The following is a 144,179-nucleotide window of genomic DNA, read 5'->3' as shown; positions in this document are numbered from 1 at the left end:
CTAGAGAGGACTGGAGAGGACTGGGGAGGACTGGAGAGGACTGGGGTGGACTGGAGAGGACTGGAGAGGACTGGGCAGGACTGGAGAGGACTGGAGAGGACTGGAGAGGACTGGGCAGGACTGGAGAGGACTGGGGAGGACTGGGGAGGACTGGAGAGGACTGGAGAGGACTGGAGAGGACTGGGGAGGACTGGAGAGGACTGGAGAGGACTGGGGAGGACTGGAGAGGACTGGAGAGGACTGGGGAGGACTGGAGAGGACTGGGGTGGACTGGAGAGGACTGGAGAGGACTGGAGAGGACTGGGGTGGACTGGAGAGGACTGGGGTGGACTGGAGAGGACTGGGGTGGACTGGAGAGGACTGGAGAGGACTGGGCAGGACTGGGGAGGACTGGGGAGCACTGGTGAGGGCTAGGGTGGATTGGGGAGGACTGGTGAGGACTGGGGTGGACTGGAGAGGACTGGGGTGGACTTGAGAGGACTGGGGAGGACTGGAAGGACTGGATGGACTAGAGAGGACTGGGGAACACTGGAGAGGACTGGGGAGGACTGGAGAGGACTGAAGCAATATAATACCCAACCGCAGCATAGTGGTAGTAATACATCTAATCAATAATAATTTTAACAGCAGCGCAGGAGTGAGGGGAAGCTGTTGTTGTTAGGCATTTAACAGTCTTAGGGCCACGGGATAAAAGCTGTTTAGAAATCTGTTGGTCTGACCTTTAAAGTACCGGTACCGCCTGCCGGGCGTGTGTGTGTGTGTGTGTGTCTGTCTGTGTGTGTGTGTGTGTGTGTGTGTGTTTGTGTGTTTGTGTATGTGTGTGTAATATCAGAAGTTGCCACACCTGATTAAGTAATCAATCACATCCTACCACACAAACAACATGGTGGTTTTTCGGCACGCGCCGTATCAGACTTTCATTATGAGTCTCAGCCTTGTTGTTGTTCGGTTTACAAAGAGAGAGTCTATTACATGGCCCCATGTCTCAGGCTCAGACTCTAAATAAAACCATCCATTTCTAGAGGCATATCACGACCACGTCGCAGCCGAATCACGACCACGTCGCGCCCGAATCACGACCACGTCGTACCATATCACGACCACGTCGGGCCGAATCACGACCACGTCGCCCGAATCACAACCACGTCGCGGCCGAATCACGACCACGTCGCGGCCGAATCACGACCACGTCGCGGACGAATCACGACCACGTCGCGGCCGAATCACGACCACGTCGCCCGAATCACGACCACGTCGCCCGAATCACAACCACGTCGCCCGAATCACGACCACGTCGCCCGAATCACAACCACGTCGCGGCCGAATCACAACCACGTCGCCCGAATCACAACCACGTCGCCCGAATCACAACCACGTCGCGGCCGAATCACGACCACGTCGCAGCCGAATCACGACCACGTCGCGGCCGAATCACGACCACGTCGCCCGAATCACGACCACGCCGCCCGAATCACAACCACGTCGCCCGAATCACGACCACGTCGCCCGAATCACGACCACGTCGCGGCCGAATCACGACCACGTCGCGGCCGAATCACGACCACGTCGCCCGAATCACAACCACGTCGCCCGAATCACAACCACGTCGCCCGAATCACAACCACGTCGCGGCCGAATCACGACCACGTCGCGGCCGAATCACGACCACGTCGCCCGAATCACAACCACGTCGCGGCCGAATCACGACCACGTCGCGGCCGAATCACGACCACGTCGCCCGAATCACGACCACAGACAGGATCTCGTTCTTCTGACCACGTTACTTCTGTTCAGTCAAACTTAAAGTGCAGAAGTCAGTCCCTGTTACACCCCTGTATCAGAGACAATACGTTGTTTATACCTTGGACAGTTAGGACAGTTAGGATAGATAGGACAGTTAGGACAGATAGGACAGTTAGGACAGTTAGGACAGATAGGACAGATATGACAGTTAGGAGATAGGACAGATAGGACAGATAGGACAGATAGGACAGATAGGACAGTTAGGAGATAGGACAGATAGGACAGATAGGACAGATAGGACAGTTAGGACAGATAGGACAGATAGGACAGATAGGGCAGATAGGACAGTTAGGACAGATAGGACAGATAGGACAGTTAGGACAGATAGGACAGTTAGGATAGATAGGACAGTTAGGACAGATAGGACAGTTAGGACAGATAGGACAGATAGGAAAGATATGACAGTTAGGAGATAGGACAGATAGGACAGATAGGACAGATAGGGAAGATAGGACAGATAGGACAGATAGGACAGATATGACAGATAGGGCAGATAGGACAGTTAGGACAGTTAGGACAGATAGGACAGATAGGACAGTTAGGACAGATAGGACAGTTAGGACAGATAGAACAGATAGGACAGATAGGACAGTTAGGACAGTTAGGAGATAGGACAGATAGGACAGATAGGACAGATAGGGCAGATAGGACAGATAGGACAGATAGGACAGATAGGGCAGATAGGACAGTTAGGACAGTTAGGACAGATAGGACAGATAGGACAGTTATGACAGATAGGACAGTTAGGACAGATAGGACAGATAGAACAGATAGGACAGATAGGACAGTTAGGATAGATAGGACAGTTAGGACAGATAGGACAGATAGAACAGATAGGACAGATAGGACAGTTAGGATAGATAGGACAGTTAGGACAGATAGGACAGATAGAACAGATAGGACAGATAGGACAGTTAGGACAGATAGGACAGATAGGACAGATAGGGCAGATAGGACAGTTAGGACAGTTAGGACAGATAGGACAGATAGGACAGTTAGGACAGATAGGACAGATAGAACAGATAGGACAGATAGGACAGTTAGGACAGATAGGACAGATAGGACAGATAGGACAGTTAGGACAGATAGGACAGATAGAACAGATAGGACAGATAGGACAGTTAGGACAGATAGGACAGTTAGGACAGATAGGACAGATAGAACAGATAGAACAGATAGGACAGTTAGGTCCAAGGTATAAACAACATATTGTCTCTGATACAGTTCTCTTTAGCAGTGTTGCTTAATTATTTTTATTTTTTGCAGAGAAAATATCAAGAACAATGTTCTGAAGTCCTAATGTGCATGACATAGACCAGCATTAGAATCCCCAATGGTGTTGCCTACGTCAAAATGACATGAGACATTAGCTTTGCCGGGCCAGAATAGTGCAACATCACACCCTTCCTTTGTAGTCGAAGTTTTATGGTGGTTGGCTGAAACCTAGACAGGAACCAGCCGTTTGACCAGGAGGAAGACCTGTCTGGCATATAGATAAACACACACACACACACACACACACACACACACACACACACACACACACACACACACACACACACACACACACACACACACACACACACACACACACACACACACACACACACACACACACACACATAAGCCTCTGTGGAGGAAGACCTACCTACTGTAGAGTCAGCACTGACATAGCAGAAGCCCACTGGACAAACAGGCAGACAGACAGACAGACAGACAGACAGACAGACAGACAGACCTACCTCTCTCCTGAACCCTAATACATACATACCTACCTGTCTCCTAACTCTTAAGTCCCCTCCAGTCCTCTCCAGTCTCCTCCATTCCTCTCCAGTCCCCTCCAGTCCTCTCCAGTCCCCCCCCACCCCAGTCCTCTCCAGTCCCCTTCAGTCCTCTCCAGTCTCATCCAGTCCCCCCCAGTCCCCTCCAGTCCTCTCCAGTCCCCTCCAGTCCTCTCCAGTCCCCTCCAGTCCTCTCCAGTCCCCTCCAGTCCTCTCCAGTCTCCTCCAGTCCCCCCCAGTCCCCTCCAGTCCTCTCCAGTCCCCTCCAGTCCTCTCCAGTCCCCTCCAGTCCTCTCCAGTCCCCCCCCCCACCCCAGTCCTCTCCAGTCCCCCCTCCCAGTCCTCTCCAGTCTTCTAAGTAACTCAGTCTCGATCACTGAGGGTCTCTGTCTATCTATTTAACACCGAATGCTTCACAAATGTAATGCTTCAAAGCTCTGAGAATAGAACATAGAGAATTACAAATAGTACCATGCCCTGAGTATATTGACACAAAAACTTAGACAAAGCAGAAGTGTATATGGTTTCACCTAAAATAGAAAACTTTGGTCAGTGACGAGATAGATCAACCCCAAAGAGCCCAATGTCTTACACTGATTTCTGTTTTCCTTACTGGTGTTACTATGGGTTAGAGATCCACTCGCTCTCTCTCTGTCTGTTACAACATTGACAGGCTATCCTATTGGACCAGGCAACCTTATGAAACCTCTGTTCCATATAACTGTGTTCCAAATGGCACCCTGTTCCATATATAGTGCACTAGTTTTGACCAGAGCCCAATGGGACCCTGGTCATAAGTAGTGCGAAACTGGGAATTTGATGCCATTTGGGACACAGACAGAGACTGTCCTTGTTCATTGCTCACAGAAAAAAACTTCCATTATTTGCACTTTAAGAGGAATAAAACATTTTCACAGCCAACACAGTGTGTCAGATGGAGAGAACCCAGTATGATTCAGTGTTAACAGAGTGACCAGTATGATTCAGAGTGTTAACAGGGAACCCAGTATGATTCAGAGTGTTAACAGAGTGACCAGTATGATTCAGAGTGTTAACAGGGAACCCAGTATGATTCAGAGTGTTAACAGAGTAACCAGTATGATTTAGAGTGTTAACAGGGAACCCAGTATGATTCAGAGTGTTAACAGGGAACCCAGTATGATTCAGAGTATTAACAGGGAACCCAGTATGATTCAGAGTGTTAACAGGGAACCCAGTATGATTCAGAGTGTTAACAGAGAAACCAGTATGATTCAGAGTGTTAACAGAGAAACCAGTATGATTCAGAGTGTTAACAGAGAAACCAGTATGATTCAGAGTGTTAACAGAGAAACCAGTATGATTCAGAGTATTAACAGAAAAACCAGTATGATTCAGAGTGTTAACAGAGAAACCAGTATGATTCAGAGTGTTAACAGAGAAACCAGTATGATTCAGAGTGTTAACAGAGAAACCAGTATGATTCAGAGTGTTAACAGAGAAACCAGTATGATTCAGAGTATTAACAGAAAAAACAGTATGATTCAGAGTGTTAACAGGGAACCCAGTATGATTCAGAGTGTTAACAGAGAAATGAGTATGATTCAGAGTGTTAACAGAGAAACCAGTATGATTCAGAGTGTTAACAGAGAAACCAGTATGATTCAGAGTATTAACAGATAGTAAATTGGGCCACATCCCCCCTCTACACTGCTCTGTATGTCAGTCTCTCTCTGCCTCTCTCTCACCCTCTCAATCTCTCTCACCCTCTCAATCTCTCTCTCTTTCTACCTCTCTCTCTCTCTCTCTCACCCTCTCAATCTCTCTCACCCTCTCAATCTCTCTCTCTTTCTACCTCTCTCTCTCTCACCCTCTCAATCTCTCTCTCCCTCTCAATCTCTCTCACCCTCTCAATCTCTCTCACCCTCTCAATCTCTCTCTCTTTCTACCTCTCTCTCTCTCACCCTCTCAATCTCTCTCTCCCTCTCAATCTCTCTCACCCTCTCAATCTCTCTCTCTTTCTACCTCTCTCTCTCCCTCTCAATCTCTCTCTCTTTCTACCTCTCTCTCCCTCTCAATCTCTCTCTCTTTCTACCTCTCTCTCACCCTCTCAATCTCTCTCACCCTCTCAATCTCTCTCTCTTTCTACCTCTCTCTCTCACCCTCTCAATCTCTCTCTACCTCTCAATCTCTCTCTCCCTCTCAATCTCTCTCACCCTCTCAATCTCTCTCTCTTTCTACCTCTCTCTCCCTCTCACCCTCTCAATCTCTCTCTCCCTCTCAATCTCTCTCTCCCTCTCAATCTCTCTCACCCTCTCAATCTCTCTCTCTTTCTACCTCTCTCTCGCTCTGTGCTTCATTTCTCGGTCTCAATGTTACTCAATTAGATCCACATGTAGTCATTACTAGAGTGGGAACTGCATGTTTGGGAGAGATGGGTTTCCATAAAAACACATAGTGAAAGCTAAATGGGTCTGAAACTTATATTTGGGTTTAGTTCTTTCCAGACACTGGTTGTGTTAGGTTCCTACACTCATACATGGAACTCAAAAGTGTTCTATCTGGAACCAAAATTGTTCTATCTGGAACCAAAATAGTTCTATCTGGAACCAAAATGGTTCTAACTGGAACCAAAAGGGTTCTAACTGGAACCAAAATGGTTCTAACTGGAACCAAAAGGGTTCTAACTGGAACCAAAAGGGTTCTATCTGGAACCAAAAGGGTTCTAACTGGAACCAAAAGGGTTTTAACTGGAACCAAAAGGGTTCTAACTGGAACCAAAAGGGTCCTAACTGGAACCAAAAGGGTTCTAACACTGGAACCAAAAGGGTTCTAACTGGAACCAAAAATGGTTGTTTAAAGGGTTCTCTTAAGGGGACAGCCAAAGAACCCTTTTAGGTTCTGGATAGCATTTTGTTTTCTAAGAGTATAGTATGAATGTGTCGTGGAACGTAACATGGCAGCTGAAAACGTCAACCTCTGTTTTCAAACGTCTCACTGCAGTCCTGTGTGTGACAGTCTTTAACAAAGTAATACGCTAATACACATTAATAGAACACATACTGTGGCATGACACAAATTCATGTTGAATGACTCAAAATATGCAGATCATAGCTTAAGTTTTTGTTAGGTTTGAGGGACACTTTGCTGGACTGTAAGAGGAGACGTTAAGTCTCAGTCCCTCCAACAGGAGACGATTAAGTCTCTCAGTCCCTCCAACAGGAGACGATTAAGTCTCTCAGTCCCTCCAACAGGAGACGATTAAGTCTCTCAGTCCCTCCAACAGGAGACGATTAAGTCTCTCAGTCCCTTCAACAGCAGACGGTAAGTCTCTCAGTCCCTCCAACAGGAGACGATTAAGTCTCTCAGTCCCTCCAACAGCAGACGGTAAGTCTCTCAGTCCCTCCAACAGGAGTCTTAAGTCTCTCAGTCCCTCCAACAGGAGACGATTAAGTCTCTCAGTCCCTCCAACAGCAGACGGTAAGTCTCTCAGTCCCTCCAACAGGAGTCTTAAGTCTCTCAGTCCCTCCAACAGGAGACGATTAAGTCTCTCAGTCCCTCCAACAGCAGACGGTAAGTCTCTCAGTCCCTCCAACAGGAGACGTTAAGTCTCTCAATCCCTCCAACAGGAGACGTTAAGTTTCTCAGTCCCTCCAACAGGAGACGATTAAGTCTCTCAGTCCCTCCAACAGGAGACGATTAAGTCTCTCAGTCCCTCCAACAGCAGACGGTAAGTCTCTCAGTCCCTCCAACAGGAGACGTTAAGTCTCTCAATCCCTCCAACAAGAGACGTTAAGTCTCATTCCCTCCAACAGGAGATGTTAAGTCTCTCAGTCCCTCCAACAGGAGACGTTAAGTCATTCAGTCCCTCCAACAGGAGATGTTAAGTCTCAGTCCCTCCAACAGGAGACGTTAAGTCTCTCAGTCCCTCCAACAGGAAACGTTAAGTCTCTCAGTCCCTCCAACAGGAGAAGTTAAGTCTCTCAGTCCTTCCAACAGGAGAAGTTAAGTCTCTCAGTCCCTCCAACAGGAAACGTTAAGTCTCTCAGTCCCTCCAACAGCAGACGGTAAGTATGTTATTCCCTCCAACAGGAGTCTTAAGTCTCTCAGTCCCTCCAACAGGAGTCTTAAGTCTCTCAGTCCCTCCAACAGGAGTCTTAAGTCTCTCAGTCCCTCCAACAGGAGACGTTAAGTCTCTCAGTCCCTCCAACAGGAGTCTTAAGTCTCTCAGTCCCTCCAACAGGAGACGTTAAGTCTCTCAGTCCCTCCAACAGCAGACGGTAAGTCTGTTATTCCCTCCAACAGGAGTCTTAAGTCTCTCAGTCCCTCCAACAGGAGTCTTAAGTCTCTCAGTACCATCATTCTGTGATTTTGTTTCAATCTGGAAGTGTGTGTGTGTGCTTGTGTGAGCAGGGAAAAAAAGCAGAACCCAACTCTGTTTCACTCTCTCTCACACACACTATTTCTCCTTATCTTCCTCACTCTCTAGAAGGACTTCCTGCCTGGTATGTGCAGCTCTCCCTCATCCTCCCGCTCTTTTGCTCTCCAGCTCTCCCAATACAGGCACCATTAACCTAACCTACCAGTTAGTAGTTTCAAAGCTCACCCACTTTCTATGCAAGTACCAGACACGCAGCCAAAGCTCTTCTGCTCTCCATCACTCTCAGTACAAGCACCAGTCCATAGCGCCAAAGCTCTCCCACTCTCTCCCACTACAAGCACCCGACACCCATCTAAAGGTCTCCCTCTCTTTCACACTACAAGCACTCGACACCCATCCAAAGGTCTCCCTCTCTTTCACACTACAAGCACTCGACACCCATCCAAAGCTCTCACACTCTCTCCCACTACAAGCACCCGACACCCATCCAAAGCTCTCACACTCTCTCCCACTACAAGCACCCGACATCCATCCAAAGGTCTCCCTCTCTTTCACACAACAAGCACTCGACACCCATCCAAAGGTCTCCCTGTCTTTCACACTACAAGCACTCGACACCCATCCAAAGCTCTCCCACTCTCTCCCACTACAAGCACCCAACACCCATCCAAAGCTCTCCCACTCTCTCCCACTACAAGCACCCGACACCCATCCAAAGCTCTCCCACTCTCTCCCACTACAAGCACCCGACACCCATCCAAAGCTCTCCCACTCTCTCCCACTACAAGCACCCGACACCCATCCAAAGCTCTCCCACTCTCTCCCACTACAAGCACCCGACACCCATCCAAAGCTCTCCCGCTCTCTCCCACTACAAGCACCCGACATCCATCCAAAGGTCTCCCTCTCTTTCACAAGTACCAGAGACACAGCGAAAGCTCTTTCACTCCCTCTCCAAATCTAATCAAAGTGTATTGGTCACGTACTGTACACACGGTACAGTGAAATGCTTGCTTGCTAACTCTCTTCAACAATGCTGTACAATAACGATATCTGTCAAGAGTCAAATGCCAAATACAAAAGTCCAAAAATAACAAATGGAAACAAACAATAGAAGAAGAACGAGTACGGAGTATACTAGTATGAGAAGTCTGTACATAATAGAATGTAAAATAGATGTAGCAAAATGAAGACTGTTATACGAATAGAAGAGTCCTTCCACCAATCAGATGTCTTTTGAGTAGTGTACCTTGGTGAAAAAACATACCGTCATAAAGAGCACATTTAACTTACTAGAAAACTTGTTTTCCCATCATTTTTAAATGGACTATAGCTAGTGCCTGTTAAGTGACGAATAAAGTAACAGGGTTGACGACTTCATCATAGATCAGCCACGAGTCCTCTTGTGACGGGGGGAATGGAAGCCTTGGTTGTGTGCTAGGAAATGCAAGCGTAAAAGAGCTTTCCATACCTGGAATGTACAATATTTGTCCATTACTCTTAAAAACATGATTCAAGCTCTGTCAAGTTGATTATTGATCCTTGCTAGACAGCCATTTAAAGTCTTGCAAGTCTTACTTTAGTGCCTTTTACTGGATGCATATTTTGCAATATTTTTTATTCTGTACAGGCTTCCTTCTTTTCACTCTGTCGTTTAGGTTAGTATTGTGGAGTAATATACAATGTTGTTGATCCATCCTCAGGTTTCTCCGATCACAGCCACTCAACTCTGTTTTAAAGTCACCATTGGTCTCATGGTGAAATCCCTGAGCAGGTTCCTTCCTGACCGTCAACTGAGTTAGGAAGGACGCCTGTATCTTTGTAGTGACTGGGTGTATTGATACACCATCCAAACTTTCCCATGCTCAAAGGGATATTCAGTCTGTACAATGAAAAAGTACAATGAAAAAATATTTGCTCCCTTTCTGATTTTCTTTATTTTTGCATGTTTTTTATACTGAATTTTATCAGATCTTCAACCAAAACCTAATAGTAGATAATTAGGGAACCTGAGTGAACAAATAACACAAAAACGACATGACAGGGCCCCATTATGCCTGGAAAAACTAAACACTGCATTCCACAGTAAAAACCTCATACCAACCGTCAAGCACGGTGGCGGTAGTATGATGGTTTGGGGATGCTTTGCTGCCTCAGGACCTGAACGACTTGCCTTAATTGAAGGAACCATGAATTCTGCTCTGTATAAAATAATTCTACAGGAGAATGTCAGGCCATCTGTCTGTGAGCTGAAGCTGAAGTGTAGCTGAGTTACGCAGCAAGACAATGATCCAAAACACACAATCAAGTCTACATGAAAATTACTAAAAATAAACATATTTGAAGTTTTGGATTGGCCTAGTCAAAGTCCAGATCTAATCCCAATTGAGATGTTGTGGCAGGACTTGAAATGAGCAGTTCATGTTTGAAAACCCACAAATGTTGTTCAGTTAAAGCAGTTCTGCATGGAAGAGTGGACCAAAATTCCTCCACAGTGATGTGAGAGACTGATCAACAACTACAGGAAGTGGTTGGTTGGAGTCAGTGCAGCTACAGTAAATTCCTCCACAGCGATGTGAGAGACTGATCAACAACTACAGGAAGTGGTTGGTTGGAGTCAGTGCAGCTACAGTAAATTCCTCCACAGCGATGTGAGAGACTGATCAACAACTACAGGAAGTGGTTGGTTGGAGTCAGTGCAGCTACAGTAAATTCCTCCACAGTGATGTGAGAGACTGATCAACAACTACAGGAAGTGGTTGGTTGGAGTCAGTGCAGCTACAGTAAATTCCTCCACAGCGATGTGAGAGACTGATCAACAACTACAGGAAGTGGTTGGTTGGAGTCAGTGCAGCTACAGTAAATTCCTCCACAGCGATGTGAGAGACTGATCAACAACTACAGGAAGTGGTTGGTTGGAGTCAGTGCAGCTACAGTAAATTCCTCCACAGCGATGTGAGAGACTGATCAACAACTACAGGAAGTGGTTGGTTGGAGTCAGTGCAGCTACAGTAAATTCCTCCACAGCGATGTGAGAGACTGATCAACAACTACAGGAAGTGGTTGGTTGGAGTCAGTGCAGCTACAGTAAATTCCTCCACAGCGATGTGAGAGACTGATCAACAACTACAGGAAGTGGTTGGTTGGAGTCAGTGCAGCTACAGTAAATTCCTCCACAGCGATGTGAGAGACTGATCAACAACTACAGGAAGTGGTTGGTTGGAGTCAGTGCAGCTACAGTAAATTCCTCCACAGCGATGTGAGAGACTGATCAACAACTACAGGAAGTGGTTGGTTGGAGTCAGTGCAGCTACAGTAAATTCCTCCACAGCGATGTGAGAGACTGATCAACAACTACAGGAAGTGGTTGGTTGGAGTCAGTGCAGCTACAGTAAATTCCTCCACAGCGATGTGAGTGACTGATCAACAACTACAGGAAGTGGTTGGTTGGAGTCAGTGCAGCTACAGTAAATTCCTCCACAGAGATGTGAGAGACTGATCAACAACTACAGGAAGTGGTTGGTTGGAGTCAGTGCAGCTACAGTAAATTCCTCCACAGCGATGTGAGAGACTGATCAACAACTACAGGAAGTGGTTGGTTGGAGTCAGTGCAGCTACAGTAAATTCCTCCACAGCGATGTGAGAGACTGATCAACAACTACAGGAAGTGGTTGGTTGTAGTCAGTGCAGCTACAGTAAATTCCTCCACAGCGATGTGAGAGACTGATCAACAACTACAGGAAGTGGTTGGTTGGAGTCAGTGCAGCTACAGTAAATTCCTCCACAGCGATGTGAGAGACTGATCAACAACTACAGGAAGTGGTTGGTTGGAGTCAGTGCAGCTACAGTAAATGCTACAGTAAATTCCTCCACAGCGATGTGAGAGACTGATCAACAACTACAGGAAGTGGTTGGTTGGAGTCAGTGCAGCTACAGTAAATTCCTCCACAGCGATGTGAGAGACTGATCAACAACTACAGGAAGTGGTTGGTTGGAGTCAGTGCAGCTACAGTAAATTCCTCCACAGCGATGTGAGAGACTGATCAACGACTACAGGAAGTGGTTGGTTGGAGTCAGTGCAGCTACAGTAAATTCCTCCACAGCGATGTGAGAGACTGATCAACAACTACAGGAAGTGTTGGTTGTAGTCAGTGCAGCTAAAGTTATTGAGTATAAGGGAGCAATTACTTTTTCACACAAGGGTGTTCCATAACTTTGTTAATGGGAGTACATGAAAAAGGTGTGTAATGGTTGTGTTACTTGTTCACTCAGGTTCCCTTTCTCTAATATTACGTTTTGATTAAAGATCTGATAACATTCAGTATTGCATTCATATTAACAAAATAATGATTTATAAAATATTCCATGATGTCTATATTATAGGGCACTTAGTTCAAATATAAATTTATTTGTGCACAACTTCTACTTAAAATATGAAACGGCGTTCGTTTTTCACACACAGCTGGCTGGAAGTAGCAGGTAGACAAAATGAGGAATGTGTCAATCATCGGCCTGAAGATTTAACCCTCTTCAATATGATAAAAATGACAGACATGCTATCAATTTACCACACAGATAAGGAATGAGTTACAATGACTTTGACATTAAGGGTTGCCTTATTTCCCAGGGCAAGCGACCTGACAAGTCATGCTAGTTGAGCATGCTCTGTGGTTGCTCCAATGGGCAGGTGATTATTTATTTTTTTTTTACTAATAACAACCAAATGTAAAGAATTCCAGTAGTCTGGTCTGTCAGGTTCCTCCCCTGTGTGTAGAGTTGAAAATAACTAATTTAAAGTGTAGGGTGGGAACTAGTATGTCAGACCTATGTATTTCATCATTCTAGTACATAGTTGTGAAATTGTTTTTTTTTGCATTGCCCAATAGTCACACTATTGTGTAAATCTTTAATTCAAGAAAAACCTGCTTTTTGGGCGTTGCTGATTCTGTGGCATTCTTACTCATCAACAATGTCACTGTCACTCAAAACATCATGTCCAATTTGGTTCATTTTCTGCAGACGTGTGCTCCGAGTAGGTTTTAAAGCATAATAACGTATACAGAGTCAAGCCAATCAAACTCGATTCACTCTAGTGGCCTTTTAATTGTCTATGTGAATCCCCACCTCATCCGCATCCTCAACTCATTTGATCTAGTAGCATGCTTCATGTAGTCATCTTTTTATTAATGAATTATACCTCATCCCTTTATTAATGAATTATACCTCATCCCTTTATTAATGAATTATACCTCATCCCTTTACTAATGAATTATACCTCATCCCTTTATTAATGAATTATACCTCATCCCTTTACTAATGAATTATACCTCATCCCTTTATTAATTACTTATACCTCATCCCTTTATTTATTAATTATACCTCATCCCTTTATTTATTAATTATACTTCATCCCTTTATTAATGAATTATACCTCATCCCTTTACTAATGAATTATACCTCATCCCTTTACTAATGAATTATACCTCATCCCTTTATTAATGAATTATATCTCATCCCTTTATTAATGAATTATACCTCATCCCTTTATTAATGAATTATATCTCATCCCTTTATTAATGAATTATACCTCATCCCTTTATTAATGAATTATACCTCATCCCTTTATTAATGAATTATACCTCATCCCTTTACTAATGAATTATACCTCATCCCTTTATTTATTAATTATACTTCATCCCTTTATTAATGAATTATACCTCATCCCTTTACTAATGAATTATACCTCATCCCTTTACTAATGAATTATACCTCATCCCTTTATTAATGAATTATATCTCATCCCTTTATTCGTGAATTATACCTCATCCCTTTATTAATGAATTATACCTCATCCCTTTATTTATTAATTATACTTCATCCCTTTATTAATGAATTATACCTCATCCCTTTACTAATGAATTATACCTCATCCCTTTATTAATGAATTATATCTCATCCCTTTATTCGTGAATTATACCTCATCCCTTTCTTAATGAATTATACCTCATCCCTTTATTAATGAATTATACCTCATCCCTTTATTAATGAATTATACCTCATCCCTTTACTAAGGAATTATACCTCATCCCTTTTTTAATGAATTATACCTCATCCCTTTATTAATGAATTATATCTCATCCCTTTATTAATGAATTATACCTCATCCCTTTACTAAGGAATTATATCTCATCCATTTGTTAATGAATTATACCTCATCCCTTTACTAAGGAATTATACCTCAAAGATGTAACAAAAAAAAATGAAGAAAACTGTCTTAAACAAGCTTCAGTGGAGAGGCACTGTAGAGGAAACCTTTATCTCCTTTTAGCATTTAGCATTTAATTCAAGTAAGTCAAGTATCACTCTGTATGAACAAAGTTGAGTTCCTCACACTCTTGTTAGCTACAAGCAAACAGTTCAGAGTGTCACTTAGCTCAGAGAACCGTTTGTCTCCAGTTCAGAGAGTCGTTTGTCTCCCGTTCAGAGAGTTGTTTGTCTCCTGTTTAGAGAGTCGTTTGTCTCCAGTTCAGAGAGCCTTTTGTCTCCAGTTCAGAGAGCTGTTTGTCTCCCGTTCAGAGAGGCCTTTGTCTCCAGTTCAGAGAGTCGTTTGTCTCCAGTTCAGAGAGTCGTTTGTCTCCCGCTCAGAGAGTTGTTTGTCTCCTGTTTAGAGAGCAGTTTGTCTCCCGATCAGAGAGTCGTTTGTCTCCAGTTCAGAGAGTCGTTTGTCTCCCGCTCAGAGAGTCGTTTGTCTCCTGTTTAGAGAGCAGTTTGTCTCCTGTTCAGAGAGGCCTTTGTCTCCCATCCCAAATGGTACCCTACTCCCTATTCCATTACTGTTGAAAAGAGCCCATACCGCTCTGGTCACAAGCAGGGAGTAGGGTGGAATTTCGAACTGAGAGATGTCTGATTCACACTCTGAGAGAAGGTGGTCCGAAAGCAGAACACTCTCAGTGGTGGTTGGTCGGGAAGAAGTGGTGGTGTGAGAGTTAGGGTCACGGGTCAGGTGGCTCACACTTCCTTTTCCTTTCCAGGACTACTGGAAGTCTGTAGGATGACACACGTTCCACAGAACAGAACACAGACTCAAGCAAAAGCAAAAGTTCCCTTTGACCTCCTCGGCAAGCAGTAAAGCTGTTCAGAGAGATTGTATAATACCTGAGCAGCTTTTTCTACATTATAACGCTTGAATTAATTCTATAATGTAAATGTTGTCAATGGATTTTTTTTTTGGTAGAATGAGTTCAATCCCAGATGGCAAGCCTATCAGCTTAGGGAACTGGTCACATCAAAGCTTTACTTTATGTTGCTCTTATGCCGGTGTAGTAACATTGAAATAACGATATTATTACAAAGTCTATTATTATTATTACAAATTAATTAGAGATTGCAATGACAGTTAGCCCAAACATGTACAATCAATGCATAGTCTACGTTTCAGTTGGGCCTGACTTTTTCTGAGATAATATTATGATTATGTAATCATGTCCTTCACGAGGCAATAACATGAGCTAGATACTCATTTAGATTCTGCATTTTATTTTCTACAATAACATGGAGTGTGTGTGTCACAACAGCAAGCCATCTGAGGTAAGAATGACTGATAAGTATGGCCGTTGCAATAGGACGACTCATTGGACTAGTCTATTGCTCTTAAAGGCAGAATAGGCAAACATTCGTTTATTATTGGTGTTAGACTTCTGGTTACAGAACACAGGGAAACAAAACACCTTACCTTGTAATGTAATGTAAGGTAGGGTAGGGTAAGGTAAGGTAAGGTAAGGTAGGGTAAGGTAAGGTAAGGTAAGGTAAGGTAAGGTAAGGTAAGGTAAGGTAAGGTAAGGTAAGGTAAGGTGGGGTAAGGTAAGGTAAGGTAAGGTAGGGTAAGGTAGGGTAAGGTAAGGTAAGGTAAGGTAAGGTAGGGTAAGGTAGGGTAAGGTAAGGTAAGGTAAGGTAGGGTGGGGTAAGGTGGGGTAAGGTAGGGTGGGGTAAGGTAGGGTAAGGTAAGGTAAGGTAAGGTAGGGTAAGGTAGGGTAAGGTAAGGTAAGGTAAGGTAAGGTAGGGTAAGGTAGGGTAAGGTAAGGTAAGGTAGGGTAATGTAAGGTAAGGTAAGGTAAGGTAAGGTAGGGTAAGGTAAGGTAAGGTAGGGTAAGGTAAGGTAAGGTAAGGTAGGGTAAGGTAGGGTAAGGTGGGGTAAGGTAGGGTGGGGTAAGGTAAGGTAAGGTAAGGTAAGGTAAGGTAGGGTAAGGTAGGGTAAGGTAAGGTAAGGTAAGGTAAGGTAAGGTAAGGTAAGGTAGGGTGGGGTAAGGTGGGGTAAGGTAGGGTGGGGTAAGGTAAGGTAAGGTAAGGTAGGGTAAGGTAGGGTAAGGTGAGGTAAGGTAAGGTAAGGTAAGGTAAGGTAGGGTAAGGTAGGGTAAGGTAAGGTAGGGTAATGTAAGGTAAGGTAAGGTAAGGTAAGGTAGGGTAAGGTAAGGTAAGGTAGGGTAAGGTAAGGTAAGGTAGGGTAAGGTAGGGTAAGGTAAGGTAAGGTAAGGTAGGGTAAGGTAAGGTAGGGTAAGGTAAGGTAAGGTAAGGTAGGGTAAGGTAAGGTAGGGTAAGGTAAGGTAAGGTAAGGTAGGGTAAGGTAAGGTAGGGTAAGGTAGGGTAAGGTAAGGTAAGGTATGGTAGGGTAAGGTAGGGTAAGGTAAGGTAGGGTAATGTAAGGTAGGGTAAGGTAAGGTAAGGTAGGGTAGGGTAAGGTAAGGTAGGGTAAGATAAGGTAGGGTAAGGTAGGGTAGGTAAGGTAAGGTAAGGTAGGTTAAGGTAGGGTAAGGTAAGGTAAGGTAGGGTAAGGTAGGCTAAGGTAAGGTAAGGTAGGGTAAGGTAGGGTAGGTAGGGTAGGGTAGGGTAAGGTAAGGTAGGGTAGGGCAGGGTAATGTAGGGTAGGGTAGGGTAAGGTAGGGTAAGGTAGGGTGGGGTAAGGTAGGATAAGGTAGGGTAGGGTAGGGTAAGGTAGGGTGGGGTAAGGTAGGGTAGGGTAGGGTAAAGTAGGGTAGGGTGGGGTAGGGTAAGGTAGGGTAAGGTAAGGTAAGGCAGGGTAGGGTAAGGTAAGGTAAGGTAGGGTAGGGTAGGGTAGGTTAGGGTAGGGTAGGGTAGGGTAAGGTAAGGTAGGGTAAGGTAGGGTAAGGTAGGGTGAGGTAGGGAAGGGTAAGGTAAGTTAAGGTAAGGTAAGGTAGGGTAGGACAGGGTAGGGTCAGGTGTGGTAAGGTAAAGTAAGGTAAGGTCGGGTAGGGTAGGTTAAGGTAAGGTAAGGTAGGGTGAGGCAAGGTAAGGTAAAGTAGGATAAGGTAGGGTAGGGTAAGGTAGGATAAGGTAGGGAAAGGTAGGGTAGGGTAGGGTAAGGTGGGGTAGGGTAAGTAGGGTTGGGTAGGGAAAGGTAGGGTAGGGTAAGGTAGGATAAGGTAGGGAAATGTAGGGTAGGGAAAGGTAGGGTAGGGTAAAGTAGGGTTGGGTAGGGTAGGTTCAAGTAGGATAAGGTAGGGAAAGGTAGGGTAGGGTAGGGGACAGTAGGGTAAGGTAGGGTAAGGTAGGGTAGGGTAAGGTAGGGTAGGGTAAAGTAGGGTGGGGTAGGGTAAGGTAGGGAAAGGTAGGGTAGGGTAGGGAAAGTAGGGTATGGTAGGGTAAGGTAGGGTAGGGTAGAGTAGGGTAAGGTAGGGTAGGTAGGGTAAGGTAGGGCAAGGTAGGGTAAGGTAGGGTAAGGTAGGGTAGGCTAAAGTAGGGTAAGGTAGGGTAGGGTAGGGTATGGTAAAGTAGGGTAAGGTAGGGTAGGGTAAAGTAGTATAGGGTAGGGAAACGTAGGGTAGGGTAGGGTAAAGTAGGGTGAGGTAGGGTAGGGTAGGGTAGGGTAGGGTAAAGTAGGGTAGGGTAGGGTAGGGTAAGGCAAGCGTCATCAACCCCATCAACATTCTGACCACTGATTCAAACCGCTGTTTATTTCAACCTGAATAGGATCGCTCATAGGGGAGATCATGTTAACATCACGTGTCTAAAAGCAGTTCAAATCTGTGAAAACAACTGTGAAAACATCTGTGAAAACATCTGTGAAAACATCTGTGAAAACAACTGTGAAAACACCTGCGAAAACAACTGTGAAAACATCTGTGAAAACAACTGTGAAAACAACTGTGAAAACTTCTGTGAAAAACATCTGTGAAAACATCTGTGGAAACAACTGTGAAAACACCTGCGAAAACAACTGTGAAAACATCTGTGAAAACAACTGTGAAAACATCTGTGAAAACATCTGTGAAAACTTCTGTGAAAAACATCTGTGAAAACATCTGTGAAAACAACTGTGAAAACAGTTTCCAAGCGCCTGATATAGTTACATTTAGACATGCATGCTGAGAGGGGACATTAGTCTTCTAGAGGGTTATTAAACAGGTTTAAATTAAATTAGCTCACATTGACTGAGCATAGGCCTACAATAAATAAATAATGTAAACATTTTTAACATGTAATAAGATATCTCATTTAGCATCGTTACATACATGTTCTGAATGTTTTTCTCTAGGCTATCCCAAACCCTATTTTACATATTTGTTTAATGGTAATTCAAGGTTCAGTGTAAATTGTGAGTTGAATTTAGATTTAAATTACTGACAAAGTACAACTAAACTGTAAGAAATGAAATGGGCAAAGTCAATGAAACATTTGTCCTGTTTTATCTTTCTCAGATGTAACTTCATTCCTTTGGCCACATTATGTATGTGTAATGATGACATATTTGTATGTTTTTGACAAGTACGTGCCACGCTTGCACTCCCTCCGCCTCCAGATGGGTTGGTCTATGAATCGCCCGCGTGGAGGGAGGTTCCCCAATGCTTTATAGGCTCGGCTGAACGGCGGAGTGGAGAGAGACAGAGAGAGACAGAGCGGAGCTCACCGGAGGACAGCTTTATATAACGGAGCTAAATTTACCATCATCCTGAACGTATTTCCTCGCTGGCGCACAATTGGTCCAGCTACTCGGCTACCATATTTATAAGCTTGGACGACCTACTGCTTGGTGTCTTTCAAGCGCAACTTTGGAACAGTTAGATAGAACGCGCTTTTTCTGGTGGAAGGTGAGCTGAGAAAGGCACTCACTCACTGAATCAACTTTGACAAGAAACAAATAAGCATTTATTGTATCTTTTAAATGGCTTTATCCGGTGTGATTTTGCCACCCATCTCGACATTCGCAAACCAAACCAAAAGTTTAGAAAATGTAAGTACAAACCTCAAACTTGTATGATCATGTGTGTGTGTTTCGGTGTCGCCTTCTGCTTGGAGATTCACCTCTGTGTGTATTGTGTCATATATCTAATGTACTTTTTCACATTGGTTGTTGCAGAGGTGGAAAAGCGACATGGACAAACCGATGTCTTCCAACTGCTCCATGCTTGATATGGTACAGAACATGGACTGTCGGAGCATCGAAAGGAAAGACGACGAAGATCTGAGTAGCTACTTAGATTTGGATTTCATTCTGGCAAACACCACTGGATCAGACAGCATGCCTACCGCTGCGCTGGGAGCAGGTGTAGCGTTGTATAACATGCCCTCAGTGGATTATCCAGGCAACCTGTTCACCACCGGGAGCCCTATGCAATCCTACCCGTCCAGCGAGCATAGCTCCCCGCCTCCCCCCTACAGCACCAGCCTGATGGCGGAGCTTCTCAGGTCCGAGGGAGAGAACGACTACGGAGTCGATATTACGCGTAATACCTATAGCGTCCAAGGACGGTTTTATGTCAACTCTGCACTTTTTCCCATTAGACAGGACATTATTGATAACATCAAAGTGGAGCCGTCCATGGACGGTTATGGACCCGTTATGAGCATGGGCCCCCAGAGTTGTCCAAAAATCAAGCAAGAGGGAAACGTGTCGTGTATGATGTCCTTTGAGCAGCCGAGAGTAGCCGTCTCTCCGCGGGCAGCCAGCAACATGACGCCACCGCTCAGCCCCAACGACCAGGGGAGCTCCGAGTGCCGCCAGCATGTACCGATGGGCCACTCCATGAGCTTCCCACAGAACTACCACTCCTCGGCGACGTACACACACCAACGCCCCGGAGCGCCTCCAGCAGCACAGATGCAGCTTGGAACATACCAAGGCGCTCACCAGTTCGGCATGTACGAGGAGGGACTGAGCATGCATCCGAACACACAGAGGGTACTGCTGACGCCCCCGTCCTCTCCGCTGGAACTACTGGAGACCAAGCCCAAGAGAGGTCGCCGCACCTGGCCGCGGAAGCGCACGGCTACGCACACCTGCACATTCGCTGGGTGCGGAAAGACTTACACCAAGAGTTCACATCTGAAGGCACATCACAGAACGCACACTGGTAAGGAATATATATCGTATTGTTTTTTTTGACGAATTACGCAACATTACGTCTAACATAAGGCATATATGCTATTACACAGCCGTATTCTTGGTGAATACATATAGTTGCTTGACTGTTGACGTTATCCCAATGGAAGCTTATGCTGACGTTTCTCTCTTCTTTCTCTCTGCAGGTGAAAAGCCATACCATTGCAGTTGGGACGGTTGCGGCTGGAAATTCGCTCGCTCCGACGAACTGACACGGCATTTCCGCAAACACACCGGTCACCGGCCTTTCCAGTGCCACCTGTGCGAGCGCGCATTCTCCCGGTCCGACCACCTTGCGCTTCACATGAAGCGACACATGTGAATGTGACGTACAGGACTTGGACTGATGGTGGGTTATTATTAAGGGGTGACCTTCAGGCCTATTTGGTTTATCTGTCTTTTTCTATATTTAAGATGTTTTACATGCCAACGTTTTTTAGTTCTTGTTTCAAAAAATATATGTATATTGATAAATGTTTAGTGTGATTATTTTCTAGTAATGTAGCTGGTACTACCTTGGTTATTGTTATTGTAAAGCTTTAGAAACGCTTGGTAGGGTGTTTGGTTGTATGTGAGGCTGGCCCTGTGCTTCTCCTTCTCTTTCCTTGGAAAAAACTGGAGTGCTGTGTTCAACACAAAAGTGCCTTTCAATTATTCTACCTGTAAAAGTGTCCACTGCAGAACTAGAAGGGCACCAAAATAAGACACGTTTACATAGTCTGCTATTAGTGAAATATGTTTTGTTATTGAAAACTGCCTCAATGATTTGAATGGCCCAAATACTGTAGCTTACCTTACCCTCAACTGTTTTCTGTTTTCATGGAAATCTTTTGGATGAAATTGTATGGTTTGGGTGCAGAAATATGGGTCCAGACTCATTGTACACTACCAGGGCTAGATGTCTTGTGTATCCTTATTTTTGACTGAAGTCTGTATTCATTTTATACTGTAAATGGTGTATTTATTGTAAATATTAAAATACATTGAAATATATTATTGATTTGTATTTCATTCTTGATTGATATCACGATGTGTGCAATGATGCAATTAAGTCCGATAGTCAACAGACATTTTCCTTGTTTTGAGAAAGTTGTTCAGACATTGTACTAGTTTAGTAAAACCACATCCAGCCCTGAATACAGGCGTTATATTTACACTGTAGATGGATGTAGTAGGACAGACCTAAGATCACACATACAATCTATCACACAGTTCATTAGACTATAAGCGGATGCACACTGCTACTCTACACCTCTTCTCAACCTCAAAGACTTGGTTAAATTGAAACTATGTTTTCCAGCTGTTACTCTGACAAGGCCAGTATTTTTTGTGTGGGTTCAGCCTATAAATACAAACATGTGTCCATAATTAGAGGCTGACTGGGCTGGGGAGATGTCTTTTATTTAGTGGACTACTTTTTGTTATTTTATGGAATAGGGTGCCCTTTGGAACACACATATCCAATGGCTAAATTACACATGGACGTCAGAGGTCCTTACATTCACCCGAAATGATACACACTCCTTCAAAAACATATTACCTGAGCTGCTAACTGGTCACGCTTCCCATTAGAAGTGACACTACTCTGTCGCTGAAGGAGACTGGCAGGAGCAGGCAGCTGCACTTGGTACCTCTCATCAATACCTGCATTTAGCCACATTGCGTTGACTATTGGTCCATTTGAGAGGATTTGACCATTTGCAGAGGAACAAGGTTCATCACAGATTTCAGCTCAATCTGCCAACAAGTAGAAGCCTGCCAAAAAACTAATTGAGTAGTGAAACGCAAATCTAACATTCTCCTTTCACTTTTCTGTTCTTGTGAAAGTAATTTTTACTACAGAGTGAGGAGAGGGGAAAGAGAGTGAGAAAGAGGAGAGGGAAAGAGGGGAGAAGAGAGAGGGAAAGAAAGGAGGGAGAGAGAGAAAGAAAGAGAAAGAAAGGAGGGAGAGAAAGAGAGAAAGAAAGGAGAGGGAAATAAAGGAGGGAGAGAAAGACAGGGAAAGAGGAGAGAGGGAAAGAGGAGAAAAGAGGAGAGGGAGAGGAGAAAAGAGGGGAGGGAGAGAGGAGGAAAGAGGGAGAAAGGAGAGAGGGAAAGAAAGGAGAAAGAGGAGAGGGAGAGGAGAAAAGAGGAGAGGGAGAGAGGAGAAAAGAGGAGGGAGAAAGGAGAGAGGGAGAGAAAGGAGAGGGAGAGGAGGAAAGAGGAGATAGGAGAGAGGAGAAAGAAGAAAGGAAAAAAGGAGGTAGAGAGAGTGTTTCTCTTTTAAACAAGACACCAACCACTTCCTGGAATGTTACATGAGGTTTTATTTATATTCAAAGATATACACAGGATTTCAATTATTTCAACCTTGATGGAATATTTATAATCATATATACTGTTACACATGAAATGAGCCATTGTGGTTGTGGATAAGTAAGAGAGACATCATTGTGGACATGGCTTCTTTATGCATCCCAGTGTGACCAATACAATACTCCTTCAGGTCAACACTGGAGAATGAGCTGCAGCACAGAGTTCCCAGAATATACATACACACACACACACACACTGTGCCTGTAGCCCAAATGGCACCCTATTCCCTATATAATGCACTACTTTTAACCAGGGGCCCCCTATAGGGAATAGGGGTGCAATTTGAGACAACCATAGGAGGTCATAAACACACATTGTATGTGCCAAACAACCCCGATCATCAGTGAATTACAAGGCATTACAAGGAATTAGGATAGCACATCCTTACGCCAGGTAGTGGCCAGGATCAAACTGAGTGATTATTGAGTGTGGTGCTTGAGAGTGTAACAATACATTTTCTCCTGAAAATGAATGAAATATAAAAAGAAACGTAGTAATTCTAATGCCCTAGTTGAATAAATCAATAACAGATGAAACATGTCAAAATAAACCCACTGAATGCATTATAGAGTTTAGCATTAAGAGATTACAACAAAAATACAATCTAAATGTTGACAGTTGACAATGTTGACAGAGGTGAAAGGTCAACAGCCCCCCATATCCTTTAAGGCAGGAGAGTTTTTGAATTTGTCATTCTTCTGTTGGGGTGGAAGGCAATAAAAGTACAGAACCCCCGAGACAAGAAAATAACAAAGAATATCTGTATTTCCATAATCTAAACATTTCCTTACGAAAAAGGAGATTTTCAACAAGAAATCATGAACACAAGCACACTTACTGACAGAAAAACAGTACGCTATAACAGACTTTTAGCATGAATGTTATAAGGGTATATTAAACAGTTATAATAGTACATATACAGATACTTCATAAACCACAAGTGCATGATTTTTCCCCTATATAAATAATACAAAATTAAATAAAAATGTTAAAATCTTGGCTATTTCCTCACAACAAATGATGAAGCAAAAACAAAGTTAAGCACCCAGAGTCTCCCCATAGAAGAACTACGGGCTCTACTAGAGTCAGAACGACCCCTGACCTTAGCCAAGTCAGAGTTAAGTCACTCTTGATTTAGGCTGTCAGTCAGTCAAGTCGGACTAAAATCAAGGCTTAAAAAAAAAGAAAAAGGAGCTGAGCTGATTTTAGTTGTGATGCAGCTAACTGGAATTAACCACTGAGGCTGACGATGACAAAGAGGTTAAAAGAGAGGCTTTGGTAGGTTAGTGTTGATAAAGTCTGGCTTCAGCGGAGCTGGATCGGTAGAGGGGCTGCCATCCCATCCTCAAGTCCTAGGCCCAATCCAAAAATCGACCCTTAAACCCTACACCATATGCACTTGTAGAGATCGGAGAGGATTTGATCGGTATAAGCAATATAGTGAAACTTCCACCTAGCCTATCAGAGAGCACGCTGGAGCTATTGCCAGATTACTTACACCTGTAAAATCCTCTCAGATTAGCATAGGGCGTAGGGTTTAGGGGCCGATTTGGGCGCAGGGTTTAGGGGCAAATTTGGGCACAGGGGTTAGGGGATGATTGGGCCACAGTCTAGAGGGACTGTTGTCAGAACGTCACGGAGCTGCAGCGGGAGGCTGTTGTCAGGGTGAAGTTGTAGTTGTTGTCTGGGTGAAGTTGTAGTTGTTGTCAGGGTGAAGTTGTAGTTGTTGTCAGGGTGAAGTTGTAGTTGTTGTCAGGGTGAAGTTGTTGTAGTTGTTGTCAGGGTGAAGAAGTTGTAGTTGTTGTCAGGGTGAAGTTGTTGTAGTTGTTGTCAGGGTGAAGTTGTTGTAGTTGTTGTCAGGGTGAAGTTGTTGTAGTTGTTGTCAGGGTGAAGTTGTTGTAGTTGTTGTCAGGGTGAAGTTGTAGTTGTTGTCAGGGTGAAGTTGTAGTTGTTGTCAGGGTGAAGTTGTAGTTGTTGTCAGGGTGAAGTTGTAGTTGTTGTCAGGGTGAAGTTGTAGTTGTTGTCAGGGTGAAGTTGTAGTTGTTGTCAGGGTGAAGTTGTAGTTGTTGTCAGGGTGAAGTTGTAGTTGTTGTCAGGGTGTACTCTGGTTTATATTGGGGGTGTACAAGCGTTGTAGTCTAGTCCGAAGAAACACTGTCCTCAGGCTCTAGTCAGACGGTAGTATTTGGGCTGTTGAGGAACTGTTGCTCGTGGTGAAGCTGTTTGTTGTGTTGTACTGCATGATATCAGTCAGTTGCATTGTTTTATTCAGCTTGTATCAGGACTGTGGTCAGGAGGTGTGTGTCGTTGTGTCTAACAGGACTGTGGTCAGGAGGTGTGTGTCGTGTCTAACAGGACTGTGGTCAGGAGGTGTGTGTCGTTGTGAGTGTCTAACAGGACTGTGGTTATTGTCATGAGTCTAATAGGGTTTTTAGTTTTTATCCTTGCTGAGGGCGATGGACAGGTCCGGGTCCTTCTGTTCCTGTGGGCGGAGTCTCCTCAGTCTCTCCTGTTCCTGTGGGTGGAGTCTCCCTCTTCACCCACGCCAGCTGCTCTGACTCACTTCCTGACTACAGGAAGGTAGGGGGACAAGTTACACACTGGATACAAGGGGAGAGATACCCACAAGACACCTGAAGCCCGCGTGTCAAAAGATCTCATACTCAACTTTTACATTTGGAGACAATAGTGAGCGATAAAAAACATTTGAGATCAAATGATGGTTTTTGAACTGAGAAGTTGAATTTGATTAAATATGAAAACTGTGAGTTCCAACTGTGGTAAAACCAGCTCATGGTGATATATTTAATTAATGCTGATCGATTAAATATTGAATTCTTCAAATCAGAGAGGAAAAAATGATACATTTAGAGGATTTCTGGTGCTACCAAATGTAACGTATCTCCATTTTCTATTCAGTGTGTAAAGCCACCTTTATTGAAGATGTCAATAGTGATCACCAATCAGAGTGCTCATCCATTCAGGATGTCAATAGTGATCACCAATCAGAGTGCTCATCCATTCAGGATGTCAATAGTGATCACCAATCAGAGTGCTCATCCATTCAGGATGTCAATAGTGATCACCAATCAGAGTGCTCATCCATTCAGGATGTCAATAGTGACCACCAATCAGAGTGCTCATCCATTCAGGATGTCAATAGTGACCACCAATCAGAGTGCTCATCCATGTAGAGAGTGGAATTTAGAAAGGTTCTTTGTATGCAAAATATTCCATTTGGTCATCACACCCTTCTCTTAGTAACCTTACCTTGACACTTTCCAGTCCTGGGAGAAAAACACATTACAATACAATACTAAACATACAAATTATAAAAAAAATAACAGGCACCTACACAAATAATGCAGGGCAGATCACACACACACACACACACACACACACACACACACACACACACACAAGGACCTAGGTAAACAATATCAACAAGAAAAGGCAGTAGAATACAACAAGAAGAAACGCAAAAGAAAATGCAAGGCATCTGCTGTACCAGCCGGCGTGGAGACTAAAGACAGAGACTCTGACACGTACTGTACATCTTCTAAAACGACAGAGAGTCACGCGGTACGACGTACGAGCAGAACACCGACTGAGGGAGCGGAAGCCACCGCAGGACTATTACAGTATAGATGATTGTTCATTGTTCAACGCAACACAAATGAACAATCAACCGTGTTAAAGACACGTTTTTTATTTATTTTATTTTTTAAGTTTGATTAGCCAGATGTCAGAGACGTCGCAGGAACAGCTATCAACCAGCCTCCTATTGCGCGACGACGCAATAGGGGAGAGACTAGCAGGGGTTGGGGGTCAATTCCAATTCCATTCCGGTCGATTCAGAAAGTAAAACAACTTCCAAATCCTAAACTTTCCGCATTGAAAAGTATTGAAGAGAATTGGAATTTCAAGTGTCCTTGAGTGAATTATCTGGAATTTGATCCTAACCCTGGAGACTGGCGACTAGAGGAGAAACAGGAACTGGTCATTCAAACAAGATGAAGGATGGTAACCTGATGTCTGCTGAGGTTTGTTCGTCAACACCAGGGTACAGGTGATCCCATTGTTACATTCATATCATCTATTGAATGGTGAAAGGTTGCAAAGCAACAGCTACTGCAGCTCGAGGTGCTGAGTGATTAGCAGAAAACAAAAAACAACAACTTATATTCTGCTCTAGATGTTCTGAGATGACCACTACAAACAGGAAGCAGAAAGTAGCAGCGGCAGAGACTGGACAATAGGAAGAACCATTGAGCTCAAACTTACAGAACAAACCCCTCTAGAAGAGACTCTTTGCCGGCGAGGAAGGAAGAGTAAAACGATCTTTTCTGCTGCCAAGTGAATCTCCAAAGGTGTTCTGAATTTGCAAAGGGTCCCTTGATTTTACCAAAACAGTAGCACCGTCACCACCCAACCCAAGTCATGTGAGAGAACTCTTGACAGGTTTGGAGAAGGCAAAGCAATACAGGAATGTTGCTGTACAGAGTACAGATCCTACATACAGGAATGTTGTTGTACAGAGTACAGATCCTACATACAGGAATGTTGTTGTACAGAGTACAGATCCTACATACAGGAATGTTGTTGTACAGAGTACAGATCCTACATCCAGGAATGTTGTTGTACAGATCCTACATACAGGAATGTTGTTGTACAGATCCTACATACAGGAATGTTGCTGTACAGAGTACAGATCCTACATACAGGAATGTTGCTGTACAGAGTACAGATCCTACATACAGGAATGTTGCTGTACAGAGTACAGATCCTACATACAGGAATGTTGCTGTACAGAGTACAGATCCTACATACAGGAATGTTGCTGTACAGAGTACAGATCCTACATACAGGAATGTTGTTGTACAGAGTACAGATCCTACATACAGGAATGTTGTTGTACAGAGTACAGATCTTACATACAGGAATGTTGTTGTACAGAGTACAGATCCTACATACAGGAATGTTGTTGTACAGAGTACAGATCCTACATACAGGAATGTTGTTGTACAGAGTACAGATCCTACATACAGGAATGTTGTTGTACAGAGTACAGATCCTACATACAGGAATGTTGTTGTACAGAGTACAGATCCTACATACAGGAATGTTGTTGTACAGATCCTACATACAGGAATGTTGTTGTACAGATCCTACATACAGGAATGTTGTTGTACAGAGTACAGATCTTACATACAGGAATGTTGTTGTACAGAGTACAGATCCTACATACAGGAATGTTGTTGTACAGAGTACAGATCCTACATCCAGGAATGTTGTTGTACAGATCCTACATACAGGAATGTTGTTGTACAGAGTACAGATCCTACATACAGGAATGTTGTTGTACAGAGTACAGATCCTACATACAGGAATGTTGTTGTACAGATCTTACATACAGGAATGTTGTTGTACAGAGTACAGATCCTACATACAGGAATGTTGTTGTACAGAGTACAGATCCTACATACAGGAATGTTGTTGTACAGATCCTACATACAGGAATGTTGTTGTACAGATCCTACATACAGGAATGTTGTTGTACAGAGTACAGATCCTACATACAGGAATGTTGTTGTACAGAGTACAGATCCTACATACAGGAATGTTGTTGTACAGAGTACAGATCCTACATACAGGAATGTTGTTGTACAGATCCTACATACAGGAACGTTGTTGTACAGATCTTACATACAGAAATGTTGTTGTACAGAGTACAGATCCTACATACAGGAATGTTGTTGTACAGAGTACAGATCCTACATACAGGAATGTTGTTGTACAGATCCTACATACAGGAATGTTGTTGTACAGAGTACAGATCCTACATACAGGAATGTTGTTGTACAGAGTACAGATCCTACATACAGGAATGTTGTTGTACAGATCCTACATACAGGAATGTTGTTGTACAGATCCTACATACAGGAATGTTGTTGTACAGAGTACAGATCCTACATACAGGAATGTTGTTGTACAGATCCTACATACAGGAATGTTGTTGTACAGATCCTACATACAGGAATGTTGTTGTACAGATCCTACATACAGGAATGTTGCTGTACAGAGTACAGATCCTACATACAGGAATGTTGTTGTACAGAGTACAGATCCTACATACAGGAATGTTGCTGTACAGATCCTACATACAGGAATGTTGTTGTACAGAGTACAGATCCTACATACAGGAATGTTGTTGTACAGAGTACAGATCCTACATACAGGAATGTTGTTGTACAGATCCTACATACAGGAATGTTGTTGTACAGATCCTACATACAGGAATGTTGTTGTACAGATCCTACATACAGGAATGTTGCTGTACAGAGTACAGATCCTACATACAGGAATGTTGTTGTACAGAGTACAGATCCTACATACAGGAATGTTGCTGTACAGATCCTACATACAGGAATGTTGTTGTACAGAGTACAGATCCTACATACAGGAATGTTGTTGTACAGAGTACAGATCCTACATACAGGAATGTTGTTGTACAGATCCTACATACAGGAATGTTGTTGTACAGAGTTTTGATAATGTTATCAGACCTTCAAGTAAAAACCTAATATTAGATAAAGGGAATTTGAGTTTACAAATACAAAAAAAAAAAAAAAAATGATAATTATTTTATTTATTTAAATTAACAAAACTTATACAACACCCAGTTCTGCATTGAAGAATTGGCCAAAATTGGTGAGGGACTGATCAACAGGAAGCGTTTGGTTTGAATCGTTGCAGCTGAAGGTGGCACAACCAGTTACTGAGTATAAGGGGACAATTACTTTTTCACACAGGGGCACTGGGTGTTGCATAACTTTGTTTAGGAAATAAGTGTGTAATTGTTGTGTTATTTGTTCACTCAGGTTCCCTTTATCTAATATTAGGTTCTGCTTGAAGATCTGATTAACATTCAGTATCAATCAAAACAAAACAAAACTCACAGCACTTGTGCTTCCAGAATATGTTTAAAGAGTACAGTATTTGAATGACATAACATTCTCACATTAGTTTCAGGCTACCGTTAAACTTTTTGTGCCAATAACGTATTCGTTACAAGCACTACACAAATCATATTTGGTGGAACTTAAACTGATTGATGATTGACTGACATAACAAGATGAAATGGTGTCTCGTTATATACAGAAACCCCGGGATCAAAACGTGGGTCGATTAAAATGTCACAACTACATTGAGACACATTAGGAGAAGTATGTGTTGCAGTGTGTTATGAAAGTAGTAGAAGGAAGCTGCCTGAGTGAGAGCCTGGCGCTGAGACACTGGTTGTGTGAGTGACTGAGACACTGGTTCTGTGAGTGACTGAGACACTGGTTCTGTGAGTGACTGAGACACTGGTTCTGTGAGTGACTGAGACACTGGTTCTGTGAGTGACTGAGACACTGGTTCTGTGAGTGACTGAGACACTGGTTGTGTGTGTGTGTGTGTGTGTGTGTGTGTGTGTGTGTGTGTGTGTGACTGAGACACTGGTTGTGTGTGTGTGTGTGTGTGTGTGTGTGTGACTGAGACACTGGTTGTGTGTGTGTGTGTGTGTGTGTGTGTGTGTGTGTGTGTGAGACTGAGACACTGGTTGTGTGTGTGTGTGTGTGTGTGGTGTGTGTCACTAAGACACTGGTTGTGTGTGTGTGTGACTGAGACACTGGTACTATGTGTGTGACTGAGACACTGGTACTATGTGTGTGTGACTGAGACACTGGTACTATGTGTGTGATACTGGTACTATGAGTGTGATACTGGTACTGGTACTATGTATGTGATACTGGTACTATGTGTGTGTGCGACTGAGACACTGGTACTATGTGTGTGTGACTGAGACACTGGTACTATGTGTGTGTGACTGAGACACTGGTACTAGGGGCAGAGGCATTGTGGGAGGAGTACTGGTTCCATAAGGTGCTAACCATGAGGATCTGCCTCCAGTATGTCTCAAATGGCACCCTATTCCCTATAAAGTGCACTACGTAGGGAATAGAGTGGTGCCATTTTGGACACCGACAGACTCCAAAAAAGCTGTAGAGAAAACACCATCACTTTCTCTGTGCCTTGTATCAGCAGGGCTATAGAGAAAACACCATCACTTTCTCTGTGCCTTGTATCAGCAGGGCTGTAGAGAAAACACCATCACTTTCTCTGTGCCTTGTATCAGCAGGGCTGTAGAGAAAACACCATCACTTCCTCTGTGCCTTGTATCAGCAGGGCTGTAGAGAAAACACCATCACTTTCTCTGTGCCTTGTATCAGCAGGGCTGTAGAGAAAACACCATCACTTTCTCTGTGCCTTGTATCAGCAGGGCTGTAGAGAAAACACCATCACTTTCTCTGTGCCTTGTATCAGCAGGGCTGTAGAGAAAACACCATCACTTTCTCTGTGCCTTGTATCAGCAGGGCTGTAGAGAAAACACCATCACTTTCTCTGTGCCTTGTATCAGCAGGGCTGTAGAGAAAACACCATCACTTTCTCTGTGCCTTGTATCAGCAGGGCTGTAGAGAAAACACCATCACTTTCTCTGTGCCTTGTATCAGCAGGGCTGTAGAGAAAACACCATCACTTTCTCTGTGCCTTGTATCAGCAGGGCTGTAGAGAAAACACCATCACTTTCTCTGTGCCTTGTATCAGCAGGGCTGTAGAGAAAACACCATCACTTTCTCTGTGCCTTGTATCAGCAGGGCTGTAGAGAAAACACCATCACTTTCTCTGTGCCTTGTATCAGCAGGGCTGTAGAGAAAACACCATCACTTTCTCTGTGCCTTGTATCAGCAGGGCTGTAGAGAAAACACCATCACTTTCTCTGTGCCTTGTATCAGCAGGGCTGTAGAGAAAACACCATCACTTTCTCTGTGCCTTGTATCAGCAGGGCTGTAGAGAAAACACCATCACTTTCTCTGTGCCTTGTATCAGCAGGGCTGTAGAGAAAACACCATCACTTTCTCTCAGTACTGACAGTAGCAGCAATACACCCTATAGTTGTCTACAGTTGAATTACTATACACATCTAACACAACGACAGAGAGATCATCCATCCACTGTTTTCTCTCATTTAAAATGACCTTTAAAATGTACAAAATAACGTATGTCTGGAAAACGGAGGGACATGTCCATTAATTGTCCATTAATTGTCCATTAATTGTCCATTAATTGCCCATTAATTGCGCAAATCAAAAGAGAGTCATTGCCCAACCTAGTATTTGTGTGTTTGTATTGTTGTAATGATCAGACTGTGTCTCTCTATTCCCTCAGTCCTGACATACAACACTTAACACATCAACAGATGGAGCCTTGACCGACCTTCAGATAAATACTGAAACTGAACACTGGCTGTCCGTCAAAATTGTGGCCTTAGAAAGAAACCTAGAAAACCATCAGACTACCATCATGCTAGCTACTGTGTTAAACAACCACACTATTGTAGTGGGCTTTTGTGGTCAGCTTTTCTATGCATCAAGCCCTATAAAGTGTCTTGATACCTATGTGAAGTGCATGGATACAATTTTAGATTGATAGAAATCAATTTGGAAAGACACTGAACAGCTGAAGGAGCAGCTGGGTGACCGAAGGAGCTACTGGGTGACCGAAGGAGCTGCTGGGTGACCGAAGGAGCAGCTGGGTGACCGAAGGAGCAGCTGGGTGACCGAAGGAGCAGCTGGGTGACCGAAGGAGCAGCTGGGTGACCGAAGGAGCAGCTGGGTGACCAAAGGAGCAGCTGGGTGACCGAAGGGGCAGCTGGGTGACCGAAGGAGCAGCTGGGTGACCGAAGGAGCAGCTGGGTGACCGAAGGAGCAGCTGGGTGACCGAAGGAGCAGCTGGGTGACCGAAGGAGCAGCTGGGTGACCGAAGGAGCAGCTGGGTGACCGAAGGAGCAGCTGGGTGACCGAAGGACTAGCTGGGTGATCGAAGGACCAGCTGGGTGACCGAAGGAGCAGCTGGGTGACCGAAGGAGCAGCTGGGTGACCGAAGGAGCAGCTGGGTGACCGAAGGAGCAGCTGGGTGACCGAAGGAGCAGCTGGGTGACCGAAGGAGCAGCTGGGTGACCGAAGGAGCAGCTGGGTGACCGAAGGAGCAGCTGGGTGATCGAAGGACTAGCTGGGTGATCGAAGGACCAGCTGGGTGACCGAAGGAGCAGCTGTAAAGACTAGCTATAGTCCACCCCCCTCCTCTCAGAGATAAGAGGCTGAATAGTTGACTCACAACCACCGGTCTGTGGCCACCGTTGTTCCTGTACCCAAGACAAGCTAAGGTAACTGAACTGTCTATCTGCCCAGAGGCACACGAATACTAACTTCTGTCATAATCAAGTGCTTTGAAAGGCTCGTCAAGGACGACATCAGCTCCACCGTACCCGACACCCTAGACCCACAGCAATACCGCCCTAAAAGATCCACGGGCGATGCAATCGCCGTTGCACTGCCCTATCCCACCTGGACAACAGGACTACCTACGTGAGAATGCTGTTCATTGACTATAGCTCAGCTTTTAACTCCATAGTGCACTCCAAGCTCAGGGTTCTGGTTCTGAACTCCTCTCTGTGCAACAGGGTCATGGACTTCCTGACAGGCCGACCCCAAGCAGTGAAGGTAGGCAACACCTCCGCCACGCTGATCCTCAACACTGAGGCCCCACAGGGGTGCGTGCTCAGCCCCCTCCTGTACTTCCTGTTCACCCATGACGGCGTGGTCACGCATGACTCCAACTCAATCATCAAGTTTGCAGACGATACAACAGCAGTAGGCCTGATTACCAACAATGACGAAACGCCCTACAGGGAGGAGGGGAGGGTCCTGGTGGAGTGTTGCCAGGAAAATAACCTCTCCCTCCACATCAACATTAAGGAACTGATCGTGGAATTCAGGAGACAGAAGAGGGGGCACAACACCATCCACATCGAAAGGGGCACCAGTGGATAGGGTCAAAAGCTTCAAGTTCCTCGGCGTACACATAACTGAGGACCTGACATTAAACAGCGCCTCAGAAATTTGGCCCCTAAGACTTCTACAGATGCACCACCGAGAGCATTCTGCCGGGTATGCATCACCGCCTGGTACGCCAACTGCACTGCCCTCAACCACAAGGCACACCAGAGGCTGATGCGGTCAGACCAACACATCATCAGGGGCACGCTGCCTGCCCTCCAGGACATTTACAGCACTCTGTGTCAAAGGAAGGCCAAGAAGATCATTAAGGACCTCAGTCACCCGAGACAAGGAGTGTTTACTCGGCTACTTAATCAGTGTTATTTGGGGTTTTAATTGGATTCTCTATACTTTTTTTTAACATTTTAATTATTTGTGTACTTGTTTGACATTTTACTGAGCGAGAGGTGTGAGATAGCAAGAGGCATGAGAGACAGAGAGAGAGGTGAGATAGACAGAACAAGAGGCTAGAGGAGAGAGAGGCTAGAGGAGAGAGAGTTGAGAAAGACAGAACGAGATGTGGAGAGAGCGAGAGGCTAGAGAAGAGAGAGAGGCTAGAGAAGAGAGAGAGGAAAGAGAGAGAGGCGAAATAGACACAGAGAGAGAGGTGAGGGAGACAGAGAGAGAGGCGAGAGAGACAGAGCGAGAGGCGAGAGAGACAGAGAGAGAGGCGAGCGAGACAGAGAGAGAGGCGAGAGAGACAGAGAGAGAGGTGAGGGAGACAGAGAGAGAGGCGAGAGAGACAGAGCGAGAGGCGAGAGAGACAGAGCGAGAGGCGAGAGAGGCGAGAGAGAGAGAGAGAGAGAGGCGAGAGAGAGAGAGAGGCGAGAGAGAGAGGTGAGAGAGACGAGAGAGAGAGGGAGAGGCAAGAGAGACAGAGAGCAGCGAGAGAGACAGAGCGAGAGGTGAGGCGAGAGAGAGGCGAAAGAGAGAGAGGTGAGACGAGAAGTGAGAGAGAGATAATGTAGCGAGGGTGAATAGTTGACACCACCACCACATCTGAACTGTGGCTGCTGCTATGAGAGTCACACAGGAAGAGAAACACAGGGCACACACACCGTGGGAGATGTGGGCAGAACACACACACACACACACACACACACACACACACACACACACACACACACACACACACACACACACACACACACACAGATGTGGGCAGTAGAGGTTAACACGGGTCTTTCAGGAATCTGGGAGTCAAGTTCTAGAGTCAAGTTATGGACAGGATCAACATTCTACAGTACTGGATCATCAGTCTACAGGAACTGGCAGTACAGGCCAGGATCAACAGTCTACAGGAACGGGCAGTACAGGCCAACAGTCTACAGGAACGGGCAGTACAGGCCAACAGTCTACAGGAACGGGCAGTACGTGCCAACAGCCTACAGGAACTGGCAGTACAGGCCAGGATCAACAGTCTACAGGAACGGGCAGTACAGGCCAACAGTCTACAGGAACGGGCAGTACAGGCCAACAGTCTACAGGAACGGGCAGTACAGGCCAGGATCAACAGTCTACAGGAACGGGCAGTACAGGATCAACAGTCTACAGGACAGGATCAATAGTCTACAGGACAGGATCAACAGTCTACAGGACAGGATCAACAGTCCACAGGAACGGGCAGGACAGGACCGACAGTCTACAGGACCGACAGTCTACAGGAACGGACAGTACAGGATCAACAGTCTACAGGAACGGATCAACAGTCTACAGGACCGCACAATTGTTTGTTTATTTAACTAAACCTGTGCTAACTTTTTTCCTTTCATCTTTATTTAACCAGGTAGGCCGGTTGAGAACAAATTCTCATTTACAACTGTGACCTGGCCAAGATAAAGCAAAGCAGTGCGACAATGAGGTAGGTAGATTGGATGGGCTATTTACAGATGGACTGTGTACAGCTGCAGCAATCGGTAAGCTGCTCTGACAGCTGACATTTAAAGTTAGTGAGGAAGATATGTCTCCAACTTCAGCAATTTTTGCAATTCGTTCCAGTCATTAGCAGCAGAGAACTGGAAGGAAAGGCGGCCAAATTAGGTGTTGTCTTTGGGGATGACCTTGTGAGATATACCTGCTGGAGCGCGTGCTACGGGTGGGTGTTGCTATGGTGACCAGTGAGCTGAGATAAGGCGGAGCTTTACCTATCAAAGACTTATAGATGACCTGGAAGGTGAAATTTAAAAAAGGTTGACAGACAATGCAGTAGTGCAGCTCAGTGTTTTTTAAATACGTTGTAAATGTTCCTAAGTGCTCAGCTGTAGACTACAGTTTAATGTGCTCAGTGCTCAGCCGTAGACTACAGTTTAATGTGCTCAGTGCTCAGCTGTAGACTACAGTTTAATGTGCTCAGCTGTAGACTACAGTTTAATGTGCTCAGTGCTCAGCCGTAGACTACAGTTTAATGTGCTCAGTGCTCAGCCGTAGACTACAGTTTAATGTGCTCAGTGCTCAGCTGTAGACTACAGTTTAATGTGCTCAGTGCTCAGCTGTAGACTACAGTTTAATGTGCTCAGTGCTCAGCCGTAGACTACAGTTTAATGTGCTCAGCTGTAGACTACAGTTTAATGTGCTCAGTGCTCAGCTGTAGACTACAGTTTAATGTGCTCAGCTGTAGACTACAGTTTAATGTGCTCAGTGCTCAGCTGTAGACTACAGTTTAATGTGCTCAGCTGTAGACTACAGTTTAATGTGCTCAGCTGTAGACTACAGCTTAATGTGCTCAGCTGTAGACTACAGTTTAATGTGATCAGTGCTCAGCTGTAGACTACAATTTAATGTGCTCAGTGCTCAGCTGTAGACTACAGTTTAATGTGCTCAGTGCTCAGCTGTAGACTACAGTTTAATGTGCTCAGCTGTAGACTACAGTTTAATGTGCTCAGCTGTAGACTACAGTTTAATGTGATCAGTGCTCAGCTGTAGACTACAGTTTAATGTGCTCAGCTGTAGACTACAGTTTAATGTGCTCAGTGTTCAGCTGTAGGCTACAGTTTAATGTGATCAGTGCTCAGCTGTAGGCTACAGTTTAATGTGCTCAGTGCTCAGCTGTAGGCTACAGTTTAATGTGCTCAGTGTTCAGCTGTAGACTACAGTTTAATGTGCTCAGTGCTCAGCTGTAGGCTACAGTTTAATGTGCTCAGCTGTAGGCTACAGTTTAATGTGATCAGTGCTCAGCTGTAGGCTACAGTTTAATGTGCTCAGCTGTAGACTACAGTTTAATGTGCTCAGCTGTAGACTACAGTTTAATGTGCTCAGCTGTAGACTACAGTTTAATGTGCTCAGTGCTCAGCTGTAGACTACAGTTTAATGTGCTCAGCTGTAGACTACAGTTTAATGTGCTCAGCTGTAGACTACAGTTTAATGTGCTCAGCTGTAGACTACAGTTTAATGTGCTCAGCTGTAGACTACAGTTTAATGTGCTCAGCTGTAGACTACAGTTTAATGTGCTCAGTGCTCAGCCGTAGACTACAGTTTAATGTGCTCAGTGCTCAGCTGTAGGCTACAGTTTAATGTGCTCAGCTGTAGACTACAGTTTAATGTGCTCAGCTGTAGACTACAGTTTAATGTGCTCAGCTGTAGGCTACAGTTTAATGTGCTCAGCTGTAGGCTACAGTTTAATGTGCTCAGCTGTAGACTACAGTTTAATGTGCTCAGCTGTAGGCTACAGTTTAATGTGCTCAGCTGTAGGCTACAGTTTAATGTGCTCAGCTGTAGACTACAGTTTAATGTGCTCAGCTGTAGGCTACAGTTTAATGTGCTCAGTGCTCAGCTGTAGGCTACAGTTTAATGTGCTCAGCTGTAGACTACAGTTTAATGTGCTCAGTGTTCAGCTGTAGACTACAGTTTAATGTGCTCAGTGCTCAGCTGTAGGCTATAGTTTAATGTGCTCAGCTGTAGGCTACAGTTTAATGTGCTCAGTGCTCAGCTGTAGGCTACAGTTTAATGTGCTCAGCTGTAGGCTACAGTTTAATGTGCTCAGTGCTCAGCTGTAGGCTACAGTTTAATGTGCTCAGCTGTAGACTACAGTTTAATGTGCTCAGTGTTCAGCTGTAGACTACAGTTTAATGTGCTCAGTGCTCAGCTGTAGGCTACAGTTTAATGTGCTCAGCTGTAGGCTACAGTTTAATGTGCTCAGTGTTCAGCTGTAGACTACAGTTTAATGTGCTCAGTGCTCAGCTGTAGGCTACAGTTTAATGTGATCAGTGCTCAGCTGTAGGCTACAGTTTAATGTGCTCAGTGTTCAGCAGTAGACTACAGTTTAATGTGCTCAGCTGTAGGCTACAGTTTAATGTGCTCAGTACTCAGCTGTAGACTACAGTTTAATGTGCTCAGTGTTCAGCTGTAGACTACAGTTTAATGTGCTCAGTGCTCAGCTGTAGGCTACAGTTTAATGTGCTCAGTGCTCAGCTGTAGACTACAGTTTAATGTGCTCAGTGTTCAGCCGTAGGCTGCAGTTTAATGTGCTCAGCTGTAGACTACAGTTTAATGTGCTCAGCTGTAGACTACAGTTTAATGTGCTCAGTGCTCAGCTGTAGACTACAGTTTAATGTGCTCAGCTGTAGACTACAGTTTAATGTGCTCAGTGCTCAGCTGTAGACTACAGTTTAATGTGCTCAGTGCTCAGCTGTAGGCTACAGTTTAATGTGCTCAGTGTTCAGCTGTAGACTACAGTTTAATGTGCTCAGCTGTAGACTACAGTTTAATGTGCTCAGTGTTCAGCTGTAGACTACAGTTTAATGTGCTCAGCCGTAGACTACAGTTTAATGTGCTCAGTGCTCAGCTGTAGACTACAGTTTAATGTGCTCAGTGCTCAGCTGTAGACTACAGTTTAATGTGCTCAGCTGTAGACTACAGTTTAATGTGCTCAGCCGTAGACTACAGTTTAATGTGCTCAGTGTTCAGCTGTAGACTACAGTTTAATGTGCTCAGTGCTCAGCTGTAGACTACAGTTTAATGTGCTCAGCTGTAGGCTACAGTTTAATGTGCTCAGTGTTCAGCTGTAGACTACAGTTTAATGTGCTCAGTGCTCAGCTGTAGACTACAGTTTAATGTGCTCAGTGCTCAGCCGTAGACTACAGTTTAATGCCAGTGCTGTGCTGAGCAGACCATCCTGCTGTGGTCTCTGTCCTCATCCTTAATGATCTACATCCAGGTTATTTAGAATACACTCTCATCCAGAGATACACGGCCCACATTCAGTACATTTGAACTAAAATAGGTAAGACAACCACATACCACAGTCGTATATTGCATTACTGAAATTATTTTAAATACGTCCAAAACAAAGACAATAGCCTACATATTTGTGTGTGAAAAAATTAGGACGGGATGAGAGTGATTTTTCTCAGGAAGGGACAGGAAAGTTCCGGGGTTATAGAAAGGACTGAATTTTCACTCCCGTGTCAACCTCTAGTGGGCAGACCACACACTGAGGTAGATGTGGGCAGACCACACACTGAGGTAGATGTGGGCAGACCACACACTGAGGTAGATGTGGGCAGACCACACACTGAGGTAGATGTGGGCAGACCACACACTGAGGTAGATGTGGGCAGACCACACACTGAGGTAGACGTGGGCAGACCACACACTGAGGTAGACGTGGACAGACCACACACTGAGGTAGACGTGGGCAGACCACACACTGAGGTAGACGTGGGCAGACCACACACTGAGGTAGACGTGGGCAGACCACACACTGAGGTAGACCTGGGCAGACCACACACTGACGTAGACCTGGGCAGACCACACACTGAGGTAGACCTGGGCAGACCACACACTGAGGTAGATCTGGGCAGACCACACACTGAGGTAGACGTGGGCAGACCACACACTGAGGTAGACGTGGGCAGACCACACACTGAGGTAGACGTGGGCAGACCACACACTGAGGTAGACGTGGGCAGACCACACACTGAGGTAGACGTGGGCAGACCACACACTGAGGTAGACGTGGGCAGACCACATACTGACGTAGAGGTGGGCAGACCACACACTGACGTAGACCTGGGCAGACCACACACTGACGTAGACCTTGGCAGACCACACACTGACGTAGACCTGGGCAGACCACACACTGACGTAGACCTGGGCAGACCACACACTGAGGTAGACGTGGGCAGACCACACACTGAGGTAGAGGTGGGCAGACCACACACTGAGGTAGAGGTGGGCAGACCACACACTGAGGTAGACGTGGGCAGACCACACACTGAGGTAGATCTGGGCAGACCACACACTGAGGTAGATCTGGGCAGACCACTCACTGACGTAGATGTGGGCAGACCACACACACTGAGGTAGATGTGGGCAGACCACTCACTGACGTAGATGTGGGCAGACCACACACACTGAGGTAGATGTGGGCAGACCACACACACTGAGGTAGATGTGGGCAGACCACACACACTGAGGTAGATGTGGGCAGACCACACACACTGAGGTAGATGTGGGCAGACCACACACACTGAGGTAGATGTGGGCAGACCACACACTTTCAGATTTTTCAACTTGCTGTTGACCTGCTGGCAGCCTAACTTGGACCTGCTGGTTATTTCCTATCTTAATCTGGACACTGGGTTTGGATGGTAAACTATACAATCAGTATCAGTAATCAGTCAGTGCTCAAGCCAAAACAGACCTTATCTGTTCCAACAGCTTTCCTGTTTACCAGCTCCTTCGAAAGGAGAAGAAACTGAGGGCTCCGCACCCTCACAAGACGACCACAATGAGCAGGAGAGAAAAAGGGAAGTACTAACATGACACACACACACGCTCACACACACACACGTTTAATAAGCCAGTGTTAGCGAACAAATGAGTCGTTCTGAAAAAATTGATGCTACAAACTATTACTTACCCCAACTTCTAATCCTTCTAACTAACTCCTCCTAACTAACTACTCCTACTAACTAACCAACTCCTCCTAACTAACTCCTCCTAACTAACTAACTACTCCTCCTAACTGACTAACTAACTCCTCCTAACTCCTCCTCCTAACTCCTCCTCCTTCTAAACTAACTCCTAATTAACTAACTAATTAACTCCTAACTAACTCCTCCTCCTAACTAACTCCTCCTCCTAACTAACTCCTCCTCCTAACTCCTCCTCCTTCTAAACTAACTCCTAATTAACTAACTAATTAACTCCTCCTTCTAACTAACTCCTCCTTCTAACTAACTCCTCCTTCTAACTAACTCCTCCTTCTAACTAACTCCTCCTTCTAACTAACTCCTCCTTCTAACTAACTCCTCCTTCTAACTAACTCCCCCTCCTAACTAACTCCCCCTCCTAACTAACTCCCCCTCCTTCTAACTAACTCCCCCTCCTAACTAACTCCCCCTCCTAACTAACTCCCCCTCCTTCTAACTAACTCCCCCTCCTTCTAACTAACTCCCCCTCCTTCTAACTAACTCCCCCTCCTTCTAACTAACTCCCCCTCCTTCTAACTAACTCCCCCTCCTTCTAACCAACCCCTCCTTCTAACTCCTCCTAACTAACTCCTCCTCCTTCTAAACTAACTCCTAATTAACTAACTAATTAACTCCTAACTAACTCCCCCTCCTAACTCCCCCTCCTTCTAACTAACTCCCCCTCCTAACTAACTCCCCCTCCAAACTAACTCCCCCTCCAAACTAACTCCCCCTCCAAACTAACTAACTCCCCCTCCTAACTAACTAACTCCCCCTCCTAACTAACTAACTCCCCCTCCTAACTAACTCACTCCCCCTCCTAACTAACTAACTCCCCCTCCTAACTAACTAACTCCCCCTCCTAACTAACTAATTCCTCCTCCGTCTAACTAACTCTTCCTCCTAACTAACTCCTCCTCCTTACTAACTAACTCATCCTAACTAACTCATCCAAACTAACTCATCCAAACTAACTCATCCAAACTAACTCATCCAAACTAACTCATCCAAACTAACTCATCCAAACTAACTCATCCTAACAAAACTAATCCTAACTAACTAATTAACTAATCCTAACTAACTAATCCTAACTAACTAATTCCTCCTTCTAACTAACTCCTCCTAACTAACTAACTCCTCCTAACTAATTAACTAACTCATCCAAACTAACTAACTCCTCCTAACTAACTCCTCCTCCTAACTAACTAACTCCCCCTCCTAACTAACTAATTCCTCCTCCGTCTAACTAATTCCTCCTCCGTCTAACTAACTCCTCCTCCTTCTAACTAACTAACTCTTCCTCCTAACTAACTCCTCCTCCATCCTAACAAACTCATCCTAACAAACTCATCCTAACAAACTCATCCTAACAAACTCATCCTAACTAACTATTCCTAACTAACTATTCCTAACTAACTATTCCTAACTAACTATTCCTAACTAACTCATCCTAACTAACTCATCCAAACTAACTCATCCAAACTAACTCATCCAAACTAACTCATCCTAACAAAACTAATCCTAACTAACTAATTAACTAATCCTAACTAACTAACTCATCCTAACTAACTAACTAATTCCTCCTTCTAACTAACTCCTCCTAACTAACTAACTCCTCCTAACTAACTAACTCCTAACTAACTCCTCCTAACTAACTAACTCCTAACTAACTCCTAACTAACTCCTCCTAACTAACTCCTCCTCCTCCTAACTAACTCCTCCTCCTCCTAACTAACTCCTCCTCCTAACTAACTCCTCCTCCTCCTAACTAACTCCTCCTCCTCCTAACTAACTCCTCCTCCTCCTAACTAACTCCTCCTCCTCCTAACTAACTCCTCCTCCTCCTAACTAACTCCTCCTAACTAACTCCTCCTCCTAACTAACTCCTCCTCCTAACTAACTCATCCTCCTAACTAACTCATCCTCCTAACTAACTCCTTCTAACTCCTCCTCCTCCTAACTAACTACTCCTAACTAACTCCACCTCCTAACTAATTCCTCCCCACTAACTAACTCCTCTTCCTCACTAACTAACTCCTCCTCACTAACTAACTCCTCTTCCTAAGTCCTCCTCCTAACTAACCAACTAACTCCTCCTCCTTACTAACTAACTCATCCTAACTAACTCCTCCTCCTGCTAACTAACTAATTAATCCTAACTAACTCATCCTAACTAACTCATCCTAACTAACTAACTCATCCTAGCTAACTAACAAACTCATCCTAGCTAACTAACTCATCCTAACTAACTAACTAACTCATCCTAACTAACTAACTAACTCATCCTAACTAACTAACTAACTCATCCTAACTAACTAACTAACTCATCCTAACTAACTAACTAACTCATCCTAACTAACTAACTAACTCATCCTAACTAACTAACTAACTCCTCCTCCTTCTAACTAACTCCTGGCACTGTGTAAGGAATAGGTGGCACTGTGTAGGGAATAGGTGGCACTGTGTAAGGAATAGATGGCACTGTGTAAGGAATAGGTGGCACTGTGTAGGGAATAGATGGCACTGTGTAGGGAATAGGTGGCACTGTGTAAGGAATAGGTGGCACTGTGTAAGGAATAGGTGGCACTGTGTAGGGAATAGGTGGCACTGTGTAGGGAATAGGGTGCAACTGTGTAGGGAATAGGGTGCCATTGAAGACAGCCACAATAAACAAGAGACTGACTACAGAACTTAGTTTTTTAAAGAAAATAAATTTGATAAACCGATTTAATAATAGACTATTTTAGTCTTGTGGTGTTACCCTAGAAAGGTGTTTAAACATACGATTTTCGAGTTTCTTTTCTGATCCTTTGATTTAACTTAAGAGTATCACTTGTTGGTTTTTTTTGCTAACTAAAAGGAAGAACTGTGTATTATAAGTACCATCACATTGACTTCCTTCTCACACACACACACACACACACACACACACACACACACACCTACCATAAGGAGGCGCAGGCCTGTTAGGTGTGTTCTTAGGTGGTAGCACAGGGTTGATTGGTTTCTGCTCACAATGCCAGAATAAAGACACACAAAAAAACATAAAAAATTGACATTTTTTACAACAGAGGTACTATATTTTTCACAAGCTTTTAGTTAAGAGCCTACATCTCGTTGCCTTGACAGTCAGACAGCCTCCCTGTATTCAGGTGGAGAATAATACCATATTTATATGGGAATATATTGCTATAAAGCAGTACTTATATATTATTTACATCCACAATGCTCCCCGGTAACCTACCTTTTTAGACATTTGACTGAAGTCTGCGAATCCACTCTTTCCTCCAAAAGCATTGCCACCGAAAGGGTCCACTGTTCCGAAGCCATCTACAACAGAACAACAACACAACAGCCATAAAAACACTTCATATGGAAACATCCAGGGAACAAACGAGCTACTGAAGCTGCCTGGGAAACCACACAGAGAGAATCCAGGGAAAATGGGCAAGTCTTTACTAGGACTTTCCAAACCTAAATAGTAGAAGACTGACGTCCGCATCTGACTAACTAATTACACTGAGCTGGGTTACTGTGAGCAGCACTGAGCTGGGTTACTGTGAGCAGCACTGTGATGGGTTACTGTGAGCAGCACTGTGGTGGGTTACTGTGAGCAGCACTGTGGTGGGTTACTGTGAGCAGCACTGTGGAGGGTTACTGTGAGCAGCACTGAGCTGGGTTACTGTGAGCAGCACTGAGCTGGGTTACTGTGAGCAGCACTGAGCTGGGCTACTGTGAGCAGCACTGTGGTGGGTTACTGTGAGCAGCACTGAGCTGGGTTACTGTGAGCAGCACTGTGGTGGGTTACTGTGAGCAGCACTGTGGTGGGTTACTGTGAGCAGCACTGAGCTGGGTTACTGTGAGCAGCACTGAGCTGGGTTACTGTGAGCAGCACTGTGGTGGGTTACTGTGAGCAGCACTCTGGTGGGTTACTGTGAGCAGCACTCTGGTGGGTTACTGTGAGCAGCACTCTGGTGGGTTACTGTGAGCAGCACTCTGGTGGGTTACTGTGAGCAGCACTCTGGTGGGTTACTGTGAGCAGCACTGAGCTGGGTTACTGTGAGCAGCGCTGAGCTGGGTTACTGTGAGCAGCGCTGTGGTGGGTTACTGTGAGCAGCACTGTGGTGGGTTACTGTGAGCAGCACTGTGGTGGGTTACTGTGAGCAGCACTGTGGTGGGTTACTGTGAGCAGCACTGTGGTGGGTTACTGTGAGCAGCACTGAGCTGGGTTACTGTGAGCAGCACTGAGCTGGGTTACTGTGAGCAGCACTCTGGTGGGTTACTGTGAGCAGCACTCTGGTGGGTTACTGTGAGCAGCACTCTGGTGGGTGACTGTGAGCAGCACTGTGGTGGGTTACTGTGAGCAGCACTGTGGTGGATTACTGTGAGCAGCACTCTGGTGGGTGACTGTGAGCAGCACTCTGGTGGGTGACTGTGAGCAGCACTGTGGTGGGTTACTGTGAGCAGCACTGTGGTGGATTACTGTGAGCAGCACTCTGGTGGGTGACTGTGAGCAGCACTCTGGTGGGTTACTGTGAGCAGCACTGAGCTGGGTTACTGTGAGCAGCACTGAGCTGGGTTACTGTGAGCAGCACTCTGGTGGGTTACTGTGAGCAGCACTCTGGTGGGTTACTGTGAGCAGCACTCTGGTGGGTGACTGTGAGCAGCACTGTGGTGGGTTACTGTGAGCAGCACTGTGGTGGATTACTGTGAGCAGCACTCTGGTGGGTGACTGTGAGCAGCACTCTGGTGGGTGACTGTGAGCAGCACTCTGGTGGGTGACTGTGAGCAGCACTCTGGTGGGTGACTGTGAGCAGCACTCTGGTGGGTGACTGTGAGCAGCACTCTGGTGGGTTACTGTGAGCAGCACTGAGCTTGGTTACTGTGAGCAGCACTGTGGTGGGTTACTGTGAGCAGCACTGTGGTGGGTTACTGTGAGCAGCACTGTGGTAGGTTACTGTGAGCAGCACTGTGGTGGGTTACTGTGAGCAGCACTGTGGTGGGTTACTGTGAGCAGCACTCTGGTGGGTTACTATGAGCAGCACTGAGCTTGGTTACAGTGAGCAGCACTGAGCTTGGTTACTGTGAGCAGCACTGTGGTGGGTTACTGTGAGCAGCACCGAGCTGGGTTACTGTGAGCAGCACTGAGCTGGGTTACTGTGAGCAGCACTGAGCTGGGTTACTGTGAGCAGCACTGTGGTGGGTTACTGTGAGCAGCACTGTGGTGGGTTACTGTGAGCAGCACTGTGGTGGGTTACTGTGAGCAGCACTGTGGTGGGTTACTGTGAGCAGCACTGTGGTGGGTTACTGTGAGCAGCACTGTGGTGGGTTACTGTGAGCAGCACTCTGGTGGGTTACTATGAGCAGCACTGAGCTTGGTTACTGTGAGCAGCACTGAGCTTGGTTACTGTGAGCAGCACTGTGGTGGGTTACTGTGAGCAGCACTGAGCTGGGTTACTGTGAGCAGCACTGAGCTGGGTTACTGTGAGCAGCACTGTGGTGGGTTACTGTGAGCAGCACTGTGGTGGGTTACTGTGAGCAGCACTGTGGTGGGTTACTGTGAGCAGCACTGTGGTGGGTTACTGTGAGCAGCACTGTGGTGGGTTACTGTGAGCAGCACTGTGGTGGGTTACTGTGAGCAGCACTGTGGTGGGTTACTGTGAGCAGCACTGTGGTGGGTTACTGTGAGCAGCACTGTGGTGGGTTACTGTGAGCAGCACTGTAGTGGGTTACTGTGAGCAGCACTGTGGTGGGTTACTGTGAGCAGCACTGTGGTGGGTTACTGTGAGCAGCACTGTGGTGGGTTACTGTGAGCAGCACTGTGGTGGGTTACTGTGAGCAGCACTGAGCTGGGTTACTGTGAGCAGCACTGAGCTGGGTTACTGTGAGCAGCACTGAGCTGGGTTACTGTGAGCAGCACTGTGGTGGGTTACTGTGAGCAGCACTGTGGTGTGTTACTGTGAGCAGCACTGAACTGGGTTACTGTGAGCAGCACTGAGCTGGGTTACTGTGAGCAGCACTGTGGTGGGTTACTGTGAGCAGCACTGTGGTGGGTTACTGTGAGCAGCACTGTGGTGGGTTACTGTGAGCAGCACTGTGGTGGGTTACTGTGAGCAGCACTGTGGTGGGTTACTGTGAGCAGCACTGTGGTGGGTTACTGTGAGCAGCACTGTGGTGGGTTACTGTGAGCAGCACTGAGCTGGGTTACTGTGAGCAGCACTGAGCTGGGTTACTGTGAGCAGCACTGTGGTGGGTTACTGTGAGCAGCACTGTGGTGGGTTACTGTGAGCAGCACTGTGGTGGGTTACTGTGAGCAGCACTGAACTGGGTTACTGTGAGCAGCACTGAGCTGGGTTACTGTGAGCAGCACTGTGGTGGGTTACTGTGAGCAGCACTGTGGTGGGTTACTGTGAGCAGCACTGTGGTGGGTTACTGTGAGCAGCACTGTGGTGGGTTACTGTGAGCAGCACTGTGGTGGGTTACTGTGAGCAGCACTGTGGTGGGTTACTGTGAGCAGCACTGTGGTGGGTTACTGTGAGCAGCACTGAGCTGGGTTACTGTGAGCAGCACTGAGCTGGGTTACTGTGAGCAGCACTGTGGTGGGTTACTGTGAGCAGCACTGTGGTGGGTTACTGTGAGCAGCACTGAACTGGGTTACTGTGAGCAGCACTGAGCTGGGTTACTGTGAGCAGCACTGTGGTGGGTTACTGTGAGCAGCACTGTGGTGGGTTACTGTGAGCAGCACTGTGGTGGGTTACTGTGAGCAGCACTGTGGTGGGTTACTGTGAGCAGCACTGTGGTGGGTTACTGTGAGCAGCACTGAGCTGGGTTACTGTGAGCAGCACTGAGCTGGGTTACTGTGAGCAGCACTGAGCTGGGTTACTGTGAGCAGCACTGAGCTGGGTTACTGTGAGCAGCACTGAGCTGGGTTACAAATACATTTCCAACTGTAGGTTTCAAAAAAATAAATAAACCATTGTAACAAAATATTTGTTTGTTGGGTCGTTCCACCTCAAATAGCACAAGAAAAATAACTGACCCCCACCATCTCAAATTGTTCTGAAAACGTTTCTGTAGTTAGTACAACACCAGTCTCAAAGTCAACAGTGAAGAGGCGACTCCGGGATGCTGGCCTTCACAGAAAAAGACATATCTCAGACTGGCCAATAAAAATAAAAGATTAAGATGGGCAAAAGAACACAGACACTGGACAGAGGAACTCTGCCTCAGCATCCCAGATCCCGCCTCTTCACTGTTGACATTAAGACTGGTGTTTTGTGGGTACTATTTAATGAAGCTGCCAGTTGAGGACTTGTGAGGCGTCTGTTTCTCAAACTAAACACTCTAATGTACTTGTCCTCTTGCTCAGTTGTGCACCGGGGCCTCCCACTCCTCTTTCTATTCTGGTTAGAGCCAGTTTGCATTGTTCTGTGAAGGGAGTAGTACACAGCATTGTACGAGATCTTCAGTTTTTTTCAATTTCTCACATGGAATAGCCTTCATTTCTCAGAACAAGAATAGACTGATGAGTTTCAGAAGAAAGTACTTTGTTTCTGGACATTTTGAGCCTGTAATCAAACCCACAAATGCTGATGCTCCAGATACTCAACTAGTCTAAAGAAGACCAGTTTTATTGCTTCTTTAATCAAAACAACAGTTTTCAGCTGTGCTAACATAATTGCAAAAGGGTTTTCTAATGATCAACTAGCCTTTTAAAATGATAAACTTGGATTAGCTTACACAACGTGCCATTGGAACACAGGAGTGATGGTTGCTGATACTGGGCCTCTGTACGCCTATGTTGATATTCCATTTTAAAAAATCTGCTGTCTCCAGCTACAATAGTCATTTACAACATTAACTTCTTGGTGACAGGGCAGTATTTTCACGTCTGGATGAACTGCATTCCCAAATTCAACTGCCTGCTACTCATCCACAGAAGATAAGATATGCATATTATTAGTAGATTTGGATAGAAAACACTCTGAAGTTTCTAAACCTATTTGAATCATGTCTGTGAGTATAAACAGAACTTATTTAGAAGGCGAAACCCCGAGGACTAACCATTCAGATTTTTTTTTTGAGGTCACTCTCTTTGCAATGGACTTTCATTGGGAATCCAGATTTCTAAGGGACCTTCTTGCAGTTCCTATCGCTTCCACAGTCTTTAGAAATTGGTTGAGGTTATTTTTTATTTTACCTTTATTTAACCAGGCAAGTCAGTTAGGAACAAATTCTTATTTTCAATGACGGCCTAGGAACAGCCTGTTCAGGGGCAGAACGACAGATTTGTACCTTGACAGCTCGGGGATTTGAACTTGCAACCTTTCGGATATTAGTCCAACGCTCTAACCACGAGGCTACCCTGCTACCCTACCCTGCCCTTATTCCGTTGTGTAATGAAGAAGTACGGCCATCTTGAACGAGGGTCACTTGAAGTGTACTGTTAGATAGAGGAGCGTGACCAGAAAGCTAGCTACAGTTTGTTTTCTTCCTGTATTGAACACAGATCATCCCGTCTTCAATTTTAGTGATTATTTATGTTAAAAAATACCTAAAGTTGTATTACAAAAGTAGTTTGAAATGTAACTTGAGAGATATTTTGTTGGAACCAGTGTTTTTCTGGATCAACTGCGACATTTTGGATATATATGGACGGAATTAATTGAACAAAAGGACCAGTTGTGATGTTTATGGGACATATTGGAGTGCCAACAAAAGAACTTGTCAAAGGTAAGGCATGAATATTTCTGCGTTTTGTGTCGCACCTGCAGGGTTGAAATATGGTTTCTCTCTTTGTTTATGGAGGTGCTATCCTCAGATAATGGCATCGTTTGCTTTTGCCGAAAAGCCCTTTTTGAAATCTAACATGTTGGCTGGATTCACAACAAGTGTAGCTTTAATTTGCTATCTTGCATGTGTGATTTAATGAAAGTTAGATTTTTATAGTAATTCATTTGAATTTGGCGCTCTGCATTCTCCCTGGCTTTTGGCCAGGTGATACGCTAGCGTCCCACATATCCCAGAGAGGTTAACAATGTCTACACTGTATTTCTGATCATATTGATGTTATTTTAAACGGACAAAAAAAATTGCAAAAACAAGGACATTTCTAAGTATATTTTTTGTGTGTGTGTGTGTATATATATATATATATATATATATATATATATATATATATATATATATATATATACATATACATATATATATATATATATACACATATATATATATATATATATATATACACACATATATATATATATATATACACGTATACACATATATATATATACATACACACACACACACACACACACACACACACACACACACACACACACACACACACACACACACACACACACACACACACACACACAAAAAAATATATATATATATATATATATATATGGAGTATTGGAAGTGATGCAGACAATTTCATTGATGGAAGCTACAATCTATCTGCAATATTAAAGCTGATCTACCACCTAAAATATGTTTAAATAATAAACGCCAAGCGAGCTGTCATGTGCCTTTTACTGAGGAGTGGTCATCTCCCTGACCAAGACCGAGGCGCTTCTCCTCTGATTGCTCAGTTTGGCCGGGCAGCAAGCACTAAGATTGATGAAAGCCAATGTGTTCTTGGGGACCTTCAATGCAGCAGAAATTTGTTGGTACCCTTCCCCATATCTGTGCCTTGACAGAATCCTGTCTCGGAGCTCTACGGAAAATTAATTCGACCTCATGGCTTGGTTTTTGCTCTGACATGCACTGTCAATTGTGGGACCTTATATAGACAGGTGTGTGCCTTTCCAAATCATGTCCGATCAATTGAATTTACCACAGGTGGACTCCAATCAAGTTGTAGGAACATCAAGGACGATCAATGGAAACAGGATGCACCTGAGATCAATTTTGGTTCTCATAGCAAAGGATCTGAATACTTATGTAAATAAGGTATTTCTGTTTTAAATTTTTTATAAATTTGTGCAAATTTATAAAAAATCTGTTTTTGCTTTGTCATCATGGGGCATTGTGTGTAGATTAATGAGGATAATGTTTCATTTAATCATATTTTAGAATAAGGCTGTAAAAAAGTCTGAATGCCTTCCGAATGCACTGTAATTTGATCTCTGAGAAATTAAGTTAACTAACTGCACCCAAATTGGCCATTTTGAATTTACAGGATTCAGATAATATTCTAACAATATAGTACCCAACATCCGAGATGGACCAAACTTTGTCCTACCAATGAGGAAGACGTGAGGAATCCCATTTTTTTGTCAAAAGCCACCCACGGACCATCCACATCCTATGCAAATCCCAACCCAAACAAACAGTATACAGTATCAGTTCTCTATGAAGTAGTATGAAGCTGTGGCTTGGAGTATTGCTTCTCTATACTATGTAATGTATTCCATGTGAACCTGGTGACAACCCTAATAAAATAATAAATTGCATGACAGTCTTATGTTTTTCAATAAAATTCTCAGGAAAAACCTCTATGTATTATGATTAGTGACATTTACAATTAAACCCAACCCAACCCAATACCATAACAATTGAAAAACACTAAACAGTGTGTGTTTGAGACTTTTACCATTGAAAACCACAACAGTAGCTAATCCAGAACCTTTCTGGAAGGGGATAAACCACACACAAAGGCGGTCGTTTCCTGGACACTGATTAAGTGTAAAATAAGGTCAAACTGAATTGCTTCATGAAGGAGTGGCTTGAATTGTGAGGATGACCACACAATTTATTTTCATCATGAGCCAAATCTATTCGTTTTCTACCCAAAATTGCTTAGGAAACGTTGTGATCTATATAATAACCACAACAGACCAGCAAAATTGATAAAAGAGTGTGCCGGTTTATCAGGAACAGCGGCATCTAGTGGCCAAAACCTGGTACTTTCACACTACTTTATGGTAAATAATGCAAGCAACATAAATTACTAATTTCTCTGAACAGGGGGGAAAAAAAACACATCACCAGATTCGAAGGGAATACATCACATATTATGAAGAAGCAATACTCCAAGCATCAGCTTCATACTACTTGTCAAACATAGAGAACTGATACTGTGTACTGGTTGATGGGGTGGGATTGGCGTGGGGTGTGGGGGGGGGGGGTCGGTGGGTGGTTTTTGACCATCTCTTGGAGATTTCTAATGTCTGATTCATTGGTAGGAAGAAGTTTGGTCCAAATCAGATTTTGGGTTCTATATTTATTGAATATTATCCGAATCCTATAAATTTTAATAGCCAATTTAGATGCAATAAATTAGCTTAATGTCAGAAATAAAATTACATTACAACAAAATAATGTTTTAGGAATGCCAATCTTGCCCGATTCTGACTACAGAAGCCATTTCTGAATATTCTGAGATGGTGTGTGTCATGGCGTCTGAAATGGCATGAAAAGACTCTGTTGTGACTTGAGAATGTGTGTGACGATAAAGGGGCAGTATGACGTGTGTTACACAGTGTTTTCCTTCTCGTGGCATAGCTCTAAGTTTCCCCCACAGTGTGTCCCTTATTCCTGTGGAGGGGTGTCGTTTCACTGGTGCGTAGGAGTGTCAGCCCTAACTTAAAACAACTTCCTCCTCTCTCAGTGACTGAGGCGTAAAGGCTCGCAGTTCAATAGAGGAGGATGAATGGAATGAACAGGGGAGGAGAAGAGGAGGAGAGGAGGAGAGGGGAGGGGAGAGGAGAGGAGGAGAGGGGAGGAGGAGAGGAGAGGGGGGAGAGAGGAGGGGAGGAGGGGAGGCGGAGGGGAGGAGGAGAGGGGAGGAGGGGGGAGAGAGGAGGGGAGGAGGAGGGGAGGAGGAGAGAGGGGAGGAGGAGGAGAGGGGAGGAGGAGGAGAGGGGGGGAGAGGGGAGGAGAGGAGGAGAGGGGGAGAGGGGGGAGAGGAGGTGGGAGGAGGAGAGGAGGAGGAGAGGGGAGGAGAGGGGAGGAGAGGAGGGGAGGAGGAGGAGCGGGGAGGAGGGGACGAGGAGAGGAGGGGGAGAGGAGGGGAGGAGGAGAGGAGGAGAGGGGGAGGGGGGAGGAGGAGAGGAGGGGAGGAGGAGAGGATGAGGAGGGGAGGAGGAGAGGAGGAGAGGACGAGGAGAGGAGGGGAGGAGGAAAGGATGAGGAGAGGAGGGGAGGAGGAGATGAGGAGAGGAGGGGAGGAGGAGAGGAGGAGAGGGGGGAGGAGGAGAGGGAGGAGGAGAGGGAGGAGGAGAGGGAGGAGGAGAGGGGGGGAGGAGAGGAGGAGGAGAGGGGGGGAGGAGAGGAGGGGAGGAGGGAGGGGGGAGGAGGGGAGGAGGAGAGGGGGGAGGAGGGGAGGAGGAGAGGGGGGAGGAGGGGAGGAGGAGAGGGGGAAGGAGGAGAGGAGGGGAGGAGGAGAGGGGGAAGGAGGAGAGGAGGGAGGTGAGGGGGGAGATAGCTGAACTGGTTAAAGCAGGGGTGTGAGTGTTCTGGTGTTCATTTTCAAGTCACGCAGACAAAGACACATGCAGACACACAGTTTCTGTTATGTTTGGCCTCCACTGCAACTCCTGTTTTTCCAAGGTTATTTTTAGTTGGCCAGCAGTTAAATGCGTAGGTAGCCTACTAAATATAGACCTCCGCCACAGGAAAATATGAAGTTACAGTGAGTTTTAAGTTGTATTCCACAAACTAATGCCCAGAAATAGTCTAAATGTGCAGGAACACGTCACCTGGGCAGCAGTGAATGAGGGCTTTTATTCAGAAGTCTATCACAACTTTCCTTTTCTCTTAACGATATACAGATAGATGTCTCTCAGTGATATACAGATAGATGTATCTCAGTGATATACAGATAGATGTATCTCAGTGATATACAGATAGATGTATCTCAGTGATATACAGATAGATGTATCTCAGTGATATACAGATAGATGTCTCTCAGTGATATACAGATAGATGTCTCTCAGTGATATACAGATAGATGTCTCTCAGTGATATACAGATAGATGTCTCTCAGTGATATACAGATAGATGCATCTCAGTGATATACAGATAGATGTCTCTCAGTGATATACAGATAGATGTCTCTCAGTGATATACAGATAGATGTATCTCAGTGATATACAGATAGATGTATCTCAGTGATATACAGATAGGAGTTTGATTATCCTTTTCTGCTTCTAAATCTTGTGAAATTCAGAGTACTTAATGACCTGGCTGTAAATGTTCTCTGACAGCAGAAAACAAATATTTTGATTCAGAGTACTTAATGACCTGGCTGTAAATGTTCTCTGACATAGCAGAAAACAAATATTTTGATTCAGAGTTCTTAATGACCTGGTTGTAAATGTTCTCTGACAGCAGAAAACAAATATTTTGATTCAGAGTTCTTAATGACCTGGTTGTAAATGTTCTCTGACAGCAGAAAACAAATCTTTTGATTCAGAGTTCTTAATGACCTGGTTGTAAATGTTCTCTGACAGCAGAAAACAAATATTTTGATTCAGAGTTCTTAATGACCTGGTTGTAAATGTTCTCTGACAGCAGAAAACAAATATTTTGATTCAGAGTTCTTAATGACCTGGTTGTAAATGTTCTCTGACAGCAGAAAACAAATATTTTGATTCAGAGTTCTTAATGACCTGGTTGTAAATGTTCTCTGACATAGCAGAAAATAAATATTTTGATTCAGAGTTCTTAATGACCTGGTTGTAAATGTTCTCTGACAGCAGAAAACAAATATTTTGATTCAGAGTTCTTAATGACCTGGTTGTAAATGTTATCTGACATAGCAGAAAATAAATATTTTGATTCAGAGTTCTTAATGACCTGGTTGTAAATGTTATCTGACAGCAGAAAATAAATATTTTGATAACCGCTTCTTTTTGAAAGACACAGAACATTATCTTCATAACTGATAGGATGCTGAGAGGTCAGAAAACGTTTTATCTCGTCTTTGTTGTTGTTGTTTTTTACTCTAAATGTCACTTGCAGCTGAAGTATCTGGAGTGTAACTACACTGACTAAAAACAGTCATTCAAATGTAGATACAAGAGTGGGAGTGTAACTTCACTGACTAAAAACAGTCATTCAAATGTAGATACAAGAGTGAGTGAGTGAGTGAGTGAGTGAGTGAGTGAGTGAGTGAGTGAGTGAGTGAGAGTGTGTAAAAGAGGTTGTGTGTTGCAGAGGCGAGGTACCTGTAGGCTTGGGGCTGGGGCTGGGCCGGGGGCTGTGGGAGGTTAAGAGATTCCTGCTACCCGACAGACTGCCACCAGGCTGAGACAGAGACAGGAAGAGAAACACCACTAAGATCAACTCCATCCAGATACTTTCATTCAACTAAATACAGGATGTAATTTCAATACCAATATATTAAATAAATATGAACAAAATTACAAACAATATAATATAAGCAATAAGGCCAATATACCACGGCTTAAGGGCTGTTCTTAGTCACGACGCAACGCGGAGTGCCTGGATACAGGCCTTAGCCGTGGTATATTGTCCATATACCACAAACCCCCGAGGTGCCTTATTGCTATTATAAACTGTTTCCCAACATAATTAGAGCAGTAAAAATACCCGTGGTATACGTTTTGTCATACCCGTGGTATACGGTCTGTCATACCCGTGGTATACGGTCTGATATACCACGTTTGTCAGCCAATCAGCATTCAGGGCTCGACCCACCTAGCTTATAATTCAATATAAATGTATTCAAATATGACATACTGTAAATAAATTACCATAGAAAATAATATATTAAATAATAACATGTATTACCTTGATGGGGGGAGTAGGTTTTCTACTGAAGGGATCTGCTGAGGCAAACACATCGGTCGTTTTCTTGAAGAAGTCTGAGGAAGCACCCTTGAATGGATCACTCTCTTTGAAAGGATCATCGGCTTCAAATGGATCTGAGAGGATTGAGACAAAACGTGACGAAGATCCTTGTGGATGGAAACATTTGTCATTAACGGTGGTAATATGGAGCATATACCACATGGAGGCCTTTCTGTTCTGTTCAGGTGTACTTCATGAGTCAAGCACGTGGAGGCCTTTCTGTTCTGTTCAGGTGTACTTCATGAGCCAAGCACGTGGAGGCCTTTCTGTTCTGTTCAGGTGTACTTCATGAGCCAAGCACGTGGAGGCCTTTCTGTTCTGTTCAGGTGTACTTCATGAGCCAAGCACGTGGAGGCCTTTCTGTTCTGTTCAGGTGTACTTCATGAGCCAAGCACGTGGAGGCCTTTCTGTTCTGTTCAGGTGTACTTCATGAGCCAAGCACGTGGAGGCCTTTCTGTTCTGTTCTGTTCAGGTGTACTTCATGAGCCAAGCACGTGGAGGCCTTTCTGTTCTGTTCTGTTCAGGTGTACTTCATGAGCCAAGCACGTGGAGGCCTTTCTGTTCTGTTCAGGTGTACTTCATGAGCCAAGCACATGGAGGCCTTTCTGTTCTGTTCAGGTGTACTTCATGATACCTACACGTACGCTACGGTCACAAGACGCAGGCCTCCTAATTGTCCCTAGAATTTCTAAGCAAACAGCTGGAGGCAGGGCTTTCTCCTGTAGAGCTCCATTTTTATGGAACGGTCTGCCTACCCATGTCAGAGACGCAAACTCGGTCTCAACCTTTAAGTCTCTACTGAAGACTCATCTCTTCAGTGGGTCATATGATTGAGTGTAGTCTGGCCCAGGAGTGGGAAGGTGAACGGAAAGGCTCTGGAGCAACGAACCGCCCTTGCTGTCTCTGCCTGGCCGGTTCCCCTCTTTCCACTGGGATTCTCTGCCTCTAACCGTATTACAGGGGCTGAGTCAATGGCTTACTGGGGCTTTCTCATACCGTCCCTGGGAGGGGTGCGTCACATGAGTGGGTTGAGTCACTGATGTGGTCATCCTGTCTGGGTTGGCGCCCCCCCCTTGGGTTGTGCCGTGGCGGAGATCTTTGTGGGCTATACTCAGCCTTGTCTCAGGATGGTAAGTTGGTGGTTGAAGATATCCCCTCTAGTGGTGTGGGGGCTGTGCTTTGGCAAAGTGGGTGGGGTTATATCCTTCCTGTTTGGCCCTGTCCGGGGGTGTCCTCGGATGGGGCCACAGTGTCTCCTGACCCCTCCTGTCTCAGCCTCCAGTATTTATGCTGCAGTAGTTTATGTGTCGGGGGGCTAGGGTCAGTTTGTTATATCTGGAGTACTTCTCCTGTCCTATTCGGTGTCCTGTGTGAATTTAAGTGTGCTCTCTCTAATTCTCTCTTTCTCTCTCTCGGAGGACCTGGGACCATGCCTCAGGACTACCTGACATGATGACTCCTTGCTGTCCCCAGTCCACCTGGCTGTGCTGCTGCTCCAGTTTCAACTATTCTGCCTTATTATTATTCGACCATGCTGGTCATTTATGAACATTTGAACATCTTGGCCATGTTCTGTTATAATCTCCACCCGGCACAGCCAGAAGAGGACTGGCCAACCCACATAGCCTGGTTCCTCTCTAGGTTTCTTCCTAGGTTTTGGCCTTTCTAGGGAGTTTTTCCTAGCCACCGTGCTTCTACACCTGCATTGCTTGCTGTTTGGGGTTTTAGGCTGGGTTTTTGTACAGCACTTTGAGATATCAGCTGATGTACGAAGGGCTATATAAATAAATTTGATTTGATTTGATGAGCCAAGCACATGGAGGCCTTTCTGTTCTGGTCAGGTGTACTTCATTAGCCAAGCACATGTTGCTTATGACCACACACTTTTCTCTAAAGGAAGAGAACCTCATAGCCTCTGGAACATACAGTCGTGGCCATGGAATTACAATCATTCCAGAATTGTTCCAACAATATTTTGCATAAACATTCATTCGGTATAATATATTTATAAAGTTACCTTTGAAGGGGTCTGATTTGAAGGGGTCCTCTGTCTGGAAGGGGTCTGCTGCTGGAAGGGGTTCTGGTGTTGATTTGTTGCTGCTGAACATGGCTATCCTCGATTTGAAAGAGTCCTCCTGATTCTGGGGGACAAAATATTCAGATAGCTTAACCTCAAAATCTTCTCCACTTCCATTCAAATGAACTGGATTGCCCAACGTTGGGACAACACCGGTTTACCAAGCAGAACTGGATGTAGACGCTTCCTCTGGTAATCTCTAACATAATGAAGATTGAATAAAAAGGTATCACGTCTGTCAGGTGTGAGCAACAGGAAGTGAGGTCACACTAAACACAGTGAGCGCTCCACATGAATAGCTGGGTATATAATAATATACACTGAGCGTAGAAAACATTAAGAACACCTTCCCAATATTGAGTTGTTTAAAAATCCTTCTTTAACCTGTCTCCTCCCCTGATTGAAGTGGATTTAACAAGTGACATAAAAACCAGGGTTGTAGTCCATGTCATGGAAAAAGCAAGTTAGATTATTAATGTTTTGTACTCTCAGTGTATATTAAAGTATAGGCAAGCTCTTTCCAGTCTTTGGTCGTCTTTATTAAGCCACTACTTAGCTAAGTGTTTTGCAACGGAAAACAAAAATAAGCATTTCTTATTCAGGTAGTCACTCCCCATTTCAAATCGGTTTTATTCCATTTGATGCCTAATGAACACAACCCTGGTATCATGACAACACTACTCACCCTGGCGCCAAATTCTCCGTTCTCCCTCACTGAGAATCCTACTTCGCTCATGTCTGCCAGGTTGGTCATGCTGCCAGCATGAGTCTGGCTGTGGGTTCCGTTCAGAGCGTTGTTGTATTGCTCTATAGTCTTAGTCACCTCCTGTTGACTGTCCTGGATCTGAGAAAGCTTACTACGAGCCTAAAGGGATAAAGGGATGTTAGTGAGTCTCCAGTAACACCGGTAGTTCTAGTAAAAGAGAGTAAGTATGTGGGGCTGTTGCGGTGAACGTATTACCGCCACACCGCCAGTCACCAGTCATGACCGCAGTTAAACTCCATGTGACCGTTTAGTCACGGTAACAAGGCTTGATGCTGCTGATAGTTATTAGAAACCCACCAAAATTGCTAACTGCCTGGTACTCGGCACTCTATTGTCCCTGTCATCACTGACATCAATACAAATGTAACGGAACAATTAAATCAAGCACTTCGTGAGAGCCCATGAGCTCATGTTGCACAACATTTCTATTGGCTACGCAATTATGGGAGAAAACAGAGTGATGGCCTCTAATAAAAAGAGGAGGATCCCATCATTTTTCTATAGGCTAGGCCTACTATATTTATTTATCATCTCTGCTAATATTAATCACATTGCTTCACTTTACAACAGAAGTATAGCCTACCTAGCTGGCATGAATATAAACCACTGGAAAGGCGTCTTACATTCGCTATTTAAATTTCACACATATATTATTTAAACAAGATTAAATTAAGAATAGTCTGATAGGCTAATACTGTCACCTATCACTTGTGAAGGGTGTATTATCACTTGTGAATGACATTATCACTTGTGAATGACGTATTATCATTTGTGAATAGCGGATGCCTTTGTAAAAATTTTTGCAACTATTTAAAATCATAGTGGCACACCTCATGTAGCCGAGCCCATAGGCCTATATGTTCTGATAAGGTTAGTATCACACCTCATGTAGCCTAGCCCATAGGCCTACATGTTCTGATAAGGTTAGTATCACACCTCATGTAGCCTAGCCCATAGGCCTATATGTTCTGATAAGGTTAGTATCACACCTCATGTAGCCTAGCCCATAGGCCTATATGTTCTGATAAGGTTAGTATCACACCTCATGTAGCCTAGCCCATAGGCCTATATGTTCTGATAAGGTTAGTATCACACCTCATGTAGCCTAGCCCATAGGCCTATATGTTCTGATAAGGTTAGTATCACACCTCATGTAGCCTAGCCCATAGGCCTATATGTTCTGATAAGGTTAGTATCACACCTCATGTAGCCTAGCCCATAGGCCTATATGTTCTGATAAGGTTAGTATCACACCTCATGTAGCCTAGCCCATAGGCCTATATGTTCTGATAAGGTTAGTATCACACCTCATGTAGCCTAGCCCATAGGCCTATATGTTCTGATAAGGTTAGTATCACACCTCATGTAGCCTAGCCCATAGGCCTATATGTTCTGATAAGGTTAGTATCACACCTCATGTAGCCTAGCCCATAGGCCTATATGTTCTGATAAGGTTAGTATCACAACTCATGTAGCCTAGCCCATAGGCCTATATGTTCTGATAAGGTTAGTATCACACCTCATGTAGCCTAGCCCATAGGCCTATATGTTCTGATAAGGTTAGTATCACACCTCATGTAGCCTAGCCCATAGGCCTATATGTTTTGATAAGGTTAGTATCACACCTCATGTAGCCTAGCCCATAGGCCTATATGTTTTGATAAGGTTAGTATCACACCTCATGTAGCCTAGCCCATAGGCCTATATGTTTTGATAAGGTTAGTATCACAACTAAAGTGTCCAAATAACTTCTTAGAATGAAGCACATTATTAATCCGCTTTACAACCGGTGTAGACTGGCATACATTACCTGCGTGTGAGTTTCAAGATTAGGGAGTATCATTTACACAATAAAATAGCACCTTTATAATAAAGCATTACATGCATAAATTGCATTTGCGGTCACTTGAGGAAGGTGTTTTCACGCTAATTGATTGCATTTTGGAACATTTGAGTCATTTAGCAGATGCTCGTTTCCAGAGCGACTTAGGGTCAAGTGCCTTGCTCAAGGGCACATCGTCACATTTCCACCTAGTTGTCTCTGGGATTCGAACCAGCGACCTTTCAGTTACTGGCCCAATGCTCTTAACCACTAGACCACCTGCCGCCCCTTAAATTAATAATGTGAATAAATAGCCTGATAGTTGATCATATTTCAAGCTGAACGTTCTGATCGGTTGAGTCAGCCTCATTGCATAGAAAAGTTTCTTGTTGATGCTAGTGGTTGTATTAATTTGAGATCTAATCGCATCCCACAACTGTCCCAGACTATGTTTGAATTATTTATTTCTCACACAGAAGGACGAGTTGACCAATAGAAAATGTCAACTGTTGTACTCTGGGGGATAGTAGATGAACATAGGCTGGTGCTTTTGCTGGTCGTTAGGCCTACTCATCTTGTTGGCTGACGAAAAGTAAATGTGAACAGTTCTTCCACCTCTGTAGTGACGCCTCAATCCCTGAGATGCAGTGCCTTAGACCGCTGCGCCACTCGGGAGGCCCAATAGACTGCATTCTCTTCATATCATGGTGCTTTTGCTGGTCGTTAGGCCTACTCATCTTGTTGGCTGACAAAAGATAAATGTAGACAGTTCAACATGTGCCTCGGAATACGATAAGAAGAACGCGCGCAGTTGCGTCCCTGATGTGTCTTTCTTAACTTGTAGCCTACTTCAGAGCGGAGATGCCTGTGAGAAGGACCGGATCACGTGACGGACATTGGCTAATAAGAATTGAGATGTCTGAGAGAGCCATGCGAGTGAGAGGTGCTTCGGAGCACCTGAGATCCTCAAAAAGTTCTACAGCTGCACCATCGAGAGCATCCTGACTGGATGCATCACTGCCTGGTATGGCAACTGCTCAGCCTCTGACCACAAGGCATTACAGAGGGTAGTGCGTACGGCCCAGTACATCACTGGGGCTAAGCTGCCTGCCATCCAGGACCTCTACACCAGGCGGTGTCAGAGGAAGGCCCAAATAATTGTCAAAGACCCCAGCCACCCCAGTCATAGACTGTTCTCTCTACTACCACATGTCAAGCGGTACCGGAGTGCCAAGTCTAGGACAAAAAGGCTTCTCAACAGTTTTTAGTCCCAAGCCCACGGCCATATGGCATAGCCAGATAAGGGACAACTCAGAGCACTAGTGTAGCCCACGGCCATATGGCATAGCCAGATAAGGGACAACTCAGAGCACTAGTGTAGCCCACGGCCATATGGCATAGCCAGATAAGGGACAACTCAGAGCACTAGTGTAGCCCACGGCCTAATGGCATAGCCAGATAAGGGACAACTCAGAGCACTAGTGTAGCCCACGGCCATATGGCATAGCCAGATAAGGGACAACTCAGAGCACTAGTGTAGCCCACGGCCATATGGCATAGCCAGATAAGGGACAACTCAGAGCACTAGTGTAGCCCACAGCCATTTGGCATAGCCAGATAAGGGACAACTCAGAGCATGTTCTTCTGAAATAGACTATATTTTCTTCATATCATGTTTCTTTGGATATGTCTAAAATAAATCATGGTCTGCATCAGTGGCTTGTAGGCTGTGTGTGGAAGACAGGAGATGCATAACGTGTTAATGTTAATTAATGGTCCATTACCGTGAGACCGACAGTTATTTGCTTAACAATTACCGGCTGCCAAAATGGCCGCCACAACCCTACATTTAAAACGTTATTAGTAAAAGCCTGCGGGAACAATGCGTTGTCAGTCTACAAAAATAACACTGTCTGTTTTTGTGAGAGTCCCATCCAGAAACAACCCCTAGCCCGTACCCTCTAGTCCAGGGTTTCTTAAACTACGGGCGGGGACACAAAGTGGGCCCTGGGCATGTGAGAGGTGGGTAGTTATGAGTTATGAGAATACATCTATAAATCACACACCATTTCTTCTAAATTGGGGTTGTTTGTAGGACGATTTGGGTCAAGGGAGGACGGTCAATTTCTCATTTGGTTCTTGAGCTACAAAAGTTTAAGAACCACACGCTAGATCTGAAAGCAATCGGATAGGTAGAAGCAAAATGGGGAACATTTTCATTTAGGCATTAAAAAGGGAACATTTCTATTTTCAGGATGGCCATTAAAAAGTTACATTCTACTCCAAAACGTGACACCATGTTCATTTAATACGACATTTGTCTATGATAATGAGCTACAGCATCTCTCTATCCACATACCTGGTTGATCTCGTCCTGGGTGGCCTTGAGTGACTTGATGATGGAGTCTAGCTGCATGCGTCCGGTCAGTAGGTTCTGCTCTAGCTGCGTCTCCTCCAACTGCAGTTTGTTCAGGTCAGACTTGGTACGACTCAGCTCATTCTCCTGACTCTGCAGGTCAGACTCCTGACTGTGGATCTGGGTCTGTAAGGATGAGATCTGGACGGAGGGAGAAGAGGAATCCTATGTAAATAAGATGTGATAAGCGCTAGTGACGGCCTGTAAATGGGGACAATCGTTTCGGACATTCAGATAAGACTCTATAAACTGGGGTTAGGGGTGGCACATACACCATATAACCGGGTAACCAATGAAGATCACCATTGAACAAACAGCTGACTGGGGCGGCAGGGTAGCCTAGTGGTTAAGAGCGTTGGACTAGTAACCGGAAGGTTGCAAGTTCAAACCCCCGAGCTGACAAGGTACAAATCTGTCGTTTTGCCCCTGAACAGGCAGTTAAACCCACTAGGCCATCATTGAAAATAAGAATTTGTTCTTAACTGACTTGCCTAGTTAAATAAAGGTAAAATAAAAAAATAAAAAGATGGGACAGTTGAGTCCGTTTCTGCTGTAACATGGACTCTACAACGTCCTTAACTTTGTTGCTCCTTGTTGAAACAAGCAAGGTGTGTCTTTGGATGCCTAGGCAACACCCCGCCCCCTGCAGAAGCAGCACATGCAGTCAGGAGAGGAGGAGAGGAGAATAAAATAAAAAGTACAACAAATGAATCATTGGCTAGTCGAAACGGTTATAACGGTGATCGCGATCATTTGGTTGACCAATAACCAGCATCCAAAACCCTATGGCCGTCACAGCCGTAACTGGGGACAGAGTTTTTCCTGTCTAGACCATGATCGTATAGGTGTGTTGCTGACTGACCAGCGTGGACTGATCCTGACACTTCAGGTGGACGTCTTTCAGCATGCCCTCCAGCTTGTTCCTCTGCTGGTCCATCTCCTCCAGCTGCTGCTGAGCATCCTGCTTCTGGGCCTCCAGGTCCTGCAGACCACCGCTCTCCTGGTCCAGGTCCTCCAGCATCTCCTGTTAAAATGCATACAGTAATCAGACCAGACCACCGCTCTCCTGGTCCAGGTCCTCCAGCATCTCCTGTTAAAATACATACAGTAATCAGACCAGACCACCACTCTCCTGGTCCAGGTCCTCCAGCATCTCCTGTTAAAATGCATACAGTAATCAGACCAGACCACCGCTCCCCTGGTCCCTCTGCATGTCCTGTTAAAATACATACAGTAATCAGACCAGACCACCACTCTCCTGGTCCAGGTCCTCCAGCATCTCCTGTTAAAATGCATACAGTAATCAGACCAGACCACCGCTCTCCTGGTCCAGGTCCTCCAGCATCTCCTGTTAAAATGCATACAGTAATCAGACCAGACCACCGCTCCCCTGGTCCCTCTGCATGTCCTGTTAAAATACATACAGTAATCAGACCAGACCACCACTCTCCTGGTCCAGGTCCTCCAGCATCTCCTGTTAAAATACATACAGTAATCCGACCAGACCACCGCTCCCCTGGTCCCCCTGCATCTCCTGTTAAAATACATACAGTAATCAGACCAGACCACCGCTCCCCAGGCCCCCCTGCATCTCCTGAGGAAATGGTGGAAGGGAAGGAGACCAGCGCAGACCTCAGCAATAGAGATATAGGCGCTTTCTCAATTCGTCTTTCCTTGATTCCTTGCATCCTCTCTCTCCTCACCTCCATCCCAAAAATAATTGGAAGTTTAAGTTTGAGGGGGGGTGGAGTCACATATTTTCCTCCAATCTGTTTTGAGTAGTCGTGATTGAACAAGATGTGTAGTCCATGAGACACTTCAGGATGAGAGTTCCCTTCCCGTGGATTAGACCCATTAAGAACGATTCATCCATAAAATGAGTCCCTGACTCCCTGTGGGTCTCACCTGAATTTCCTTGTTCTTCTGTCTGATGGCTTCCTCTTTGTCCCTGATGTCCTGCTCCAGAGTATACTTCTCTCTGCAAAAACACACACACACACACACACACACACACACACACACACACACACACACACACACACACACACACACACACACACACACACACACACACACACACACACACACACACACACACACACACAGCTAGGTGAGGAGACCATGTCAAATTGTACGTTATTACCTCCCCCAAGTGCTTGGAGATTAGTTGACTGTGCAGTGTCTGGGGGATCTGCGAGGTATGGATCGAGAAACACTGCCCTAGCCAATGCTAGACACGGCAACAAGGCCTTTGTGTCACCAGGTTACCTGAGTGTAAAAAGGTAAGAGTGCTGTAAAAGATAAGAGTGCTGAGGAGGCAGTATGAAGAGGACACGGTTTACAGAACACACATCAGGGAAACCCACAAGGCACGAGGATCAGTAGGGAAAACATAGCTTCCTATCCTCATCTCCTTGGCTGTGCTTCAGTCATTGGGCAAGGATTCTGTACACAAAGTACATTTCTGTGAACAACAGACAATCCAAGTAGATTTAATCCAACGAAGAAGATCTCCCCCTGGCTGTTAAAATAAATAACAAAGAAGATGTCCTCCAGTCGAGCAATAGGGGTTAGGGTTAGAGTTCTAGGCTTAGAGTTCTAGGCTTAGAGTTCTAGGCTTAGAGTTCTAGGCTTAGAGTTCTAGGCTTAGAGTTCTAGGCTTAGAGTTCTAGGCTTAGAGTTCTAGGGGTAGTGTTCTAGGCTTAACATTCTAGGCTTAAAGTTCTAGGGTTAGTGTTCTGGGCTCAGTGTTCTGGGCTCAGTGTTCTAGGCTTAAAGTTCTAGGCTTAGTGTTCTAGGCTTAGTGTTCTGAGCTCAGTGTTCTGGGAGGGTCTCACCTCTGCAGCTGGGCGATTTCCTGACTGATGTCATCCAGCTCTTTGATGCCTGTCAGGTCAGCTGACTCTGTAGAACTGCTGCTGTCCTGGGGGGGGCAGAGGATGAGGAAGAGAGGGGAGGGATGAACAGGGTGACAGAAGAGAGATAAGAGAAGGAAAGGTAAAAACAAAAGGGGTAGAGAGTTGGGGTGTGGAGAAACAGAGGAGAGAAGAAGAGTAGGTCAGAGAGATTCTGCTCTGAGGGAGAGAGAGGATCTCACTACTGCTGCATCACCACAACGTTAACACAGGAAGGAGCTCTGTCGCATGCTGGGTATGTAGTACATAGTGAGCGGTAGGCTTCGAGGGGACTCCTACGGTAGGTACACCTATAGCATCTCTTGGCAGTAGTACTGTAGACTACTTTATCCCTGACCTCAACCCAGGGTCTCTCAGAGCGTTCACAGTCAGCCCACTGACAACCCTATCAGATCACAGAAAAATTACAATCTACTTGAACGGAGCAATAATCAACCACGAAGCATCGAAGCCGAACAAGCTGCATACTATTAAGGGATGTTAAGGATAGACGGAGGGTATTGTAGAAACCTACCAAACCTGGCCAACAACAAATCTACTCCCTTCTAGACAACTTCCTGGACAAAATGTTTCCCTGCAATAGTGAAGGTGTAAACTTAGCAGTAGGAAGCCTGAACAATATATTTGACCTATCAGCTAACATATCATATTTAAATTCAGGCAGAAAACCTAAGACAACTAACATCAATGAGAAATGGTTTGATGTTGAATGTAAAAACCTAAGAAAGAATGTTGAGAAACCTATCCAAATAAAACCATAGAGAAGGAGAAAAGATGAGCCTATGGCTTCACTCTGGTGAATCACTCAGATAATACAGAAAAAGAAGGAACAGCATGACAGAAATCCGCTCAACGTGATTTAAGAATGCATAGAATCAAATCCCTTTTGGGAAAATTGGAACGCACTAAACAAAGAAACACAAAGAGCTATCTATCCAAAATGGAGATGTACGGATAAAACCCACTTCTCCAACCGTTTGGACACATAACAAAGAAACACAAAGAGCTATCTATCCAAAATGGAGATGTACGGATAAAACCCACTTCTCCAACCGTTTGGACACATAACAAAGAAACACAAAGAGCTATCTATCCAAAATGGAGATGTACGGATAAAACCCACTTCTCCAACCGTTTGGACACATAACAAAGAAACACAAAGAGCTATCTATCCAAAATGGAGATGTACGGATAAAACCCACTTCTCCAACCGTTTGGACACATAACAAAGAAACAAAAGCTAAAAGATATACATGATCATTTAGTAAACTTAGAATCAGCTACTAAAGACCAGAACCTACTGGATTCTCCAATTACATTGGCTGAAGTAAAGGATCAAACCCTACAACCTAAAACGGCCTGTGGTGTTGATGGTATCCTCAATGAAATTATCAAATATACAGGCCACAAATTCAAATAGGCTATTCTTAAACTCTTCAACAACATTGACTGATCTGATCACCCCAATCCACAAAAGTGGAGACAATTTTGACCGCAATAATTACAGTGGAATAGTCAGCCGTAATCTCAGAAAAATCCAACATTTACTCAGTAAAAACAACTTCCTGAGCAAATTACAAATTGGCTTCTTACCAACGTACCGTATGACAAAGCACGTATTCATCCTACACACCCCAATTGACAAACAAAACAAGTCTTATCACGCTTTGTTGATTTCAAAATTTGGCATGAGGGTCTGCTATAAAAATTGATGGAAAGCGGTGTTGGGAGGGAAAGCATATAACATTATTAAATCAATGTACACAAATATCAAATGTGCAGTTAAAATGGGCAATTAAACATAGATTTATTTTCTCAGGGCCATGGGGTGAGACAGGGATGCAGCTTGAGCCCCACACTCTTCAACATATGATGAATGATGAATGAATTGGCGAGGGCACTACAACAGTCTGCAGCACCTGGCCTCACCCTACTAGAATCTAATGTCAAATGTCTACTGTTTGCTGATGATCTGGTGCTTCTGTCCCCAACCAAGGAGGGCCTACAGCAGCATCTAGATCTTCTGCACATATTCTAAAAGACCTGGGCCCTGACAGTAAATCTCAGTAAGACAAACACAATGGTATTCCAAAATAGGTCCAGTAGCCAAGACAACAAATACAAATTATATATCTAGACACTGTTGCCCCTAGAGCACACAAATAATTATTCCTACCTAGGCCTAAACATCAACACTAAAGGTAACTTCCACAAAGCTGTGAACGATCTGAGAGACAAGGCAAAAGAAGGGCCTTCTACGCCATCAACTTGAACATAAAACATCACAATTAGGATCTGGCTAAAATACTTAAATCAGTAATCGAACCTATCGAACCTGAGGTCTGGGGTCCACTCGCCAACAAAGAAGTCACAAAATGGGACAAACACCCAATTGAGATTCTACATTCAGAATTCCGCAAAAATATACTTTGTGTACAATGCAGGCATGGCAGAATGAGGACTATACCCACTAGTTATCAACATCCAGAAAAAAGCTGCTAAATCCTACAACCACCTAAAAAAGGAAGCGATGCCCACACATTCCACCACAAAGCCATCACCTACAGAGAGCTCAACCTATAGAAGAGTCCCCTCAGCCTGCTGGTTCTGGGGCTCTGTTCACAAACACAAACAGACCCCACAGAGCCCGAGGACAGAAACACAATTAGATCCAACCAAATTATGAGAAAGCGAAAAGATAATTACTTGACACATTGGAAAGAATCAACCAAAAAACAGAGCAAACTAGAATGCTATTTGGCCCTAAACAGAGAGTATACAGTGGCAGAATACCTGACCACTGTGACTGGCCCTAAACAGAGAGTATACAGTGGCAGAATACCTGACCACTGTGACTGGCCCTAAACAGAGAGTATACAGTGACAGAATACCTGACCACTGTGACTGGTCCTAAACAGAGAGTATACAGTGGCAGAATACCTGACCACAGTGACTGACCCAAAATGTAAGAAAATCCTTGACTATGTACAGACTCAGTGAGCATAGCATTGCTATTGAGAAAGGCCACCATAGGCAGACCTGGCTCTCAAGAGAAGACAGGCAATGTGCAGACTGCCCACAAAATGAGGTGGAAACTGAGCTACACTTCCTAACCACCTGCCAAATGTATGACCACATTAGAGAGACATATTTTTCACAGATTACACAGACCCACAAAGAATTTGAAAACAAATCAAACATTGATAAATTCCCATATCTGTTAGGCTACATACCGCAGTGTGAAATCACAGTTGCATGATTTGTGGGCCGTTGCCATGAGAAAAGGGTCAAAAAGTGGAGCACAAACATTGCAAATACAACCTATATTTATCCGATTATTTATTTACAACTACTTGCACATTGTTACAACACTGTACATAGCCAATAATATAACATTTGAAAACATCTATAAACTTTTGTGAGTGTAATGTTCACTAATGTTTCCCTTGTTTGTCTATTCCATTTGCTTGGGCAATGTAAACATGTTTCCCATGCCAATAAAGCCCTTTGAACTGAGAGAGAGAAAGAGAAAGATTCCACAGTGAACTGAATCAGACAGTGGTGTTATCACTCTAGACCACCAGAAGGTGGCAGTGTTCGCCTTGAAAACAGTAACATTCTGAGGTGAGGCTGGAAATACTAGAATGCATTCATTCCTTCCTTGGCATTGGTAATACATAAACAATAGGTCATGACACACCACAGGAAATAAATCTGTACAAATATTGTGCTTTACACTGTGAAACAAAGGACAGTGAAACAACACCAGACAGTGACACAACACCAGACAGTAACACGACACAGTAACACGACACAACACCAAACAGTAACACGACACCAGACAGTAACACGACACCAAACAGTAACACAACACCAGACAGTAAGACAACACCAAACAGTAACACAACACCAGACAGTAACACAACACCAAACAGTAACACGACACAACACCAGACAGTAACACAACACCAAACAGTAACACGACACAACACAACACCAGACAGTAACACGACACCAGACAGTAACACAACACCAAACAGTAACACAACACCAAACAGTAACACGACACAACACAACACCAGACAGTAACACGACACCAGACAGTAACACAACACCAAACAGTAACACCAGACAACACCAGACAGTAACACGACACAACACCAGACAGTAACACGACACCAGACAGTAACACGACACCAGACAGTAACACAACACCAGACAGTAACACCAGACAACACCAGACAGTAACACAACACCAGACAGTAACACCAGACAACACCAGACAGTAACACGACACCAGACAGTAACACAACACCAGACAGTAACACGACACCAGACAGTAACACAACAACAGACAGTAACACGACACGACACAACACCAGACAGTAACACGACACGACACCAGACAGTAACACAACACCAGACAGTAACACGACACAACACCAGACAGTAACACGACAGAGAGTTTGAAATGCAGTACAGTATAGCTAAAGATAGGAGGCGCTAGGGAGATGGGAGAGGGTGCAGAGAGAGGGATGAAGACAAGAAAGTGGAGAGGAGAGGAGAGCAGTAGAGGGTTGGTGAGAAGGGTTAGAGGGGGGTATCACACAGGAGGGCAGTGGCAGTCCTCTCATGGGGGGGGAATCACCTCGGGGGAGAGGGTACGAAGAGGGGGAGAAGGTGAGGAACTAGGGGTGAGGGAGTGACTTACAAGAACAAAGGTGGTGGTCCTCTCAGAGAGGGGTATCATTTCAGTTGTGAGGGTACGAGGAGGGGGAGAAGGTGAGGAACTAGGGGTGAGGGAGTGACTTACAAGAACAGAGGTGGTGGACCTCTCAGAGGGGGGTATCATTTCAGTTGTGAGGGTACGAGGAGGGGGAGAAGGTGAGGAACTAGGGGTGAGGGAGTGACTTACAAGAACTGAGGTGGTGGACCTCTCAGAGGGAGGTATCATTTCGGGGGAGAGGGTACGAGGAGGGGAGAAGGTGAGGAACTAGGGGTGAGGGAGTGACTTACAAGAACAGAGGTGGTGGACCTCTCAGAGGGGGGTATCATTTCAGTTGTGAGGGTCTGGGGAGGGTCCAATCCGTTGATGACTTTCTGGTGGATCAGCCACATGGCCAAAGAGAACTGCTCTCTGGACAGCTTTCCTGTCTGCTTGGTGTCAGCCAGACCCCTAGGAACAAAATGCATTACATTTGGGGTTTGCTAAATTACCGTCACTTGTTCAAATTTTGCTGCTTTTCCCCTAAATTCTGGTTGCAGAAATGCAGGTTTTGTGCTTATTCCCTCTTGATTACAGCAATGTCCCAACCGGGATTTCCAAAAAAAACAGGGAATTTGGGGAAAGTTAAAAGAGAATTTTGCTACTCTCATTACATTGTAGTCAAGTTAACAGGTACTGTGTATTCTAATCCAGAGTCATTTAACATAATGCATTCACATTCAGCAGGAAAGAAAATGACATATCACGATCACTGCACGTAACATTTTGCTAAAGTGTACTGTACTGGTCCAACAAGACAATGCCCAATATGTCACTGTATGATCGGCCAATGAAAATAGTTTCTCGTTTTTGCCAAAACATTTTATGATGAGATACATCTGTCATTACACACCGAGTGTACATAACATCTAGAACACCTTCTTAACATTGAGTTGCCCCCCCCCCCCCCCCCCCCTTGCCATCAGAACAGCCTCATTTGTCTGGGCATGGACTCTACAAGGTGTCAAAAGCATTACACAGGGATGCTGACCCATGTTGACTCCAATGCTTCCCACAGTTGTGTCAAGTTGGCTGGATGTCCTTTAGGTGGTGGAACATTCTTGATACACACAGGAAACTGTTGACCATTAAAAAAAACAGCAGTGTTGCAGTTCTTGACGCAAACCAGTGCGCCTGGTACCTACTACCATACCCCATTCAAAGGCACTTAAATATGTTGTCTTGTCCATTCACCCTCTAAATGGCCCACCTACACAATCCATGTCTCAATTGTCTCAAGGCTTAATAAATCCTTCTTTAAACCATCTCCTCCCCTTCATCTCCACTGACTGAAGTGGATTTAATAACATACAGTGGGGAGAACAAGTATTTGATACTCTGCTGATTTTGCAGGTTTTCCTACTTACAAAGCATGTAGAGGTCTGTCATTTTTTTATCATAGGTACTGTGGTGGTATGCAGACAGATACGAAAAATACAGATGAAAACTCTCTAGGTAGATAGTGTGGTCTACAGCTTATCATGAGATACTCTACCTCAGGCAAGCAAAACCTTGAGACTTCCTTAGTTATTGTGCCCCAGCTGTTGTTTATACAGTGGGGAGAACAAGTATTTGATACACTGCCGATTTTGCCGGTTTTCCCTACTTACAAAGCATGTAGAGGTCTGTAATTTTTTTATCATAGGGACACTTCAACTGTGAGAGACGGAATCTAAAACAAAAATCCTGAAAATCACATAGTATGATTTTTAAGTAACTAATTAGCATTTTATTGCATGACAAGTATTTGATACATCAGAAAAGCAGAACTTAATATTTGGTACAGAAACCTTTGTTTGCAATTACAGAGATCATACGTTTCCTGTAGTTCTTGACCAGGTTTGCACACACTGCAGCAGGGATTTTGGCCCACTCCTCCATACAGACCTTCTCCAGATCCTTCAGGTTTCGAGGCTGTTGCTGGGCAATACGGACTTTCAGCTCCCTCCAAAGATTTTCTATTGGGTTCAGGTCTGAAGACTGGCTAGGCCACTCCAGGACCTTGAGATGCTTCTTACGGAGCCACTCCTTAGTTGCCCTGGCTGTGTGTTTCGGGTCGTTGTCATGTTGGAAGACCCAGCCACGACCCATCTTCAATGCTCTTACTGAGGGAAGGAGGTTGTTGGCCAAGATCTCGCGATACATGGCCCCATCCATCCTCCCCTCAATACGGTGCAGTCGTCCTGTCCCCTTTGCAGAAAAGCATCCCCAAAGAATGATGTTTCCACCTCCATGCTTCACGGTTGGGATGGTGTTCTTGGGGTTGTACTCATCCTTCTTCTTCCTCCAAACATGGCGAGTGGAGTTTAGACCAAAAAGCTCTATTTTTGTCTCATCAGACCACATGACCTTCTCCCATTCCTCCTCTGGATCATCCAGATGGTCATTGGTAAACTTCAGACGGGCCTGGACATGCGTTGGCTTGAGCAGGGGGACCTTGCGTGCGCTGCAGGATTTTAATCCATGACGGCGTAGTGTGTTACTAATGGTTTTCTTTGAGACTGTTGTCCCAGCTCTCTTCAGGTCATTGACCAGGTCCTGCCATGTAGTTCTGGGCTGATCCCTCACCTTCCTCATGATCATTGATGCCCCACAAGATGAGATCTTGCATGGAGCCCCAGACCGAGGGTGATTGACCGTCATCTTGAACTTCTTCCATTTTCTAATAATTGCGCCAACAGTTGTTGCCTCCTCACCAAGCTGCTTGCCTATTGTCCTGTAGCCCATCCCAGCCTTGTGCAGGTCTACAATTTTGTCCCTGATGTCCTTACACAGCTTTTTGGTCTTGGCCATTGTGGAGAGGTTGGATTCTGTTTGATTGAGTGTGTGGACAGGTGTCTTTTATACAGGTAACGAGTTCAAACAGGTTCAGTTAATACAGGTAATGAATGGAGAACAAGAGGGCTTCTTAAAGAAAAACTAACAGGTCTGCGAGAGCCAGAATTCTTACTGGTTGGTAGGTGATCAAATGTTATGTCATGCAATAAAATGCAAATGAATTACTTAAAAATCATACAATGTCATTTTCTGGATTTTGTTTTAGATTCCGTCTCTCACAGTTGAAGTGTAGTGCCAAAATCCCTGCTGCAGTGTGTGCAAACCTGGTCAAGAACTACAGGAAACGTATGATCTCTGTAATTGCAAACAAAGGTTTCTGTACCAAATATTAAGTTCTGCTTTTCTGATGTATCAAATACTTATGTCATGCAATAAAATGCAAATGAATTACTTAAAAATCATACAATGTGATTTTCTGGATTTTTGTTTTAGATTCCGTCTCTCACAGTTGAAGTGTACCTATGATAGAAATTACAGACCTCTACCTGCTTTGTAAGTAGGAAAACCTGCAAAATCGGCAGTGTATCAAATACTTGTTCTCCCCACTGTACATTAACAAGGGATCATAGCTTTCACCTGGATTCACCTGGTCAGTTTATGTCATGGAAAGAGCCAAACGTGCTCCTAATGTTTTGTGCACTCAGTGTGTTTGTAAGGTGTTAAATTAACAATATGTAAGTCTAAGGTGCAGGCCATTCTGTCTCTCACCAGATCTGTGCCAGCATGGTCTTAGAAAGGTTGGACAGCATGAAGATCTCCATGACTTCCCCTCCGGTGACAAGACCGTCCATGTCTGTGTCCGTCTTCAGGAAGATGTCATTATAACGTCCTCTGTCTGCCACCGGGACCACCCAGTTCACTACTGCAGGTGACTAGCACACAGGAGAGAGGACAGGAGAGAGGACAGGAGAGAGGACAGAACTATCAACCCAGTTCATTACTGCAGGTGACTAGCACACAGGAGAGAGGACAGGAGAGAGGACAGGAGAGAGGACAGAACTATCAACCCAGTTCACTACCTCAGGTGACTAGCACACAGGAGAGAGGACAGGAGAGAGGACAGAACTATCAACCCAGTTCACTACCGCAGGTGACTAGCACACAGGAGAGAGGACAGGAGAGAGGACAGGAGAGAGGACAGAACTATCAACCCAGTTCATTACTGCAGGTGACTAGCACACAGGAGAGAGGACAGGAGAGAGGACAGAAAAACAGGACCGGAGAATAGGAGATACACTCTTTGGACAGAATCCTACTCCTAACTACAGTACGTGTGCATATCTTGCCTTTTCAGAAATCATGCATTCATGTCAATCAATGGGCATTAAACACTCTTTGATGGTATGCATATGTGCTCAAATGATGGAGTGTAGCTTTAAAGCAGGGACACTATGTCCTATGGTTGTTCACATGCCTTCTTAAAAAAGTGTCATGTTGTTGTGTCTGTTGTGTTATGATGACACATTGTGGGTGTGGCATCGTTTCCCTTTCAATGAAACCTGTTCCTCTTAATCATCAGACACATTCCTTACAAACAGATGACTAAGAAAAGAACCACTCGGGGATCGAAGACAATTCAGAGAATGTTGCCAAACAAGTCTACTTATATGACAGATGAACCATCCCAGTAGGTGAAGAGTTAGGGTTTATGACAGATGAACCAGTGGGTGAAGAGTTAGGGTTTATGACAGATTAACCAGTAGGTGAAGAGTTGGGGTTTATGACAGATGAACCAGTCCAGTAGGTGAAGAGTTAGGGTTTATGACAGATTAACCAGTGGGTGAAGAGTTAGGGTTTATGACAGATGAACCAGTCCAGTAGGTGAAGAGTTAGGGTTTATGACAGATGAACCAGTGGGTGAAGAGTTAGGGTTTATGACAGATGAACCAGTGGGTGAAGAGTTAGGGTTTATGACAGATTAACCAGTAGGTGAAGAGTTGGGGTTTATGACAGATGAACTAGTGGGTGAAGAGTTAGGGTTTATGACAGATGAACCAGTGGGTGAAGAGTTAGGGTTTATGACAGATGAACCAGTGGGTGAAGAGTTAGGGTTTATGACAGATGAACCAGTGGGTGAAGAGTTAGGGTTTATGACAGATGAACCAGTCCAGTAGGTGAAGAGTTAGGGTTAATGACAGATGAACCAGTGGGTGAAGAGTTAGGGTTTATGACAGATGAACCAGTGGGTGAAGAGTTAGGGTTTATGACAGATGAACCAGTCCAGTAGGTGAAGAGTTAGGGTTTATGACAGATGAACCAGTCCAGTAGGTGAAGAGTTAGGGTTTATGACAGATGAACCAGTGGGTGAAGAGTTAGGGTTTATGACAGATGAACCAGTCCAGTAGGTGAAGAGTTAGGGTTTATGACAGATTAACCAGTAGGTGAAGAGTTAGGGTTTATGACAGATGAACCATTGGGTGAAGAGTTAGGGTTTATGACAGATGAACCAGTCCAGTAGGTGAAGAGTTAGGGTTTATGACAGATTAACCAGTAGGTGAAGAGTTAGGGTTTATGACAGATGAACCAGTGGGTGAAGAGTTAGGGTTTATGACAGATGAACCAGTCCAGTAGGTGAAGAGTTAGGGTTTATGACAGATGAACCAGTCCAGTAGGTGAAGAGTTAGGGTTTATGACAGATGAACCAGTGGGTGAAGAGTTAGGGTTAATGACAGATGAACCAGTGGGTGAAGAGTTAGGGTTTATGACAGATGAACCAGTGGGTGAAGAGTTAGGGTTTATGACAGATTAACCAGTAGGTGAAGAGTTAGGGTTTATGACAGATGAACCAGTGGGTGAAGAGTTAGGGTTTATGACAGATGAACCAGTGGGTGAAGAGTTAGGGTTTATGACAGATGAACCAGTGGGTGAAGAGTTAGGGTTTATGACAGATGAACCAGTGGGTGAAGAGTTAGGGTTTATGACAGATGAACCAGTAGGTGAAGAGTTAGGGTTTATGACAGATGAACCAGTGGGTGAATAGTTAGGGTTTATGACAGATGAACCAGTGGGTGAAGAGTTAGGGTTTATGACAGATGAACCATTCCAGTAGGTGTAGGAGGTAGAGGAAATTCAGGTTGGTATATAGCTGCTGTAACCCTTAACAGACTTCTCAGGAACAGGGAGGAAGACTGAACGACGTCCTGGCTTTACTAAGAAAAGCACAGCCGCCTCTTACACTTTCTGAGATTTGTTACCTACCCTGCCGACAGTCCGAGGATGAACCCTAATGCCTTCTCAATGTGCTAGTCAAATAATTAGAGGGAATCAAGGACAGTCTGCAATAACATTAAAGGCGAAAATCGTCAAATCTCACAACCGCATAGGGTTCTCGTCAAAAAGAGTGCACTACATAGGGATTAGGGAATAGTGTGTCATTTGTGACACAGATGGGACAGTGTAACAGCATTCCGACCCATTCACCAGGCAGGGTGTGGATTGATACTGTACTCTGTACTGTACCGTACCTGTGAGGGGGCTTTGAACGAAGGTTTAGGAGAGAGACTGCCAGCGCTGTTGATGGAGGTGATGCTTCTGTGAGATGGAGTGGAGTTTAGGGTGTCTTTGAGAGGAGGAGAGTTTGCTGTCCGAGACAGACCAGACAAGCCAGGCAGAGCCGCTACAGCGCCGGGCAGGGGAGGAGAGCTGGCTGTCCGAGACAGACCAGACAGGCCTGAGAGGGCAGACAAGGGAGGCAGGACGGAGACGGCGCCAGGCAGAGCCCCCGCAGACTTCTTCCTCTTGGATGGAGGGATGAGGGAGGAGGGTAGGACGGAAGGGACAGGCTCCTTCTCCATAGCCCTGTACACCAGGTGCATGGCCTGGAGGGGAAAGGAGAAAACAGTTCAGCAAACTTAATTTGCCCCATTTATACCTTGCATAGGTGTGTCTTAGTGATTGGATTGTCATGAAAGGATGACGAAAACCACATGTTAATGCAAGGTGTAACCAGGCTAATTGGCATCTTAACTCCATGAGCTTTCTCCTCCAATCAACTTACCACTGAAAACTCCTCTCTGTCCAAGTGTCCATCTTTATCCACGTCACCGAGGTCCCAAATCTACAGAACAGAATATAACAAAAATATGACCAAACTGTCACAATAGTGACAACAGTGGGAAAGCTCTAGCTTTCCCACTGTTACCACATACCTATCCAATGAAATGGCTAGGGGTTAGGGGCTAGGGGGTGGGGTAGGGGCTAGGGGGTAGGGGGTGGGGTAGGGTAGGGGTAGGGGCTAGGGGGTAGGGGCTAGGGTAGGGGCTAGGGGGTAGGGGGTGGGGTAGGGGCTAGGGGATGGGGTGGGGTAGGGGCTAGGGGGTAGGGTAGGGGCTAGGGGGTGGGGTAGAGGCCAGGGGGTAGGGGGTATGGCCTAGGGGGCAGGGATTGTTTTTGGACAGAACCTTGTCATGTGCTTACCCTTCCTAACACATCCATGGGTAGTTTGGAGTTGATCAGGACAGGTTTGACTTGGTCTCCAGACAAAAGACCGTTGACTGGTAGAAGACTTTCAAAGATGCCATCAAACTTCCTTTTTTCATCAGACTGGAGGAAAGGCAAGACAGGGAAAGATAGAGACAGGGAAAGAGAGAGACAGGGAGAGAGAGAGGGAAACAGAGTCAGGGAAAGAGAGTCAGGGAAAGAGAGACAGGGAGAGAGAGAGGGAGAGAGAAACAGGGAGAGAGACAGAGACAAGGAGAGAGACGGAGAGAGAGAGAGAGAGAGAGAGAGAGCGAAACGGAGAGAGAGAGAGAGAGAGACAGGGAGAGAGAGAGACAGGGAGAGAGAGAGAGAGAGTGAGAGAGAGAGACAGGGAGAGAGAGAGAGAGAGACAGGGAGAGAGAGAGAGAGACAGGGAGAGAGAGAGAGAGACAGGGAGAGAGAGAGAGAGACAGGGAGAGAGAGAGAGAGACAGGGAGAGAGAGAGAGAGACAGGGAGAGAGAGAGAGAGACAGGGAGAGAGAGAGAGAGAGAGAGAGAGAGAGAGAGAGACAGGGAGAGAGAGAGAGAGACAGGGAGAGAGAGAGACAGGGAGAGAGAGACAGGGAGAGAGAGAGAGAGACAGAGGGAGAGAGAAACATGGAAAGAGGGAGACAGAGAGAGATGTTACATGGGGTTACTCCTCACCTCCTTCTCAAAACCAATTGAAAGAGAAGCTCAGAGGACCCATCTACCAATGGTGCAGTATTGACTTATGCCTGTTTATAATCATCATAATTCTGGTCATCACTTTGTGGATTTAAGCTCACTGCATTTCTCCAACATGAAAAAAAATACATTGTCAAACATGTATAGGTCAATTGTTTAACAAAAGGTATGTGTTCTACAAACAATGACTTCAAAAATGATTCATACCCCTAGACTTTTACCACATTTTATTGTGTTAGAGCCTGAATTTAAAATGGATTCAATTGAGAATTGTTGTTACTGGCCTACACATAATATCACATAATGCCAAAATGGAATCATGTTTTTACAATTTCTTTGCAAATTAATTAAAAATGAAAAGCTGTCCATAAGTCCATAAGTATTCAACCCCCTTGGGGGGGGGGGGGGGGGGGTGCATGCTATCAGATAATAGCCTCTCATGCTTTCGCCGAAAAGCATTTTTAAAATCTGACATGTTGGCTGGATTCACAACGAGTGTAGCTTTAATTGGAGTACCCTGCATGTGTGATTTAATGAAAGTTTGAGTTTTTATCTCGTACTATTTGAATTTGCCGCTCTGCTTTTCCCCAGGCTATTGGCTAGGAGAGAAGCAAGCGTCTCAATATCCGTAAGAGGTTAATTAAGGCAAGCCTAAATACATTCAGGAGTAGAAATGTGCTTAACGAGTCACATTATATGTTGCATGGACTCACTCTGTGTGCAATAATAGTGTTCGCAAGTGTTGTTGTAAAGTTTTTTTGGGACATGACGAAAAGATGAAAACATGCTAATAATAGTTAAACAGTCAACTAGAGGGTACACGATATGTTTTGAATTGGCTACCTAGCTATTAGTCTGTTCCCTATCATCTTTTATAGGCTAGTTCCACCTGCTGCTGTAAATGGACTCTCCTTGAACAACTGCTCACCTGTCTCACAAACACGCAGGTGATGAGCGCCAAATGACACTCCGATCCCGGCTGATACCTTTGATTTTGATCGATAAAGTATTTTAAAACTGTGCCTAAATAAATTACATTAACAGAAATTCATTTCCATTACTTTTTGGATTTCATAATGTTCCTAAACTTTTCCAGGCATGGAAAACACAATTTAAAAATAAAAAAAATCCATGAATTATCCAGGATTTTTTTGACCGTAAAACCTGGTTCAGTCTGCTTTCCACCAGACACTGGGAGTTGAATTCACCTTTCAGCACAACAATAACCTAAAACACAAGGCCACATCTACACTGGAGTTGTTTACCAAGAAGACGGTGGACAGTTTTGACTTAAATCTGCCTGAAAATCGATGGAAAGACTTGAAAATGGTTGTCTAGCAATGATCGACATCCAATTTGACAGAGCTTGAAGAATTTAGAAAAGAATACTGGGCAAGATGTTTACAATGCAGGTGTGCAAACCTCTTACAGACTTACGCAGAATGACTCACAGCTGTAATCGCTGCCAAAAGTGATTGATTCTAAGACGTATTGACTCAGGTGTGTGAATACTTACAGTGTACGTAAATTAGATATTTCTGTATTTCATTTTCTAAAAAAAAATTGAAAAACATGTTTTCATTTTGTCATCATTAACCATTTTGTCATCATTACCCAGCTAGCTGGCTAATCCATTTTGAATTCAGGCTATAACACAACAAAATGTGGAGTAAGGATATTGTTCACCTAATACCTTTTTGCACTATTGGTTAGAGCCTGTAAGTAAGCATTTCACTGTAAGGTCTACCTACACCTGTTGTATTCAGCATTTCACTGTAAGGTCTACCTACACCTGTTGTATTCAGCATTTCACTGTAAGGTCTACCTACACCTGTTGTATTCGGCATTTCACTGTAAGGTCTACCTACACCTGTTGTATTCAGCATTTCACTGTAAGGTCTACCTACACCTGTTGTATTCAGCATTTCACTGTAAGGTCTACCTACACCTGTTGTATTCAGCATTTCACTGTAAGGTCTACCTACACCTGTTGTATTCAGCATTTCACTGTAAGGTCTACCTACACCTGTTGTATTCAGCATTTCACTGTAAGGTCTACCTACACCTGTTGTATTCAGCATTTCACTGTAAGGTCTACCTACACCTGTTGTATTCGGCGCACGTGACAAATAGACTTTGATTTGATATGAATGCTTTCTGAAGGCACAGCATATCTATCATTGATTGATTAATTTCTACATACAACAGGTATGAATGCTCACCCTTACAGCCCAGTGGGAATCAGATGAAGGTGTACTCAGCGATGTGCTGAGCAACGGAGTATTTGTGTCTCTCTGCAACAATACAAAAAAACAACTTAGATTCTTTTCAATAAAAGACCACGGTAGTTCTTAACTGATATGACGACTGAGATTACCCCAATGAAGATAAGATCAACAGAGGGGTTTCAACCGCCAGCTAACTTTAATAAACAACCAGAAATAACTGTTGATTTTCTGATACATTAAGAAAGATGAACTTAGACATGTGTTTTTTTTGGTTGTTGAGTCAATTGGACCGTTCCTATTTTAAAACTGAACCTGCTAAAACAAAGTTATTTCAGATTATATAGGCAGGTTAGCTAGATAACTCATTCATCTTGTGTTCATTGCTGAAATGATTGAGACGATCAAATGGATGTTTCTACTTTTGTTTTAAAACATAATAATACATAGGACACTACAAACACACGTTCCCTACGAGGACAATATAGTTGGTGGTAAGTAAGTAAAGTATCACTCACAAACTTGGGTGCTGCTAGAGTCTGATTGAGGTTGTTGAGACTGATGTCGTTGCCGCCCTGAGCTGAGGCCACCAACCTCAACGCTATAAAGAAACCCTGGGAGGAACAGAGGATCTGGTCAATGGTTCATGTGGGAAAGCATTAATGAATTGGTAGTAAGAAGTAATAGAGGTTCATTTTATTTACCCGTTTGTCCAAGAAGCCCTTCCTATCTGGATCGGCCAAATCCCAGATCTGAAAATGGTCAAATAATATGGTGTAACTAACTGTATGTAGTTGGAGTCTTGGATATGAAGTGTGCAGTTTACTGAGCGTGGTGTGTGTGTGTGTGTGTGTGTGTGTGTCTGCTACTCACTTTTCCTAAGGTACTGTCTGAAAGGCCTGATTTCTTCAGGAACTGAGCAGCATCTGCAGCTCCTACTGTCCCAGTGTCTCCCAGATCCACCTTCAATGGGGGAACGGAATGGAGGTAATGTAATCAGCTGGTTGTGCTTCTGTATACAGCCACTCTGCAACATTAGCCCTGTATACAGCCACTCTGCAACATTAGCCCTGTATACAGCCACTCTGCAACATTAGCCCTGTATACAGCCACTCTGCAACATTAGCCCTGTATACAGCCACTCTGCAACATTAGCCCTGTATACAGTCACTCTGCAACATTAGCCCTGTATACAGCCACTCTGCAACATTAGCCCTGTATACAGCCACTCTGCAACATTAGCCCTGTATACAGTCACTCTGCTCATTAGCCCTGTATACAGTCACTCTGCAACATTAGCCCTGTATACAGCCACTCTGCAACATTAGCCCTGTATACAGCCACTCTGCAACATTAGCCCTGTATACAGCCACTCTGCTCATTAGCCCTGTATACAGCCACTCTGCAACATTAGCCCTGTATACAGCCACTCGGCTCATTAGCCCTGTATACAGCCACTCTGCAACATTAGCCCTGTATATAGCCACACTGCAACATTAGCCCTGTATACAGCCACTCTGCTCATTAGCCCTGTATACAGCCACTCTGCTCATTAGCCCTGTATACAGCCACTCTGCTCATTAGCCCTGTATACAGCCACTCTGCTCATTAGCCCTGTATACAGCCACTCTGCTCATTAGCCCTGTATACAGCCACTCTGCAACATTAGCCCTGTATACAGCCACTCTGCAACATTAGCCATGTATACAGCCACTCTGCAACATTAGCCCTGTATACAGCCACTCTGCAACATTAGCCCTGTATTCAGCCACTCTGCAACATTAGCCCTGTATACAGCCACTCTGCAACATTAGCCCTGTATACAGCCACTCTGCAACATTAGCCCTGTATACAGCCACTCTGCAACATTAGCCCTGTATACAGCCACTCTGCACCATTAGCCCTGTATACAGCCACTCTGCTCATTAGCCCTGTATACAGCCACTCTGCTCATTAGCCCTGTATACAGCCAATCTGCAACATTAGCCCTGTATACAGCCACTCTGATCATTAGCCCTGTATACAGTCACTCTGCTCATTAGCCCTGTATACAGCCACTCTGCAACATTAGCCCTGTATACAGCCACTCTGCAACATTAGCCCTGTATACAGCCACTCTGCTCATTAGCCCTGTATACAGCCACTCTGCTCATTAGCCCTGTATACAGCCACTCTGCTCATTAGCCCTGTATACAGCCACTCTGCTCATTAGCCCTGTATACAGCCACTCTGCAACATTAGCCATGTATACAGCCACTCTGCAACATTAGCCCTGTATACAGCCACTCTGCAACATTAGCCCTGTATACAGCCACTCTGCAACATTAGCCCTGTATACAGCCACTCTGCAACATTAGCCCTGTATACAGCCACTCTGCTCATTAGCCCTGTATACAGCCACTCTGTTCATTAGCCCTGTATACAGCCACTCTGCTCATTAGCCCTGTATACAGCCACTCTGCAACATTAGCCCTGTATTCAGCCACTCTGATCATTAGCCCTGTATAGTCACTCTGCTCATTAGCCCTGTATACAGCCACTCTGCTCATTAGCCCTGTATACAGCCAATCTGCAACATTAGCCCTGTATACAGCCACTCTGATCATTAGCCCTGTATACAGTCACTCTGCTCATTAGCCCTGTATACAGCCACTCTGCAACATTAGCCCTGTATACAGCCACTCTGCAACATTAGCCCTGTATACAGCCACTCTGCTCATTAGCCCTGTATACAGCCACTCTGCTCATTAGCCCTGTATACAGCCACTCTGCTCATTAGCCCTGTATACAGCCACTCTGCAACATTAGCCATGTATACAGCCACTCTGCAACATTAGCCATGTATACAGCCACTCTGCAACATTAGCCCTGTATACAGCCACTCTGCAACATTAGCCCTGTATACAGCCACTCTGCAACATTAGCCCTGTATACAGCCACTCTGCAACATTAGCCCTGTATACAGCCACTCTGCTCATTAGCCCTGTATACAGCCACTCTGTTCATTAGCCCTGTATACAGCCACTCTGCTCATTAGCCCTGTATACAGCCACTCTGCAACATTAGCCCTGTATTCAGCCACTCTGATCATTAGCCCTGTATAGTCACTCTGCTCATTAGCCCTGTATACAGCCACTCTGCAACATTAGCCCTGTATATAGCCACACTGCAACATTAGCCCTGTATACAGCCACTCTGCTCATTAGCCCTGTATACAGCCACTCTGCTCATTAGCCCTGTATACAGCCACTCTGCTCATTAGCCCTGTATACAGCCACTCTGCTCATTAGCCCTGTATACAGCCACTCTGCTCATTAGCCCTGTATACAGCCACTCTGCTCATTAGCCCTGTATACAGCCACTCTGCTCATTAGCCCTGTATACAGCCACTCTGCAACATTAGCCCTGTATACAGCCACTCTGCAACATTAGCCCTGTATACAGCCACTCTGCAACATTAGCCCTGTATACAGCCACTCTGCAACATTAGCCCTGTATACAGCCACTCTGCTCATTAGCCCTGTATACAGCCACTCTGCTCATTAGCCCTGTATACAGCCACTCTGCAACATTAGCCCTGTATACAGCCACTCTGATCATTAGCCCTGTATACAGCCACTCGGCTCATTAGCCCTGTATACAGCCACTCTGCAACATTAGCCCTGTATATAGCCACACTGCAACATTAGCCCTGTATACAGCCACTCTGCTCATTAGCCCTGTATACAGCCACTCTGCTCATTAGCCCTGTATACAGCCACTCTGCTCATTAGCCCTGTATACAGCCACTCTGCTCATTAGCCCTGTATACAGCCACTCTGCTCATTAGCCCTGTATACAGCCACTCTGCAACATTAGCCCTGTATACAGCCACTCTGCAACATTAGCCATGTATACAGCCACTCTGCAACATTAGCCCTGTATACAGCCACTCTGCAACATTAGCCCTGTATTCAGCCACTCTGCAACATTAGCCCTGTATACAGCCACTCTGCAACATTAGCCCTGTATACAGCCACTCTGCAACATTAGCCCTGTATACAGCCACTCTGCAACATTAGCCCTGTATACAGCCACTCTGCACCATTAGCCCTGTATACAGCCACTCTGCTCATTAGCCCTGTATACAGCCACTCTGCTCATTAGCCCTGTATACAGCCAATCTGCAACATTAGCCCTGTATACAGCCACTCTGATCATTAGCCCTGTATACAGTCACTCTGCTCATTAGCCCTGTATACAGCCACTCTGCAACATTAGCCCTGTATACAGCCACTCTGCAACATTAGCCCTGTATACAGCCACTCTGCTCATTAGCCCTGTATACAGCCACTCTGCTCATTAGCCCTGTATACAGCCACTCTGCTCATTAGCCCTGTATACAGCCACTCTGCTCATTAGCCCTGTATACAGCCACTCTGCAACATTAGCCATGTATACAGCCACTCTGCAACATTAGCCCTGTATACAGCCACTCTGCAACATTAGCCCTGTATACAGCCACTCTGCAACATTAGCCCTGTATACAGCCACTCTGCAACATTAGCCCTGTATACAGCCACTCTGCTCATTAGCCCTGTATACAGCCACTCTGTTCATTAGCCCTGTATACAGCCACTCTGCTCATTAGCCCTGTATACAGCCACTCTGCAACATTAGCCCTGTATTCAGCCACTCTGATCATTAGCCCTGTATAGTCACTCTGCTCATTAGCCCTGTATACAGCCACTCTGCAACATTAGCCCTGTATATAGCCACACTGCAACATTAGCCCTGTATACAGCCACTCTGCTCATTAGCCCTGTATACAGCCACTCTGCTCATTAGCCCTGTATACAGCCACTCTGCTCATTAGCCCTGTATACAGCCACTCTGCTCATTAGCCCTGTATACAGCCACTCTGCTCATTAGCCCTGTATACAGCCACTCTGCTCATTAGCCCTGTATACAGCCACTCTGCTCATTAGCCCTGTATACAGCCACTCTGCAACATTAGCCCTGTATACAGCCACTCTGCAACATTAGCCCTGTATACAGCCACTCTGCAACATTAGCCCTGTATACAGCCACTCTGCAACATTAGCCCTGTATACAGCCACTCTGCTCATTAGCCCTGTATACAGCCACTCTGCTCATTAGCCCTGTATACAGCCACTCTGCAACATTAGCCCTGTATACAGCCACTCTGATCATTAGCCCTGTATACAGTCACTCTGCTCATTAGCCCTGTATACAGCCACTCTGCAACATTAGCCCTGTATACAGCCACTCTGCAACATTAGCCCTGTATACAGCCACTCTGCAACATTAGCCCTGTATACAGCCACTCTGCAACATTAGCCCTGTATACAGCCACTCTGCAACATTAGCCCTGTATACAGTCACTCTGCAACATTAGCCCTGTATACAGCCACTCTGCAACATTAGCCCTGTATACAGCCACTCTGCAACATTAGCCCTGTATACAGTCACTCTGCTCATTAGCCCTGTATACAGTCACTCTGCAACATTAGCCCTGTATACAGCCACTCTGCAACATTAGCCCTGTATACAGCCACTCTGCAACATTAGCCCTGTATACAGCCACTCTGCTCATTAGCCCTGTATACAGCCACTCTGCAACATTAGCCCTGTATACAGCCACTCGGCTCATTAGCCCTGTATACAGCCACTCTGCAACATTAGCCCTGTATATAGCCACACTGCAACATTAGCCCTGTATACAGCCACTCTGCTCATTAGCCCTGTATACAGCCACTCTGCTCATTAGCCCTGTATACAGCCACTCTGCTCATTAGCCCTGTATACAGCCACTCTGCTCATTAGCCCTGTATACAGCCACTCTGCTCATTAGCCCTGTATACAGCCACTCTGCAACATTAGCCCTGTATACAGCCACTCTGCAACATTAGCCATGTATACAGCCACTCTGCAACATTAGCCCTGTATACAGCCACTCTGCAACATTAGCCCTGTATACAGCCACTCTGCAACATTAGCCCTGTATACAGCCACTCTGCAACATTAGCCCTGTATACAGCCACTCTGCAACATTAGCCCTGTATACAGCCACTCTGCAACATTAGCCCTGTATACAGCCACTCTGCACCATTAGCCCTGTATACAGCCACTCTGCTCATTAGCCCTGTATACAGCCACTCTGCTCATTAGCCCTGTATACAGCCAATCTGCAACATTAGCCCTGTATACAGCCACTCTGATCATTAGCCCTGTATACAGTCACTCTGCTCATTAGCCCTGTATACAGCCACTCTGCAACATTAGCCCTGTATACAGCCACTCTGCAACATTAGCCCTGTATACAGCCACTCTGCTCATTAGCCCTGTATACAGCCACTCTGCTCATTAGCCCTGTATACAGCCACTCTGCTCATTAGCCCTGTATACAGCCACTCTGCTCATTAGCCCTGTATACAGCCACTCTGCAACATTAGCCATGTATACAGCCACTCTGCAACATTAGCCCTGTATACAGCCACTCTGCAACATTAGCCCTGTATACAGCCACTCTGCAACATTAGCCCTGTATACAGCCACTCTGCAACATTAGCCCTGTATACAGCCACTCTGCTCATTAGCCCTGTATACAGCCACTCTGTTCATTAGCCCTGTATACAGCCACTCTGCTCATTAGCCCTGTATACAGCCACTCTGCAACATTAGCCCTGTATTCAGCCACTCTGATCATTAGCCCTGTATAGTCACTCTGCTCATTAGCCCTGTATACAGCCACTCTGCAACATTAGCCCTGTATATAGCCACACTGCAACATTAGCCCTGTATACAGCCACTCTGCTCATTAGCCCTGTATACAGCCACTCTGCTCATTAGCCCTGTATACAGCCACTCTGCTCATTAGCCCTGTATACAGCCACTCTGCTCATTAGCCCTGTATACAGCCACTCTGCTCATTAGCCCTGTATACAGCCACTCTGCTCATTAGCCCTGTATACAGCCACTCTGCTCATTAGCCCTGTATACAGCCACTCTGCTCATTAGCCCTGTATACAGCCACTCTGCAACATTAGCCCTGTATACAGCCACTCTGCAACATTAGCCCTGTATACAGCCACTCTGCAACATTAGCCCTGTATACAGCCACTCTGCAACATTAGCCCTGTATACAGCCACTCTGCTCATTAGCCCTGTATACAGCCACTCTGCTCATTAGCCCTGTATACAGCCACTCTGCAACATTAGCCCTGTATACAGCCACTCTGATCATTAGCCCTGTATACAGTCACTCTGCTCATTAGCCCTGTATACAGCCACTCTGCAACATTAGCCCTGTATACAGCCACTCTGCAACATTAGCCCTGTATACAGCCACTCTGCAACATTAGCCCTGTATACAGCCACTCTGCTCATTAGCCCTGTATACAGCCACTCTGCTCATTAGCCCTGTATACAGCCACTCTGCTCATTAGCCCTGTATACAGCCACTCTGCAACATTAGCCATGTATACAGCCACTCTGCAACATTAGCCCTGTATACAGCCACTCTGCAACATTAGCCCTGTATACAGCCACTCTGCAACATTAGCCCTGTATACAGCCACTCTGCAACATTAGCCCTGTATACAGCCACTCTGCTCATTAGCCCTGTATACAGCCACTCTGTTCATTAGCCCTGTATACAGCCACTCTGCTCATTAGCCCTGTATACAGCCACTCTGCAACATTAGCCCTGTATTCAGCCACTCTGATCATTAGCCCTGTATAGTCACTCTGCTCATTAGCCCTGTATACAGCCACTCTGCAACATTAGCCCTGTATACAGCCACTCTGCAACATTAGCCCTGTATACAGCCACTCTGCTCATTAGCCCTGTATACAGCCACTCTGCTCATTAGCCCTGTATACAGCCACTCTGCTCATTAGCCCTGTATACAGCCACTCTGCTCATTAGCCCTGTATACAGCCACTCTGCTCATTAGCCCTGTATACAGCCACTCTGCTCATTAGCCCTGTATTACAGCCACTCTGCTCATTAGCCCTGTATACAGCCACTCTGCTCATTAGCCCTGTATACAGCCACTCTGCTCATTAGCCCTGTATACAGCCACTCTGCTCATTAGCCCTGTATACAGCCACTCTGCTCATTAGCCCTGTATACAGCCACTCTGCTCATTAGCCCTGTATACAGCCACTCTGCTCATTAGCCCTGTATACAGCCACTCTGCAACATTAGCCATGTATACAGCCACTCTGCAACATTAGCCCTGTATACAGCCACTCTGCAACATTAGCCCTGTATACAGCCACTCTGCAACATTAGCCCTGTATACAGCCACTCTGCTCATTAGCCCTGTATACAGCCACTCTGTTCATTAGCCCTGTATACAGCCACTCTGCTCATTAGCCCTGTATACAGCCACTCTGCAACATTAGCCCTGTATTCAGCCACTCTGATCATTAGCCCTGTATAGTCACTCTGCTCATTAGCCCTGTATACAGCCACTCTGCAACATTAGCCCTGTATACAGCCACTCTGCAACATTAGCCCTGTATACAGCCACTCTGCTCATTAGCCCTGTATACAGCCACTCTGCTCATTAGCCCTGTATACAGCCACTCTGCTCATTAGCCCTGTATACAGCCACTCTGCTCATTAGCCCTGTATACAGCCACTCTGCTCATTAGCCCTGTATTACAGCCACTCTGCAACATTAGCCCTGTATACAGCCACTCTGCTCATTAGCCCTGTATACAGCCACTCTGCTCATTAGCCCTGTATACAGCCACTCTGCTCATTAGCCCTGTATACAGCCACTCTGCTCATTAGCCCTGTATACAGTCACTCTGCTCATTAGTCCCGTATACAGCCACTCTGCTCATTAGCCCTGTATACAGCCACTCTGCAACATTAGCCCTGTATACAGCCACTCTGCAACATTAGCCCTGTATACAGCCACTCTGCAACATTAGCCCTGTATACAGCCACTCTGCAACATTAGCCCTGTATACAGCCACTCTGCAACATTAGCCCTGTATACAGCCACTCTGCAACATTAGCCCTGTATACAGCCACTCTGCAACATTAGCCCTGTATACAGCCACTCTGCAACATTAGCCCTGTATACAGCCACTCTGCAACATTAGCCCTATATACAGCCACTCTGCAACACTTATTGGGTGTAAAAGTTGGAACATTGGGATCCTTTTAACGTTAACAAAAAATCCCTAACCGAAAAACCATTTATTTTACCCCCACTTAATTATAAATCACAGTTCAGTTATAACAATACATTATTTTCTGTGTTATAGCCAATAGGCTGGAAAGGCCTGGGGAAGTTGTGCAATTCAAATACAACCAGAGAGGAAGAGGCAAAACGGACACTACTTGGTGAATTTGCAAGGCATGACAAAACACTGCAAGGTGAAGATTACCAAAACATATGAGCACGCTTCTGCCTCTCTCTCCCTGGCCTGCCTGCTCGCTAATGAAGCAAGTGTGTTCAGTCTTCGGTCTGTTGTGTGTATAGTATCCTAGCCTATTCACCGCACCGATGTCTTAGAGGGGTAACCTACTCTTCGTTTTGGTCTCATATGAAATGACAGTAGCCTGTATCGATTACGCTTTTCAGACTTATTGGGATGTGGCCCCTTGAAAGCGTATCCGCTACTGCATGTTTGATTGTCTGTGAGGGTATGCTACACTACGGGTTTTCAAATGCCGACACGAAACATTGTCTGGTGATATGAACGGACGTTTTACTTGTCTGTAAAGGAATGTCGCTTCTGAAGTGGGACTCAAATCCATCACTCGGCAATCAGAACCGTCAACCAAATAATATCGAGCTGCGGCGCTGCAAAAGTACAGACCTGATGCGGCACTGTTTTTTTAATTGTCTGAAAAGTTATCAATTGTTGCTATCGACATGATATACTGTAGCTGCGTTCTGTCTGTAACGGGTTACGGTAGATATAACTTCATTAATCAGCCCTTGCGGTCATACATATGCAATAGCGCCATTATTCTGCATTGTAAATTGATGTGGAATTGTATGATGTTTTTGTATTGTTTTAACGGAAAACCGATTTATATAAAAAATGGCCGTTTAAACCTTAAGCAATATTGTCCATTTGTCACGTCCCCAATTGGAACTGCAATGTAATGCATTGTAGAAGGAAGGAGCAGAGTGGCTATAGCTTATGTAGAGACATACCAAATACATTGACAACATTTTAGGTGTAACAAACAAAACATGAATGGCACAAATTATCATTCATTCACCTGTCTGTAGTAGACTTCGTAAACTGGGTTTCCACTCGATAACTGCAGAGAAATCAAGAAACGTCAGGGGAGATGTAGTTTAAAAAAATAATCCAAAACTAGCACGTTTACTTACACATTTTGGTCTACTTACATTCAACACATTTTTGGGAAGACTTGAAAGATGTAACCTATGTTGTCACAGGTGAAGTTACAGCGAATCAACAGTGTCTAAATCTGTGTCACTGTCAGTATGAAGTGGTTTCAAGTCTGCCATGACCAATCTCTTTTAAGTAGAGCAACCCACATTACTTGTAATAAAGATGAGCAAGTCAACAGCCATAAGAAACGGTGTGAACAGTGACGATTAGGAAGATAAAGAAGGAAATTACAGCTGAGCTAACAAACACTGGAGCTAACAGCTAACAGTTCAACTTTTGGTGACTTGGCTGCAAGCTAACTTCAAATAGACTAGTAGCTAATTGTTTGACAGTGATAGTGTTACGGACACAACTACGATAGTAAAACATTGATTGTCAATGTGATTCATGATATTAGGAAAACATAGCTACAGCTAGATAGCAATCATTTAGCTACACCAACTGAGCTACATTGTCGGCTCCCTTCCTGTTGCAGGCGAAAATGCTAACAGCTAGCTAGATAGCTAACAAGGGGACATGCATCAATCTTTGACTTCTCAGCTAGTGGTTACCATATAATTCAATCACTTTCTAGATGTGTGAATAACTAGCTAATGTACACCATTTAACCATAGCAAAAACATCTGGAAAGTACGTTTTTGGAGTTACCTGGGTGAGAGTCATGAGCGCCGCCATATTTCCTGCTGTGTCGAGAGCGCGCACACCCTTGAAGCTACGACGCGCCTCACCACTGACAGCTCGACATTGTTGACATCAGTGGTGTGGAGGAGCATGAATGCAAGGGGAGGGAAAACTTGTTATTTTCAGTAACACCGAATAAAAGAAGACAATAGAATAGAACTAGCTACACCCTTTTCCATTGTTCACCCTCTTCTATTCAGTGCCAAGTCTAGGACAAAAAGGCTTCTCAACAGTTTTTACCCCCAAGCGATAAGACTCCGGAACAGGTAACCAAATGGTTACCCAGACTATTTGCATTGTGTGTGTCCCCCAACCCCTCTTTTACGCTGCTGCTACTCTCTGTTTATCTTATATGCATAGTCACTTTAACTATACATTCATGTACATACTACCTCAATTGGCCCGACCAACCAGTGGTCCCGCACATTGGCTAACCGGGCTATCTGCATTGTGTCCCACCACCCACCACCCCCTCTTTACTCTACTGCTACTCTCTGTTCATCATATATGCATAGTTACTTTAACCAAATCTACAAGTACAGACTACCTTAATCAACCTGACTAACCGGTGTCTGTATGTAGCCTCGCTACTTTTATAGCCTCGCTACTATATATAGCCTCTCTACTATATATAGCCTTGCTACTGTATTTAGCCTGTCTTTTTACTGTTGTTTAATTTCTTTACTTACCTATTGTTCACCTAATACCTTTTTTGCACTATTGGTTAGAGCCTGCAAGTAATCATTTCACTGTAAGGTCTACCTACACCTGTTGTATTCAGCATTTCACTGTAAGGTCTACCTACACCTGTTGTATTCAGCATTTCACTGTAAGGTCTACCCACACCTGTTGTATTCGGCATTTCACTGTAAGGTCTACCTACACCTGTTGTATTCAGCATTTCACTGTAAGGTCTACCTACACCTGTTGTATTCAGCATTTCACTGTAAGGTCTACTACACCTGTTGTATTCAGCATTTCACTGTAAGGTCTACTACACCTGTTGTATTCAGCATTTCACTGTAAGGTCTACTACACCTGTTGTATTCAGCATTTCACTGTAAGGTCTACTACACCTGTTGTATTCAGCATTTCACTGTAAGGTCTACCTACACCTGTTGTATTCAGCATTTCACTGTAAGGTCTACCTACACCTGTTGTATTCGGCGCACGTGACAAATAAACTCTGATTTGATTTTCCATTCCTTATAACTTTTATGAAAAATATGTTGTCAAAGAAATTGTGGTCATTATAGAACACAGACATTCAATAAATGGGAATAAACACTCAAGTTGAATCACTTATTGCCGAGGCATTTTGCTAATTTACTGTGCTTGTTATTCAACAGGCGCACTATTTTTCTAATTTATTGTCTGTCTTTATTACTGTTTTTTTTGTTTTTTATTGCTTTGGTACTATTTTCACAAGTATGTGGAGAATTTTAGTAGTACAGAACTAAAAAACTACAAACTGGTAACACTTGTAACGCAGCTAGTCATACATATTGTGCCTTTCATTGTGCATTCATTTTGTTTGTAGACATCTTTCACCACACAACCATTCAAAATATACGTTAACTGTGAAATATAATGAGTACATTGGTTTAATCATAAAAACACAAAATAATTATATCGTTTCAATGTAGTTATTTTAACAACCAGTTCATCCAATTGCAAAACATTTACGATACATGTTTCAAAATTGCCCTTTGAATGTAGTATGCGACAGTACATTACAGTGTTTTCACATTAGACAACACACTTGCAGTACCCATTAAAATTGACTGAACATCAAATGTCTATAATTTCCATCCCATGTGTGATCAAATGTGTGATGATTGAAGACATCTTTCACAATGTAATCACAATACGAATTCGCAGTAAATATCCTCATTGTTCATGCAACTGGGGGAAAACTTTTGGCATGGCGAATTCAAGCCTGACATACTGTAGGTCTGGATGTAAATCATTGCATGGCTCGTCTGTGGGGGATGATATGTGCCAGAATTAAGCCTAGACAACTGCACCACCGTGTGGCTGTCGCCTGCCATTGAACGTCTGACTGACATGACACGATACAAACGCCTTGCTAACGTCTGCGTGACGCCTGCGTGTTAATGAAAGTCATAAGGTGCATAGTTTATATTTAAATGTATTAAACCATAAATGTTAGAAACTTAATGTTTTTCCTGTGCACGCCGACATGCCAAGGTAGCCACCTTGAGCCACCGCTTGTGTATTTCCTGTTATAGCTAATGGCTTATAAAAGATGATGTCCAATCTATAGGTCATCTATCTTTCCCTCAACAACTCATGGCATGGTATGTTGTCCTATCTCGCTGTATACAGATCTAAATATTGTTAGCCAATCACAGACTGTGTTGTTACCAGTTCCCAGTAGCCTACATCAGAGAACCAATAAGAGTTGTGTCCGTGGCTTTCAGTCGAATAGAGGAGTTCATAGGCTTTCCCAGGGGGTCCGTGCACTCGATTTTCGAGAGTGTCTGGCCAAGATAGTTTCCTTAGAGACAATGAAAATAATTACCAAGATGTCCTTGATCCGACTGAGGAGTAAGCAGGTTATATTTAAGTTGTGATATCACTAGGAAATATTTAGCCCTACTGTGTTGCTAAGGCAAATTTGGTTGATTTGAAAATAATAACTTTTTGTCTACAACGAGCATAAGCAATATTTTTTACTATGTCGATAGGGGAGTAGATTAGTGTACAATAATAACGTAATTTGATGTGCTAGTATTATTTATTTCATGGATGAATTACATTGTAAATGAAAATATACACACATGGGGCTATAGGATATATACATGTACATATTTTACATTGTAATACACTACCCCTACATTCCACTGTGTGCTGGAGCTATGGATTTATTTTTCCACTGTCTCTAGGCCTACGCATTCACACTCGAACGGAATTGAATGTGGGATGCATAACTACTTTTCACTGAAGAAGGGAACGAGGTACAACTTATAATTTCGATCGAAGACCTTAAAAGCATGCCTGACAAGAGCAATGAAATCATAACGATATCTAAATATAGTGTGGATAACAGAATAGCCTATTCTACAATAATGTAAGTCTATGGGCTAGTATTCATTTAAATGATTATGGTATTGTACAAGGTAGATAGAGGAGCAGCAATGTCGAGGAGCAATAATGTAAGTCTATGGGCTAGTATTCATTTATTTAAATTGTAAATGTGTACGAGTACGCTACTTCAGTCAATGATTATGGTATTGTACAAGGTAGATAGAGGAGCAGCAATGTAGAGGAGCAATAATGTAATTGAATGTGCTATAGTATAATTTGTTTAATTGATGAATGAAATTGTAAATGGGGATGGAGAGGCTACTTCATTCAGTGAATACTAAATGTCTTGCTATCTCTGGGAGTACGTTAGTGAAGGCTTTTCAGCTGTTGAACTATGGCAAGGTTGAAATCATTTCTAAATCGATCTTTCTTTTAGTCAATAAGTGATGAGCCAGAGCAACCAATCACCGTCCCTGCAGCTGTTCTACCCACCACCCACACTGCTCTCCCTCCACAAGCATGCTCATCCTCTACTCCTGTTCAACTAATTTGACACCAGACTGAAAAAGACTGTACATACATACCTCTGTGTCCATCTCATTGCAACATGATCCAACCAAGGCCAAAGATGCCTAAAATGTGAGAAATGTAAACAAGATGCTATAGTTGTATGTGTGTGTGTGTGTGTGTGTGTGTGTGTGTGTGTGTGTGTGTGTGTGTGCGTGTACGGACTTCCAAGAAAAGACATGAGTGGATGGCAAATGAGATAGCGATGAGAGTGAGAGCATAAGTATGAAAATAAAGACCCCTTGGGATCTAAAATGAATATGGGGTGCCCTCTTGTGTCTCCTTTTTTGTCCATTTGAGGATACCACAGTCACCCCTGGTGGAGGTTCTTGGAACACTGCTATTTAAGTCTGAGCAGAGGTTGACGAAAACATTCAAAGTTGGTGGTGCTACCAGGCAGATGTTTGAGAAAGGGGTTCCAAAAGGGTTCTTTGCCTGTCACGAAAGGACAACCCTTTTTGGTTCCAGGTAGAAGTCTTTTTGGTTCCATGAAAAACCCTCTGTGGAATGGAGCCCGAAAGAGTTCTACCTGGGACCAGAACGGATTCTCCTATGGAGACAGTGGAACAATCCTTTTAGGTGGTAGATAGCACCTTTTTATCTGAGTGTAGGCCTATATTGCAGTGGTGGTTCCGTGGTTTTCTGTAATAAAATAAATGACAAAAAAAATCAGAAATACTATGAAACAGACCCACTTTTAGCACACATTTGCAAACAGGCAAAGTAACCTTCTATGTGTGCTGAGGCACGTGTGATCCCTCAACATTGACAGGATTGACAACAACAAAAATTCATGCTCACATGCAAACAAACGTTAACATGTCTAACTTGCACCGTTATGCAATTATTAGGAGACTAGATACAAATAGCTAACACTGGCTACCAATGTTCTAGCATTCACTTATTGAGGCAAGCAGATCAAAGATGTCAAGGTGGTACCCAAGTATATGCCATGTGTATATGTGACACATACATATGTATGGTCATATGTTTTTATGTTTTATTTCATTTGTTATTTTATTTTATTTATTGTATCATAATGGAGGTTGGCTAGGTTGCTAATGGTTTACAGTTAAGAGAAGGGATTAGGATGGCGTCTGAACATTCTGTACTTTTTTTCAACAATGTTTTAGATCCAATTTGTTTTATTTTTTTATGAACAAAAGCTCAGTTTACTTTACAGCACCAGAGTTGTGGGTTCGATTAATACCAAAATGTGTGGACTATTTTCACTTTCAATAAAAGCGTCTGCTAAGTAAATATATTACGGTATTACAGTTCTGTATTAGCCAATGCAGTTTTAGCAACTTCGTTTTCTTTGGATACATGTTTACTGTATAGGGGATGCATTTATTTGTTTTTGACTTTGTGTACTGGTATTGTATTACTGCACTGTAAGAGCTACAAACACTATCTGTGTACGCGACCAATAAACATTGATTTGTTACATAAAGCACATCTCTAATATTGTCAATATCAGATTTTTTTTTAAACATATTGTGAAGTACAATCATAAGTCATCATAGTAGATTCAAGTATATATATATATATATACTTTCTGTTTCTACTTCACATACATTTTCATTATGTAGTTCTCAAAATCTGTAGGAGACAAACCAGATATGTAAATGTATAGGTTTACCAAATGTTTAAATGATCGATTAGGAGCAGTCGGATTAATAGTCAAATCCATATTAACAAAAGAGAATCCTATCAAAAGGAATGTGAGCGTTGCATTGCGAAAGGCAATTACTTTATATGAACATGTATTGCGATGTGAAAAAGTGACTGTGTTTGTACTTAAGTCAATTGAAAATGTTCTTTAGTTTTGAAACTGCCGTTTGATCAGTTTAGAGTTTTGTACTAAGTTGTGAAAATTTACATGTAAAACTTGCACCAAAGCAATAAACCGCCAGTGTTATTGTTTCCACCCACGTTGCAAAATTGTTTCATTATTTTTAATTAATCCAATTGGTTGATCATGAGTAAGACCTTTCTCAGATTATTTTTCCTACCGTCTAATATCAAACACTATTTTCAGTATAATATGTAGGGGTCAATAATAAGACCTCAGTTAAATTATTTTAAATAGAACTTTGGTATTAATAACATTGTTATAAGAAAAGTGCGCATTCCTAGGTGACATTGCTGTACAACATGGGGTTGACATGACAGCAATTATATGTTTGGTGTCCAACAGACCCTTGGCATTGTTAGGATGTAACGCCATTCAACGATCAAACAATCACGATACTTTCAAGGGGGAAAAAAAAAAAGGAATTTTAAAATTCAAAGCAGAAACCAACTGTATTTGACAGTCACAGCATTGAACAGGAGGGACAATTTATAAATGACTAATCTGTCACAATATTCATCAAAACGCAGAGAACCCAACAACTGTTTTAATTGGCCAAGCATGTAATCTCATTGAACACGTATGGAAACAAACAGTAAAGACAAACAAACAAGTGAGGAAAATTCAGCGCGAAACAAATTGATGTAATGAGAACACAGTAGAATAACAATGAGCTGATGTGAATGACAAAGTGCCAGGTCGGATGAGAAGGCACGTTGAGAAACATGTTGCACTTTACAAAACATTCAGTGGTACAAGAACCAATTTATTTCCAAACGATGACAACCAGTGACTTTGTGAATCACGTCAGAGCAGAGAACATCTTGGTGTGTTAAGTTGAGTCGGAAAAGAAAATGGCAGAGCCAATGGAAATATGTTACATGGTACAAAAGTAAATTAACTGCTGTTGGATATAAAGACACTGAACACACTACACAATTAAGCATGACGTACTGGATTGGGAGGACCTATGAATGTCATATCTGGATAAGGGAAACAAAAATCAACTATAAAACATACAAGCTGACGTGTGAATCACTAAGTCCAATACCACCCAATCTGTATCCCAAATGGCACCCGATCACCTATAATATATTATATATAGCAATACTTTTACCCAGGGGTCCTGGTCAAAACTGCACTATATCAGAGGTAGGGTGTCATTTGGGATACACTTCAGTAAAGCTTTTAACTCTCAATGGACCCATTGGCTTCTCAGGGGATGGATGCATAGCAGCCATGTTAACTCCCTGGTTAGTAGAGCCAGAGCGGGACACACACCCTAAATCACAAATCAACCCCTAGCTCATAGGTACTTGTGTAGATCTCAGAGGATTGCATAATTGGCAGATCAATCTTGCCCTCTGTTGGAATTGTAGTCAAATTGTGGACATCCTTCTTGAATCTCTCAGATCTACACCAGAGACTAGGATGTAGTGGCTAGGGGTTGAATTGGGATTCACAGACACTCGTGTCCAAGCCAGCCTATAGCTCATCTTTCTCTGGAACCTCTTCTTCCTCAGTTCCTTCCTCTGGAGTCTCCTCCTCCTCCTCCTCCTCTTCGTCCTCACCTTCCTCGTCCTCACCTTCCTCTTCTGCCTCAGTGGCTTGTTCTTTGTTTTTCTCATCTTCCTCTTTACGTTTCTTGTCATCTTCCTCCTGTTTCATTTTCTTCTCTGGCTCCTGTGACATGTGTAAAGAGGGGTGGTAACAGTAGATGGACATGTATTGACAGTGAACTGGAAGCCTTATTGTGGTAGGTGGCATGTTCAACATTTCTGCTCAAGCCCAGCACTAGGACACCCGATTCAAATAACCAAGGAGTTGATTGGTTGATGAATTGAAACATGGTGTGTTAATATTGGGAATGTACAAAGCACACTCATAGAAGAATAGAGGACCAGCCAGTTCAACACAGTATAGTTATCACATACCTTAGTAACACCCCATGTCTCAGCTCCAAACTCCTCTGCTTCCTTCACATCATCTGAGACCAGGAAGTTGTCAAAGATTGTGCCAGATTTCACCTGAAAAGAAACTCATGATGTTGGTGTCTTAACTACATTGATAATAAAAAATTTAAAAAAGCTATTTATTTCTCACATGACCAGGAAAAGGCCCTACTATCTACAATTAGCATTACTATAGATAGTCATAAGTCCATAGGGGGTAAAGTATAAAGGAAGCAAGATCTACTCAGAGTCTTCTAAAACCAACCAGCTTCAGTTAGCTTAGCTTACTACAAAGCAGCTTCAACGAGGGTTCGCCAGCTAACATTGATAAACAACCAGAACCAATCTTCAGGGTCATTAATAAAAGCTAAACTTCGATGTGTGTTTTTGACTGTCGAGTCCGCTAGATCGTTCCCATTTCAAGCTCATATTTTTTTTATTATATATTTAGGCACGTTAGCTGGCCAGCTCATTGACCCCTGCTTTGTAGTAAGCGAACTGAAGTCGGCTAGCTTCGAAGACTCTTAGTAGTAAACCCCTCAGGAGTTTCTTGGCAAGGTCACATGGTTAGGTAAAACTTGAGGGTAAAAATAGGAGTTTCTCACAGGTATCCACCATTAAAATGCATACATTTTATTAAATAATGTAGCATCTATGTATAATGTATTATGTTATATTTCAAATTCTGTGGTGTCCAGTCTCACCTGCCACAGATCCAGGCCCAGGACACTGATGTCATCAAACTTGTAGATGTTAGAGTCAGCGGCGTACTCTGGGTTATCGATCTCAGGATGGACCCAGGCTCCTTTGTAGTTAGGGTTGTCAATCTGCTTGGGCTTCCACTCTCCCTGCAGACAACGCATGGTTGTTGCTTTAGTCTTAGCCATTGTTTTTAAAAGCAGTAGGCACATTCTTCCTGCACCTTAACCCAGGGTTAAGGAAGATATTTAGCCCGGGGCTAAGCGAATGTTCACTCTTGCACATTTTAGAAGTGGGCTAGTTGGCCCTGCTCCGGAGCACGGTTAGCGCCGACTTTTCGGAGTTAGCCCCAGAAACACTGTGCCAATATAGCCAGTGTGAGCCAGGGTCAAGAACAACGCCTAGCATGCTCACTGTCCAATCACAAAAGCTGCACTGAAACTTAATTTACATATGCATGTTAATTTGATCAGTAAAATCATACCATTTCATCCTTCAATCTGAGCAAAATACTGTAATACGTGCAAAATCAAAAATGTTTGCCATGCAGGTTGGCTAATGTCTTCGTACTTACCCAACTAAAGCAACTGCTATAAGGGCAGCAAACACTTTTCATAGCTTTTATGTATTCGGCGCATGTGACAAATAAAGTTTGATTTGATTCATCTCTGCACAGGGGCGAGATCGCATATCAAAAGTAAAACAGTTTCCGAGGTCAGACAGCAAAAACCATCACTGTTGGAAATCAAATGCTGGTCCATGTATATAGACTCTTTTTTCTCTACTGTGTTATTGACTTGTTAATTGTTTACTCCATGTGTAACTCTGTTGTCTGTTCACACTGCTATGCTTTATCTTGGCCAGGTCGCAGTTGTAAATGAGAACCTGTTCTCAACTAGCCTACCTGGTTAAATAAAGGTAAAATTAAATAAAAAATTAAAAGATGCAAGAGGAAATGGCATTACTAAGTTGGTCGCATGTCAGAGACAAAATGTAGTCTAGCGGTTAAGAGCTTTGTGCCAGTAACTAAAAAGGTTGCTGGTTCAAATCCCCGAGCCAACTAGGTGAAAAATATGTTGATGTGCCCTTGAGCAAGGCACTTATCCAGAGCAACTTACAGGCGCAATTAGGGTTAAGTGTATCTACCAAATGACTAAAATGCTTGTCCGTTATCCCAGGGCTTTGGAATACATGTGAATACTTACCCCAGTGTAAAAAAATGCTCATGTGAACACAGGCTAAGCTAGCCCTGGGGCTAAGAACAACGCATCTAGCCCTGGGGCTAAGAACAACGCATCTAGCCCTGTGGCTAAGAACAACGCATCTAGCCCTGGGGCTAAGAACAACGCATCTAGCCCTGGGGCTAAGAACAACGCATCTAGCCCTGGGGCTAAGAACAACGCATCTAGCCCTGGGGCTAAGAACAACGCATCTAGCCCTGGGGCTAAGAACAACGCATCTAGCCCTGGGGCTAAGAACAACGCATCTAGCCCTGGGGCTAAGAACAACGCATCTAGCCCTGGGGCTAAGAACAACGCATCTAGCCCTGGGGCTAAGAACAACGCATCTAGCCCTGGGGCTAAGAACAACGCATCTAGCCCTGGGGCTAAGAACAATGCAGTGTGATAATGTCTATAGAGTCTTCCTCAACTTGTGCCAGTTGCACAAAGGTTAAGTCCTAACCAGTTTTGCAACAAACGGTCCAAATTGTGTGGCATTATTTCAGGAAACAACTTCCTCCATTCCACTTCACAAAAACTGAATGGCAACAAAAAGCTGTTGCAAAAAAATGTTGCTAGAACTTCCCTTTCAAGAATAACATGTTTCTACAACGTTGCGGTCTTGAATACCACTCTGGCTAAGCACATCTCATTGACAAATTAGCTGAAAACACTCCTCTTGGTTCAGTTTGATAAGCTGATAGTGTTTCTCAACTAATGTCCTCGAGTACCATCCATTGCACATTTTTGTCCCAGAACCACACTAACAAATCTGAGTCAAAATACTTATAGGAAGCCTTTGATTAGTTGAATTAGGTACACTTGTTCTGGGCTTGTAGACTGGAGTTGAGGAACACTGGTATAGTGTGATCACTGATCACAGCCCCAGCCTAGTTTAACACAAACCTTGTACTCTGGGTTGGTGATCACAGGCGGCTCCCACTCTCCATCCATGTCCACGTCCCAGTCGTCAGGCTTCTTGGCATCAGGGTCAGGGATGTTCTCAGCCACATCCCAGTCCTGGAACAACAGTCATTAACTACTACAGTATAGCTTACTGGACCAATCATGGACACACAGCTCACAATATAAAAATCACTTCCTGCTAAGGCACGTCGAGGTCAACCTCACTATTATCATGGTAAAACCAATAATAATATATGACTTGGACGAAAATAGGTGTAGGTACTCTGGTCCTGTTTATATTTAAGAGCAGGAGCTCCACAATACTTTTGAGTTTAATAGTCTATCAGAAGAACAGGAACTCAAACAGTGAAACATCTGAGGAGGTGTTGCTACTAGCCCCTCCCGAGTGGCGCAGTGGTCTAAAGCACTGCATCTCAGTGCTACAGACCCTGGTTAGATTCCAGGCTGTATCACAACCGGCCGTAGGGCGGTGCACAATTGGCCCAGCGTCATCCGGGTTTGGCCAGGGGGAATAGGCCGTCATTGTAAATAAGAATTTGTTCTTAACTGACTTGCCTAGTTAAATAAAATACACTCAGCTCCTGCACTGACTATAGTAATAATGAGGCATCTGTCCTCTACTTTCTTTTACTGGGTGTATTTTACAGTAAAGTGTCTTCATATGATCTAAATGCAGTTTAAATAAAAGTTTGATTTGAATAGGTTTGGTGCCACGTGGTGTTTAAAGACAGTGGTTGTACCTCTGGCTTGGTGTCTTCAGCATCGTCCATCTTGGGGCGGTCGTCCCAGTCCTCGGGCTTCTTGGCCTCGGGGTCCTTGATGGTCTTAGCCGGCAGGAAGTCCCAGTCCTCCTCCAGAGTGCCTGACTCAACCTTCTCATTATCGATCTTCACCTCGTAGGTCTGGTTTGGGTTCAGGATCAGCGTGTACAGGTGGGTCAGCTCATCATCCTGAAGAGGGGGAAGAGAGATCGCTTAGGTTAAAGTAGGTGTGTGTGTGTGAGAGGGTGAGACGGTAATCAGAGGACAGAACTCAAAACCAGAGCACCTTACCTTGCACTTGACTTCCTTCTTGATGAGGTGATTCTTGCCCTTGTAGTTGAAGATAACGTGGACCTTCTTGGTGCTGTAGCCACAGATGTCAGGGCCTGTACAGGTCGCAGGACAGAGTATGATCAAATTAGCACTAGAGGTGCTAATTGCATATTTAGTTGAATTTAATTCATGTTAGCAGGCAATATTAATTAGGGAAATTGTGTTACTTCTCTTGCGTTCATTGCGCGCAGAGTCAGGGTATATGCAACAGTTTGGGCCACCTGGCTCGCTGCGAACTAATTTTCCAGAATTACGACATAACATTGAAAGTTGTGCAATGTAACAGCAATATTTAGACTGAGGGTTGCCACCCGTTAGATAAAATACAGATCAATTACGCATTTCACTGAAAGAATAAACGTTTTGTTTTCGAAATGATAGTTTACGGATTTGACCATATTAATGACCAAAGGCTCGTACTTGTGTTTATTATATTATAATTAAGTCTAGGCTAGTAAGCATGTATTCATTCAAACTTTACTGCGTTTGCAAGCAGCTCATAGCAATATTTGAAGCACAGCGCTGTTTATGACTTCAAGCCGATCAACTCCTGAGATTAGGCTGGCAATACTAAAGTGCCTATTAGAACATCCAATAGTCAAAGGTATATGAAATACAAATGGTATAGAGAGAAAGTCGACGTGTCATAATTCCTATAATAGCTACAACCTAAAACTTGTTAACTTCTTGGATATAGGGGGTGCTATTTTAATTTTTGGATGAAAAACGTTCCCGTTTTAAACAAGATATTTTGTCACGAAAAGATGCTCAACTATGCATATAATTGACAGCTTTGGAAAGAAAACACTGACGTTTCCAAAACTACAGTTACAGGCGAAACCCAGATAAAAATTCAATCAGGAAGTGCCGCATTTTTTGAAACCTTATATGGCTGTGAATGGGCCACGAATGAGCTTAGGCTTTCTGTCGCTTCCCTAAGGTGTTGACAGCATTGACGTATTTGTAGGCATATCATTGGAAGATTGACCATAAGAGACTACATCTACCAGGTGGTCGCTTGGTGTCCTCCGTTGCAATTATTGCGTAATCTCCAGCTGCAGTATTTCTCCGTTTGCTTCTGATGAGAAACCAACTGTCACGACTAATATATTATCAAATAGATATGTGAAAAACACCTTGAGGATTGATTCTAAACTACGTTTGCCATGTTTCTGTCGATATTATGGAGCTAATTTGGAAAAAAGTTTGGCGTTGTAGTGACTGAATTTTCTGGTCTTTTTCTTAGCCAAACGTGATGAACAAAACGAAGCTATTTCGCCAACAAAAATAATATTTTTGGAAAAAAATGAACATTTGCTATCTAACAGAGTCTCGTCGTTGAAATCATCTGAAGTTCTTCAAAGGTAAATGATTTTATTTGAATGCTTTTCTTGTTTTTGTGAAAATGTTGCCTGCTGAATGCTAGGCTTAATGCTATGCTAGGCTATCTATACTCTTACACAAATGCTTGTGTAGCTTTGGTTGAAAGGCATATTTTGAAAATCTGAGATGACAGTGTTGTTAACAAAAGGCTAAGCTTGTGTTTGAATATATTTAAAATAAATAATAAAATCAGCTTTGGCTTTTTTTGGTCCTCCAATAAATTGGTATCGGCGTTGAAAAATCATAATAGGTCGACCTCTAGTAGAGACCTTCCATCCAATCACCACAAAGCTGTCCAACATAATTGAGTCATCGTCACACACACACCAGTCCTGATGTTCCTGCCCATGTTATTAGACTAGGAAATAAACCTACTCATAGGCTCCAAAAAGGACCCAGAGTTTTCCCTGGTAGGAAAAACTCCTGTGTGTATTCACTAACCAAATGGAAGCAAATGGAACAAAAACAGGGAGGGACCTACCTGAATTTGTATAATATATTAAAAAGGAACTCTTGTTTATGTTGCAAAATGTTTGGCTACAATTTTCTATGATGTGCCCTAATGAATACACGCCAGTGCACTGCCCATAAGACCAGACAGAGGTACCTACCGAACATGATGTAGTACTGGGAGTCTCCGTGCATCTCAGCCTGGTCAAGGGTGGAGGGGAACACCTTGACATAACCGCCACCACAGTCAATTTTCTGCTCGTGTTTCACAGTGAACTGAATCACCAGAGTCTTCCCCTCGTTGCTGAAGGGTTCGAAGCGGGCCGATGCGGCATAGAAACGGGCGTCCTGGCTCGTCTGTAGACCTGGGGACACAGCCAGAGTGTTGCATGGTAACACTGATGAATACTCGCTGTATAACAGTCATTATGGCTGACAACACAATAGTCACAAATCACCAACAGCCATTATCAGTATCTTAGTTAATAACAGAACATGTTCAAGACCCCAGCCAAACAGCAGGCTGCAGAATTGTGGTAAATTCCATCAATTCAGGAAGTAAACCAAAAAGCTAGTGTAGGAATTTCAGTTCACTTCCTGAAATGACCCCAAACCCCTGGTAGGCAGCACTGACCCAGGAGACAATAAAGAAACTGACCCAGTAAGGTCATGGACCCAGGAGGCAATAATGAACTAACCTTTGTCCTTCTCAGCATCTCCATAGAAGTTACCAGCTGTCAGTTTCCACTCTCCGTAGTCTGCCTTGTGCTTAGAGTCCAGCCAGCGAGTCTTCCAGGCATCTACAGAAAGATACACCAACCAATGAACAGTCAGAATCATCAAAAATTAAAGACCAGTCACTGATATCGCCTTACAGTGTAAAATATGGCAAGGCCTTCTCCATCTCAAACACAGTAATTTTACAGTCTGGACACCATCTGATAAGGGCAAAAACCTTCATTTCAGTTTATTTTTTATTTTTTTAAAAGGTGTCACTAGCCACTTCTCTGATGACATACACAAAAACAAATGGCTTGATGATTAGGTATGGTGAGTCAAAATGTTACAAATGGAACTCATGATTCTGTCTGAATAGACCAGTGTAGCCTAACTAACGTGAATGTAGTTACCTAACTAAGTCTGCAAATGTTACATTGTCAAAGCAAATTCTTTCAATATGTAGCACTATAGCTAGCATTAACATGTAAGTAATGCATGTGCAACAAAATATGCAGCATACAGTTAAATTGAAGAGAAGGCAGTGTGACAACACATTTCCAGGTCCATCTTTGAAACTCGTGCATGGCCTGAGTAAGTGGGCTAGCTAGCTAGCTAACGTTTCTAGACGAGGGTGGAACGTCAGAAATAACACGAACTTACCTCCATCAAGGAATTGTTCTTGGAAATAAACGGTAGAATGAACAGAAAATATGGACAGAATTATCGCGAATGATCCCAAGACCTGCATTTTGACCGCCTAAAGCTTAAACGTTGTCCTCAAAAGAGACTCTTCCAGGTAATGTCTTGTGATTTCATTGAATGACAAGGAAGGGAAAGCAATTTCGGAGTTGCTCGAGTGAACAGATGTCTGCCTCTCATTGGTTCAAACGCTATCATCCTTAACCAATCAGATGAGACCACGAAACACACGCTCGGTCATTCCTCTTCCGGTGAACTAAATTCCGCTGATCCAGTGGTAAATTGTTTTGAATTGATAGTACAGAGTTTATGTCAAAATTGACTTTTCATAGCAGGTTAGGATAATTTATGCAGCAGCTTAGGAAAAGGGTTAGTGTTAGCTCAAATACAACATTGCCTAACTTTTAAAATCAGATTCATGGTCAGATTGAGCCTTATTCTACAATGTAGAAAATACTAAAAAATAAAGAAAATACTTAAATGAGTAGGTGTATCCAAACTTTTGACTGGTACTGTATGTATGTATGTATGTATGTATGTATGTATGTGTAACGGATGTGAAACGGCTAGAAGTCAGCGGTGGTGCGTGCTAAATAGTGTTTCAATCGTGGACGTCACTTGTTCTGAGACCTTGAAGTAATGGTTCCCCTTGCGCTGCAAGATCCGCGGCTTTTGTGGAGCGATGGGTAGCGATGCTTCGTGGGTGACTGTTGTTGGTGTGTGCAGAGGGTCCCTGGTTCGAGCCCGGGTATGGGCGAGGGGACGGTCTAAAGTTATACTGTTACATATGTATGTACATTACCAGTCAAAAGTTTGGACACAACTGATCATTCCAGGTGTTTTTTTTATTTGTACATTGTAGTTTAACAGTGAAGACATCAACACTGTGAAATAGCACATATGGAATCATGTAGTAACCAAAAAAGTGTTAAACAAATCCAAATATATTTTATATTTGAGATTCTTCAAAGTAGCCCATGTTTGCCTTGACAGCTTTGCACACGCTTGGCATTCTCTCAACCAGCCTCATGAGGTAGTAACCTGGAATGCATTTCAATTAACAGGTGTGCCTTGCTAAAAGTTTATTTGTGGAATTTCTTTCCTTCTTAATGCGTTTGAGCCAATCGGTTGTGTTGTGACCAGGTAGGGGTGGTATACAGAAGATAGTCCTATTTGGTAAAAAGCCAAGTCCATATTATGTCAAGAACAGCTCAAATAAGTAAACAGAAATGACAGTCCGTCATTACTTTAGGACATGAAGGGCAGTCAACTCAAAAAAATGTCAAGAACTTTGAAAGTTTCTTCAAGTGCAGTCGCAAAAACTATCAAGCACTGTGATGAAACTGGCTCTCATGAGGACCGCCACAAAAAAGGAAGACTCTTGGCATTCTCTCAACTAGCTTCACTAAGTCCCACTAAGCGCAAACCTGATGGGATGGCATATTGCTGCAGAATGCTGTGGTAGCCATGCCTGTTAAGTGTGCCTTGAATTCTAAATAAATTACAGTGTCACCAGCAAAGCACCCCCACACCATCATACCTCATCCTCCATGCTTCACGGTGGGAACCACACAAGCGGAGATCATCCTTCCACCTACTCTGCGTCTCACAAAGACACAGCGGTTGGCTCAAACACATTAATAAATAAACAAATTCCACAAATTAACAAGGCACACCTATTAGGTGAAATGCATTCCAGGTGACTACCTCATGAGGCTGGTTGAGAGAATAACAAGCGTGTGCAAAGCCGTCATCAAGGCAAAGTGTGGCTACTTTGAAGAAACTCAAATGTAAAATATATTTTGATTTGTTTATTAAACACTTTTTTAGTTACTACATGATTCCATGTGTTATTTCATAGTGTTGATGCCTTCACTATTATTCTACAATGTAGAAAATAGTAAAAATAAAGAAAAACCCTTGAATGAGTAGGTGTGTCCAAACTTTTGACTGGGACTGTATACTAAACAAAAATATAAAGGCAACATGTAAAGTGTTGTTCCTCACCAGAACTGTAGCCAGGGAATTGAATGTTCATTTCTCTACCATAAGCCACCTCCAATGTTGTTTTAGAAAATTTGGCAGTATGTCCAACTGGCCTCACAACCGCAGACCACATGTAACCATGCCATCCCAGGACCTCCACATCCAGCTTCTTCACCTGCGGGATCGTCTGAGACCAGCCACCCGGACAGCTGATGAAACTGAGGAGAATTCCTGTCTGTAATAAAGCTCTTTTGTAGGGAAAAACACATTTTGATTGGCTGGCTCTGGCTTCCCAGTGGCTATCCACGACTAAGCCCCTGCCCAGTCATGTGAAATCCACAGAGTAGGTCTTAATTTATACATTTAAATTGACTGATATCCTCAGTAATATCATTGAAATTGTTACATGTTGCATTTATATTTTTGTTCAGTAATAAAATGTCAAATGTATATTGTGAGAGGAAAAATTGCAAGATTATGTAAAAGTACTTTTATCAAATGGTTGTTTTATTCGACAGAATAGAGTATTCTTAACTATTGTGTGTGTGTGTGTTCTACTGAGGATGGGAGATAACACTAACAGAACAATTACAATGTATTTTGGGTGATAAAACCTAAAGAGCATTCCAGAGCATGGATTAATGTTGCTTTTCTATACCCTACCAGGGAAAGATGGCTCCAGTTTGGAGTCAGAGGGACGAACACTGGTCTATACAATGAAAACTGTTGACACAGCAGATACTGTCTGCAATGTGTCATAGGTATCTTTCATACAAATCTTAACCTTGTGACCCATTCTATAGATCTGTTGTTCGTCATGTAGGTTGAAAGGGGTGTATCTTGGCCATAAAAGACCTTTGTACTTTTGTCCCGGGGCTCTCAACGAATCATTTGACCGTGAATCGTCGACCAGCCAACATTATGATAGAGCCCTCAATCGATTCCCTTTATGTGTGTGCGTTGTATTGACCTGCACTATTATTAAAAAGTGATTCAAGATTTAGTTTAAGTATAACTCTGACTTGTGTGATCAGTTTGTCTCTCCTCATTTGATAGTAAAGAAATGAACCACAACAATATGTAAAATGTAGTGCATTCGGAAAGTACTCAGACCACTTGACTTTCTCCACATTTTGTTACGTTACAGCCTTATTCTAAAAATGATTCAATTATTTTTCTTCCTCATCAATCTACGCACAATACCTCATAATGACATCACAATACCCCATAATGACATCACAATACCTCATAATGACAAAGCAAAAACATTTTTTTTGTTTTACATTTTAGCTAATTCAGAATTAGTTTTTAAACAGAAATACCTTATTTACATAAGTCTTCAGACCATGTGATATGAGACTCCAAATTGATCTCAGGTGCATCCTGTTTCCATTGATCAGAGTAGCAGCAGCGAAGAAGGGGGAGGGGGGGCAATGCAAATAGTCTGGGTAGCCATTTGATTAGCTGTTCAGGAGTCTTATGGCTTGGGGGTAGAAGCTGTTTAGGATTCTCTTGGACCTAGACTTGGCGCTCCAGTACCGCTTGCCATGTGGTAGCAGAGAGAAAAGTCTATAACTAGGGTGGCTGGAGTCGTTGACCATTTTTAGGACCTTCCTCTGACACCGCCTGGTATAGAGGTCCTGGATGGTAGGAAACTTGGCCCCGGTTATGTACCGGGCCGTACGCACAACCCTCTGTAGTGCCTTGCGGTCAGAGGCCGAGCAGTTGCCATACCAGGCAGTGATGCAACCCATCAGGATGCTCTCGATGGTGCAGCTGTAATGCCTTTTGAGGATCTGAGGACCCATGCCAAATCTTTTCAGTCTCCTGAGGGGGAATATGTTTTGTTGTGCCCTCTTCACGCCTGTCTTGGTGTGCTTGGACCATTTTAGTTTATTGGTGATGTGGACACCAAGGAACTTGAAGCTCTCAACCTGCTCAACTACAGCCCTGTCGATGAGAATGGGGGCGTGCTCGTTCCTCCTTTTCCTGTAGTCCACAATCATCTCATTTGTCTTGATCACGTTGAGGGAGAGGTTGTTGTCCTTGCACCACACGGTCAGGTCTCTGACCTTCTCCCTATAGGTTATCTCATCGTTGTCGGGGATCAGGCCTACCACTGTTGTGTCATCAGCAAACTCTATGATGGTGTTGGAGTCGTGCCTGGCCGTGCAGTCATGAGTGAACAGGGAGTACAGAAGAGAGCTGAGCATGCACCCCTGAGGGGCCCCTGGGTTGAGGATCAGCGTGGTGGATGTGTTGTTACCTACCCTTACCACCAGGGGGAGGCCCATCAGGAAGTCCAGGATCCAGATGCAGAGGAATGTGTTTAGTCCCAGGGTCCTTAGCTTAGTGATGAGCTTTGAGGGTACTATGGTGTTGAACGCTGAGCTGCAGTCAATGAATAGCATTCTCACATAGGTGTTCCTTTTGTCCAGGTGTGAAAGGCCAGTGCGGTGTGCAATAGAGATTGCATAATTTGCGGATTTGTTGGTGTGGTATGCAATTTGGAGTGGGTCTCGGGTTTCTGGGATAATGGTGTTGATGTGAGCCATGACCAGCCTTTCAACGCATTTAATGGCTACAGACGTGAGTGCTACGGGTCGGTAGTCATTTAGGCAGGTTACCTTAGTGTTCTTGGGCACAGGGACTATGGTGGTCTGCTTGAAACATGCTGGTATTACAGACTCAGGGAGAGGCTGAACATGTCAGTAAAGACACTTGCCAGTTGGTCAGCGCATGCTCGGAGTACACGTCCTGGTAACGTCCTGGTAATCCGTCTGGCCCTGCGGCCTTGTGAATGTTGACCTGTTTAAAGGTCTGACATCGGCTGCGTAGAGAGTGATCACACAGTCGTCCGGAATAGCTGATGCTCTCATGCATGTTTCAGTGTTACTTTCCTCGAAGCGAGCATAGAAGTGATTTAGCTCATTTGGTAGGTCCATGTCACTGGGAAGCTCTCGGCTGTGCTTTCCTTTGTAGTCTGTATTAGTTTGCAAGCCCGGCCACATCCGGCGAGCGTTGGAGCCGGTGTAGTACGATTTGATCTTAGTCCTGTATTGATGCTCTGCCTGTTTGATGGTTTGCCGGAAGGCACAGAGGGATATCTTATAAGCTTCTGGGTTAGAGTCCCGCTCTTTGAAAGCGGCAGCTCTACCCTTTAGCTCAGTGCGAACATTGCTTGTAACCCATGGCTTCTGGTTGGGGTATGTACATACAGTCACTGTGGGGACATCGTCCTCAATGCACATATTGATAAAGCCAGTGACTGGTGTACTCCTCAATACCATCGGAAGAATCCAGGAACATATTCCAGTCTGTGCTAGCAAAACAGTGCTGTAGTTTAGCATCTGCTTCATCTAACCACTTTTTTATAAACCGAGTCACTGATGCTTCCTGCTTTAATTTTTGCTTGTAAGCAGGAATCAGGAGGATAGAATTATGTTCAGATTTGCCAAATGGAAGACGAGGGAGAGCCTTGCACGCATCTCTGTGTGTGGAGTAAAAGTGGTCTAGATTTCACCCCCTCTGGTTGCACATTTAACATGCTGATAGAAATGAGGTAAAACTGATTCAAGTTGACCTGCATTAAAGTCCGCTCCACTGAGAGCGTTGCTTCTGGATGAACGTTTTCCTGTTTGCTTATAGCGATATACAGCTCATGGAGTGCGGTTTTAGTGCCAGCATCGGTCTGTGGTGGTATGCAGACAGATACGAAAAATACAGATGAAAACTCTCTAGGTAGATAGTGTGGTCTACAGCTTATCATGAGATACTCTACCTCAGGCAAGCAAAACCCAGAGACTTCCTTAGTTATTGTGCCCCAGCTGTTGTTTATACAGTGGGGAGAACAAGTATTTGATACACTGCTGATTTTGCAGGTTTTCCTACTTACAAAGCATGTAGAGGTCTGTAAAGTCATAGGGATACTTCAACTGTGAGAGACGGAATCTAAAACAAAAATCCTGAAAATCACATAGTATGATTTTTAAGTAACTAATTAGCATTTTATTGCATGACAAGTATTTGATACATCAGAAAAGCAGAACATAATATTTGGTACAGAAACCTTTGTTTGCAATTACAGAGATCATACGTTTCCTGTAGTTCTTGACCAGGTTTGCACACACTGCAGCAGGGATTTTGGCCCACTCCTCCATACAGACCTTCTCCAGATCCTTCAGGTTTCGGGGCTGTCGCTGGGCAATACGGACTTTCAGCTCCCTCCAAAGATTTTCTATTGGGTTCAGGTCTGAAGACTGGCTAGGCCACTCCAGGACCTTGAGATGCTTCTTACTAAGGCCACTCCTTAGTTGCCCTGGCTGTGTGTTTCGGGTCGTTGTCATGTTGGAAGACCCAGCCACGACCCATCTTCAATGCTCTTACTGAGGGAAGGAGGTTGTTGGCCAAGATCTTGCGATACATGGCCCCATCCACCCTCCCCTCAATACGGTGCAGTCGTCCTGTCCCCTTTGCAGAAAAGCATCCCCAAAGAATGATGTTTCCACCTCCATGCTTCACGGTTGGAATGGTGTTCTTGGGGTTGTACTCATCCTTCTTCTTCCTCCAAACATGGCGAGTGGAGTTTAGACCAAAAAGCTCTATTTTTGTCTCATCAGACCACATGACCTTCTCCCATTCCTCCTCTGGATCATCCAGATGGTCATTGGTAAACTTCAGACGGGCCTGGACATGCGTTGGCTTAAGCAGGGGACCTTGCGTGCGCTGCAGGATTTTAATCCATGATGGCGTAGTGTGTTACTAATGGTTTTCTTTGAGACTGTGGTCCCAGCTCTCTTCAGGTCATTGACCAGGTCCTGCCATGTAGTTGGAGTCTGTTTGATAGAGTGTGTGGACAGATGTATTTTATACAGGTAACAAGTTCAAACAGGTGCAGTTAATACAGGTAATGAGTGGAGAACAGGAGGGATCCTTAAAGAAAAACTAACAGGTCTGTGAGAGCCGGAATTCTTACTGGTTGGTAGCTGATCAAATACTTATGTCATGCAATAAAATGCAAATTAATAACTTAAAAATCATACAATGTGATTTTCTGGATTTTTGTTTTAGATTCCGCCTCTCACAGTTGAAGTGTACCTATGATAAAAATTATAGACCTCTACATGCTTTGTAAGTAGGAAAACCTGCAAAATCGGCAGTGTAACAACTACTTGTTCTACCCACTGTATATATGCATAGGCCCCCGCCCCGTGTCTTACCAGAGGCTGCTGTTCTATCCTGCCGTAAGAATGTATAAGCCTCCAGCTGTATGTTCTTAATTTCGTCGTTCAGCCACGAGTCAGTGAAAGATAAGATATTACAGTTTTTAATGTCCCGTTGGTAGGATATATGTGCTTTAAGTTCGTCCCACCTATTTTCCAGCAATTGAACGTTAGCTAGCAGGACAGGAGGCATAGGCATATTAGCCACTCATCACCTGATCCTCACAAGGCATGAGGTCAAAGGAATTGTCTGTTGAGCTCCGAGACAGGAAGGATTGTGTCGAGGCACAGATCTGGGGAAGGGTACAGCACCAAAAAATGTCTGCAGCATTGAAGGTCCCTAAGAACACTGTGGCCTCCATCATTCTGAAATTGAAGTTTGGAATCACCAAGACTCTTCTTAGAGCTGGCTGCCCGGCCGAACTGAGCAATCGGGGGATATGGGCCTTGGTCAGGGAGCTGAAGGTTCACCTTCCAACAGGACGACCCTAAGCACACAGCCAAGACAACGCGGGAGTGGCTTCGGGACAAGTCTCTGTCCTTGAGTGGCCCAGCCAGAGCCTGGACTTGAACCCAATCGAACATCTCTGGAGAGACCTGAAAATAGCTGTGCAGTGACACTCCCCATCCAACCTGACAGAGCTTGAGCGGATCAGCAGAGAAAAATGGGAGAAACTCCTCAAATACAGATGTGCCAAGCTTGTAGTGTCATACCCAAGAAGACTTGAGGCTGTAATCGCTGCCAAAGGTGCTTCCAAGTACTGAGTAAAGGGTCTGAATACTTATGTAAATGTCATATTTCATTTTTTTATGCATTCCCCCCCCCAAAAAAAATTAAAACCTTATTTTCCTTAGTCATTATGAGGTATTGTGTGTAGATTAATGAGGGGGGAAAAAAACAATTTAATCACTTTAAGAATAATTCTGAAACGTAACAAAATGTGGGAAAGTCAAGGGGTCGGAATACTTTCAGAATGCACGGTATATGTAGCAAAAAGGGTGTAGGACCATTGCTTTACTATTCTCACTGGGTTATAGTAGCTTTGTTTTCAAATGAATGTAGCCAACTGTACAAGGTTTTGTAAACTGGGGGGGGGGGTGTACAAGCATCCTCGATGATGTTAGATTTTTCCCTCAATCTGGTCTGTGTGTGTTCCTCTCTGATTGACACAGTGAACATCTCCACAGAAGACAAGTAAACTGGCGCCAGGCATCAAAATCGCTAATTACGTCAACGCTAACGTTCAGAGCCCAGAACCAGTGAGTGTCTCTTTTCAAAACCATTCTTAATCAGACCACATTAATAACGCTCCTCTTGTAAGGGATTTCCTCCTCTTCTTCCGAAGAGGAGAGGCGAGAAGGATCGGAGGACCAATATGCAGCGTGGTTAAAGTTCATGGTTCTTTAATCAGAGAAACTATACATGAACAGAATACAAAACAAGAAACGGGAAACCCGAAAACAGTCCCGTGTGGCACAAACACTGACAGAGGAAACAACCACCCACAAAATACCCAAACACTATGGCTGCCTGAATATGGTTCCCAATCAGAGACAACGATAAACGCCTGCCTCTGATTGAGAACCACTCTAGGCAACCATAGACTTACCTAGACAACTACACTGAACACAACCCCATAAATCTAATAAACCCCTAGACAAGACGAAACACAATAAATCACCCATGTTACACCCTGGCCTAACCAAAATAATAAAGAAAACACAGATAACTAAGGCCAGGGCGTGACACCTCTTCCTTATTATTATTATTCTCTTCTCTTCTCTTCTCTTCTCCTTATTATGACGCGTCCTCTGTCAGTCCTGTTCACTGCAGACTGGCCCCAGACCACTGAGGGCCTCGTACCGCCAAGCACAACACAACATCATTAATGTGGCTGGTTAATTAACGAGTGGTATTGTAGTTACTGGTGTTCTGTTCTGGTATCTCTCCACATTGTGACTTAGGGGCTACATGGGGAATTGGGATGGCGGTGGCTAGTTTAAATAAATCACAAAGTAGGGATTGCATTCAATACCTTGTCCATGGATTGCATTCAATACCTTGTCCATGGATTGCATTCAATACCTTGTCCATGGATTGCTTTCAAGGTGAGAAAAACAAATATCTAAATATGAAGACTGGCGGAGTTATCCCTTTAATGTTGGGCAAGTACCAAACCCTGTGGTGAAAGGAATGTATTACACTCCATTCGAACAGGTGGTTAAGGCATAGTTGGATCTCAGTTTGATATAATAAAATCAATAAATAACTCATCACCCATAACTCTACTTTGACAAGTTACTGACCTAGAAAGGGACCTTCCATCTGTCCTGAACTATGGGGAGATCACACTCACACACACACACACACACACACACACACACACACACACACACACACACACACACACACACACACACACACACACACACACACACACACGCTACAGTGACCCACACATGGTATAGCCCCCCCACCCCTCCCCCCCATGCCTCCTGACACCCCTGGGGAGGCCTGATGGAGTGGAGCTTCATCTGCCTAACAGGCTGGCAGGTCTCCATGCACCAGGCTGCAGAGACACAAAAGCTCGCTGCTCCCTCTCAGCCCTAATCCCCAACCAGTCCCTTCCTGCCAAGGCTGACATGGTGCCATTGTCCAGCAGACACACTCATTACCAGCATCAAGTCATGTTCAGAGTAGTCTAGAGAGTTGTACATGTTAAAGGAAAATATACAAGTTGCTGGGAGGAACTTCTGTCACACTGTTTCTAGTGTGTTTTTATTACAATCAAAGAACATTGAATCTAAATACAACACAAATAATGTCAAAATGTAAATAAATGAATTCAAGGTACAGCACAGAAAATGCATTACAAATGACTGAACAGAGAATCAAGTTGAACAGTACACCGAGTTTACAAAACATTAAGAACACCTGCTCTTTCCATGACATAGACTGACCAGGTGAACCCAGGTGAAAGCTATGCTCCCTTATCACCTTTTTAAACCACTTTAATCAGTGTAGATGAAGGGGAGGAGACGGGTTAAAGATTTTTAAGCCTTGAGAGATGGATTGTGTATGTGTGCCATTCAAAGGGTGAATGGGCAAGACAACACATTTACAGTTGAAGTCAGAAGTTCACACACACACACACACACACACACACAGTTCAAGTCAGAAGTTCACATACACTTAGGTTGGTGTCATTAAAACTCGTTTTTCAACCACTCCACAAATTTCTTGTTTACAAACTATAGTCTTGGCAAGTCGGTTAGGACATCTACTTTGTGCATGACACAAGTCATTTTTCCAACAATTGTTTACAGACAAATGATTTCACTTAATCACAATTCCAGTGGGTCAGAAGTCTGATTTGTGAATTGACATCATTTGAGTCAATTGGATGTGTACCTGTGGATCTATTTCCAGGCCTACCTTCAAACTCAGTGCCTCTTTGCTTCACATCATGGGAAAATCAAAAGAAATCAGCCAAGACCTCAAAAAAAATGTAGACCTCCACAAGTCTGGCTCATCCTTAGGAGCAATTTCCAAATGCCTGAAGGTACCACATTCATCTGTACAAACAATAGTACGCATCTATAAACACCATGGGACCACATACAGCTCAAGAAGGAGATGCGTTCTGTCTCCTAGAAATAAACGTACTTTGGAGCGAAAAGTGCAAATCAATCCTAGAACAACGGCAAAGGACCTTGTGAAGATGCTGGAGGAAACAGGTACAAAAGTATCTATATCCACAGTAAAAACTAATCCTATATTGACATAACCTGAAAGGCATCCTCAGCAAGGAAGAAGCCACTGCTCCAAAACCGCCATAAAAAGCCAGACTACGGTTGGCAACTGCACATGGGGGCAAAGATCATACTTTTTGGAGAAATGTCCTCTGGTCTGATGAAACAAAAATAGAACTGTTTGGCCGTAATGACCATCGTTATGTTTGGAGGAAAAAGGGGGAGGTTTGCAAGCCGAAGAACACCATCCCAACCGTGAAGCATGGGGGTGGCAGCATCATGTTGTGGGGGTGCTTTGCTGCAGGAGGGATTGGTGCACTTCACACATTAGATGGCATCATGAGGAAGGTGGAGGATGTGGATATATTGAAGCAACATCTCAAGACATCAGTCAGGAAGTTAAAGCTTGGTCGCAAATGGGTCTTCCAAATGGACAATGACCCCAAGCATACTTCCAAAGTTGTGGCAAAATGGCTTAAGGACAACCAAGTTGTATTGGAGTGATCATCACAAAGCCCTGACCTCAATCCCATAGAACATTTGTGGGCAGAACTGAAAAAGCGTGTGCGAGCAAGGAGGCCTACAAACCTTACTCAGTTACACCAGCTCTGTCAGGAGGGATGGGCCATAATTCACTCAATTTATTGTGGGAAGCTTGTGGAAGACTACCCGAAATGTTTGACCGAAGTTAAACAATTTAAAGGCAATGCTACCAAATATTAATTGAGTGTATGTTAACTTCTGACCCACTGGGAATGTGATGAAAGAATTAAAAGCTGAAATAAATCATTCTCTCTATTATTATGCTGACATTTCACATTCTTAAAATAAAGTGGTGATCCTAACTGACCTAAGACAGGGCATTTTTACTCGGATTAAATGTCAGGAATTGTGAAAAACTGACTTTAAATGTATTTGGCTAAGGTGTATTTAAATTTCCGACTTCAACTGTAAGTGCCTATGAACGGGGTATGGTAGTAGGTGCCAAGCGCACCGGTTTGTGTCAAGAACTGCAATGCTGTTGGGTTTTTCACGCTCAACAGTTTACCGTCTGTATCAAGAATAGTCCACCACCCAAAGGACATCCAGCCAACTTGAGACAACTGTGGAAAGCATTGGAGTCAACATGGGCCAGAATCCCTGTGGAACGCTTTCAACACCTTGTAGGTGGGGGTGCATCTCAATATTATGAAGGTGTTCTTAATGATTTGTACACGCAGTGTATATTAGACAATGTTTTACAAATACTTAATAGATTTAGGGGGGGGGTCCAGTAAAAAATGTTTAAAAAAAAAATATTCTTTGGCTTTTACTAACTACTATATCCCACAAAAATTCAAAATGCACTTCTGTGTGTAGGAATGTATCAAGAAGTATCCCATGAATGTTTTATTTAAAAAAATATAAAATCATAATGTTGATCTCCGTATTTTTGATATATTTCCAGATGTAACTCCACAAGAGGGCCCGGGGTTTGGTGGGTTTTACGAGAAAAATAAGGTAACTACACTCTATGGCTAAAATGTAAAACATTTAATACTAGTTAACCAATGATTCAACAGCAAGGTGCTTTCCTCAGGATTTCAGGTGCAGTGTTGAAGGCAGTCAAACAAGAAGTAAACTGAGCAAAGGGCATATATTTTCAGTGACTTCTCAATAGACTGAAAAGTAGAAGCTGTGTGTATGTGTATCAAAACTTTTAAAAGTTTGTTTTATTATTATTTGAATTGACCCCAACCCTGTTCTGGTGGATTTAATGACCATTAGTTAGTCCAGCCTCTAAACCGTTTGGTTCCAGGAGCTTCAGACCAAGAGGAGAATCAATAGTCCTGAACAATGAATCAGTCAACCCACTGAAGTGTTACATCAGACAGGCAGGCAGCTCTCATTCTGGGGCTACACACACACACACACACACACGCACACACGCACACACGCACACACGCACACACGCACACACGCACACACGCACACACACACACACACACACACACACACATGCACACACGCACACACACACACACACACGCACTCAGTATGTGACCCCTCATTTCCGAATAACCATAATGCATAGAAAGAACACCCTCTTGTACTTCCTGTGCCCTATAGTAACTGCTGCCACTTAAAGGGGCAATCAGCAGTTGCTACATCCATTTTTGGACTTATACATTAATGATATGTACCCATTGATTCTTCCAAAAAATATATCTCTTATTCCTAATGAGCTTATTTCAACTGCCGTACCTCGTGAGAACCCAAAATATAAGACTGTTTTACGCCAACGTTTGTAAACAAAGTCAATGTAAACAAACACTATATAGCCTCAAAACATGGTGAAAACTTGCATCCATAGCTCTGTCCATGAACTTGAGAGTGGTTACAGTACTCCAGCCCCATTCCTCTGAAACAGGGGCGGGGAAAACGCTTGGTTATTGTACTGCTGACCGCTTTAAGCCATGTAAAAACAGAACAGCACTATGATGAAGAGACTGCCTGCCTCCCCTGTTGTCAACAATACATCAAGAAGCAGCACTAACTAATAGGATGTGTTAGAAGGATTTATGACAGACTATCACATGTGTGGTAGTGCACAGGGTTGGGTTGCATTTTGAGAATTTAGGAAGTAAACTCAAATTTCAATTCAAATTTTCCTCAATGCTTTGGAATTTCGGGAAATTAGGATTTGACTGAATTGAAATGGAATTAACCACAACGCTGTACACCACCACACATGTAGTAGTCTGTCAGACACTCTAATGTATAAATCCTAGTGTGGTGTGTGTATGAACAGAAACTAACAATCTAGCAGCATCTCTGTAAAACAATGGGAGAGGAATAGAGAAGGAGGAAAGGAAATTAGGAAAGAAAAGGAGGAAAGGATGTGACTGACTATCAGGCCTTGAATAGGATCTAAGGGGTTTCAGGGAGACTCTGAGGGCAGCTGTCCATCAATTGTTAACCTGAGGTTAATCGCTTTAAAAACTGTTAATTAGGTGTTAAGTGGTACGGTTGTCCGACCAAATTAGCAGGCGTGACAGATTACCCAAGATAGAGGATTTTCTCAACTCAACCTCGATCCGCCAGGACTGAGTCTTCTGAGAACATTTTAGGAGTCACTGTCTCAGCTCATACTGCCTCATGTAGGCCAGGAGATTTCTCTGGTCAGGTCATACATAATATTGCCTCGTCTAGGCCAGGAGATTTCTCTGGTCAGGTCATAATATTGCCTCATCTAGGCCAGGAGAATTTCTTATTGTAGTCAGCTCACATGGTCAGGAAAACTCCTGGCCCTAATATGGAATTCCGCAGTATTAGATGTCTCTCCTGTCCCTTTCCACGGATAGGGGGGCATATTGGTCAACAATCCAGCCCGCCATCGCAAGACCACTATAGTGCGAGTTCAACTGAATCCGGAGTATAAATCGATCATCAAAGCTTGATGATAAATTGATCATCAGTTCTGTTTTCACAAGTCACTCAACAAGTTGACAAGGTGCCACATATCCTCTCCATCAGGATGTGTGCCCCCCTATTCAATTGATATCCAGGAAAATAGAGACCATCTTTATACAGAACGTCGTTGTTTTTGTGATTACAATCATACGTGTTGAAGTTGACCATCCTTTATACAGAACGTCTTTGTTTTTGTGATTACAATCACGTGTTGACAGCCTTCATACAGAACATCTCCTCTCCAATGGATCACATGTGCTGCCAGGTTTTATCCAAGGAATGAAGGTGCTCCTTAGCCTTCATCCTCAGCGCTGCGATGCTGGAGCTACGTTCCACTTCCTCATGCATAGGGTAGTTATCATTGAAGCTAGGGTGACACTGGTAGGGAGGCGGAGCCATTGACTGCATGCTTTGCCTCCCTTGCATTCCTTGCACCATCCCCTGGTGCACCACACCATGTACTGGGGGGCTGTTGAGGAAGCTGTGGGAGTGGCTGGGGTAGGCAGGCTGAAGATGAGGGCCCTGCCCTGGGGCCCTGTAGCCAGGGATAGTATGCATGGGGGTGGCACTGGACATGGGCGAGGCCAGCCAGGGATCCAGGGGTAATGGGTTGGACATGGGCCCCATGTTGGAGGGCATGGGCGACCGGTTGAAGGACAGCATGGGGGAGTCGTGGAGCTTCAAGGAGCTGGAGTCCATCTTCTCCTGACGTCTCCACTTAGCCCGACGGTTCTGGAACCACACCTGGACACGGACAAGATATAGTCATATTAGTCTACGGTAGTCTCCAAGGTAACATAATTACGCTTTAACTTGAAAAGGCATGCCAAACAACGTTTAACAAACCATACAACTATACAGGGCCTTCAGAAAGTATTCATACATTTTAACTTATTTCACATTTTGTTGTATGACAAGACTGTAACTACCAATTGGATACCACGAAATTAGGGAGAAAATAAAAAATAAATAGATTTAAGTCAAAACTGTAACTCGGCCACTCAGAAACATTCATTGACTTCATGGTTAGCAACTCCAGTGTAGATTGTAGGTCATTGTCCTGCCGAAAGGTGAATTAATCTCCCAGTGTCTGGTGGAAAGCAGGCTGAACCAGGTTTTTCTCTAGGATTTTGCCTGTGCTTAGCTCCATTTGAGTTATTTTTTATCCTGAAAAAAACTCCCTAGACCTTAACGATTACAAGTATACCCCAACTCTTTTCACCGTTGTTTAGGTTAGTATTGTGGAGTAACTACAATGTTGTTGATCCATCCTCAATTTTCTCCGATCACAGTCATTAAACTTTGTCAGTGTTTTAAAGTCACTATTGGCCTCATGGTGAAATCATTGAGCGGTTTCCTTCCTCTTCAGCAACTGAGTTAGAAAGTACGCCAGTATCTTTGTAGTGACTGGGTGTATAAATACATTTCAGCTTTTTATTTTTAAATTAATATGTAAACATTTCTAAAAACATAATTCCACTTTGACATTATGGGGTATTGTAGTTAGGCCAGTAGAAAAACATCTCAATTGTAACACAACAAAATGTGGAAAAAGCAAATGGGTGTGATACTTCTTGAAGTCACTGTACGCACAAGGACATCTTTTAACAATTCCCACACAAAAAAGGTACAAACACAAATTTAGTGGAATAACTGTGCAGATGGAAACTTTGGTAAGGGAATTATGCTGAAATATCCATTAGGTTTTTATTGTTACGGTTTTCTTCCTGGGAAGGAGAGGAGGACCAAAACGCAGCGTGGTTGTGGTTGAACATCTTTAATAAAGATGATAACGTGAACAATATACATCTACAAAACAAGAAACCGTGGAAAAACCGAAACAGTCCTAACTGGTGAAAACACAGAGACAGGAAACAATCACCCACGAAATACCCAAAGAATATGGCTGCTTAAATATGGTTCCCAATCAGAGACAACGATAAACACCTGCCTCTGATTGAGAACCACTCTAGGCCACCATATACTTACCTAGAATACTACACTGAACACAACCCCATCAATCTACAAAACCCCTAGACAAGACAAACACATAATCACCCATGTCACACCCTGGCCTAACCACAATAATAAAGAAAACACAAAATACTAAGGCCAGGGCGTGACATTTATGTGACAACTGCGATGCAAAAATTTATGTAGGTGCTTTTCTATTTCATTAATTTCTGTGTTCTGTTTGTGCTTTTCTAATAACCAATTTCTGTGTTCATGCGTGATTGAACAAACCCTCAATATCAGTATCTGCTATTTGGCAGTACACCCAGACCCTTGTTTTGAGAACGAAAGATATCTCAGTTTCAAGGTCTCAGCTTAGAAAGAAGAAGCCTGGTGAGATATTGGTCTGTCACATGCATGACCCAGTATTGGTCGGTCAAATGAATGAAGCAGATGTTAATGATGAATTAATGATGAATAAGCTAAATCATACACATATGACTTGTCTGCAGTATACAAGAGAACTAACGGGGACTGCCCCATTAGAGCTCATTTCAGACCGGTACTTTATGTATCTAAGTTTGACTGCGACCTATCCAACTTGCTGACAATAAACAATTATTCATTTAAGATTGACTTCCAGTGTCCCTGTGTTAAATATCTGCTCCAAATTAAGATGAACAAATGTCTGCAGAAATAACGGCGTGTCAGCCATGACAGAGACAACTTGAGTTTAAAAAAATATATTTTGGTTATTGAACTACAGTAAGTGAAGAGGATTTACACCCGGTAACGGAATTACATCATAGGACCATGATCCGTATTACACAGAAATCCATAATTATGCATTTGAATGTCATTCTCCTCATGTTTCAGCAGTTAGTACGTCACAATACAGCACAGTAGAGTTCAGTAGAGTACAGTACAGTAGAGTTCAGTACAGTAAGTTCAGTACAGTTCAGTAGAGTAAAGTAGATATCAGTATAGTACAGTACAGTTCAGTACAATAGAGTTCAGTAGAATGGAGTACAGTAAAGTAGAATTCAGTAGAGTGGAGTTCAGTAGAGTACAGTACAGTACAGTAGAGTTCAGTAGAGTTCAGTAGAGTTCAGTACAGTAAAGTAGAGATCGGTATAGTACAGTACAGTTCAGTACAATATAATTCAGTAGAATGGAGTACAGTACAGTAGAATTCAGTAGAGTGGAGTTCAGTAGAGTTCAGCGCAGTAGAATTCAGTACAGTAAAGTAGAGATCAGTACAGTACAGTAGAGATCAGTACAATAGAGTTTAGTACAATGGAGTGCAGTACAGTAGAGTTCAGTACAGTACAGTTCAGTACAGTATAGTACAGTTCAGTACAGTAGAGTTCAGTACAGTAGAGTTCAGTAGAGTTCAGTACAGTAGAATTCAGTTCAATACAGTAGAGTTCAGTATAGTACAGTAGAGTTCAGTACAGTAGAGTTTAGTTCAGTACAGTACAGTAGAGTTCAGTAGAGTTCAGTTCAGTAGAGTTCAGTTCAGTAGAGTTCAGTACATTAGAGTTCAGTACAGTAGAGTTCAGTATAGTACAGTAGAGTTCAATACAGTAGAGTTCATTACAGTGCATTATACGCTTTCCATCATCATCACGGAGTAATACCATGAGGTTCGTCTAACCTGGTTTCGAATGATAGTGTTTTTATGTATGAAGTAGTTTGTTGATTAAGACGACACAGTATGTTAAAAATGACCAACCATGCATATCCATATTATTTAAAGAACGAAAAAAACAAGCATACAGACGTTGTTGGGTAATGCAGACAATTTAACATTGGAGTACCCTTCGGCTACACCAAAGATGATTTATAACTAACCCAAGATAGACCACAGCCTGTCGTTTCCAATGGGAACAAGTGGGTCATAGTGGGCAGAACAAGCAAAGAGGGGGGCAGAGCCAAGCATGAGCTAGTGAAATGCTATTGGGGCGTTCTAGCATGTATTTGCATATTTATGTTAGGGAACGCATACTCTGTGAAGTGCGAGTGTGCAATAACTCAATTCGCCCTTGAACTGCTTCTAAACAACGCCATTTTTTAAAACTTTGGCAACGGGTAAAATTGACAAAACGTAGTCCACTCTGTTCGCAACAGATTTGAGTTTTGGGAACAGAAAACTGTATTGAGAACAAATGTTTCAACGATGAGAAATGCCAACAAGATGCTTCACATTTATACATCCGGTAAAATATCTGGCACATTGTTCTACCTGTGGCTGTACCTACTTGGGGGCGTGATCATGTTAAGCCATGCTACGCCGTGTGTATCGATACAAATGGCTACAACTTAGTTAGTTAGTCAGCTAGTCAACTGACAAGAAAAATGTGGCTAACAGTCAGTTTGTTTTTAGCATAAAACGAGTGCATAAAATGGTGTAATTTATAACAAAAAATATACGATTAAAACGTTGACAAATTTGTCAGGAAACAAATAATGTACTCACAGTGAATGATAAAACAGTTAGAAAACCGAAGATTCTTTGCACAGCCACAGGTGGTGAGCTGAACTTTGGAGTTATGCTAATTAATACTGCGAGCTCACGCTTGCTGTGACATCGTTAGTAAGGGACAGGATTTCTTACAGGTGAATATGACATCAATTAATATAGTTAAATGTAAACTGTTGTTTCCAATCAACAAACATGTTGTAATTAAGGCTGTTGTATTGTACTGTAACTAATGACAGCAATCTATAATTGAATGGTGTTCAATAAAGAGAAAAAGTTGATTTTTTTTCAGATTCTGATTGGGGTGACAAAATACTACAAGATTTATTAAAAATCTATAGGATCCATTCGGATTCATTTTGATTTCCAATGGGTAAAAAAAAAGTAGTCCAATATGATTCTGATAGAGGTGATGCAAAATCCTATGGAATTGCAAGAATCATTTAGGGTTCATTATGATTACTTTTGATTCCCAATAGGAAAAAAGTAGTCCAATAGAATTCCAATAGGATTCTGATACAGGTGACACAAAATCCCATAGGACTGCGATAATCCTGAAGGATCCACTGTGATTGCTTTAGATTTACAATAGAACAAAAAGTAGTTCAATGGGATTCCAATAGAGGTGACACAAAATCCTATTGGAAATCGCTCATTTTATAGGATAAGCAATTTTTTTAGGAGAGAAAGAGAGAGAGAGAGCGAGAGAGAGAGAGAGAGAGAGAGAGAGAGAGAGAGAGAGAGAGAGAGAGAGAGAGAGAAAGAGGGAGTGGTCATCCAGACCCTATGAGCTGAACATAACAGTATGTCAGTGGAAGGGAGGACAGTAGCAGGAGACACTATGAGCTGAACATAACAGTATGCCAGTGGAAGGGAGGACAGTAGCAGGTGACCCTAAATGCGATTGAGCCAATCAGTTGTGTTGTGACAAGGTAGGGGTGGTATACAGAAGATGGCCCTATTTGGTAAAAGACCAAGTCCAGATTATATCAAGAAGAGCTCAAATAAGCAAAGAGAAACGACAGTCCATCATTACTTTAAGACATGAAGGTCAGTAAATCCGGAAAATGTCAAGAACTTTGAAAGTCCAGTCGCAAAAACCATCGAGTGCTATGATGAAACTGGCTCTCATGAGGACCGCCACAGGAATGGAAGACCCAGAGTTACCTCTGCTGCAGAGGATAAGTTCATTAGAGTTAACTGTACCTTAGATTGCAACCCAAATAAATGCTTCAGTTCAAGTAACAGATACATCTCAACATCAACTGTTCAGAGGAAACTGTGTGAATCAGGCCTTCATGGTCGAATTGCTACCAAGGAACCTCTACTAAAGGACACCAATAAAAAGAAGACACTTGACTGGGCCAAGAAACACGAGCAATGGACATTGGACTAGTGGAAATCTGTCCTTTGATCTGATGAGTCCAAATTTGAGCTTTTTGGTAGAGAGACGTAGAGTAGGTGAACAGATGATCTCTGCATGTGTGGTTCCCACCGTGAAGCATGGAGGAGGAGGTGTGATGGTGTGGGGGTGCTTTGCTAGTGACACTGTCTGTGATTTATTTAGAATTCAGGGCACACGTAACCAGCATGGCCACCGCAGCAGATGTAACTCTGGGTCTTCCTTTCCTGTGGTGGTCCTCATGAGAGCCAGTTTCATCATTGATGGCAGTAGTAGTAGTAGTAGTAGTAGTAGTAGTAGTAGTAATAGTAATAATAATAGTATTAATAGTAGTAACTTTAGTAGTGGTAGTAGTAATAACTTTAGCAGTAGTAGTAGTAGTTTTAGTAGTAGTCGTAACTTTAGTAGTAGTAATAGTAACTTTAGTAGTAGTAGTAAGTTTAGTAGTGGTAGCAGTAGTAGTAGTAACTTTAGTAGTAGTAGTCGTAGTAGTTGTAACTTTAGTAGTAGTAGTTGTGGTAGCAGTATCTTTAGTAGTAGTAGTAGTAGTAGTAGTACCTTTAATAGTAGTAGTAGTAGAAGTAGTAGTAACTTTAGTAGTAGTGCCAGTGCTAATGCTAGTGCTTGCTGTTTGGGGTTTTAGGCTGGGTTTCTGTATAGCACTTTGTGACATCGGCTGATGTAAAAAAGGCTTTATTAATACATTTGATTGATTGATTAATAGCATAGTGATAGTAGACAGCAGGAGGCTCCATACCTGGACAGTATTATTAGTGTATTGTACTAGATAGGCAAAGGCAACAGTACATGCAATATAATTAGCACTCATTAATTGGTACTGGTAGTAGTCGTTAATTGGTACTGGTAGTAGTCGTTAATTGGTACTGGTAGTAGTCATTAATTGGTACTGGTAGTAGTCGTTAATTGGTTCTGGTAGTAGTCGTTAATTGGTACTGGTAGTAGTAGTTCATTGGTACTGGTAGTAGTCGTTAATTGGTACTGGTAGTAGTAGTTCATTGGTACTGGTAGTAGTCATTAATTGGTACTGGTAGTAGTAGTTAATTGGTACTGGTAGTAGTCGTTAATTGGTACTGGTAGTAGTAGTTCATTGGTACTGGTAGTAGTAGTTCATTGGTACTGGTAGTAGTAGTTCATTGGTACTGGTAGTAGTAGTTCATTGGTACTGGTAGTAGTCATTAATTGGTACTGGTAGTAGTAGTTAATTGGTTCTGGTAGTAGTCATTAATTGGTACTGGTAGTAGTAGTTAATTGATTCTGGTAGTAGTCGTTAATTGGTACTGGTAGTAGTCGTTAATTGGTACTGGTAGTAGTCGTTAATTGGTACTGGTAGTAGTAGTTAATTGGTACTGGTAGTAGTAGTTAATTGGTACTGGTAGTAGTAGTTAATTGGTACTGGTAGTAGTAGTTAATTGGTACTGGTAGTTAATTGGTACTGGTAGTAGTCGTTAATTGGTTCTGGTAGTAGTCGTTAATTGGTACTGGTAGTAGTAGTTCATTGGTACTGGTAGTTAATTGGTACTGGTATTAGTAGTTAATTGGTACTGGTAGTAGTAGTTAATTGGTACTGGTATTAGTAGTTAATTGGTACTGGTAGTAGTAGTTAATTGGTACTGGTAGTAGTAGTTAATTGGTACTGGTAGTAGTAGTTAATTGGTACTGGTAGTTAATTGGTTCTGGTAGTAGTAGTTAATTGGTACTGGTATTAGTAGTTAATTGGTACTGGTAGTAGTAGTTAATTGGTACTGGTAGTAGTAGTTAATTGGTACTGGTAGTAGTAGTTAATTGGTACTGGTAGTTAATTGGTTCTGGTAGTAGTAGTTAATTGGTTCTGGTAGTAGTAGTTAGCCGGATGTGCCATACCTGTACGCGAACCTCTGGGAGGTTAACCTTCATGGCCAGCTCTTCTCTGCTGTAGACGTCAGGGTAGTGGGACTTCTCAAAGGCCCGCTCCAGCTCATGGAGTTGGTAGGTGGTGAAGGTGGTGCGGTTACGCCGGTGCTTCTTCCTGGGGTGGTCTTCCTCTGGTGGCTCAGGTGACTTCCCCCTGTCGCTGTCCAACCCCTTCTGGAGGTCCCCCAGGTCCCCATCACACTTATCACTGGAGAAAAGGCCTGACTCTGCAGGTAAACAGTAGAAGAGGATGTTTGTCATTAGCCTTTCTGTTAATCCGGCAGTGCCAGTTCTACTTACTGTACCAAACGTGGTCTTCCACATGGCTAACATTCCATGTTTAAAGAAAGGTCTCACTTTAACATGGTTAGAAATGTGGACTATATGCCATTTTGTTTCCATTTAGTGTAAATGGTGTAAGGCATTGAATATACTGCGTATTTCAGCACTAGCATGCTTCTTAAGATATACAGTTGAAGTCGGAAGTTTACATACACCTTAGCCAAATACATTTTAACTCAGTTTTTCACAATTCCTGACATTTAATCCTAGTAAAAGTTAGGATCACCACTTTCTTTTAAGAATGTGAAATGTCAGAATAATAGTAGAGAGAATGATTTATTTAATCTTTTATTTCTTTCATCACATTCCCAGTGGGTCAGAAGTTTACATACACTCAAATAGTATTTGGTAGCATTGCCTTTAAATTGTTTAACTTGGGTCAAACATTTTGGGTAGCCTTCCACAAGCTTCCCACAATAAGTTGGGTGAATTATGGCCCATCGCTACTGACAGAGCTGGTGTAACTGAGTCAGGTTTGTAGGCCTCCTTGCTCGCACACGCTTTTTTAGTTCTGCCCACAAATGTTCTATAGGATTGAGGTCAGGGCTTTGTGATGGCCACTCCAATACCTTGACTTGGTTGTCCTTAAGCCATTTTGCCCCAACTTTGGAAGTATGCTTGGGGCCATTGTCCATTTGGAAGACCATTTGCGACCAAGCTTTAACTTACTGATGTCTTGAGATGTTGCCTCAATATATCCACACAATTTTCCTACCTCATGATGCCAACTAATTTGTGAAGTGCACCAGTCCCTCCTGCAGCAAAGCACCCCACAACATGATGCTGCCACCCCCATGCTTCACGGTAAGGATGGTGTTCTTCGGCTTGCAAGCCTCCCCCTTTTTTCTCCAAACATAATGATGGTCATTATGGCCAAACAGCTAAAAATTATGGTTAAACATCTTTAGGAGACAGAACGCGTCTCCTTCCTGAGCGGTACGACAGCTGCATGGTCCCATGGTGTTTATACTTGCGTACTATTGTTTGTACAGATGAAAGTGGTACCTTCAGGCTTTTGAAAATTGTTCCCAAGGATGAACCAGACTTGTGGTGGTCTACAATTTTTTTATTATTTATTATTTCTTTTGATTTTCCCATGATGTGAAGCAAAGAGGCGCTGAGTTTGAAGATGGGCCTTGAAATACCTCCACAAGTACTCAAATGATGTCAAATAGCCTATCAGAAGCTTCTAAAGCCATGACATCATTTTCTGGAATTTTCCAAGCTGTTTTCCCAAACCCGCATGCGGGAGCGTAATCATCGTCTAAAACGAATTAGCATAACGCAGCGGACATAAATATCCCTAGAAAATATTCCTATTCATGAAAATCACAAATGAAATATATTGAGACACAGGTTAGCCTTTTGTTAATCACCCTGTCATCTCAGATTTTCAAAATATGCTTTACAGCCAACGCTAGACAAGCATTTGTGTAAGTTTATCGATAGCCTAGCATAGCATTATGCCTTGCTAGCAGCAGGCAACCTTGTCACGGAAATCAGAAAAGCAATCAAATTAAATAATTTACCTTTGATGAACTTCGGATGTTTTCACTCACAAGACTCCCAGGTAGATAGCCAAAGTTAATTTTTTCCCAAAATATCATTTTTGTAGGCGAAACAGCTCCATTTGTTCTTCACGTTTGGCTGAGAAATCGCCCGGAAATTGCGGTCACCGCAACGCTGAAAAATATTCCAAATAATCTCCATAATATCGACAGAAACATGGCAAACGTTGTTTAGAATCCATCCTCAAGGTGTTTTTCTAATATCTATTCGATAATATATCCGTCGGGGACAATTCCTTTTTCTCTAGTACCGATTGGAGTAATGGCTACCTCTGTACTTTACCCGAGAATCTCTCTCGGAGCCACCATGTGACCACTTACGCAATGTGCCGCATACGGCTATTCTTCAACAGAAATGCGTAAAACTACGTCACAATGCTGTAGACACCTTGGGGAATACGTAGAAAGTGTAAGCTCGTTGATGGTACATTCACAGCCAAATAGGGAGTCATTGGAACGCAGCGCTTTCAAAACCTGGGGCACTTCCGGATTAGATTTTTCTCAGGCTTTCGCCTGCAACATCAGTTCTGTTATACTCTCAGACAATATGTTTGCAGTTTTGGGAACGTTAGAGTGTTTTCTATCGAAAGCTGTCAATTATATGCATATTCTAGCATCTTTTCCTGACAAAATATCCCGTTTAAAACGGGAATGTTTTTTTTCCAAAAATGAAAATACTGCCCCTAGAGTTCCAAGAGGTTGTAAAGGCACAGTCAACTTGGTGTGTGTGTACTTCCGACCCACTGGAATTGTGATACAGTGAATTGTAAGTGAAATCATTTGTCTGTAAACAATTGTTGGAAAAATACTTGTGTCATGCACAAAGTAGATGTCCTAACCGACTTGCCATAACTATAGTTTGTTTACAATAAATGTGTGGAGGGGTTGAAAAACGAGTTTTAATGACTCCAACCTAAGTGTATGTAAACATTCGACTTCAACTGTATATTGCAACAGAGCCTAAAGGCAATGCAAGCTGCAGGCCTCTTCTCTCTCGGCGGGTGATGTCATATTGTCTTCACTGCATTCCTCAGGCCCAGTAATCCCATGAGGACAGATGCCACCTGTTAAACCTGAGTGTCCACGTGTGCCCTAGGCTGGCCAGTTCTAATCTACACAGAGACTTTACTTGGCTTCTCCACTCACCCAAGTACCAGATCTAATTTTGTCAGGAAACAAGGTGAGGTTGAAACCCCACTTCACGTGGTTGACGGATGGTAGATCCCATCATCAGTTTGTTAATTCATTAATCCAAATCAATTGAGGCTCAATTGAGATTATCATCAAATCATTGGCTTGGTAACAAGCGTGCGAGGAAGGCAGCAAAAGTGGTCTCCTTAATTCACTATGTTGTAATGTTAATGTGATAGATAATTGTTATGTCATGCCAGTATTGTTCTGGGAGAAGTACTCAGTACATCAAGCATAAAAGTAGCTAGAAATGTAAAGTCCAGCATTGTAGTTGTACTGTAGTGTTCTAGTCTCTGAATCTTTGCCAAAAATAAGAACCTGAGCAAAAGTGTGCTTTCAACTATCCCTGCCTTTCCTCCTGGATGAGGTTACCACAGTGTGCTTTCAACTGTCCCTGCCTTTCCTCCTGGATGAGGTTACCACAGTGTGCTTTCAACTGTCCCTGCCTTTCCTCCTGGATGAGGTTACCACAGTGTGCTTTCAACTGTCCCTGCCTTTCCTCCTGGATGAGGTTACCACAGTGTGCTTTCAACTGTCCCTGCCTTTCCTCCTGGATGAGGTTACCACAGTATGCTTCCAACTGTCCCTGCCTTTCCTCCTGGATGAGGTTACCACAGTGTGCTTTCAACTGTCCGTGCCTTTCCTCCTGGATGAGGTTACCACAGTGTGCTTTCAACTGTCCGTGCCTTTCCTCCTGGATGAGGTTACCACAGTGTGCTTTCAACTGTCCCTGCCTTTCCTCCTGGATGAGGTTACCACAGTGTGCTTTCTACTGTCCCTGCCTTTCCTCCTGGATGAGGTTACCACAGTGTGCTTTCTACTGTCCCTGCCTTTGCTCCTGGATGAGGTTACCACAGTGTGCTTTCAACTGTCCCTGGACTTTGCCTTTCCTCCTGGATGAGGTTATCTAAGCAAACATTATGACTATTCCTTCGACTGGAGAAAAGGGAACGTCTTTACTGGTCCAACTATTGTTTTCCAATCTGTGACCAACATATATTCCCCGTTAACCCCCCCATGTCATTGTCCTTGTGCTGTTATAGTTTGTCTCTCGTGACACGTCAGATGTCACATCAATATCACATCATTATCACGTCAATATCACATCATTATCACATCATTATCATATCAATATCACACCATTATCACATCAATATCACATCATTATCACGTCAATATCACATCATTATCGCATCATTATCATATCAATATCACACCATTATCATATCAATATCACATCATTATCACATCATTATCACGTCAATATCACATCAATATCACGTCAATATCACATCAATATCACATCAGTATCATATCAATATCACATCATTATCATATCAATATCACATTATCACCTCAATATCACATCATTTCACGTCAATATCACATCATTATCGCATCAATATCACATCATTATCGCATCAATATCACATCATTATCACATCAATATCACATCATTATCGCGTCAATATCACACCATTATCACATCAATATCAAATCATTATCACGCCAATATCACATCAATATCACATCATTATCACATAATTTCACGTCAATATCACATCATTATCATATCAATATCACATAATTACCATATCAATATCACGTCAATATCACATCATTATCACATCAATATCACATAATTATCATATCAATATCACATCAATATCACATCAATATCACGTCAATATCACATCATTATCACAATTTCACGTCAATATCACATCATTATCATATCAATATCACATAATTACCATATCAATATCACGTCAATATCACATCATTATCACATCAATATCACATAATTATCATATCAATATCACATCAATATCACATCAATATCACGTCAATATCACATCATTATCACATCAACGAAAATTGACATAAGTCTCTGAATATGTGAATTCAATTATGTAATAAATGCAATCGTTCAATTAAAACCAGTGTACTGACCGTGAAATTGAGTGCTGTTGCTGTCCCCCAGGCTGGCCAGCTGTCCGTAGGGGTCTGACTTGACCTGCTTCCCCTGGTGGTCCTCCAGGCCTTCAGTGGCCACATTATGGACCCCCACGTCCCCCACAGGGGTCAGCAGAGGGTCCTGGTCCTTACTGAAGCCCAAGATCACGTCGATGCTGTGGACCCGGCCTCCTCCGCTAGACCCCCCTCCCTTCAGCATGTCATGGTAGTTGTCTGGTGACAGGCAGCCGTCGCCCACCATTCCCAAGGTATCCATCGACAAATGTATCCAGAGGACCTCTTCCTACTGCTGAGGGGCCACCCTCAGATATAGTTGGACACGTGACAGACAGCACTACAGGTTGTCATTTGTCACATAGGGATTATATCAAGAGAGAGAAAGCCAGAGCAGAATTGCGTCCTTGGATTTCCTGTCAGTCTGCAAAACAGAGTTTGGAGAGTTAGACATGTTGATATCATCAACACACTACTTGCGGAACTGACAAGTTTGGTTGTGAATGTGCATATATGCCACTTGTTAGTATTGTGCAAATGCAATGATAGAATGGCTAGAATGTTACTCCAGTAAACAAGTAATTACCCTTTAATTGGAAAACTCTGGATATATTTGTCGTTGATATGCTTAATTCACATCTGAAATTCCTTATTCTTTATGATACATGCATGACTGAAAGAAACCAAACCTGAACTTTTTTTCTGTTTTGTTTTCATGCAAAAGTTATTTTTCAGCAGAATATTTTTACTTAAGGGTCAAAATCTGACTCATGCATCAGTAAAGATTTATTTATTTTTTTTAATGAAAAAGCATATATTAAAATATATGTAATTTCTGTAAATAAATATGTTTAAAAACAATACACATTTTCTGGTTAGTTAAAAAAATATGATCTGAAATGATGAACAGGGTTTTTTTAAATAAACGTATTTTTAACGAGGCAAGTCAGTTAAGAACAAATTCTTATTTTACAATGACGGCCTACCCCCCCAGCCAAACCCTCCCCTAACCTGGACGGCGCTGGGCCAATTGTGCGCCACATTATGGGACTCCTGAACACCGCTGGTTGTGATATTGCCCGGAATCGAACCAGGGTCTGTGGCAATGCCTCTAGCACTGAGATGCAGTGCCTTAGACCTCTGTGCCTCTGTAGCTACATTTATCAGCAAAACGGATATAAAATGACTAGATTACATCATACATTATATTTGATATTTGGGTCTATGAATAAATATGATAATTAATTCCACCCTAAAAATGTATTTGATCGTTTTTAAAGATTGTAAGACAAGCAATTTTTTATTTAACTAGGCAAGTCAGTTAAGAACAAATTCTTATTTACAATGACGGCCTAGGAAAAGTGGGTTAACTGCCTTTGTTCAGGGGCAGAATAACTGATTTTTACCTTGTCAGCTCGGGGATTCAATCTAGCGAACCTTTCAGTTACTGGCCCAACGCTCTAACCACTAGGCTACCTGCCACTCCACAATATATGCATTCAGATAAAGTACGCCTTATGAAATTGGAAAAACATGAGGCAATGAAATAAATAAAGAAATATCTTAACAATAATGGTATCTTTAACAACAAGTAGTTGTAACTAAGTAGTAATAGTACTATCAACTCAAAATAAACAGCAATAATCACTAGCGACATTTATAAATGTACTTACCTCTATACAGGTAGCTTAGTTATACTACACACATCCTCTTACAATGCTGAGCCGTGAGTTGTGGCTCCTCTGTCCGACAAGTTGCAAATGACAGCGGATGGGAGTTCCGTTAGCTGTGCACCTGCTCCTCCCAACCTCCCCGGATAAAGTCCTTCAAAGTCTTCAACGATAACTACTAAGTAGGAACACTCAATGGAGTTCCTCCCCTCTGGCTATAGCCACTGTCTGTTTGACTGTTCACTAGATACTGAGGGAAACCAAAGTATTTAAGAGGTTTATTAATTGGAATCCTTCCCCTTTAAGAATGATTGGCAGTTGTTTTCTGGTCAAGTAATTGCTGCAAAATGTGGCCTGTATTCAGACCACAGAGGGAGGCCTTGGCTAATGAAGGCTTTGACAAAACTTTCTTTCAGAAAATCTATTGTTTAAAAGATAATGGTTCTTGTAATCCCTTCATTACACACAATATATGAGAGAATATACAGAGATATACAGCGATGTAGTATGCTTTGGCTGGACACAAACTGGCCTGCACAGGAAAGACATGAAGCAAATGTATTCTAATAAACCCTTGTTTTAGCGCTTGTGGATTGTGAAAAGAAAGCTGGGTTATAAGAGAAATGAACAATGACTATGTATACATGTGCATTTATAATTGTATATTTCCTTGAAGATGATTATACTCTTGAGTACGGCCCGTGTCATGGAAACCCTATATAAATATATAATTTTTAATGGAACCTGGAATAAATTAAGTCTAAGGTTAGCCATTTCAACTTAAAAATAGATACCCCATTGATGTAAAATGTTAAGCTTTAAAAGCTTAAAACAATGTATGGAATATTGTGTTACCTAGAGTTAATAGCTCACTTATCACGCCACAAGTCAGTGTTAAGTTAACATCAGTAATGAACTTAATTATCTTAAGTTCATGGCACCAAAGTGACATTATACATGTATAAGAAACATGACACCTCTCTATCACTTCTCACACTCTAATCCAAGGGTAGGCTCTTCATTTTGGCACAGCTTTTCTGAACCCTGATATGGCTTGCTTCCATTATGGTTTGTATAAATTGGCTTTATTCTCCTCTAGCCAGGCTGGTTTGTTTGAACATAACCAGGATAGAGAGTACTTGTGCATTTTGAAAAGAATGTTAGGATATAAGATAAATGAGCAATGCCTGCTTACTGCCACACGAACAATGATATATTATATAGAATACGGCAATACTCTGACTAAGGCAAGAGTCATTTAAACATAAAATGAAATGTTTTTGTTGCTTTTTTTATACAGTACCAGTCAAAAGTTTGAACACACCTACTCATTCAACGGTGAGTCAAAACTATGAAAAACTAGGGTGAGACATCAAAACTACGAAATAACACATATGGAATCATGTAGTAACCAAAAAAGTGTTAAACAAATCAAAATACATTTAACATTTTAGATTCTTCAAAGTAGCCACCCTTTGCCTTATTGTACGCGTATGTACATAGTTATGTTTTTAAATAACCAGAGTTACCTCGCTAATGTGACATGTGAAGTTGTATGAGCTTGTATTTTATTGTATGGAATAGTATTGCCTAGCTTTGTTAACTAAATTCCCTGAGTTGAGATGAAATAAGTCAGTGTTAAGTCAGCATCATTAGGTTCTATTTAGCATCAGGAACATATATTTGGGATCGTATCTGTCTATGTAAGTAAGTAGCAATGTAAATACTAACTATGTATGTAAGCAAATAACAGTTCATATATTTTAATAACAATGCATATATTTGAATAACAATGTATAAACTTATCTTGACCACCAATGCCGTCCCAACACAGTCAGGTGGCATGTAATAATGTAATTTCACCATAGTAACCCAGGTTTGGCCTCCCAGCCCTGGTACCTTGTCAAAGTTGGAATGGGCTGTACCTATATTGCTGGACCTATAAGGCCTATCTCTTTCTGGCCCCTGCTATGGGTTTCCCTGCAGACAGCTGGCTGGCCTAAAGCTGAGGAAGCTAAGTGTCACAAAGATCAACCCTCACCTTAATGAGCCTAAAGGACTTCACCGGAGATGTTCTCTTATGTCAGAAGTTCAAAACAGAACATCCAGCATGGAGAAACACACAGGATCATGTGAAATGTGTGTCCCTATGCCTGACCACTGCAATGTCATGTTTTGGTAAAGAAAGGCATATTTATGACAACTCTCCCGATGCTGTATGTTTACGGTTGATCTCAAACCCTAAACCTCAACTAAATCTTGTAATAAATAATGTGAAAATTGAGCAAGTTGAGGTGTCTAAACTGCTTGGAGTAACCCTGGATTGTAAACTGTCATGGCCAAAACATATTCATACAACAGTAGCTAAAATGGAGAGAAGTGCTGCTCTGCCTTCTTAACAACACTATCACCAAGGCAGGTCCTACGGGCCCTAGTTTTGTCGCACTTGGACTAATGTTCAGTCAGTTGCCACAAAAAAGGGATTTAGGAAAATTGCAATTGGCTCAGAACAGGGCAGCCCGACAGGGCAGCCCGACAGAGAGCTAATATGAATGTCAATCTCTCCTGGCTGAAAGTGGAGGAGAGATTAACTTCATCACTACTTGTATTTATGAGAGGTATTGACATGTTGAATGCACCGAGCTGTCTGTTTGAACTACTGGCACACAGCTCAGACACCCATTCATACCCCACAAGACATGTCACCAGAGATCCAAAATGAATACAAATACAAACAGCTCTGCAATACTATGACTTTAATTATGGGTGTAATTTAATAAGTAGACAATTAAATCAAGATATTGTTAATGGTTCAGTGACATGGAAAGTATGAATATCTTACACGAGGAGGTGACTGAATGCATGAAATAAAAATGTTTGATTGGACAAATAACATTCATTACTAGTCCTGGATGAGAGATAGCGTTTTTTTTTTTTTTTTTTTTTTTTTATTTAACCTTTATTTAACCAGGCAAGTCAGTTAAGAACAAATTCTTATTTTCAATGACGGCCTGGGAACAGTGGGTTAACTGCCTGTTCAGGGGCAGAACGACAGATTTGTACCTTGTCAGCTCGGGGGTTTGAACTCACAACCTTCCGGTTACTAGTCCAACACTCTAACCACTAGGCTACCCTGCCAGGGTCAGCTGGGGACAAGTCTCCTGGGTTTCCTAGATCCCACTTAAATTCTATTATTAGATTCCAGGTACTGTAAGGACATTCAATTACACTGAACAAAAATATAAATGCAACATATAAAGTGTGGGTCCCATGTTTCATGAGCGGAAATAAAAGATACCAGAAATGTTTCATACGCACAACAACAACAAAAAATGCTTGTTTCTCTCAAATGTTGTGCACTAATTTGTTTACATCCCTGTTAGTGAGCATTTCTCCTTTGCCAAGATACAGGTAATCCATCCACCTGACAGTTGTGGCATATCAAGAATCTGATTAAACAGCACGCTCATTACACAGGTGCACCTTATGCTGGGGACAATGGCCACTCTAAAATATGCAGTTTTGTTACACAACACAATGCCACAGATGTCTTAAGTTGAGGGAGAGTGAAATTGGCATACTGACTGCTGGAATGTGCACCGGAGCTGTTGCCAGAGAATTGAATGTTCATTTCTCTACCATAAGCCACCTCCAACGTCCTTTTTGAGAATTTAGCAGTACGTCCATCCGGCCTCACAACCGCAGACCACGTGTATATCGACGTGTGGGAGAGTCGTTTGCTGATGTCAACGTTGTGAACAGAGTGCCCCATGGTGATGGTGGGGTTATGGTACGGGCAGGCATAAGCTATGGACAACAAACACATTTCATTGATGGCTATATGAATGCATAGAGATACCGTGATGAGATCCTGAGGCCCATTGTGAGGCCAATTTTTTTTAAAGGTATCTGTGACCAACAGATGCATATCTGTATTTACAGTCATGTAAAATCCATAGATTAGGGCCTAATGAATGTATATCAATTTCCTTATTTCCTTATCTGAACTGTACCTCAGTAAAATATTTGAAATTGTTGCATTTTGTGTTTATGTTTTTGTTCAGTATAATCAATCCTTTGTCTCTCATGTGGCTAGCTTTGCTGATGGTTAAAGCTAGTATGTTGTCCCCATTGACTGGTTGGGCTGGCAGGTTGACAGGGCAGTAGTAACTAGCGTTAAGCTGGGCTGGCAGGTTGACAGGGCAGTAGTAACTAGAGTTAATTAGTTGCTAATTATGTAATCAATTCAGTACAGCATTTGTAGCTAATGGGCTAAAGAGCCCGAGTGAAGTTTGCACTGATACTTCGATTGCAGAGCTCTCACCAACTATGGAAGAATAAAATCTAACCTCTAAATAATATGTTATATATTAACTTCTATTGTCCTCCAAGAGTTTCAATTTTTTTTATGTTATTGTAATTTTTCCTTCTTTCAGGGGATGGATCAGCTCTAATATTGCGGGTGGATTGTTGCTTCCATCAATGTAATTGTCTACATAATTTCCAATCCCCCATATATTTTTGGGGTAAATATATACACATACCGATATACATATATAACTGTACGTACATATACACCATTTTTTTTAGAATATACCTTCTGTCGTCAGAAGGATGAGACCAAGGCGCAGCGTTCCTTGAGTTCCACATAATATTTATTGATTGAAGTGAAACTTTTAGACAAAACAAAACAATAAAGAAAACAACGACCGAACAGCTTCGTAAGTGCAAACTACCTGGTCACAAACGAAGAACAAGATCCCACACAGAAGGAGGGAAAAGGGCTGCCTAAGTATGATTCCCAATCAGAGACAACGATAGACAGCTGTCCCTGATTGAGAACCATACCTGGCCAAATACAAAGCAATAGAAAACATAGAAACATGAACATAGAATGCCCACCCAAATCACACCCTGACCAAACCAAAAATAGAGACATAAAAAGCTCTCTACGGTCAGGGCGTAGCAGTATCCCCCCCCCAAAGGTGCGGACTCCGGCCGCAAAACCTGAACCTATTGGGGAGGGTCTGGGTGGGCATTACTCCGCGGTGGCGGCTCTGGTGAGGGACGTGGACCCCGCCCCACCTCTGGCTCGGCCCACTTAGGTGACGCCTCTAGAGCGGGGACCCTCACTGTCGACCCTGGACTGAAGGTCCTCGTAGAGAGCCCCGGACTGGAGGGCGCCACTGGACTGAGGGGCTGCACTGCAGGCTCCGGACAGGAGGGCGACTCTGGCAGCTCCGGACAGGAGGGCGAACCTGGAAGGAGGAGACGGAGAGACCGCCTGGTGCGTGGGGCTGCCACACGGCCCACCAGGCTAGGGAGACCTACAGGAGACCTGGTGCGTGGAGGAGGCACCGGATGAACCGGGCTGTAGGGGAGCACTGGAGCTCTGGTGCGCAGCCTTGGCACCACTCCTCCAGGCTGGATGACCACTTTAGCCCGGCCCCTCCAGAGTGCAGGCACAGGTCGAACCGGGCTGTGGGGGAGCACTGGAGATCTGGTGCTTACCAATCACACCTCTCCTTTAGGCTCAATGCCCACATTCGCCAGGCACGGGCGGAGCGCAGGCATAAGGCAAACTGAACCCTCCCAACGCCCCGGAGACACAGTACGCAGAGCCGGCGCAGGATACCCTGGACCGAAACGGCGTACCGGAGACCAAACCCACTGAGCTGGCACAATCTGCCCTGGCTGGATGCCCACTCTCGCATGGCACTTGCGGGGGGGGGGGGGGGGGTTGGGGGCTGGCCTATAGCACTCCGGGCTATGAGAGCGCACTGGAGACACCGTGCGATACACCTGACCAGTATCCCGCTGCTTCTGGTATGCACAGAGAGTTGGCCCAGGTCTCTCGCCTGACTCCGCCAATCTCCCCGTGTGCCACCCCCCCCAAAAATGTGGGGGCTGCCTCTCGTGCCTGCTGCGCTGCCTTGCCTCATATCGCCACCTCTCCGCTTTAGCTGCCTCCAGCTCTTCCTTGGGGCGGCGATATTCCCCAGCCTGTCTCCAGGGTCCCTGTCCGTCTAAAATCTCCTCCCATGTCCAGGAGTCCAGGAAACACTGTATTAACCTGTATTAACTGCACCTGTTTGAACTCGTTACCTGTATAAAAAAAAAAAACATCTGTCCACACACTCAGTCAAACAGACTCCAACCTCTCCACAGTGGCCAAGACCAGAGAGCTGTGTAAGGACATCAAGGATAAAATTGTAGACCCGCACACGGCTGGGATGGGCTACAGGACAATAGGCAAGGAGCTTGGTGAGAAGGCAACAACAATTATTAGAAAATGGAAGAAGTTCATCACAGTATCGTATCACAGTGCAGGTGCATTTATACGGAGACTTGATTACACACAGGTGGATTACATTTATCATCATTAGTCATTTAGGTCAACATTGGATCATTCAGAGATCCTCACTGAAAGTAAAGGGGCTGAATAATTTTGCACGCCCAATTTTTCAGTTTTTGATTTGTTAAAAAAGTTTGAAATATCCAATAAATGTCGTTCCACTTCATGATTGTGTCCCACTTGTTGTTGATTCTTCACAAAAAAATACAGTTTTATATCTTTATGTTTGAAGCCTGAAATGTGGCAAAAGGTCGCAAAGTTCAAGGGGGCCGAATACTTTCGCAAGGCACTGTATGTGAGAGTGGATTCTCGGCCCTCACTAGCATGAAAACTAAATACAGGCACAGACTGTGTGTGGAAAATTATTTAAGACTGACACTCTCTCCAAAACAACCCAGCGTTGCAGAGTTACGTGCATCCTTCAAGCACAACTTTCTCATTAACCTGTGGTGAGTTAATCACAATATTCAATGAACAAATAAGGTTTTATATGTAAGATGGTTAAATAAAGAGCAAAACTATTGATTATTTTTATATTGTTATTTGTGCCCTGGTCCTATACTTCCCACGAGCCGGGTTGTGACAAAAACTGTTATTCTTATGTTTAATCAATGTATCGTATAGTGTGTGTGTAGCAGGCTTCCAATGATGGCAAAAAAACTACATTTGAGAGTGTGCTGACCCTGGTGCTAGAGGGGGTACGCAGCTGGAGGTTGAATGTTTGAAGGGGTACGGGACTATAAACAGTTCAGGATCCACTGAGCTAGAGCATTCTGTTAGGCTGCATTACCACCTGGTACGGCAACTGCACCGCCTGCAACTGCTGGGCTCTCCAGAGGGTGGTGCGGACAGCCCAATGCATCACCGGGTGCACACGGCATAGCCTCCAGGACATCTACAGCACAGGATGGCCAAGAAGATCATCAAGCACCTCAGCCACCCGAGCCACTGCTTACTCACCCCACTACCGTCTAGAAGGTGGAGATAGTTCAGGTGCATCAAAGCTGGGGCCGAGAGACTTTTAAACAGCTTCTTTCTCCAGGCCATCAGACTACTAAACAGTCATCACTAGCCGGCCCCCGCTCGGTACCCTGCCCTGAACCCTGTGGAGGGCCTTGCTGTTGTGGACGGGACAGTTGCCTTGCACAATTGAGAGCATCCTGTCGGGCTATAACACGGCCTGGTATGGCAACTGCATCGCCCACAACCTCAAGGCTCTCCAGAGGGTGGTGCGGTCTGCACAACGCATCACCGTCTATACTGTCTATACTGTCCATACTGTCTATAGTGTCCATACTGTCCATACTGTTCATACTGAATATACTGTATATACTGTCCATACTGTCCATACTGAATATACTGTCTAGACTGTCCATACTGTCCATACTGTCTATACTGTCCATACTGTCTATACTGTCCATACTGTCCATACTGTCCATACTGTTAATACTGAATATACTAAATATACTGTCCATACTGTCCATACTGAATATACTGTCTAGACTGTCCATACTGTCCATACTGTCTATACTGTCCATACTGTATATACTGTCCATACTGAATATACTGTATATACTGTCCATACTGTCCATACTGAATATACTGTCTAGACTGTCCATACTGTCCATACTGTTCATACTGAATATACTGTATATACTGTCCATACTGTCTATACTGTCCATACTGAATATACTGTCTATACTGTCCATACTGTCTATACTGTCCATACTGTCCATACTGTCTATACTGTCTATACTGTCTATACTGTCTATACTGTCCATACTGTCTATACTGTCTATAGTGTCAATACTGTCTATACTGTCTATACTGTCCATACTGTCTATAGTGTCCATACTGTCCATACTGTTCATACTGAATATACTGTATATACTGTCCATACTGAATATACTGTATATACTGTCCATACTGTCCATACTGAATATACTGTCTAGACTGTATATACTGTCCATACTGTCATACTGTATATACTGTCCATACTGTCAAACTGTATATACTGTCCATACTGTCTATAGTGTCCATACTGTCCATACTGTTCATACTGAATATACTGTATCGCCCACAACCGCAAGGCTCTCCAGAGGGTGGTGCGGTCTGCACAACGCATCACCGTCTATACTGTCTATACTGTCCATACTGTCTATAGTGTCCATACTGTCCATACTGTTCATACTGAATATACTGTATATACTGTCCATACTGTCCATACTGTTATACTGTATATACTGTCTATACTGTCCACACTGTCTATACTGTCCATACTGTCTATACTGAATATACTGTCCATACTGTCTATATTGTCCATACTGTCCATACTGAATATACTGTCCATACTGTCCATACTGAATATACTGTCCATACTGTCCATACTGTCTATAGTGTCCATACTGAATATACTGTCCATACTGTCCATACTGCCATACTGTATATACTGTCCATACTGTCCATACTGTCTATAGTGTCCATACTGTCCATACTAAATATACTGTCCATACTGTCCATACTGTCCATACTGTCCATACTGAATATACTGTCCATACTGTCCATACTGTCATACTGTATATACTGTCCATACTGTCCATACTGTCCATACTGAATATACTGTCTAGACTGTCCATACTGTCTGGACACGATTTGAACCTGTTTATATAAGACGTTATATAAGGTCCCACAGTTGACAGTGCATGTCAGAGCAAAAACCAAGCTATGAGGTCGAAGGAATTGTCCGTAGAGATCCGAGGGAAGATTTTGTCGAGGGAAGATCTGGGGAAGGGTTCCAAAGAAAATCTGCAGCATTGAAGGTCCCCAAGAATAATGGCCTCCATCATTCATAAATGGAAGAAGTTTGGAAAAACAAGACTCTT

General features: G+C 43.6%; 4 protein-coding genes across 5 annotated transcripts; 1 reads left to right on the top strand and 3 right to left on the bottom strand.

Moving 5' to 3' along the window:
- Window positions 1–18,821: 18,821 nt before the first annotated feature.
- LOC110530797 (Krueppel-like factor 2) lies at window positions 18,822–21,334 on the top strand. Its single transcript, XM_021614063.2, has 3 exons — window positions 18,822–19,189; window positions 19,316–20,309; window positions 20,485–21,334. The coding sequence occupies exons 1-3, from the start codon at window positions 19,121–19,123 to the stop codon at window positions 20,658–20,660; spliced, it is 1,239 nt and encodes a 412-aa protein (XP_021469738.1). The 5' UTR covers window positions 18,822–19,120; the 3' UTR covers window positions 20,661–21,334.
- A 3,333-nt stretch (window positions 21,335–24,667) lies between these two features.
- Window positions 24,668–91,561, bottom strand: LOC110530798 (epidermal growth factor receptor substrate 15-like 1). 2 transcript variants are annotated; one of them, XM_036986548.1, is made up of 23 exons: window positions 91,389–91,559; window positions 90,601–90,642; window positions 81,216–81,305; window positions 81,047–81,094; window positions 80,861–80,956; window positions 80,340–80,411; window positions 77,389–77,514; window positions 76,970–77,029; window positions 76,437–76,790; window positions 73,681–73,844; window positions 70,386–70,545; window positions 65,292–65,377; window positions 64,360–64,432; window positions 63,317–63,478; window positions 62,398–62,595; window positions 58,136–58,315; window positions 57,391–57,514; window positions 55,314–55,447; window positions 54,728–54,806; window positions 43,789–43,874; window positions 43,491–43,551; window positions 25,964–25,980; window positions 24,668–25,263 (listed from the first exon to the last, which is right to left on the bottom strand). In XM_036986548.1, exons 1-23 carry the CDS (start codon window positions 91,413–91,415, stop codon window positions 25,132–25,134), a joined length of 2,571 nt encoding a protein of 856 aa, XP_036842443.1. In that variant the 5' UTR covers window positions 91,416–91,559; the 3' UTR covers window positions 24,668–25,131. The 2 variants fall into 2 exon arrangements, with proteins under 2 accessions (XP_036842443.1, XP_036842444.1); XM_036986549.1 differs by lacking the exon at window positions 25,964–25,980 and having other exon boundaries at window positions 25,121–25,263; window positions 91,389–91,561.
- A 5,766-nt stretch (window positions 91,562–97,327) lies between these two features.
- Window positions 97,328–106,226, bottom strand: calr3b (calreticulin 3b). Its single transcript, XM_021614062.2, has 9 exons — window positions 106,000–106,226; window positions 105,318–105,419; window positions 104,781–104,984; window positions 102,745–102,839; window positions 102,433–102,642; window positions 101,672–101,785; window positions 99,551–99,694; window positions 98,829–98,921; window positions 97,328–98,577 (listed from the first exon to the last, which is right to left on the bottom strand). The coding sequence occupies exons 1-9, from the start codon at window positions 106,085–106,087 to the stop codon at window positions 98,380–98,382; spliced, it is 1,248 nt and encodes a 415-aa protein (XP_021469737.1). The 5' UTR covers window positions 106,088–106,226; the 3' UTR covers window positions 97,328–98,379.
- Window positions 106,227–118,087: 11,861 nt separating this feature from the next.
- LOC110530794 (retinal homeobox protein Rx1-like) lies at window positions 118,088–135,532 on the bottom strand. Its single transcript, XM_021614061.2, has 4 exons — window positions 134,946–135,532; window positions 133,255–133,696; window positions 128,171–128,427; window positions 118,088–121,196 (listed from the first exon to the last, which is right to left on the bottom strand). The coding sequence occupies exons 2-4, from the start codon at window positions 133,532–133,534 to the stop codon at window positions 120,702–120,704; spliced, it is 1,032 nt and encodes a 343-aa protein (XP_021469736.2). The 5' UTR covers window positions 133,535–133,696; window positions 134,946–135,532; the 3' UTR covers window positions 118,088–120,701.
- Window positions 135,533–144,179: the final 8,647 nt, after the last annotated feature.

Source organism: Oncorhynchus mykiss, chromosome 8 (assembly GCF_013265735.2).
Source record: "Oncorhynchus mykiss isolate Arlee chromosome 8, USDA_OmykA_1.1, whole genome shotgun sequence".
In the NCBI taxonomy this organism is placed as follows: Eukaryota; Metazoa; Chordata; class Actinopteri; order Salmoniformes; family Salmonidae; genus Oncorhynchus; species Oncorhynchus mykiss.
The sequence above is the reverse complement of the archived record's forward strand: the minus strand, read 5'-3'. Positions and strand labels throughout refer to the sequence as shown.

What these genes read in the sequence shown, in the direction of transcription:
- LOC110530797 (XM_021614063.2), top strand. Translation starts at nt 19,121, where the DNA reads ATGGCTTTATCCGGTGTGATTTTGCCACCCATCTCGACATTCGCAAAC. An exon ending in AAACCAAAAGTTTAGAAAAT is followed by an intron (nt 19,190 to 19,315) that starts GTAAGTACAAAC and finishes TGGTTGTTGCAG; the next exon opens with AGGTGGAAAAGCGACATGGA. An exon ending in ACATCACAGAACGCACACTG is followed by an intron (nt 20,310 to 20,484) that starts GTAAGGAATATA and finishes TTCTCTCTGCAG; the next exon opens with GTGAAAAGCCATACCATTGC.
- LOC110530798 (XM_036986548.1), bottom strand. Translation starts at nt 91,415, where the DNA reads ATGGCGGCGCTCATGACTCTCACCCAG. An exon ending in GAAATCGCCCAGCTGCAGAG is followed by an intron (nt 64,433 to 65,291) that starts GTGAGACCCTCC and finishes GTGTTTTTGCAG; the next exon opens with AGAGAAGTATACTCTGGAGC. An exon ending in TCAGTCAAATGTCTAAAAAG is followed by an intron (nt 43,552 to 43,788) that starts GTAGGTTACCGG and finishes CATTGTGAGCAG; the next exon opens with AAACCAATCAACCCTGTGCT.
- calr3b (XM_021614062.2), bottom strand. Translation starts at nt 106,087, where the DNA reads ATGCAGGTCTTGGGATCATTCGCGATAATTCTGTCCATATTTTCTGTT. An exon ending in CCAGTACTACATCATGTTCG is followed by an intron (nt 102,840 to 104,780) that starts GTAGGTACCTCT and finishes CGACCTGTACAG; the next exon opens with GCCCTGACATCTGTGGCTAC. An exon ending in CTGAAGACACCAAGCCAGAG is followed by an intron (nt 101,786 to 102,432) that starts GTACAACCACTG and finishes CTGTTGTTCCAG; the next exon opens with GACTGGGATGTGGCTGAGAA.
- LOC110530794 (XM_021614061.2), bottom strand. Translation starts at nt 133,534, where the DNA reads ATGGATACCTTGGGAATGGTGGGCGACGGCTGCCTGTCACCAGACAAC. An exon ending in CAACAGCACTCAATTTCACG is followed by an intron (nt 128,428 to 133,254) that starts GTCAGTACACTG and finishes GTTTACCTGCAG; the next exon opens with AGTCAGGCCTTTTCTCCAGT. An exon ending in TCCCAGAGGTTCGCGTACAG is followed by an intron (nt 121,197 to 128,170) that starts GTATGGCACATC and finishes GTCCGTGTCCAG; the next exon opens with GTGTGGTTCCAGAACCGTCG.